The sequence below is a fragment of the Lithobates pipiens genome, unplaced genomic scaffold (assembly GCF_037356315.1).
Source record: "Lithobates pipiens isolate NorthernLeopardFrog02 unplaced genomic scaffold, aLitPip1_a1.2 Scaffold_16, whole genome shotgun sequence".
In the NCBI taxonomy this organism is placed as follows: domain Eukaryota; kingdom Metazoa; phylum Chordata; class Amphibia; order Anura; family Ranidae; genus Lithobates; species Lithobates pipiens.
Genome location: NW_027507748.1, coordinates 635,619,646 through 635,763,824, shown reverse-complemented (window position 1 = coordinate 635,763,824; position 144,179 = coordinate 635,619,646). Strand labels below are relative to the sequence as shown.

Here is a 144,179-nt window from a genome sequence, read left to right as displayed (position 1 = left end):
GTACACACGGTCGGACATTCCGACGACAAAATCCATTGTATTTTTTCTGATGGATTTTGTCCGAAACTTGTGTTGCATACACACGGTCGCACAAATTTGTTAACAAGGTGATGCCAAACACATACGTCGGGACTATAAACGGGCCAGTAGCCAATAGCTTTCGTCTCTTAGTTTATTCTGAGCATGCGTGGCACTTTTTTTTCCGTTGGAATTGTCTACACATGATCTGAATTTATGCGATCAGTTTTTGTTGTCAGAAAATTTTAGATCCGGCTCTCAAACTTTATGTGTCGGACAAAAAAACTATGGAAAAAGTCCAATGGACCAGACACACGATTGGATTTTCCGACAACATGATCCGATAGCACATTTTCCGTCAGAAAATCCGACCGAGTGTACAGGGCATTAGTCCGTAGGGTTCAATATTGACGGTGCGCTCCCATGCACCAGTGGTGGACCTTACCTTGGCCTCCTCACATCCAGAGTAGGACTATGGACCCTGTTCTGGTTTTGATGATGTTGGGACACTAGACTGCTAGAGTGGGGATGCAGATGCTGTAGGGACTGATCTAGCTGCAGGGAAGAGTGGAAGATCAGGTAAATATCTGCTTTCATTGTTTCCCTAGATCAGCCTTTTTTCAACCTATTTTCCTTAGAGGAATACTTGAAATCATTTTCAGGTGTTGGGGAACATCTACTAAAATCAATCAATTAGTGGTCAGTGGGGAAAAACCTTGCTTACATTGATGGTCATTGGGAAGAAAGCTCCTCCTTACAGTGGTAGTCGGAATGACACCATTAAAGATAGCTAAAAGGATCATTGGTGTCATAATAGAGTTGCCACTTCATCCCTTTAAACGCGAACACATATTAATTACACAGGTTCTGTGGCTGATTGAGGTGGTAATTTGTTGTCTTATCTGCATTTAATTAGCCTCAGAACCTGTGTAATTCATATGTGTTTGGGGTTAAAGGGATGAGGTGGCAACCCTATGTCATACGCTTATGCCCCGTACACACGGTCGGAATTTCCGACAGAAAAAGTCAGATGGGAGCTTTTCATCGTATATTCCGACTGTGTGTATGCCCCATCTGACTTTTTACATCGAAAATTCTGACGGACCTAGAAAGAGTACAAAACATATTACAGCGCATTCATTCAAGAATGACATTTCCAGCAGGCTAGTTAAAAACATCTGAACATATTAAAAAAATACAGGGGTTTTGTCACACTATATGGTTATATAGTGCTAAGCTCACTTACTGCGTCAAAGTACCCCGAATTAGTGGGTCCTACCCTAGTAATAGAATGAAAGATCCTGCGTCTCATCCATGGGAGCCAAACTCCTCTATGTGGGAGAACTGAAGGGATTCCTCCTATGTACTGGTGACCACTAAATAAGAGGTAACGAAGAGGGGGAGGGGTGCTCCAGCCCAAAAAAAACCTGGTCAGGGTCTATTACAATATACAAAAAACATATTTGGGGGGCATACCCTAATGCGTTTAAATTCAAGATGGTGCTGCTATAAGACCAACAAACAGTACAATACATATTACAGCGCACACATTAAAGAATGACATTTCCAGCAGGCTAGAAAGAGAACATGTTCTATATTTTTCCGACGGAACCAATTCCTATCGGGAAAACCGCTTGTCTGTATGCTGTTCCGACGTAGCAAAAACAATGCATGCTCTGAAACAAGTACGAGACGGAAGCTATTGGCTACTGGCTATTGAACAAATAGAACTGTGTTCTCCTTTGACTGGCTATTGAACTTCCTTTTTCTAGTCCCATCGTACGTGTTATACGTCACTGCGTTCTTGAAGGTCGGAATTTGGTGTGATCGTGTGTAGGCAAGACAGCTTCAGCGGAATTCCATCGGAAAAACCTTCAGGCCGTGTACACACGGGCGGACTGTTCGCCCAACTTTGTCCGCTGAACAGTGTTTGGGCGGACAGTCCGCTCGTGTGTGGGCTTTCAGCGGACAGTTTCAGCGGACAGTTGGACGGACAAAGTTTTTCGGAATTTCCGAAAAACTGTCCGCTGAAACCTTGTTTCAGCGAACAGTCCGCTCGTGTGTAGGCTTGTTCGTCAAACAAAGTTGCGCGCATGCTCAGAAAGGATTTTCACGCCGAAAGCTATAATGCAGTGTATAGGACGTCGTATTTTTCGTCCCGTCGTACGTGCCGTTCACGTCATCGCGCACGGTTTCAGCAAACTGTTCGTTCGTCGTGTGTGGCCATGTCCGTCCATGCTAATTTTGAGCGGACTGTTTGCCGAAACTGTTGGACGGACAAAGTTGGGTGAACAGTCCGCCCGTGTGTACGCGGCCTCAGAGTTTATTTCGACAGGAAAACCGGTCGTGCGTACAGGGCATTACTCTGCCAAGTGGGGTTGGCTCTGGAACCATGTAGGCACCATAACAAAAGGGGGGTTAATTAGCCACAGCTCAAGGAACCCCTAGTAACCTTGGAGGAACTCTAGTTCAGAATAGCTGTCCTAGACATACAGTATATATTATAAACAATTAACGGTCCCACTGCAAGGGAGGGATCATTTTTGATATGCCCACAGTTGGCTTTTAAATAAATCAGTAAAGTACCCTGTTATTATCACACGCTATTCCTGATATTATGCATGCTCTTTCTGGGTTGAATGTAGTACAGATAGAGCAGTAATTCTCAACCAGGGTTCCTCCAGAGGTTGCTAGGGGTTCCTTCAGCATTGGGCAATTTCTGCCTCTCAGATAAGTGCCTACTCACACCATTGGTCTTTTTAGCTATGTGTAAGGAGGTAATTCTTCCCAATGACCACAAGTGTAAGCAGGGCCGTCTTTAAGGCAGGGCAAAAGGGGCAGCTGCCCTGGGCCCTCTCATTGTTGTGGGGCCCAAAGCAGCTGCCTCATACTTGCCAACTATCCCAGTTTACATTCCCTTGTCCCTTGAGGTTTTAGTCCTGTTGTTGTGTACAGATGACTCACCTGCAGACCCTGTGTTTACATGTAAATAACCAGCATTCATATGTAAATAGCAGTGACATGCATATGTAAATAGCTGAGGCCAACGGCATTGATATGTAAATAAGGCAGCATTCATATGTATATCATGCCCCCTGCAGTGAGGAGATGATGTGCTGTAACCTACAACAACCAGTGAGCAGTATTACTGTACAGTAATCTCTAGCAGCCAATCAACAAGCCAAAATCATGTGCTGTAACCTCTAGCAACTAATCAGTGAGCCTTAAGGAGTGCTGTAACCTCTAGCAACCAGTCAGTAAGCAGTAATGATATGCTGTAACCTCTGGCAACCAATTGCAATCGCTGCCTGATCTGATACAGTAAATTGATTTTAAGTGTAGCTGCTATTTATTGTATGTCTCAGAGAAGGTGGAGAGCAAAATTGCATGAGGGGAGGGGGGCCCTAAGCAAATTTTTGCCCAGGGCCCAATCAATATTAAAGATGGCCCTGAGTGTAAGGACCATTCTTCCCACTGACCACAAGTGTAAGGACCATTCTTCCCACTGACCACAAGTGTAAGGACCATTCTTCCCACTGACCACAAGTGTAAGGACCATTCTTCCCACTGACCACAAGTGTAAGGACCATTCTTCCCACTGACCATCACACTAATATATCATGAGTTGTAGATTTCTAATTTTTAGAAGGGGTTCTCCGAGACCAGAGAACTATTTCAAGGGCTCCTCTGTGTTGAAAAGGTTGAGAAAGGCTGAGATAGAGAGTAAACATAACAAATAGGCAACTAAAACATATATACATTCTTGCCACTACAGAACATGATAGACTTATGAGGTATGGGAATGTTGCTCATTAGAACTTACAGTATAAACCAACTATAAACACAAATGAGGTACATACACAAATTTTGTATCTGAATCGATCTGAAAGATCAACAAAAGTTACACATTTTTAAACATTTAATTTAATTTATTGACTTATTTTTTGTGAGAGTTTACTTTAGCAATCCATTTACATTACACAGTTGGTGAACTTTGCTGATCAAACCTGAAACAAAATTTATGTGTGACCAACAATTTGAGCAGGCTAACAACTGAATTCCGGGGTCCTTCTTTGGCCAATCCTTACCAGGTATCAGTGGTAACCCTTATTAAATCTGACTGTCATTTGTTCTTCCCAAAAACCACAGGTACACTATATTGTCAAAAGTATTGTGACACCTGCCTTTACATGCACATGAACTTTAATGCCATCCCAGTCTTAGTCCGTAGGGTTCAATATTGAGTTGGCTCACCCTTTGCAGGTATAACAGCTTCAATTCTTCTGGGAAGGCTGCCCACAAGGTTTAGGAGTGTGTCTATGGGAATGTTTGCCCATTCTCCCAGAAGTACATTTGTGAGGACGAAAAGGCCTGACTCGCTGTCTCCACTCTAATTCATCCCAAAGGTGTTCTATCAAGTTTAGGTCAGAACTCATACAGTCCAGTCAAGTTCCTCCAACCCAAAATATGCTCATTTACACTATATCCCAGAAAGTATTGGGCCACCCTTCCAAATCATTTGGTGGAGGGGGAAGTATGGTGTGGGGTTGTTTTTCAGGGGTTGGGCTTGGCCCCTTAGTTCCAGTGAAGGGAATTCTTAAGGCGTCAGCATACCAAGACATTTTGGACAATTTCATGCTCCCAACTTTGTGGGAACAGTTTGGGGACAACCCCTTCCTGTTCCAACATGACTGTGCACCAGTGCACAAAGCAAGATCCATAACGACATGGATGAGCGAGTTTGGGGTGGAGGAAATTGATTGGCCTGCACAGAGTCCTGACCTCAACGCGATAGAACATCTTTGGGATGAATTCGAGAGGTGACTGCGAGCCAGGCCTTCTCGTCTAACATCAGTGTCTGACCTCATAAATGTGCTTCTCGAAGAATGGTCAAACATTCCCATAAACACTCCTAAACCTTGTGGACAGCCTTCCCAGAAGAGTTGAAGCTGTTATAGTTGCAAAGGACGGGCCACCTGAAGCATGGAGCATGGGAGCGCACCGTCTGCTGGGTGAGCAGATTATCATGTAAGTAAAAAGGGTTTCTACTCTACCCTAGAGTAGAAGAGCTATTAACCCTTACAGTGCAGGCACAGCCCCACTACGAGGAACATTCATTTTCAGCCCAGAGCTGGGCTTTTATTTTCAAGTTTAAAAATGATAAAATAAACCAAAATGTAGTATAAATGTAAAATCAAGGACAAGCTGGCCATGCATGGTTCAAGTAAAAGTGAAAAAAAAAATGAAAAAACAAAACAAAAACGAATGCAGCTCCTAAATCCAAGGACTGGTAAACTGTCATATATTCTGTTTGTTTTGGGGTGTATATACGGTTTAATTAAAAGTGAACTTTTTTACAAACACAAATTCTGTATTCATCTTGTGGATAGGCCCAGAGCAAATATCAACAGTCCTACATTCTGGGGGCACAGTTCACTATCACCATATATAGGTCCTACTGCTCATCTCTGTAATAGGTGCAGCAGGGTTCATTTCTCTGAAACCCTGCCTACATACTGTATTTATTGGCGTATAACACTCACCTTTTCATCCTGAAAATCGGGTGCAAATAGTGTGTGCGAGTTATACGCGATACCGCAATTTGGGCTACCTAGGAGGGAACGGGAAGGGGACAGGACAAGAGCTGTCAGATTCCACACAGCGAGAATCTCCTGTTTACTCAGCAGCCTCTGTAATAGGAAGTCCCATCTCCTGCGCTGTCATTGGACCACTGTTCTGTCTATCATAGAACTTTGTATTAAAGAGGCTGCCGAGGAAACAAATCTGTGCTGTATGTAATCTGATGGCACTCGTTCCACCCCCCTCCCTGTCTCCTCCGAGGCAACAGTAATCTAAGGTGAGGCTGCAGATGGGCACTGACCAGGCTGCATTTATGGCAAAGGTGGGGCTGCAGATGGGCATTGATTAAGCTGCATTGATTGGCAATTGTGAGGCTGTAGACGGGGATTGATCAGGCTGGATTGATTGGCAATTGTGAGGCTATAGATGGGCATTGATCAGGCTGCATTGATGGGCAATTGTGGGGCTGCAGATGGGCATTGATCAAGCTGCATTGATTGGCAATTGTGAGGCTATAGATGGGCATTGATCAGGCTGCATTGATGGGCAATTGTGAGGCTGCAGATGGGCATTGATCAAGCTGCATTGATTGGCAATTGTGAGGCTGTAGATGGGCATTGATCAGGCTGCATTGATGGGCAATTGTGAGGCTGCAGATGGCATTGATCAGGCTATAGATGGGCAATGGTGAGGCTGCAGATGGGCACTGACCCTTATTTTGCTTCAAAGTTTAAAATTTTAGTTTTTTTTTCCTGAAACTTCCCTCCTAAAATGAAGGTGTATGTTATACGCCAATAAATATGGTAGTTATGTTTGAGCTATGTCCCAAAAATGGTTAGAGGTGCCTTGTTACCAAATTCTGCAAATTTACAGAAACAGGCTCCTATATTGAACATTTACCTCTGAAAATAATGTAGTCATTCTTTTTTAATAAAGTCTTATTTTCCAAGTATAAGATATATTGAGATGACTTATAGAGTAGAGGTGTCAGAACTGCTAGAGAATAAGAATAGTTCGATAACTTTTATCAGTACAAATTTTTTACAGAAGTGACAATTGCTATATAACTTGTATAGAGTGCAATGACAACATTGGAGACATGTCACATTGCAAAGATAACGTTATAAAAGTACCTTCCCTTGTTTCAGATATAACAAGGAGTACTCTCTACTACTATAGAATACCATCTATAATAGCAAACAGTAATAACAATTAAATTAAAGAGGGATTCTTTATTAATATTAAAAGCCAGCAGCTATAAATACTACAGCTGCTGACTTTTAATAAATGGACACTCACCTGTCCCGGGTTCCAGCGATGCCGGCAGCCGAGGCCGATCGACCGCTCGGGCCTCGGCTGCTGCCGCCGCCATTTTAGGTGAGGGAATCAGGAAGTGAAGCGAATCGGCTTCACTTCCCGGTTCCCTACTGCGCATGCGCGAGTCGCGTCGCGCAATAGGAAATCTCCGCGCTGTCACTGGGACCCGTGTGTGTCCCAGCAGACAGCGTGGCAGGGCAGGAAATGGCGTAGACTCCCGTGGGAGTCTATGCCCGGAAGTGGGTGAAAATACCTGTCTTTGACAGGTATCTCCACCCCCCTCCCCCCTGAAAGGTGTCAATTGTGACACCGGGGGGGGGGGGGGTTCCGATCAGCGGAGGTTCCACTTTTAGGGTGGAATCCCGCTTTAAGTACATATTAGTCACAGCAGCAGCAGATCAGTGAGTGCCGGTGAATGGATAAGGGGCAACACCTGCCAATTGTTGGGAAGAGAGGCTGTATGTAAACAAGGCGGAGCTCCGTTCTGACAGCAGGAAAGTGATGGATTTTAGGTCTCTACAAAGCAGGGAGTAAAATCCATCACATCCCTTAGTGAAAGCAGCACACAAAGTACACAAAAACACCGGTTAGGCACATATTTAACTCTTTGATCACCCTAGATGTTTAACCCCTTCCCAGTCAGTGTCATTAGTACAGTGTCATTAGTACAGTGACAGTCCATATTTTTAGCACTGATCACTGTATTAGTGTCGCTGGTTCCCTCAATGTATCAAAAGTGTCAGTTAGTGTCAGATTGTCCACCGCAATATTGCAGTTCCTCTATAAGCCGCTGTTTGCCACCATTACTAGTATAAAAAAAATGAATTAATAAACATTTCAGTATATATATATATATACCAGGGATATACAATTAGCAGACCTCCAGCTGTTGCAAAACTACAAGTCCCAGTCTCGCTGTGTCATGCTTGTGGCTGTCAGAGTCTTGCTATACCTCATGGGACTTGTAGCTCTGGAATAGCAGGAGGTCTGCTAATTGCATATCCCTGATATTTACCATAGTTTGTAGACGGTATAACTTTTGAGCAAACCAACCAATCTACGTCTATTGTGATGTGTTTTTTTTTTTTACCAAAAATAAGTAGCAGAATACATACAGTGGGTATAGAAAATAATCACCCCCTTTACAATAATCACATTTTGTTGCTTTGCAGCCTGAAATGAAGACAGACACAGTTTTAGTTTTATCCAGCTGTATTTCACTGAGTTGGAAAAAGAATCACCCCTTCACCCCTTATGTCATTATTTTGTTGTCCACCTTTTGCTTTAATTACAGCCTTTAGTCTATTGGGATATGTCTCTACTAACTTTGCACATCTAGACTTTGCAATATTTGCCCACTCTTCTTTGAAGAACTGCTCAAGTTCAGTTAAATTTGATGGTGACCATTTCTAGACTGCAGTCTTCAAGTCATTCCACAGATTTTCAATGGGGTTTAAAGCCTGGTACATTTGAGTTTTTTTTGTTCAACCTGTAGGTTTGAGTGAAAAAAAAACAGCAGCTCCAGTCAGAGCAGCTGTACTAACTATGCAAAGTTAGTACCAGGATGTCCCCCACTGAGCTGTTGTGTTCTGCCGGAGGGGGTGGGGGGAGATTAGAACAGCTGCACCATTAGATAGTGATCTCACAGCAAAATTAATTGTAAATATTCAAAAAATGGTGCGTTAATTAAACCTGTGCATAAATTCAAATAACAAAATGTGATCACCTTGAACATATTAATATAAAAACCTACCACTGCTGATATCTTGGCAACATTAAAAAAAATTATAAATGAACATATAATATAATGTGTAACACCCAATTAATAAAAAGAAACAAATTGTTGATAAAATCAGGATTTGAATCACTGATTATTAAAGCGGGAGTCCACCGGGACTCCGCGTTTTTTTTTTTTTTTTTAAAAGCCAGCAGCTACAAATACTGCAGCTGCTGACTTTTAAATAGTGACACTTACCTGTCCAGCGCGCCCGCGATGTCGGCACCCGAAGCCGATCGCTCGCTCGGCTGCCGGGTCCCGCCGCCATCTTGGGTATGGGAATCAGGAAATGGAGCCTTTCGGCTTCATTTCCCGGTTCCCTACTGCGCATGCGCGAGCCGCGCGGCGCAATCCGGACGGTCCCCGCTGCCTCTGGGAGCTGTGTGTTTCCCAGCAGGCAGCGGGGCACTTGCTGAAGGGGGCGGGCGCTTGCGGAACGGGGGCGTAACCTACGCTCGTTCCGCAGAGAGCTAGCCCGGAAGTGGGTGCAGTTACCTGGATTATTCAGGTAACTGCACCCCCCTCCCCCCTGAAAGGTGCCGATTGTGGCGCCGGAGGGGGGGGGGATTCCGATGAGCGGAGGTCCATTTTAGGGTGGACCTCCGCTTTAATTGCTACATGGAACGTATGAGAGCAAGTTTTTCTCCAAGGAAGGGATTCCAGATCTATCATCTTTTGGAATGTTATCGCCTTTTTCTCATTCAACCACTGTGTGCTCATTTTTGCTGTGTGCTTTGGGTGATTGCCATGTTGGAAGTTAAACCTTCTTCCCATTGACAACTTTCTGGTAGAGAGTAGCAGATTTTCCTCAAGAATTTGATATTTTGCCCCATCCATTTTTCCTTCTATCCTGACAAGTTCTCCAGTCCCCGCTGCAGAGAAACACCCCCATAAAAGGATATTACCACCTCTGTGCTTTACTGTAGGAATTTGTTGTTAACATTTTAGTTAACCCTATTTATTATTAACTCATTTATCTTCTTTTTTTTTTTTTTTTACAGTTTGTGTATAAACATTTGAGATTTGATTTTAATAATGCCAAATTAAAGAGCATGGGGGGGGGGGGGCTTTTATAATTAAGACAGGAGCATGATTGTGAGACAGTTGTCAGCCCATAGCAGAAAGTACTTAAAGTGGTGTCATTTTTTTCATCTTTCCATCTATCTTCTGCCCTTGTTGTTTTAACTTTAGATAGTAAAACATTTTTATACAGCCCACTTCCTGTTTCTTGTCTGGCCAATTAGTCTAGAGTCTTAAGAGGGTCAATGAGAGCTGGAGAGGTGCCTCTGTGTGTCTGTGTAAATCCAGGAAGTGAACAGGCAGCAGCTTCAGCTGCCCACAGTTAAAATGACTGCAGCCAGACTCTGTGGAGGGAGATTTCTGCAGCATATTTGGCAAGTATAGAATCACAGTATATATATAAAATAATATGCAAAGTGGTTGGAGGGAAGCTTCAGAATGGCAAAGATGTTTTTATTACAAATTATTTGAGCAGACTGCAGTTCCTCTTTAAGCAAGGACTTTCATGGCAGAATCAACAGGTATCATTTTAATAATAGCTGCCGGTTGATAAAATAATGAAATCAACTTTTGAAATGACATAAAGATGCTAAAGCTTATAAGAGATTTTGGTGACTGGCTTTAGGTCTGTATTAAACACTGTTGTTTGACATGCAGTAAGTATCACATCTGTATATCTATTTTCTAGGACTGGTGATCATCTGGGCACACATTCTCCATGCCTCCAGTCTACCTGCTCCTGGTGCTCGTGTGTTTAAGTTGTTTCAGCCGGGGATACAGCCACTCGTATGAGAGACTCAGAGAGCTGAATACGGAATTCGTGGTCAGACTGTACCGGATGTTAGTGGAGACAGAAAACAGGACTAACTTAGTGATCTCCCCATACAGTGTGGCCAATTCTCTGGGGTTACTGCAGTTTGGAGCTCGAGGAAGCACCTTTGCTCAGATAGAGAATGTGCTAGGATACAACGTTCATGGTAAAATATTAATATTTGTAAAAAATTAAAACTCTTAAAGCGGAGTTCCAACTACAATCAATCTTTTTTTTTTTTTTAAACCTTTCACACGTGTTTACAATGGCATTGTAACACTCACGTCTTCTGTATAATTTGTCCCCCGATGTCCGGTTTCATCTGTTAAAAGAACTTTGATAATGCAGTGGTGGCTGCTTTCATTTTGCTTGTGGGCATGTGAAGCCCACAGCCAGGCGGAGTGAAACATGTTGGAAAACGTGGCTTGGCTGAAGTCTGAACTGAGACTGTGTGGATTATGGATCTTTTCCTTTGACATTGCTGCAGCTTGGAACTAGGACGAGCTCCCTGTCCCTACCTGCACTCACATCGGTCTAGTTGGACTTTACCTTTCTACCTGATGGGTGGCTTAAACATATTCCTTGCTTGAATGTGTCTATTGCTCTGTATGTCAGGACACAGTATTTTACCCTGTTAAACAGGTCATACACAGATGTAGAGGCTCGTACCTATTTCATCTAATGCTGGGGCTACTCTGCACACTCCCAATTCTAAAACAAAACATAGACTAAAGCAGAATTAAACCCATCAATTTACCCTGCATGCTGGGAATGCTAACTGCAGTAGCGGCCCGTCCATTAGGGGCACACGGGCTCAGCCCCCCATCCATGCATCCAGCCCCCTGATCTAGATACAGGGACACCGTACCATGGATTCCAATGTGATTAGAGTCAGAGGCTCTAATAGGCTTCAAAAAAGGGTGAGCTCCCAGTTGTGTGACAATAGTGAATGAAAATTTGCTATTTCACACTAAATCTACTCTCCGCCAATCATGAAGTGGGTCGTGAGACCCGTTTCCCGATTGACCGAAAGGAAAAGCAACCTTATTGGCTAAGGGGGGGGAGGAGGAAAAAGATGCACAGAGGGGAAGGCCGATCCCGCAGCGGCCACGATGACTCCCTGACCCAGACAGAGATTGAAGTCATCCCAGGCAGGCAGGACATCTGCCTCCTAAGGTAAGGAGGCCAACCATCTCCCGCGGGGAGTATGGGGTGGTGGATATGCTGTGGTGCTGTTTTCCCCACAATCATCTACAGGGGGGATAGTCTTTGGTTTGACCCCCCCCCCCCCCCCCCCCCGCTCCCCGGAAATTTTCAGCACCAGCTGCCACTGGCTAACATTTTCTTATGCTTATGCTCTCAACCACACTACCAAACTATCAAATGACTGGTGTCATAATTGAACACATGTGCAGCATCATGGCAACTGCAGATTAAACAGAGGCTTGGCAGAAAACGATAGGAGGGTTTAGTTATTGTCCGCACGGGGAACCAGGCTGATGAACATCAATCAACAGACTATGGGAGAAAAACATAGAAACTGTCATTATTGGCATCTGACTTTAGTACTTTTTGAGTCAACAAATATGCAACCATTAATGTCAAAATCCCTGAACTGCATGCTTCTTACAGTTAGATTACTCACCTGTCACTTGCCCAAAGCCATCAAATCTCCATGGACAGCCATGGAAATTGCATTTTCAGAAGGGGAGATCATCATTTATTCTGGTCACTAGATATTTTCTGTTATAGCAGAGAGTGTACGGAAATTAGGGTATTGTATCGCATTGTTTTTATTGTATGTACAGTAACATGGTATGCTTTCTTCCTTGTTTTAGATGAATCTGTACAAAATTTTCTAAAAGCTATGCACAGGGAATTGGCAAACTCCAGCCAGGAAACGTCCATGCACTTGGCGTGTGCTTTGTTCGTGCAGACTGGTACCTCCCTCTCTGCCCAGTTTATTGAAAATGTTGCACTATGGGCAAACAGCAGCCTCCAACAGGCTAACTTCAGTGAGCACACATGGACCGCAAGTCAAATCAATCAGTGGGTCACCAGGAACACAGGAGGTGAGTAGATCCCTGCTGCAAATCTGTGCCACAATGCACTATTATCAGAACTTTATTGCAAACAAGGCTAGTCCTTTATTATAATTGCAATAAATATAAATATTATTATAAATATATATATAAATTAGCCACTAGAGGGAGCTCTCATTTATTTAGTGTAACTACTTTGTTAATCTTTTAAAGGATAAGTGAACTTTTAAACAAAGCGCACTTATCCTTCTTGCATGTACTTCCCAGACCTAAACTAGCCCACTCTTCACCTCTCTAGATGTACAGTGCCTTTCAAAAGTATTCCCCCCCCCTTGGCATTTTTCGTGTTTTGTTGCCTCACAACCTGGAATTAACATGGATTGTTTGAGGATTTGCATCATTTAATTTACAGAACATGCCCACAACTTTGAAGATGTTTTTTTTTTTATTGTGAAGCAAACAACAAATAGGACAAAATAACAGAAAAAGTCAATGTGCATAACTATTCACCCCCCCCTAAAGTCAATACTTTGTAGAGCCACCTTTTGCGGCTATCACAGTTCCAAGTCTCTTGGAGAAGTTTCTATGAGCTTACCACATCTTACCACTCTGATTTTTGCCCATTTCTCCTTGCAAAACAGCTCCTTCAAATCTGACCACAGATTTTCTATTGGATTGAGGTCTGGGCTTTGACTAGGCCATTCCAACACATGTTTCCCTTTAAACCACTCAAGTGTTGCTTTAGCAGTGTGTTTGGGGTCATTGTCCTGTTGGAAGGTGAACCTCCGTCCTAGCCTCAAATCACACACAGAGTGGTACAGGTTTTGCTCAAGAATATCCCTGTATTTAGCACCATCCATCTTTCCCTCAACTCTGACCAGTTTCCCAGTCCCAACTGCTGAGAAACATCCCCACAGCATGATGCTGCCACCACCATGTTTCACGGTGACGATGGTGTTCCTTGGGTGATGTGATGTGTTGGGTTTGCACCAGACATAACATTTTCTTTGATAGACAAAAAGTAAAATTTTAGTCTCATCAGACTTGCCTTTTCACGAACTCAAAACATGCCATTTTGTTTTTTGCTGAAAGTATTGGCTTTCTTCTGGCCATACAGCCATACAGCCCAACTCTATGGAGCGTGAAACTTACTGTGGTCCTATTTACAGATACTCTAATCTCTGCTGTGGAACTCTGCAGCTCCTCCAGGGTTACCTTAGGTCTCTGTGCTGCCTCTCTGATTAATGCCCTCCTTGCCTGGTACATGAGTTTTGGTTTGCAGACGTATCTTGGCAGGTTTGCTGTTGTTCCATGTTCTTTTCATTTGGTTATGATAGATTTGATGGTGCTCCTAGGGATCATCAAAGATTTGGATATTTTTTTTCTTGTCGCATCATGGCAGCATACACGTTGGGTTGTTACTCTGCCCCCACAACCTGATAGGACCACATAGCTATAAGTTCCAGAGAAATCTCCTGCCCCAGTATTCTCTTACTTTTCTTCACCTGTCAGAACCGAATAGATCAGCACCCCCTTACCGCTTCGCCCCTGCCAAGTTCAAGCCTCTCCTGGGTGGAAGTCCTTACTTGTACAGCCTCTAAATGAGCTAGATGGACCACCCCACTCTGGTGGTCTCAGGGGTATGCCGGCAGTTGTATTACAAGCCTTAAACAGGCTTAACCATTTGGCAGCGACCCTTCAGTTTCATTTTCTGCACTGAGGTCCTCTGAGCTCTGTAGCTCTGTAGTTCCAGAAAAATGCCTCCAAGGTGCCAAGCGCCTCAGTGCTTCCACGCATTCGCAGTCCACGGTGTCTCTGCGACTTCCTTATTTTGCCAGCTTCCAAAATGGCATCAAGCTCCGCACCGCACTAGGACGCATGTGCGAGCATCACGTCATCACAGCGGCGATGGCGGAAGTTCTAAAAAAACTGAATTTCTTCTCCTCACTGCTTTTGCCTGATCCTGTCAGGCATTAACTGCTTCTCTGCGCTTCACCACTATCCTGTGTCTCCCCTCTCCTGGGTAAGCGGTACTTAGCTTGTGTATGCCCTCTTCTGCCTTCCTCTGTACGTTCTTACTCTACTGTGCCTTTCTTAGGTAGAATCGCTGTCATCACTCATGGAGGCCACTGCCCCAGCAGACCACCGCCAGCCTAATAGGTAAGGGGGGGGGGGGGACATTCTGGTAAGTAGTGAAGATAGAAAAAGAGAGCCGGACTTTAATGCTGCCTAAATTGGTCAGTCCTATCAGGTCTTCAAGATCGTCAAAATTCAATATGCAGAGAGACCTCACACAGGAGAAGTCGCTCCGGTCACAGGCAAAGCCACTCAAGTCGTGGAAGAAGCCGCTCAGGTCACAGGGGAAGTCGCAGAAGAACTCGCTCAAAGTCCTACTCAAGGCATAGTCACTCCTATCATAGGAGATCCCCTACACGCAAGCATCCGTCACCAGCACATCATTCCCGTCCAGCCGGGAACTCCTGCTGGGTATGTGGGGCTATCGCACTTCCGGATAAGCTAGCCTGCCGCAGATGCTTCGACTAAGCAACTAAGGAAAAAGCAGCGGATATCAGGGAATCCCTTAGAGTCTCAAACCCGCAAGTCTCAGCCCCTGAACCAGACATTCCGGCTCGAAGTACCTCGCCTGCTCCTCCCAGCACATCAAGGGAACCGGAATCCCTGTCTGACAGCGAAGAGCTGGAAGCGTCAGCTGGTTTAGATTTCTTGCTGATAGAGCCATTCGTGAAATTGGTTAAAGAGGCGATAAGTTAGGAAGGACCAAAAGAAACCCAGCAGAAACAGAAAAAAATATTTTCCACATCTCAAGAGAGACCCAGAAACTTTCCTGTTTATCGACAAATTGGATGAACTGATTAAGGAGGAGTGGCAAAAGCCTGAAAAGAAGACCAGTCTCAGTAACAGACTTGCTAAGCTATACCCGCTCAAAGAGCCTAAAGTGAACCCGCTAGTCTCCCCTCTAGAAGAGAATGCATTCCTGATGCGCCTGGCTAGGCACACAACACTTCCTATCGAGGATGCGGTAACATTCAGGGATGTGTTAGTCTTGCAGGAGATTTTGTGATAGAAGCATCCGCAGATACAATCAAATCTGCATCAAGAGCTATGCTGGCCTCAGTAATGGCCAGGAGGGCACTATGGCCGAAGCCCTGGGCAGCAGATCCTGCCTCAAAATCCAACTGGTATAAGATTCCATATGATGGGAAAAACTCTTCGGGGCGAAATTGGATACAGCCATTTCGAAAGTGACTGGTGGAAAGTCGTGGCTTATTCCTTCGGATAAAAGGCTGAAGCAGCAGAGACCACCACCCTTCAGACGTAATCTCCCGGAAAGATACAGGGATGCAAAGTCCTACAGACCCAGAAAGGAATACAGGAGGAGTTGGAAGAATCCTCAGACATCCTTCTTGAAATTCCAGAAACCCAAACCCCCTGCCTCTGGTGACCAGAAGTGTTTTTGAATGTGCGTCCGCCCAGCCAGCTGTGGTGGGAGCCAGGCTCAAGAAATTCAGGCTGGCCTGGGCGGAAACAATAAAAGATCCATGGACGGTAGCCACCATCCAATTCGGGCACAGATGGGGTTTCAAAAGATGAGCCCAGAGGGACCAATTCAGTAAAACCAACTTTCCAGCGTCACGAGAAAAGAGACTTTTACAAGTGAAATACATTCAGGATCTTCTCCAAAAGTGTGCGATAGTGGAGGTACCATTACTTCAAAGATGGAAAGGATTTTACTCCCCACTATTTCTGGTCAAGAAGAAGTCTGCGTCCTGTCCAGGACCTAAAAAACCTCAACCGGGAAATTTGGGTGGAAACGTTCAAAATGGAAAATTTGCAGTTGATCCTTCAGGCCATAAACTTGGGAGACTGGATACTTTCAGTCGATTTACAAGACACATATCTTCATATCCCTATTCACGTTGCATTTCAGAAGTTCCTCCGCTTTGCAATAAACCGTTAGTACTTCCAAGTTTCCCGTTCGGGATTTCTACTGCCCTCAGGACATTCACAAAAGTCCTGTTACCAGTAATAGCTTCCCTGAGAGAAAAAGGGCTAAGAGTCCATCATTACCTGTATGACATCCTCCTCCTTTCGGACAGCTAGGAATCTCTCATTTGCCATTGGAAGATTCTGATTTCCACCCTGCAGAATCTAGGTTGGTTGATAAACTGGGGGAAGAGCAATCTTCAGCCCACTCAGAGAATGGTCTTCCTGGGAGCAGAGCTAGACACCCGGGTAAATACAGTGGAGCTTCCTCAGGAGAAAATCCCCTCCTTGGTCCAGAAAATAAGGAAACTACACCTGACCACAACATAACCAGCCAGAGCGTGTCTCAGTATCTTAGGCTCAATGTCAGCAACCATTCCGATGGTCCAATGGGCACAGTGGAACATAAGACCTTTTCAAATCTCATTCCTGCTCCAGTGAAATGGCATATGGATGAATCAGTCAATTGCTATCTCAGAGGAGTTCAAGAAATCAGTATGGTGGTGGACACTATTACACAATCTGAGGAGATGCAAACATATAGTCACCCCTCTACAAGAAGTGGTTACCTTGGATGCCAGCATGGAGGGGTGGGGGGGCACACTACCGATGTCAAGCAGTTCAGGGCCGTTGGCCATTCAAGACGTTCTAGAGATGAGGGCAGCATTCCAAGCCCTGTTAGCCTTCAGCCCCTACCTAAGGGGAAAACAGGTCCTGTTGAGAATGGATAACAGAGTGGCTGTCGCCTACATCAACAGGCAGGGAGGCACCAGAAGCCGCTCCATGATGCAGGATGGTCCATCTCGTTCTCAAATGGGCACAACTGAATCTGTTGGATCTAAGAGCGATATATGTCCCGGGAGTCCAGAACCTGCTAGCCGACTCGCTAAGCAGGAATTTCATATCCAACAATGAGTGGTCGCTGAGACATCAGGCCTTCTCCCTCATATATCAGACCTGGGGGTTGTCGGACATAGATCTAGCAGCAACACCAATGAACGCAAAGTGCCAGAGGTTTCTGTCAAGGGTCCCCTTTCCATTGGCGGAGGGGGCAGACTGCCTTTAACACCCTTGGAATTTCCGACTGGGCTACATATTCCCTCCTACACCTCTCATAGCGAGGTTCCTGCTCAGGCTCAAGAGGTCAATGGCATCGGTAGTAGCAGGGATTCCCTTTTGGCCAAGCAGGCAATGGTTTACTACTCTCCTGCAGTTGAGCACAGTGGACCTGCTGCCTCTCCTGTTATCAGCGGACTTACTCTCCCAGGGTCATCTACTTCATCCAAACCCAGAGAAGCTGAATCTGATGGCCTGGAAGCTGAAAGGTCTAGGTTTCTAGACCAGGGTTGCTCCAAGAAAGTGTTAGAAACTTTACTCCAAGTCAGAAGACCTACTACCAACAGCACCTACAGGAGGATTAGGGAAAAATGTGTCACCTTTGCACAGCAGCAATCTTGGGACTTATCCTCTCCGACAGTTTCACAGATTCTTGAATTTCTTCAGTCAGGTCTGGAGAAAGGCCTTGGGTCAAGCACTCTGAAAGTACAGGTGTTAGTCTTATCTGTTTTGACTGGAGTCAAGTGGGCCCAGCATCCTCTTGTCATTCAGTTCCAAAGGGCTTATCTAAAATTAAGACCCCCCAAAAAGCCTTCCTTCCCGGCCTAGGATCTCAATCATTTTGGAGGCCCTGTCTCAAGAACCCTTTTTTCCACTTGAGAGCATCTCCCTTTGGGATCTAACACAAAGTCTTGTTCCTTATTGCCATAACATAGGCAAAAAGAGTTTCAGAGATGCAGGCTTTATTGGCAAGGGAACCTTACCTAATCTTCTATCCAGACAGGGTAGTCTTGAGGCCCTCAGAGCGCTTCATTCCAAAGGTATCCTCCCCTTTCCACTTTAACCAGGAGATTAACCTCCCCGCTCTTGTTACGGGGCAAGGCAATCCTCATCCATTAGATGTCAAAGGCAACATCTTGGCATACCTTACAGCAACCAGCCCGTTCAGGAAGACGAAAAACCTTTTAGTAATTCCACACGGCTTTAGGAAGGGTCAAGCGGCATCCTCTCGCAACATTGCTTCATGGCTGGTGAAGGCCATCAAGAAGTCTTACACATTAAGTACATCACAAATACCTGAGGGCTTAAAGGCACACTCCACCAGGGCAGTGGCGACCTCCTGGGCAGCTTACTGCAGAGTATCTGCGGAAACTATATGCAGAGCAGCCACCTGGTCATCTAGAAACACTTTTATGTCGCATTACAAGGTGGATTCCGCTCAAGTATCGACAATGGATTTTGTAAGAACAATTTTCCAGGCCAACTCTTCTATTCCTTGTTAAATAAACGTATTCTGCATTCGCACGCAGTCTGCGAGTTATTCCCCAAAGTGTATGCTGCCATGATGCCACAGGAAACCAGAAAATTGTATACTCACCTTTCCATAATTTTCCTTTCCTGACGCATGTTCATGGTAGCATACAGATGCCCATCCTTCTGAGGTGATATATATACAGAGAATACTGGGGCGGGAGCCTTCTTTGGAACTTATAGCTATGTGGTCCTATTAGGTGGTGGGGGCAGAGTCACAACCCAAAGTGTATGTTGCCATGAAGATGAGACAGGAAAGGAAAATTACGGAAAGGTGAGTATACATTTTTACGGTTTTATAACCTAACCCTGACTTCTCAACAACATTGTCCCTTATGCTGCGTACACACGACTGGACTTTCTGGCAGAAAAGGTACAAGGTCCTGACGGGGTTCTCGATGGACTTTCGACTGAGTTACAACGGACTTCCGACCAAATGGACTTGCCCACACACGAACGGACCAAAGTCTGTTCATTTTGAACGTGATAACGTACGACGGGACTAGAAAAGGAAGTTCAATAGCCAGTAGCCAATAGCTGCCCTAGCGATGTATTTGGTCCGCCGGACCAGCATACAGACAAATGGTTTTCCCGTCAGAAATTGATTCTGCCGGACAGATTTGAAACATGTTCTATTTCTAGGTCCGTCTGAATTTTTGAAGAAAAAAGTCAGATGAAGGCCACACACGATCGTAATATACGATGAAATTATTCCGTCTGACCTTTTCTGCCAGAAAGTCCAGTCGTGTGTATGCGGCGTTACTTGTTTGGAGAGTTCCTTGGTCTTCATGGTAGTGTTTGGTTAGTGGTGCCTCTTACTTAGGTGTTGCAGCCTCTGAGGCCTTTCAAAAAGGTGTGTATATGTAATGACAGATCATGTGACACTTAGATTGCACACAGGTGGACATCATTTCACTAATTATGTGACTCCTGAAGGTAACTGGTTACACCAGAGCTTTTTATGGGCTTTATAACAAAGGGAGTGAATATATTCCCACATGCCAATTATCAGTTTTTTATTTCTGAAAAAAAGTTTTATGTATATATCTTTCTAATTTTACTTCACCAACTTAGACTACTGTGTTATGATCCATCACATATAATTCAGATTAAAACAACATTGAACTAATGGCTGTAATGTAACAAAATAGTTAAAAAGCCAAGGGGGGGGGGGGGGGGGGTTGAATACTTTTGCAAGGCACTGTATACTTACCTCGATGTAGCTTATGTGGCCTTCAATATTTGTTTACAATTTCTTCCGAAAGCCTTCTGTGAGCTGGTGTCCCCATGTAGATTTCTATGAGGCTTTCCCCTGAGTGTCTCTAGCATTTAGATACAGCCTCATAGAAGACTACATAAAACTTTGGGAAGAGGATGTAAACAAACACTGGAGGTGGTGGGACAAAATGTTATACAAGGACAAACCTAAATATTACATTCAAATTAAATCCAATAAGGCAGGCCCCCATAGTTCATGATAGATCTACAGTAGATAGTACAATCAATTTGTATACTGTATGGACAACTTAAGACAAAGTCACACGATAAACAGCGGTGCAGAGGACAGGCAGATATTCCCAACCTGGTACTTTTGGTGTGCACCCATGGCCACCTTAACTAGTCCAAATACTAACTATAGTAACCATAATGTCCTTCCTTATAAAATATCAACAGTTTGGATGTGTGCATCGCCTATCTTGTCTTCTGAATAGTTTTAGCCTGGCTTTCTCTTAGTAAAGTCCAACATAAAGAATAGGATCTCCTTATGAGGGTCACGGTAGGTGGCTAAAGAAGTTAATTCAGGTGCAAAGTATGAGGTGTGGCTGATTCATCAGACAGAACATTGTTAATTTAGGTGGTCTATCATGGTTTAGTCTGCAGTTTCCTATCTGTGAAATTCTTACCCCCTTGCTGCAGGGGTTCTGCTAAGATCTGTGATTCTATTCACACATTCTGCTGGCTTCTTGCTTGGCCTGTTCCACTGTGGATTTATATTCCTTTCCCTTCTATCACTTGCTGGTCCTAGAGTTGCTACCTCATCCCTTTAAAACTGAACACATGTTAATTACACAAATTCTGTGGCTGATCAACGTAGTAATTAGATTCACTTGGTGCCTTATCTGCATTAAATTGACCTCAGGACCTGTGTAATTCATATGTGTTTGGGTTTAAAGGGATGCAGTGGCAACCCTAGCTGGCCCGCATCTCAGTTTGTTTCCCTTTATAAGACATCCTTAGTGCAACCTGGGTTACCTGAGCAACTTTCCAGTTTCTCTGAGCTCTTGGCTTGCCTTGCATTACTTGTATTCTGTGTCTGATTCCTATGTATCGACCCAGGGCCCACCCTGACCTCGACTCCTTTTCCAGATCCTCTTCTATCACCTGCCATCTGTACTCTGTACTGTATTGTCAGCTGGGCATGTCTGGGGTCTGCGCCCTGGTTACAGCTTTCTTTAAGTCCATCCCCACCATCAGGGGCCCTGATCAAGAAGCAGGCTGGGGCTTAGACTCCACACCCTGGAAAACACAGAGTTGGTGTTCTGCAAGGGCTCACTACCACATAAACCTGACAGACTGATATTTTAAGTATCTGACTGTTAGTGGATTGATTGTCCAGCTCAGCCACCACTGTATATAACTCAGAAGAAGGCAGTATGTTTGATGGCATTTGTGCTTATTTAAACATATCTTTTTATATTAGTTGAGATGTGTTATATCAATGTAGCACTGTCCCCTTGCGGGCTACTTTTATTTACCTGTTCATCTGCACCGCCCTGACCCTGTGAACAATCCAACCCACCTGACACTCTGGGTTCAGGCATCTTCTTGCAAGCACCTTTAAATGACACTCCAACACAAGTCAAATATTCTCTTAAGTTTTACTGAAGTAAAGATATATGTACAAGGGGAGGGTTCATGGATCAACCAAGTTCTGAATACCAGACGAACTTAGATGAGGAAGCCCCAAAAACCAACTTAATTACAGTTCAATAGCACAAATACAGGATATACATATACACAGTGAATACTAGCTATAGCATAAAAAGGCATTTGTAAAGATTCCACTAGATAATGCAATATGTTACCAAACTAAAGTGGAATCCCAAGCCGGCCTATTAAGCCTTTACATCCTAATGAGAGACCAGATAGAATAGGAATAGGATAAGGGCCCTTTAAGTAACAGCAGTGTCCAGGACGCAGGCCTGCAGTAATCTTCACCGGCAGTCGGCGCTCATTAGATCATATCCAAGATATGGCACAGTGATGGGATAAACAGGGCAACTTAAGCTGGTTAGTGATAATCCTTATGCCGCGTACACACGACCAGACTTATGTCCGACAGACTTTCGAAGGAGTTCTGCCGGAGTTCTGACAGAGTTCTAACGGACTTTCCGAATGAGCGGACTTGGCCACACACAATCACACCAAACTCCGACGTATTTGAACGTGATGACGTACGACTGGACTCGAATAAGGAAGTTCATAGCCAGTAGCCAATAGCTGCCCTAGCGTCGGTTTTTGTCCGTCGGACTAGCATACACACGAGCGGATTTCTCGGTAGGAACTGGGTCCGGCAGAGTTCTTGCAGAAAAATTTGAAGCATGTTCCATTTCTAAAGTCTGTCAGACTTTTGCGAATGAAAAGTCCGTTGCAGCCCACACACGATCGAATAGCCTGCCGGAATCATTCCGTCAGACTTTTGATGTTGAAAAGTCCGGTCGTGTGTACGGGGCATTAGAGTAGTTCAGGATATGAATGTCTATGTACAGTGTCTTATGTAATGCAATAAAGTTTTTCCACGGGCAAGGTGTCTGTACACAGTGTCCAAATAAGATGACCAGGTAGGGATTGTGAACGATGAGCAGCTTCCCTCTCACCAACTGCAGAACTGCTGCCTACACAGGCGATCGTTGGATCCGTCTGATGAAGTGGTGCTGCGGTGATGTCCCAATAATGGCAAGCAGAGTTGGGCCCTCCAGGGCCAGGCTGAAGTCACTGGATTGCCACTTGGTAGGTCACAGCTTTCTTGCCTAGCAGCAGAGAGGTGTTCCCTCAGTGAGGCCCAAGAAGAAAGCGCGGAGCGGATCTGCTGCCCCTTTCATAGTTCCTCCCAGAGGCCTGTTGGTTTTGCAAAGGGGTTTCTGGGATGTATAGTCCAGGGGTAGTTTCACAACATCAGACAGGCTGCTCAAGAGACTACTAGTCCCATAATTCCCCTTGTTTGGCTTAAAGATATTTTGTCGAGTTACTGGAGTCCAGCACTAGCAGGACACAGATGGAAAGTAACAGGGGTAGTGCTCAGAACAAAGTAACTGTAGACCACTGTCAGCTACATTAAAAAAAAAGGGAGAGAACACAAGCAAAGTTTGAAGCACAGATATTGTGTGCAACTTTGTGCCCATTCAGCTTGGTAAAGTGGGTCTCTAGCCAAAAATCTTATTTTAGTGTCAGATAGCGTGGGTAAGGACTCAGACCTCTATTTGTTAATGCTGTCTGTGTTCCATCTGGGGAAACCGTGCTACCATGACAGGAAGCAAGAGGAAATTTCCTCAAAAGAGATGCAGATAATTACAAAATAAATAACAGGAATAATAGGCAGCACATCCTGTAGGGTTCCTGGTGGATTGGCCAATTACCGTACTATTGGTAGAAGGTCACTTAAATAGGTGTTATGTTTGGCACCAGCTACTTGTCACCCTGAGAAGAAATTCCCTGAAATGTCAGATTTCCAGCTTGACATGTTTTTTTTCGTAAAGTATATTGTAAGATGTGCTGTTTTTATACTCGAGTATAGGCCGACCCGAATATAAGCCGAGGCCCCCAATTTACCCCCAAAAAAACTGGCAAACTTATTGACTCGTGTATAAGCCGAGGGTAAGACATGCCTGTCCATCCCTGTGTGTGTGTCCGTCCATCCCTGTGTGTCCGTCCATCCCTGTGTGTCCGTCCATCCCTGTGTGTCCGTCCATCCATCCCTGTGTGTGTGTGTGTGTCCATCCATCCATCCATCCCTGTGTGTGTGTGTCTCCATCCATCCATCCATCCATCCCTGTGTGTGTGTGTCTCCATCCATCCATCCATCCCTGTGTGTGTGTGTATCCATCCGTGTGTGTGTGTGTGTGTGTGTGTGTGTGTGTGTGTGTGTGTGTGTGTGTGTGTGTGTGTGTGTGTGTGTGTGTGTGTGTGTGTGTGTGTGTGTGTCCAGCCTACCTGTGTCCCGAGCCTTTGTCCCGAGCCTCCGCCCCGTGCCTCCTTGCCTCCGTGCCTTGCCGCCGTGCCTTGCCTCCGTCCCGTCCCGTCCCGTCCCGTGCCGTGCCTTGCCTTGCCTTGCCTCCGTCCCGTGCCCTCTTCGTTCGTCGGCGCCTCGGCGGCCATTGTAAAATTCAAAAGCTGCGCCGCCGCCTTCGCCTGTGATAGGCGGAACACTGAATTTCCCAGCAGCCTGTGTTCCGCCTATCACGTACATCGTATCATCCTCGTCCGTAGTACGAGGATGATACGATGTCCGTGATAGGCGGAACACAGGCTGCTGGGAAATTCAGTGTTCCGCCTATCACAGGCGAAGGCGGAGCCGGAGGCGCGGCTTTTGAACTATAGAATGGCCGCTGTCTGTCTGCTCGACACGCTGATCGAGCGGGCAGACAGCGATGACTCGAGTATAAGCCGAGGGGGGCACTTTCAGCCTCAAAAAAGAGGCTGAAAATCTCGGCTTATACTCGAGTATATACGGTATTTGACATTACCACCTTCACCCGCGCCCTCGTTCTTGTATTGACATTGAGGTGTGTGTGTGTGTTGGGCAGGTTTCCTTTTTAAACCAATAACAATCTAACAGAAGTTCAAGCCCAAGATGTTGATGGCTTGAGCCTAAGGGTAAAACAAATCTTAATGCCTAAGCATGATTTTGCAACTTTGACATGTGTTAGTAAAACTGTACACATTACCACATCTACTTTGTGCATCCAGGTGGATTATACCTTGTTTGTTTTTTTCAGGACAAATTGGGCTTTCTTTTATTATCAAAGGAAAACTGGTCCAAAATGGTAAAAAAATAAAAAATAAGTATCTGTATATTTCTTTCTTAAAGAAAAACCCCAAATAAATTCTCCTGCTCCTGACAATTGCAGCAATACCACATCCTACCTAAAACACATTGACACTGATACAGACCACCCACCATCTATGTACGTCGCTAGCGGCAGATTCAGCATGGGATCAATTTTATGGGGAGCGGGAGAGGTGCCCCCCTCCCGCCACTTCCCAATCGTTTTTATGCTGCTTACCGGAGTGATCAGCAGCGACTGAAACTATCTGATGTACTAAATGGGCAGGAAGTTGAGTGAGGGCAAGATGGCCCCCGTTACCGTGTCAAACGTTACCGTGTTTTTACCATGATTTTGTTCAGGTCACCAATGTAAAAAAACGTTCTTTTTTGAGCTTAGGGCATTTTTCAGGCATTTTTGCTTCAGGTGACAAAACGCTCAGATGTGAACAGGTGCCATTGAAATGAATGGTATTTTGCTTGTTGGGCTTTTTTCATGCGTTTTTTCAGCCGTTTTATGAGCTGAAAATGCTCAGGTGTAAATGCGGCCTCGATGTGAGATCTGAGGTCTTTTTGACCCCCACATCTCACATTAAAGAGGACCTGTCATGCTTATTTCTATTAGGGATGTTTACATTCCTTGTAATAGGAATAAAATTGATACATTTTTGTTTTTAAAGGGACAGTGTAAAAATAAAAAGTTAAATAAATAAGAATAAAAATAAACTTTAAAGCACTTTGTCCCTCCGAGATCGAACACAGAAGCGAATGCATACGCAAGTCACGTCCACATATGTAAACGCTGTTCAAATCATACATGTGAGGTATCGCTGCGATCGTTAGAGTGAGAGTAATACTAGGATTTTTAGAACAGCTTACCTGTAAAATCCTTTTCTTGGAGTACATCACGAGACAGAGCACCATAGTAATTACTATATGGGTTATAGGCCACCTTTAGGTGAATGGACACTGGCATGACCAAAAAGGAAACAGGAAGTGACCCTCCCTATATAACCCCTCCCATACCAGGAGTATCTTTTTGTAGCAAAGCAATATATACACATATCCCAATAAGAGGGGAGGGACACCTCTGTGTCCCGTGATCTACTCCAAGAAAAGGATTTTACAGGTAAGCTTTGGAGGAAGACACAAAGCAAATAGCCGCTGACAGGTGTGAGGGCCTATACTTCTGCCTGCAGTACACTGCACCCAAAGGCAGTGTCCTCCTGCCATCTTACATCCATTTGATAGAATCTTATGAATGTATGTACTGACAACCAAGTAGCGGCCTTGCAAAAACCAGAGCCACAGAGGCTTGGTGATGCACTGCCCATGAAGCACTGACTACCCTGGTAGAGTGCGCTTTAATCTTAAAGGGGCAAACCATTCTTTTCAGGCCATAAGCCTGACTAATCACCTGATGAATCCACTTAGCAACAGCAGATTTTTATGCTGCCTGACCCTTTCTAGGGCCTTCCAGCAACACAAACAAAACATCAGTTTTCCATATTGGAGCAGATGCTTTCAGATAGGCTTTAATTGATCTCACTACATCGAGAGAATAAAATAATTTTTCTTCTGCAGAACGAGGTTCTGGGAAAAGGGAAGGTAAGGAAACATCTTGATTCAGATTAAAACCAGACACTAGTGATGGACGAACTTCCGACGGGACGTTTCGCGAACGCGAAACGCGAACGGACACAAACGTTCGCGAAAACGACCGTTCGCCGCGGGCTCCATTGACTTCAATGGGAGGCGAATTTCGCAAACCTTTAGGTCGAATTTGCGGCCAAGGGGTAATTATTAGGGGGTAGCACGTAGTCCCACCACCTGGACAATAGCATAATACATGTATGAGGTGAATTTGGGATCGATAACTACAAGCATTTTTTTTTTATTTGGGAAATTGTTCTGACAATTCAGGACTATGGAGCTAATGAAGGCAATGGAGGAGAGGGAAGGTCAGGGACCAGGGTAGGCAAACAAGAGGGTGCAGGAGATACAGAGCACTGACAGCAGCACCGTAATACAGAGCACTGACATCAGCACCGTGACATACAGCGCTGACAGCAGCTCCGTGACATACAGCGCTGACAGCAGCTCCGTGACATACAGCGCTGACAGCAGCTCCGTGACATACAGCGCTGACAGCAGCTCCGTGACATACAGCGCTGACAGCAGCTCCGTGACATACAGCGCTGACAGCAGCACCGTGACATACAGCGCTGACAGCAGCTCCGTGACATACAGCGCTGACAGCAGCTCCGTGACATACAGCGCTGACAGCAGCTCCGTGACATACAGCACTGACAGCAGCTCCGTGACATACAGCGCTGACAGCAGCTCCGTGACATACAGCGCTGACAGCAGCACCGTGACATACAGCGCTGACAGCAGCTCCGTGACATACAGCGCTGACAGCAGCTCCGTGACATACAGCGCTGACAGCAGCTCCGTGACATACAGCGCTGACAGCAGCTCCGTGACATACAGCGCTGACAGCAGCTCCGTGACATACAGCGCTGACAGCAGCTCCGTGACATACAGCGCTGACAGCAGCTCCGTGACATACAGCGCTGACAGCAGCACCGTAAGCAGCCCCAGGAGGAAGTCAGCACAGCACAGGGATGGTGTGATCCCCTCATAATAAGAACCCCCAGGAGGAAGTCAGCACAGCACAGGGATGGTGGGAGCCCCTCATAATAAGAACACCCAGGAGGAAGTCAGCACAGCACAGGGATGGTGGGAACCCCTCATAATAAGCAGCCCCAGTAGAAATATGACACCGCTCAACCTCTTCAAAGAGGAGGGTAGGGGCATATAGTACGGTGTGCTTTTTTGGGTCAGGGAAGTGAGCCAAATGAATTAAGAAGGTCTGTGTGCTTGATTCCAAAAATTGTTTATAGACATATACATGGTCTACTGATCACATGTGTTGAATTCCTCCGAGATCCATGCCTCATTCATTTTTAGAAATGTGAGGTAGTTAACACTGTCGTGAGCTAGGCGAGTACGCTTATCGGTCACAATCCCCCCTGCTGCGCTGAACGTCCTTTCGGACAGGACACTGGATGAGGGGCAAGCCAACAGTTCGATTGCAAATTGGGCAAGCTCTGGCCAGAGGTCAAGCCTGCCCACCCAGTAGTCTAGGGGTTCATCACTCCTCAGAGCGTCCACATCGGCCGTTAACCCAATGTAGTCGGACACCTGACGGTCTAGGCGTTCCCTGATGCTGGATCCGGATGACACCTGTCGATGGGTCGGCTGAAAGAATGACCTCATATCCGAAGTCACCAACACATCTTCAAACCGGCCTCTTCTTGCAGGCGCTGTTGGATTGGTACCCGCAAATCCTTCTCTGGGAGTGGGAATTGCTCCTCTGCCAGCGCACGCAAAAGCAGAATGCAGCATTTCTCGAAGCAAGGCCTGGAAGTGCTGCATTCTGACAGCCCTCTGCGACGGCGGTAACATTTCCGCCATTTTGTGTTTGTACCGGGGATCTAAGTACGTTGCCACCCAGTACTGGTCCTTGACCCTCATGCTTTTTATACGGGGGTCCCTATTAAAACACTGGAGCATGAAGGCCCCCATTTGCACTCAAGCGGAAGGTATGTGGTGGTGGTGGTGTTGTTGGTGGTAGTGTCTTTGGGGGTGCACATAGCAGAGAGTGAAGAAGAGGGTGCAGATCGAGAGGATGAGGAGGGTGCAGAAGAATAAGGCTGAGTGAGCCACTCAACCAAGTCTGGTGCGTCCTTTAAAGTAATTGAACGCACCTTCTGCAACTTCCCACTTTGGCTCAAGGCTGTTGCTCCTGCCCTACCCCTACCACCCCTGCGGAAGGGCCTGCCTCTTCCTCTGCCTGTCATTTTTTAAATCACCCTGTGACAAAACTCTTAGTCCCTATACCGCTGAAGGACTGCTGCAGTATAGGGCAGCGGTCAGCAGTAGTGCACGTCAACCCTATGTATTGTGGACCGATAGCGGTCCTTACAGAACAGCAGACTGTACTGCACTCAGGCCTATGTACCGTAGCACCCTATACCAAGTTACCAGTCCTTATAAAAACTTTTGTGGACCAAGCAGGTTGTGTGTTAGTGTTTAGCAGACTGTGCGTCAGTCCCTATACCGCTGAAGGACTGCTGCAGTATAGGGCAGCGGTCAGCAGTAGTGCACGGCAACCCTATGTATTGTGGACCGATAGCGGTCCTTACAGAACAGCAGACTGTAACGCACTCAGGCCTATGTACCGTAGCACCCTATACCAAGTTACCAGTCCTTATAAGAACTTTTGTGGACCAAGCAGGTTGTGTGTTAGTGATTAGCAGACTGTACGTCAGTCCCTATACCAATGAAGGACTGCTGCAGTATAGGGCAGCGGTCAGCAGTAGTGCACGGCAACCCTATGTATTGTGGACCGATAGCGGTCCTTACAGAACAGCAGACTGTACTGCACTCAGGCCTATGTACCGTAGCACCCTATACCAAGTTACCAGTCCTTATAAAAACTTTTGTGGACCAAGCAGGTTGTGTGTTAGTGTTTAGCAGACTGTGCGTCAGTCCCTATACCGCTGAAGGACTGCTGCAGTATAGGGCAGCGGTCAGCAGTAGTGCACGGCAACCCTATGTATTGTGGACCGATAGCGGTCCTTACAGAACAGCAGACTGTAACGCACTCAGGCCTATGTACCGTAGCACCCTATACCAAGTTACCAGTCCTTATAAGAACTTTTGTGGACCAAGCAGGTTGTGTGTTAGTGATTAGCAGACTGTACGTCAGTCCCTATACCAATGAAGGACTGCTGCAGTATAGGGCAGCGGTCAGCAGTAGTGCACGGCAACCCTATGTATTGTGGACCGATAGCGGTCCTTACAGAACAGCAGACTGTAACGCACTCAGGCCTATGTACCGTAGCACCCTATACCAAGTTACCAGTCCTTATAAGAACTTTTGTGGACCAAGCAGGTTGTGTATTAGTGTTTAGCAGACTGTGCGTCAGTCCCTATACCGCTGAAGGACTGCTGCAGTATAGGGCAGCGGTCAGCAGTAGTGCACGGCAACCCTATGTATTGTGGACCGATAGCAGTCCTTACAGAACAGCAGACTGTACCGCACCCAAGCCTATGTACCGTAGCACCCTAGACAGACCAAGTTACCAGTCCTGATAAAGAGCTTTGTGGAACAAGTGAGTTGTGAATGATTAGCAGACTGCAGCAGAAGGGCAGCAGTCAAGTATAATATTCTTTCTATATTTGGAAGAAAGAATATTATACGTGTACAAGCCTATTACCGTACCACTGATACCAGTCCTGAAAAGAACCTTTGTGGAACTAATAGTAACAGCAAGTCTTTAAAATTATCCTCACTGCCTGACACACTGCTTCCTGCCTGTCCCTATACAAATTGGCAAAAAAGAGTAGGCTGGAACGATTAGCTGGAATAGCTCTTTTGTGGACCTGATAGTAACAGCTAATGATGATGATGATGATGATGATGAAGAAAGACTAATCTGGCTGAGCTGTCCCTAAAATAGCAGCATACAGCGCTCTGTCCCTTTATCTAAACTGACAAAAGAAACTCAGGCTGCTGACCTAACACCTATACCAGTCCTGAAAAGAACTTTTGTGTACCAAATAGCTAGCGTTTTCTCTGTCCCTACTCCACACAGGATCCTTTCCCTACAGTGACAGAAGAAAGAATGTAAAATGGCCACCGGATCGGGTGTATTTATAGGTTAGGGGGAATGTCCAAGTGTCCATGAGCTGTCATGTCTCAATTGGTTGTCCTGTAACACATGATAAACGTGTCACGAAAGGTTAAAGTTCTTGTATACATTAAACACGTAAGTCCGCCGGGGCGAACGACGGAAAAAGGCGTTCGAACCCGCGGACGGCGAAAGTCGGAAATTCGCCGCGAAACGACCGCCGGGCGAAACGTTCGTCCATCACTACCAGACACTACCTTTGGCAAAAACACAGCACAACTTTATCCTTGTGAATGATTAAGTATGGCTCTTTACAGGAGAAAGCAGCCAATTCTGATACTCTTCTTGCAGAGGTTGTCGCAACTAGGAATATCAATTTCCTTGTCAAAAGGATCAAAGGAATATTCCGTATAGGTTCAAAGGGTTGTCTTTGCAACACCGACAAAACCAGATTCAAATCCTATGGGCACAAGGGTATTCTAGGGTATTCTAACTGGTGGAGTTATCCGAGTTACCCCTTGTATGAATGCCCGGACTAAGGTGCGAAGCAAATGGCCTTTGGAAAAACACTGCCAAGGCTGAAATCTGACCCTTGATTGTACTCAAGGCCAGCTTCATTTATACTCCTAATTGTAGAAAGCCCAGAATTCTTCCTATGACCTACTTACGAGGATGCCAACCCTTGGTTTCATGCCAAGTGACTTAGGCCTTCCAGACCCTGTAATAAATGGCCCTGGAGGCTGGCTTTCTGGCTTTAATCAGGGTGGTTACTAACAAATAACGAATGATAAACAATGTAGCACTATAATGTCAAAAAATTTTATGCCCCAGTAGAAGGCTTATTCGTCGAAACGCGTCGGACTAGCGTTTCCTGCTCCCCCATATTGCTCTTTTTATCGTTCATTTTTATTGGATCACGTGATTCTTTTTGGATATTTTTTTATGTCATTTTTTATATGTCATTTGGAATTTTTTTTAAAATAAAACCTTTAATGGTGGAATTTCACTATGAGAGGCATTGTGTCCTTACCTTTTGTTTATGGTGAACCCGCTCCGAGCTCCTAGCTGACCGTAACCTTCGAGAGAAAGTTGAAAACCCTGGAGATCTGAGGTGTATCGATCCTGAAGTGGGCAGCGACTATTCGGATGGTGATCCATGACCTGATGTATACGAATGGTGTGTGACGCACATAAGCCTGCATGACACATTTACTATATAGTAGTTTGTGTCCACCATTTTCGGTAAGGGTATCCACGTTTTTTATAATATTTTCTGGCTGTGAACAGAAGGCTATACATAGTTCATACCAACGGAATATCTGGACTCACGTTTCACATTATTTTGTCATAGTTGGACTTTTTTATGCTCATATTGTTAGTTCACTATAGCACATTTTCTGTATTCCTTACTAGACTGCACAACATCTGATGTGTGTGCTGACCTTTTAAGTTTGATTTCACTACCAGATCATTTGGTGATTTATGTCTAAGTTTTTTACATTTTTTGACATTATAGCGCTACATTGTTTGTTATCATTCGTTATGTTAGCTGCTGTTTTGTGTTATATCACAATTTTTTGTCACTAGGGAGCACAGTGTTTTCTCCCTCTTTTTGATTGGTTACTAACAAACCTGGAAGCCCCTGATTTTTTTTAGAATGTGGGCTTCAATAGCCACACCGTTAAATTTAAAGTTTGTAAGGCAGGATGGAATACCGGTCCCTGCGACAGCAGCTACGGACGATTTGAAAGAGTCAAATACTCTCCTACTGCCATTCTCACGATCCCTGATAAGAGGGTCTTCTGGGCCATGTCGGGGCCACTAGGACTGCCATGCCGGGGCACTTACCGGCTTCCCTTCTTCCCTGATCCTGTGAAGTAGCCGTGGTAGCAGCTGGAGTGGAGGCAAAGCATAAATAAGTGAAAACTGATTCCACCGGATCACTAGCGCATCTACTCCGAGTGCAAGTGGATCCCTTGTTCTCGCCACAAAGTTGTCCAACTTCTTGTTGAACCTGGACACCAATAGATCTACGTCCGGCGTACCTCATCTTTGGCATATGGCCAAAAAGACATTGGGATGTGGAGACCATTCTCCCGGCAACAACTGTTGATGGCTCAGAAAATCTGCCTGCCAATTTTCCACTCCTAGAATGTAAACTGCAGATAGGCAAGGGACGTTTCTCTGCCCAAGACAAAATATGGTCCACCTCCCTTTGGGCAGCGTGGCTTCTGGTGCCCCCTTGGTGAATGATATAGGCCACTGCTGTGGCATTGTCAGATTGTATCCCGACAGGAGCATTCCGAAACCTGGACGTCCAGGCTATTAGAGCCAGATGTACTCTCCGAATCTCTAGGATATTGATGGGCAAGGTCTTCTCGGACTCTGACCACTTCCCTTGAACAGTGGTCACTTTTAGAACTGCTCCCTAGCCCCATAGGCTGGTATCTGTTGTTACTACTTTCCAGGAAACTGGAATGAAGGATTTCCCCTTCTGTAAATTCCTAGTTATTAACCACCAGTTGAGACTCTGGAGTACCTTTGGAGCTAGATTCATTGGATAATCCAAGGCTTGGATCCGTTTGTTCCAAGCAGACAGAATGCTGTGTTACAACAGTCTTGAATGAAACTGGACATAGAGAACCGCTGCGAAGGAAGCTACCATCTTCCCTAGTAGTCTCATGCAAAGGCGAATGGAAGGACCCTTCTTTGGCTTGACTGCCTGAAGCAGCTCTCTTAGAGCATTGACCCTTTGCCTGAGACAAGAACACCCTTTCCTGGGTTGTGTCTATGACCAGGCCCAAATACTACAGCCTTCTTACTGGCTGTAATGATGATTTCTCTAGATTGAGAATCCAAACGAGGCGTGTTTAGGGGTGGGATTAGGGGCAGGGCATGGTAGGGGTTGGGCGGGGCAACTGGTGGAGAGTAACCCTTGAGGCCTGGCTAGTAGCTCAGGACTTGAAATTTTGAGCCCTGATCATTCAGATGTCACAAAGTTTGCTGCCGTACTGTGCCAGTGCGCAATGGCGTCACCAGGGTGGGGCCTGAGGGGGGCCACGTCCCCCCCCCCCCCAATTTTACTGTGTGCTTCCCATGGTCGGTGCCGCGGCTGTCCGAATTTCTGCCCGCTGAATCACGACTCACTATTGACCGACTGTCTCAGTCTGTCAGGTGACGTTGCATGAAACGGCTGCTGCTGTTGCTTATGGGAGTTGTAGTCTGCGGCAGCAGCTGCGTGCTCAAGCTCCCGGGGGGTTAGAGTTAGTCACTCTGAGGAGAGCAGCGCAGCCAGCCTACCACATGCTACAACTCCCAGTGCCGCCGCGGCCGGATATTTTGCCTGCCTCTGCCACAGGAAACTCAGGTGAATCAAGAAATAAAGGAGTCGTTTTACTGCGCAAATAGTGTGGCAGTGGCAAGAGTGGGTAAATTACATTTAAAAAAAACCCTGATACTTGATATTTCTGTTCTTCTTAGTGGTGCTTCACAGCGTACTAAAAGCCTCTATAGAAGTCTATGGCAAAGCTTGCTTGAAGCACCTGCAGCTTTTGAGAAGGTTTACTTCAGCTTTAGGCCGGGTTCACACCGTTGCGATGCGGGAACGCCGCGAATCTGCGGCGTTTTCCCGCATCGCATTACTCCCGCCGGCAGTTCACACTGCCCTATGCGGACGGCTGGGAGTGTCAATGATATGTTAATGACACCCCCAGATCCGTCCGCATATCGCAGTGCGATCTGCCGACTCGCACAGGAATCGGATCGCATGGTGTGAACCCCCATGCGATCCGATTCTGTTGCGGACCAAAAAAAGGGTCCCGTGCGAGTTTGCTGCGGGACCGATGCGAATTCAGCCATACTATCTGTATGGCTGAACTCGCATCGCTACGGAGATCGGATGTGATTTGCGGTGCGAATCACATCCGGATCTCCCCCCGCAGCAGTGTGAACCCAGCCTTAGCTTTGGAGAAATTGCTGTATGAGATATCCACACACACAGTACATCTGCCAAGCTTCAACAAAAGCTTCACTGAAGCATCGACAAATCTTCAACGAAGTACCACTGAAGCATTAAAAACACATCATAAAAGTATATTGAAGCGGTAGGCGCTTTAATGTGTGTTGAAGCTGAAGCAAGTGTAAATGAGCCCTTATTCTCAAATCTCATTGGCCTCAGTTTAAAATCAGTCATTTTTTGAAAATAAGGATCCTTATCCTGATGTGAAAGCTTTGTGAATCAAACCTGAAGTGTATAATTGATACAACATAAAAGTATGATTATAGTGTCAGTCATTTCAAGAAGTAATTAGTAATAGCCTCATGCCTGCTTTCCATACAGGTGGGATACAGACTCTCATGCCTTGTGAACCTTTGGTGCCAGGTTTTACACAGATCACACTTGTGAGCACAATGTATTTCAGAAGCCGGTGGAAAAACAAATTCTCCTTCACAGACACACAGACATTGCCTTTTATCAGCCCCGATGGATCGGTGGTCAAAGTTCCTATGATGCATCAAACTGCAGATGTTAACTATGGTAAGGAGTAGAATATAAATAAATACTGCATGAATTGGAATTATATTTTATAAATATAAAATAGTACCTATACCCCATTTTTAGACAGCTCTTTGTTGTGTTTTAGTTTGAGATGTTCTGTTAACGTGGAGGAAAATGAACAGATTACAAATGTCATTTATCTGCTGATGGTTTGCATCTATTTTTGTTACTATGAATATTGCTTCCACTATTCCTTATCTGGGTTTTTATTTGGACTGGCCAGTAATCTACAGTAATTATTGGCGGCTGGGTCAATTGCTTGCTTTTTAACTGCTAGATGGTAGTTGCACATGCGGGCTGTGCTTTTTGTGTCAGCTGTAGATAGATGGGGTGGGGAATGAGCATGGTAGAGCATGGAGTGACAGCGGTAGCTGTCAGAGCAGACGTGAAGAGTACCAGCCACTGATCTGGAGCATGTAGCAGGGGGGGCGCCCCCACCACTTTTGAGCCCAGGGCAGCTCTCCCTCCTGCCTACCTACCCTTGTCCCTTCCCTTGAGCCAATGCTCTGCCAGAACAGCTCAGCATTTGACCATAAAAGCAGTGTAGAGGCTGCTGCCAGTAAGTGCATGCATTGGGCTGATCTGAGGTCTGAAGGTGCATGCATTGGGGCTGATCTAAGGTCTGAAGGTGCATGCATTGGGGCTGATCTTAGGTCTGAAGGTATATGAATTGAGGTTGATCTGATGTCTGAAGATGCATGAATTAGGGCTGATCTAGTCTGAGGTCTGAATTGGGGATAATCGAAGGTCTGAAGGTGCATGCATTGGGGCTGATCTGAGGTCTGAAGGTGTATGAGTTGAGGTTTATCTGGGGTCTGAAGATGCATGAATTGTGGCTGATCAAATGTCAGAATGTGTATAAATTGGGGCTGATCTTGGGTGTGAAGGTGCTTGAATTGGCTAAAGGTGCATTCATTGTGACTGATCTTAGGTTTGGAGGTGCATGAACTAGAGCTGATATAAGTTCTGAAGGTGCATGCACTGGGGCTAGTATACATTAATGGTAAATATGGACATGTTGTGTGCACCAGTAAATATAATAATAATTGTTGTTATTATTATTATTATTATGTTTAATTTGTCATTAGCAGGTAGCACCTTGTTCACCCTGCTGCGGTTTCAGAATCACACGACTTTGAATCCGACATCCCTATGCAAATTCATCATGGCTTGCATACAACTTCTTTAACAGAAGTCAATGCAAGTCATGTTGAAGTCGCACCAAAAGTAGTGCGGGAACTTTTTTCTAAGTCGTCTTGAGTCGCATCGATTAGAATGGTTTCATTGCCATTAATGGGGCTCGACTTGTCATGTGACTTTACACTCTCAAATTGCATAACAAGTCGTAGCAGTGTGAACCGGAGCTAAATTATGAGTTCAAAAATTGAAAACAAACATTACAACTGTGGTACACTTTTTTTAAATTGCAAACCAGTTGACTAATTCTTGTAAAATTGCCTGAAAGGGTTGCAGACCACAGGTTTAGAACGTATATCCAATTTTTATTACTCTGTGTCCAACTGTCGTGGCGACACTCTCAACCCTTAATTTCTTGTCCTGGTGTCACCAGGGCAAGAAGCAGGGGGAGCTCTCCCCATATGAGGCTTTAAAACCACCAAAACTTGGCGGAATTACTAACACTAGTGTACCCATCTTACAGCACTACAAATATTAATGCTAATGTGAAAAATGCAGTTACCCATGACAAGTCAACCAGTAAATCGTATCTTAACTGATTTAATAAACTTGAACGTGATGGGCTGCTGTAATATACTGCGCTTTTTTTATCACCAATTTTTTTAATAGGCTTGCAAATGTTTGTGAACCAACAGACAGCTTGAACAATGTCAAAGATATCGTAATTCCTGTTATGTGTGGTCCTGTGTTGTTGCAAGATCAGACACCATTTTCCTCCTCACTTTCAGAAATCTGTAGGAGGGAGACATTATTATATTTAGCAAAAGTTATATTTATCAAGTTCAGGAGGACCAATGAGGGAGTACTGGAGGGTCATGAATGCAGCACCACCACTGTATAGTTTTGCTCATAATGTGCATTTTGTATATACTTCTCCAGGCCAGTTTGAAACCACTTCTTTTGAGAAGTTTACAATAGTGGAGCTGCCTTACCTAGGGAATACAGTCAGTATGTTTGTGATACGCCCCACAGACAAGAATACACCATTATCTTCTATTGAAGCAAGCTTGACATTAAAGAGCATAGCACTGTGGACCAGCACCATGAAGAAATTCAAAATGGACATCTTTATGCCAAGGTAGTAATATATGAAAGAATGTTTTAAAATAGTAAGTCCATTCAAATCTGATATATCACTTATAAGTGGATGTTCGTATATTAAATAAATTCTCCACCAAATTTTTATATCTCTCCGGCACTCTGTCAATGAGTTTGCCTAAACGAATCTAATGGGATTTAATCACTAATTTCCCTCTTTTCCTTATATTGTCCAGTATGTAGCTAGATGAATTACATTCTTTTGGTTGGATTCATAATGCAATGTGGCAGGACAGAGATCTGGGAGGGAGATCTCACTACTGGAATCCCAGTTACATAAGAAGTTGAAGGGATATCAAACCAATTGTCATACCAATACCTTAATCTTATCTGTTTTGGGTGGATCTAGCTTTTAAATCTATTTGGTTGCCAACTTTGACATGTCGGTAAAAGGAAAGGTTTCCCTGTAAAAAATAAAGGAAACTGCTGCCTGTGCTTCCCAAACACTGATTTGTTAACGAAAAAATCCCTGGATAAAGTCTCTTAAAAGAAATCAGCACTTTTGGGATTGATGATCTCCTGGCCTGCCGAAGCTCTCAGTGGTCCTTCCCACCAAACCCATGTCACTAGAGGAAACAGTCGCTGGCAGCAGGAAAGGGAAATATATTTGTTTTTTTTTTACGGAGAACACATTTACTGCACAAAATGTTTACATGCCCCATATCTAGTTTAATGATCTTTTATTTCCAAACCAAAATCTGAGGTAGCTTGGCGATTCTATTCCTAAAACCTGAAATGATAAAGACTTTTTGCCAACAAGGTTATAAACCATAAAGCACTTATGGAGTAATTTTCTGCTCAATTAAAAAAAATATTTCAGGTTGAACAGAATGTTATTCTGTTGAGTTTATCACATATTAGTATTGGAGTTTGTTCTTGCATCCCTACGATTTCTCAGTTGAACGGTTTCTTATAGTTTGCATTATTAATGCCATGTCCATGTACTGACACAGTACCTTACTATTACTTGTTTGATTTGTACTTACAGATTCAAATTGGAAAGCCACAGTGACTTAAAGGCATTATTACCAGCCCTGGGAGTATCGGATCTGTTTGATCCAAGGAAAGCGGATTTTAAAGGGATGTCAGGTAATTTCTTCTTTTCTTTTCATATATATATATATATATATATATATATATATATATATATATATATATTTATTAGGGATGCACCGAATGGGTTTTTTGGTGCCGAAACCGATACCGAAAATGAAAAATACACTAGGCCGAAAACCGAAACCGATACCGAAAGAGCACCGATACCGAAAATGACTGTTTTTAAAAAATATTTTTATACAGGAGGTGGTCAGAGACTGGGGACATGGTACAGGAGGTGGTCAGAGACTGGGGACATGGTACAGGAGGTGGTCAGAGACTGGGGACATGGTACAGGAGGTGGTCAGAGACTGGGGACATGGTTCAGGAGGTGGTCAGAGACTGCATGCATGGTTCAGGAGGTGGTCAGAGACTGGCGACATGGTACAGGAGGTGGTCAGAGACTGGGGACATGGTTCAGGAGGTGGTCAGAGACTGCATGCATGGTACAGGAGGTGGTCAGAGACTGGCAACATGGTACAGGAGGTGGTCAGAGACTGCATGCATGGTACAGGAGGTGGTCAGAGACTGGCAACATGGTACAAGAGGTGGTCAGAGACTGCATGCATGGTACAGGAGGTGGTCAGAGACTGCATGCATGGTACAGGAGATGGTCAGAGACAGGGGACACGGTACAGGAGATGGTCAGAGACAGGGGACACGGTACAGGAGATGGTCAGAGACAGGGGACACGGTACAGGAGATGGTCAGACTGGGGACACGGTACAGGAGATGGTCAGACTGGGGACACGGTACAGGAGATGGTCAGACTGGGGACATGGTACAGGAGATGGTCAGAGACAGAGGACGTGGTACAGGAGGCATCCCCCATTGCACGCCAGTGTCCCCCATTGCAGGCCAGTATGCCCCATTGCAGCCAGTGTGCCCCATTGCAGCCAGTGTGCGCCATTGCAGCCAGTGTGCGCCATTGCAGCCAGTGTGTGCAGGGAAGAGAGCCGCCTCCGCCGCCTGTTTGTTTACAGCGCCGGGAACATCACAGCTTTCATTTCAATAGCTGTGTGTTCCCGGCCGCGCGCCGTCACACACAGCCCCTCACCCTTGTCCGGGCACTTTGATAGACAGATCATCCGTCCCATCCTCCTAAGTGCCCGGACAAGGAGGAGGGGCTGTGTGTGACGGCGCGCGGCCGGGAACACACAGCTATTGAAATGAAAGCTGTGATGTTCCCGGCGCTGTAAAAAAACAGGCGGCAGAGGCGGCTCTCCTGCGCTATGCACCCCCCATGATGGGTGTCACCAGGGGCGGGGGGTGGAGCCCCGACCCCACCCAGGCCACGCCCCATTTTCCGCTCCATTATCGGCCGTTTTTCTCTTTCGGCAAATTGCCGAAAAGGGCATTTTCGGCCGATATGTTTTGACGGCCGAAATTTCGGTGCATCACTAATATATTATATATATGGCTCTCACGGTTCCTCCTCCCATCAGATAACCCTCTAGGAGAAGCGCTCTCCTGGGGCACACTCCCGAGTCCAGCATTTGCATCCATAGACACGAATGCCGGACTCGGCCCTGCCCCCCACATCATTGGATTTAATTGACAGCAGAGGGAGCCAATGGCTGCATTGCTATCAATCTATTCAATCAATAGCCAGGACCCTGTGCAGAGAGGGAGAGCGCGTCTCCACCGAGGGGATCAAGGGTTTTAGGTAAGTAAAACAGGGGTCGGTCACTGACAGAAGTTTTTTCACCTTAATGCATAAACACAAAAACACATGGGTTTACAACCCCTTTAAGTTCTTGTTTAAGGAAGAGACTGCTGTATCTATGGCAGGCATGCTCCCTTTAACAAAATTTTCATCCATGGGATAAAATAGGAACAAAATCCTGTCAGGCTGTTCCCAATCAGCATACACACCTGTTCCAGCAGGGGGTATAGGAGGAAAGCCTGTGCAGCCTGAAGAGGCCTCAGGGATCCCAAGAGGACCAGGGGGGCCAGTCACCTCTGTTTTTTTTAAGAGGCAACTTAAAGGCAGAATGAACCATTTTGGTCAGTCAGGATAAAAACCTCTGCAACTGAGAGGCAGACATCAACTGGTTATCTTTTTGTCCAGACTGCTCAGAAGCAGAGTCATCCACCAGGCCCTCCACAGAATCCTGAGCTTTTAGCTCTTCCCCATTCTCAACCCACTCCTGCTCCAAACTAGTGGGCTATAGGGAGGGAGATCTGTCATGCTTCTTGCCACTGTGCGGGGTGGAGGCAATCCTGTGCTCTAACACGTCTAGGGCTGAGGACAAATTATCCATGGTGATAAAAGGTGAAGCAGCAGCATTGCCTGTAGGCACAATACCAGATAGGCGTAGCGGCTCAGATTGCCCAGTAGCCTCTGGTCCTTCAGGGGATACAGCACTAGGGATATGCTAGGTTCATCAGGAACTACTGACAACATAGGTGTATCCTTCCTGCTCCTATTTTTTGAAGACATTTACTAGCCACAAAAAGAGTACTTGGATGTAGAATTAAAACACCTCAGAAGGGAGATCCTTCAATAGGGCTCACCAAGCCCCTATGCGACAATCCTGCTAAGCACCTTTAGCCTACCAAGCAACACATGGTGACTCACGCGACCCGGGTAAAGAGAAATGAAACACTGCAAGTGCCTGTTCAGAGTCTGCTCTGTGTCCCACCGCTGCCTTCTGGAAGCACCGCATGCTTGGCATATACATTTTAAATAAGCTGGCTGTGCGCCGCAATGTTCTGAACAGGCACGGCTGTATTTGTGTATGGTGCGAATCTCGCATGTGCGGCGAGGCCGTGTGCGCCATAGCTGCTAAACAAACTGCCAAGTCCAGCGCCGCTTTTGCAAATACACATGCACCATGGCCGCCAAACAACTGCTGAGTACAGCGGCACTCTTCAGAATGCACGTTAAACCAAGGCGAAATGGCGAAAAAATACAAGACACAAGCAAAAAAGGTAAACTTTGCAAACACCCACAGCTAGCCCAAAACTCCCCCGTATGGTCACCGCAAATGGGTTTCCAACCTCTAGCTAGCTTGACTGATTGTTACAATCACTGGGACCCCCCACAATCATAAGTAAAGGGGTTTCACTTACCCATCCAGGCACAGGGCAGAAACTAAGAGCCCAAACTTCACCCATCACGGCGGGTTCCTGTCACTTGAGGACCTTCAAGGACTGGGTACCCTTTTCATGTTTAGGGTTCACTCCCTTGGACCTGTACAGCACCCTGCAGGAATGCCTTAGCGCTGTAGTGTCCAAGATTCCACTTTGCAGGGTCCAGCGCCCAGAGGCCGCATTACAGGCAAAACCTCGCAGGATCTTGGGTCTTTTTTGAGAGGCTAGGGGACCATTTATATAAGCATATAAAGCCTGTGTCAAATGGATCCGATTGGTCAATCCTTTAATTAATTTAACCGGTTCCTGACCAGCGTACGCCGATGTACGTTGGCAGAATGGCACGGGCAGGCATATTGGCGTACAGGTATGTCCAATCTCTAATGCCGCCCTGCCATCGCGCCGCCGCTGCCGCCGGCGTGCTCACGTGCTAGTTGGAACCCCCGTGAGTCCAGTCGCGAGTCCCGCAGACTCGATCGCTGCAGGCATACCCGCGATCGTCTCATGGGGCGGCTGTACGGAGAGATGCTGTTGTAAACAGCATCTCACCGTTCTGTCTAGCAACTAGTGACGCTGATCTCTGCTCCATGTGATTGGAGCAGAGATCAGTGTTTACTAAATGAAAGCCCAGCCCCCAACAATTAGTAACACACCCCTAGGAACACTTAACCCCTACACTGCCACCCACTGGTTAACCCCTTCGCTGCCAGTGTCATTTACACAGGAATCACTGCATTTATATAGCAGTGATTGCTGTATAAATGACAATGGTTCCAAAAATGTGTCAAAAACGTCCGATATGTCGCAGTCACAATAAAAATCGCTGATCGCCGCCATTACTAGTAAAAAAAAAAAAAAAATGATTAATAAAAAATGCCATAAAACTATCCCCTATTTTATACGTATCGGTCTAAACTGAGGGAAAAAAATGTTTTTTTTTATATATTTTTGGGGGATATTTATTATAACAAAAAGTAGAAAATAATGCGTTTTTTTTCAAAATTGTTGCTCTATTTTGTTTATAGCGCAAAAAATAAAAAACGCAGGGGTGATCAAATACCACCAAAAGAAAGCTCTATTTGTGGGGAAAAATAGGACGTCAATTTTGTTTGGGAGCCAGGTCGCATGACCGCGCAATTGTCAGTTAAAGCGACGCAGTGACAAATCTCAAAAAGGGGTCTGGTCTTTGACCAGAAAAAATGGTCTGGGGCTGAAGTGGTTAAGAATCGTTTGTGGGACTAGAGACCTGGAGCTCAGACAGCTCAAACAAACCGTGCCATCCACTTTGCAGACACTGGTGTAAAAAAAAAAAAAAACTTAAAGAGGGATTCCGCCAAAAAATAATATATTAAAAGCCAGCAGCTATAAATACTACAGCTGCTGACTTTTAATAAATGGACACTCACCTGTCCCGGGTTCCAGCGATGCCGGCAGCCGAGGCCGATCGACCGCTCGGGCCTCGGCTGCTGCTGCCGCCATTCTAGGTGAGGGAATCAGGAAGTGAAGCGAATCGGCTTCACTTCCCGGTTCCCTACTGCGCATGCGCGAGCCGCGCTGCGCAATAGGAAATCTCCGCGCTGTCACTGGGACCCGTGTGTGTCCCAGCAGACAGCGCGGCAGGGCAGGAAATGGCGTAGACTCCCGTGGGAGTCTATGCCCGGAAGTGGGTGAAAATACCTGTCTTTGACAGGTATCTCCACCCCCCTCCCCCCTGAAAGGTGTCAATTGTGACACCGGAGGGGGGGGGTTCCGATCAGCGGAGGTTCCACTTTAGGGTGGAATCCCGCTTTAAGTGCTTCCTGTGTGGGAGGGGTTATATAGGGAATCACTTCCTGTCTGAAGACTGTCTACCAGTGTCCATTCATCTGGAGATGGAGTATAATCCAGTAGGTAATGAATATTAGCCTGACTCTGTGTCCCATGATGTATTAAAAAGAAATGTATATTTAATGAAAGTAGATGTTATGATTCATTTGAACGGCACACCATCATTATTATAAAGTATATAACAAAAAACTGTATTGCTTAACTGAATTTATTTAATAAATTTGCAGCCAAATTTTACATGCCTGTATTATTAATATACATTTTTGGACTGGCTTGCAGCTTTGGCATTGGTCAAAACGGGTGTCAGTGTGATAAAAAAACTGTTTTTTTTCTTTCAGAGGATAGCAATGTGTATGTCTCTCAAGCCATTCATAAAGCGGAAATTGAAGTGGCAGAAGGAGGAACAAGAGCCTCAGGAGTTACAGGTTTGTAAAATGTAGTACATTTTATTTTCTAAATTCATTTTTTTTTATAATACAAAACTTGGCATGGCTGTCTCTTTCACACAACATCCGCTGCTGGAGATCAGAGCAGATCAGCTGCAGAAAAGCTATCTATAGCATTTTTGCTTTACAGGGTTAGATAGTTAGTCTAAGCCCTTGTACACACGGTCGGAAGAATCTGTCGGAATGTGTCCTATCGGACCGTGTTGTTGGATAATCCGACTGTGTGTGGTATGCATCGGACTGATTCCATCGGAATATCCGTCAGACCCAATTTTCCAACTTGTTGGAAATATTTTCCGACCAACTGGTCCGATCGGACATACTCCGTCATGTGCAGAGAATTTTGATCGGACCAAGTGCCACGCATGCTCAGATCAAATTCCTACATCAAAGCTATTGGCTACTAGCCTGAATGTAGTCCCATCGTAACGAAATTACATCATCACGTTCTGAAAGATCAGATTTTTTGACAACTTTGTCCGACCGTGTGTATGCAACAGTTTCGGACACAATCCGTCGGACAAAATCCGACGGATTTGGTTGTCGAAATCTTCGACCATGTGTACAGGGGCTTAGAATGTGGCTGCAAGTGGATTTAAGCTCGGTTTACACTAGTGCAGGCCATGCAGCCCATTTAATCAAATGGGCTGCTGTGCCGCGTGAAACTCACAAAAAAAGTGCATGCACATTTTTAAAAACGTGGCCACAGGAAAATTGTTTCCCTGCGGTCCACTCGCCCGCAATCGCACTGCGGGCTGAGATGCGTGGGGCTGCCATTCAGAGAGAATGGCAGCCCCATGCATCCCACAAGAGCAGTGCGATTCGGCTGCAGGTGAGATTCCTACAACTGTAACACACGCCCTGCACTAGTGTGAACTGAGCTAACTAAGAGTTAGTTTTATGCCACGTACACACGACCGGACTTTCCGGCAGAAAAGGTCCAGCGGTCTTCCCGACGGAGTTACGACGGACTTCCGATCAAACGGACTTGCCCACACACGAACGGACTAAAGTCTGTTCATTTTGAATGTGATGACGTACCAGAAAAGGAAGTTCAATAGCCAGTAGCCAATAGCTGCCCTAGCGTTGTATTTGATCAGTCGGACCAACATACAGACGAACGGTTTTCCCGATAGAAATTGATTCCGTCGGACAGATTTTAAACATATTCTATTTCTAGGTCCGCCTGAACTTTTGAAGAAAAAAGTCAGATGAAGCCCACAGACGATCGTAATATCCGACGGAATGATTCCGTCAAAACTTTTTTGCTTGAAAGTTTGGTTGTGTGTACGCGCCATTAGACTGAACTTCTACTACTGCACCATGTCAAGCAAACCAAATGGTGGTAATGCATAGTGCCCTCCGAAAGGCAGTGTGTGGTGATCTGTGGTGGATTGCTTTCCAGAGGGCAGTCCCTGGTAGGTGTTAAGGAGGCACTACTGCTTCTTTTTTTTTTACTTTTTTTTTTCTTTTGCTGAACAGAAATTTTACATTATGGGAGTGCACCACAACTGTGAGCCCATTGATCACAGTAGGAGAGTTTGATCGTCGGTGCCACCTGTCAAACTCTGTAGTCCCAGTTAAAATTGCTGCAGCATGTGTACAGCCCCAAAAGGCTGTAACAGTAGAATTCTGGTGGGTGACCAGAGGTGGTAACACAGTCCCCACCGGCCATCAGTGTGAAAAAGTCCTGTGAGCATGAGAGTCAATAGTTTTTTTTTAAATTTCTGATTCTGTAAATTTTTTTATATATTAGCTGCATGCCTAAATGTCACTCTTTTTATACAGCCATGGTGTTGCTGAAGAGATCCCGCATGCCTGTATTTAAAGCAGACAGACCATTCTTTTTTTTCTTAAGGCAAGCAAGCTCAGGTATGGTACTTGTCCTAATTTTTTTTTGTTTGTTTGTTTTTTTTCATGGCAGAAATATTGTCCTTTGCAATATTGTGTTCCCAGGAAATGGAGGAAATCTTTAAATCTGTATTTCACATATTAAAATGGAACTATGGACAAAATGTAAAAAAAAAAAAATTATATACAGTATATGCAATAATCTTAAAGCTGAACTAAACCTCCTGTCCTTTACAGCCAAGAAAGATGCAAGTTTGGTTAAGAGCCAAAGCAACTGGGATAGATTTAATTCACGGCATGCTGTGAATGTAACGGTTTTGGGAAAAACGTTAAAGTATAACCAAATGCAAGCCCTTTTTTTTTGGATAGTGTGAAGAAGGATTGCAATACCTATTGCTGTCTGTGCCTGTTAAGGAAATGCACCCTCTTCTGTTTGTCTTGTTTACCATTAACAACCTCAATACAGTGCACTTACACCCACTTCCTGCCCAGACCAATTTTCAGCTTTCAGCGCTCTCACAATTTGAATGACAAATTACTCAGTCATGCAACACTGTACCCATATGAAATTTGCTTCCTTTTTGTGTCCTAAATTTTGTGAAAAAAAATACCTTTTTCTTTGTTGCTGTTATAAAATGTTGCTAATTAGCAGAGCCCCCCCCCCCCCGTCCCAAAGCACCCAACCGCCATATTGAGGACATGCGGCCTGGTATGGTTCGGGGGGGGGGGGGGGGGGCACTTGCTGGTCTCCTCTATTTCCTGACCTGCCAGGCTGCATGCTCGGATAAGGGTCTGGTATGGATTTGGGTGGGCCCCCACGCCCAAAAAAAATTTTTAAATGGCGTGGGGGGTCCCCCCAAATCCATACTAGACTCAAGGGCCTGGTACTGATCTGGGGGGGGCGTGCAGTTTTTTATCCCGGTTTTTTTCTTTTTTTTCTTTTTTAGTCTGCAATTTTTTTAATTTTTTTTTTACATTCAGCAGGATGCCTGCTGACAACTGATGACTCATCGGTTGTTAAGGACGTGGCACCGCCCCCTCCTTAGCAACTAGCTATATACAGTGTAAAAAAAACAAAAAAACGCAAAAAAGCAAATCGTGGCAAAATCGCGTTAAAAACGTGTGTCCGAAAACGCGACAAGCACTGCAGAAACACTCAAAAGCAACATGTATAGATGTGAATCGAACCTAACAGGTCAGGAAAATACAAATACCCCCCAAATGACCCAGTTTTAGAAAGTAGACATTCCAAGGTATTAAGTAAGTAGCATGGTGAGTTTTTTTAAGTTGTAATTTTTTTCCACAATTCTTTGGAAAATTAAGATTTATTTTTTCTTTTTTTTTTTTTACAAAATTTTAATATTATGTGGTTATTTCTCACACACGGTATATGCATACAACAAATTACACCCCAAAATACATTCTGTTACTCTTCCCGAGTATGGCGATACCACATATGAGAGATATCACATGACTTCATCACGGCCGATCACGTGGTAAACAGCCATGCACAATGGCTGTTCACCCCCCTAAGTGACGAGCGGTGTCTCCGTAACATGCCGCCACCGAAAGGACCAGGGATGTGCGCACACGATTGCGCGCATTCCCTGTTTATATGGATAAACATCATATGACACCCGCCCAGAACAAGAGCCGCGCCAAAAAAGGTAAAAGTATAGAAAATCCAACCATTTGGGTTGTCCTCAGGAAAGAGGGTAAATTTGCCAATGGGGACACTAGTTTTGATGACCTGGGGGTCCTGAAAGGATTTCCTTAATTTTCAAGAATTTTCTCTCACTTCCTGTTAGGCTATGGGACAGGAAGTGAGGGGGAAATCTCCAAAATCGGACACAGATGAGGAAAAAAAAAACCTGACAGGTTATAACCCTCCCTTGCTCTATTCAAATTGAAAAAAAGCGTTGTCTTTAAATTGATGGGTTTAGTTCCGCTTTACCAGCAATTTTTGTTTTTCAAAGTCACCCATCACAATTTTATTACCCAATAAGGCTATGTTCACACTGATCTTGAAGGGCGGACGACTTCCAATCCAACTTTGCTCTGCGACTTCAGGTCTGACTTCCATGAATGGGATCTGATTTTGATCCAACTTTGAGACAATTGAGACTTGTCCTTTGACCAATCAAATCAATTCCTTTGGCTCTGGAATGGATGAAACCTCACACCAAATTTATCCCCAAAAAATTTTTTTATTAGAGTTACACTTACTGGTAACATCTTTTCCAGTAGTCTTTCAGGACAGCCACATTGAGAGACCTTGGCCCCTCTTCTTCCTGGGAAACACTGCGCCAGCCCCCATAAATTTTCACCTCCCCCTGCCAGCCTCAGTTTTTTCTAGAGCACCTCCGGTTAGCTGGGGAGACACAAGAACACGTTAATAACATACTATTACATATTACTATTGTGCTTGCATTTAGGTCTTCCTCAAGACCCCCCCCCCCAAAAAAAATTCGGGTGGGTAACTAGGGCTGTCCTGAAAGACTACTGTAAAAGATGTTATCGGTAAGCGTAACTAATTTTCCCTCCCTGTCGTTCAGGACAGCCACATTGAGAGGATAACCGAGCACTTACCACTTTAGGGCTGGACACCGGCTTGCAAGACCTTTCGTCCAAAGGCCTGCTCACTAGCCGATACCAGATCCACTCTGTGGTGTTTCACGAATGTGGTGAAACTGGACCATACCCGCTGCCTTGCAGATCTGCTCTGGCATTGCTCCCGCTATTTCCACCTGGGAAGCTGCCATAGCTCTGGTAGAATGTGCTTTGAGCCCCATGGGGGCCTCTCTACCCGCCAGCTTATAGGCCTGGCTAATAGCTTTCCTGAGCCATCTGGCAATGGTGCGTCTAGACACCTTCTGTCCGTTTCTTGCTCCACAAAATGAAATAAAGAGGGAGTCTGACTTTCTAAAACTCTTTGTCAGCTCCAAATATCGTAGGATAGATCTCCTAACCTCCAAAGTATGGAACCTAAATTCCCTTTCGCTTGAGGGGTTAGGGCAAAAAGTTGGCAAGATTACCTCCTGACTTCTGTGGTACCTTGAAGCCACCTTTGGTAAAAAAAAAAAAAAAAAAAAAGCCGAGTCAATCTTAAAAACGTCTCGATCCATAAAAACAACACAAAAGGGGGGTCTAACTGAAAGTGCCTCTATTTCGCTGACCCTCCTGGCAGTGGTCACTGCCACCAAAAAAAACGCTTTTAGGTTAGGTCCCTTAGAGTATGCTTTTCCAAGTGTTCGAAGGGGGGTTCAGTCAAAACTTGCAGGACCAGGGAAAGATCCCACTTAGGGAAAGAAGGACCCTGCACTGGTTTCTGTCTTGAGAGGGCTCTGAAAAATCTGACCACCCAGGGATTTCTCTAGATATGTGCTAACCGCCGAGACTTGGCTCCTAAGGGTACTGGTGGCCAGCCCCTTATCTGCCCTGCATTGCAGAAACTCCAGGACTGCTATAGGGCTCTGCACCTTAAGAGTTCTCAAGGCACTAGGCTCTAAAGCGCCCCCAAACTTTTTGGTAAATCCTGCACGTCTCCTCCTTTTTACTATTTAGGAGGGTGGCTACAAGTTGTTCCGAGAAGCCTTTGCTTCTTAGTATCTCTTCTTCAGAAGCCAGGCTGCCAATTTCCAGGGGCCTACCTGGGGACAGAGAACTGGGCCCTGGGATAGAAGATCCCTCCATGGCGGAAGGGGCCAGGGAGGTTCTGCTGCCAACTGCCTGAGGAGCGAGAACCAAGCCCTCTTTGGCCAGTATGGAGCCACTAAGATCAGGGTAGTATTTTCTACCTGAAATTTCCTTAGTACTGCTGGCAGAAGTACTGGAGGTGGGAAGGTATAACAGATTTTGAAGTGCCAGTTTTGTGTCAGAGCATCTACCCCTAGCGCATTTTCCCATCTGTTGAGAAAGAAGCAACATGGGGTCTTTGTATTGCTCCTTGAGGCAAAAAGATCCACCTCTGGGAGGCCCCATTTTCTGGCTATGAGGCTGAAAACCTCCTGATTGAGTTCCCAGTCCGCCTCTCACAGCCTTGTTCGACTGAGGAAGTTGGCCACCATGTTCTCTTCCCCCCTTAGAAACACTGCTGAGAGGGAGAGAGCACTGGCTTCTACCCAGCTGAGGTCTTCTGAGGCTAGCTTTAACAAGACCCCGCTCCTCGTGCCACCTTGCTCGTTTATGTAAGCAATGACCGAGGAGTCGTCTGACCTCACCTGGATATGTTGTCCCATGAGGTCCCCTCTGAAGGCTTTGAGCGCCAGTCCTACAGCGCTTTCCAGTTGGACGACCTCATGAGTTCCTCTTTCTTCCATGTCCCCTGGGCCAACTGGGATCCCAGGTGTGCCCCCCAGTCTCTGCCGCTTGCGTACGTGGTAATTACTCTGGACGATGTAATCATCCACAAGCGCCCTTGTGATAGGATAGTCTGATTCCTCCACCACCAAAGCGATCTTTTGACCCAAGGGGGAAGTGACAGCAGACTAAGGACTCTTGGTTGTGGTCCCAGACCCCTAAAACCAGGGCCTGCAGGGGATGGAAGTGTAGACCTGCCCACTGGACTGCCGGAATGGCAGAGGTTAGCAGGCCGAGGGTGGACATGGCCTCCCGTATTGATACCTGCTGGTTGCTCTGAAGGGACGCTACTGCTCTATCCAGCTTCCGAATTTTCTCTGGTGGGAGAAAAACTCTCAGCTGAGTAGAGTCCAGCAGGTATCCTAAATAGGAGATTTGTTGAGCTGAAATTAGACTGAATTTTTCCAGATTTAGTAGCCATCCTAGCCCTATCAGGGTACTTTTGGTTAGCTCTAGATCCCTGATCAGTTGCCCTGAGGATGCAGCGAAGAGAAGCAGATCATCTAGGTATGCAATGATCGATACCCCCCCTGATTTGCAGAAAGGCCATGGCTTCTGCCATGACCTTTGTGAACACTCTGGGCGACGAGAATAGGCCAAATGGTAGAGCCTGAAACTGCAGGTGAATGGTTTCCTCCCCTACCTTTACTTTTGAAAGGTTTCTGCAATGGGGACGTGGAGATAAGCGTCTCTTAAATCTAACGACACCATGTAACAGTTCTGGGGCAGTAAAGCCCTGACCGTGTATATCGATTAAATACAGGAACCTTTTGTAAACAATCACTTTGTTCAGGGTTTTCAGACTTAGAATCAGCCTGTAGCTTGTGATGTGTGAATAAAAGCCTGTCCCCTCTTCTCCTCTTGGAACTCTGCAGACAACATTTTGCTGCTCTAGTTCCTTCAAAGCCCCCAAGAGTGCTTCTGCTTTTGCCGTACATCTGGGGAGAAGCGTTATCAAGCTTCAACATGGAGGGGGTTGTGTAAATTCTAGACAGTACCCCCTTCATATGATCCCCAAAATTAATTGGTTGGGAGAAATTATTTCCCACTGTGGAAGGAAGGCCCCCCAGTCTTCCTCCCACTGTGACCAGAGAGTCACTGGGCTTTACGGGGTTGATCAAGATGGTGAAAAATCACACCTCCTTTGCCTTTACCTTTTTGGCTCCAAGTCTTTTTCCCTTCTGGTTTGGGAGGCTTACTCCTTTGAGGAAGAAACCCCCTCTTAGGTTGGTTTGGGGGTTTTCGTTTTACAGGGAACGCCTTCTTTTTATCGGCGGTACGGTCTAAAACCGTCTCTAGCCCTAGGCCAAAAAGAAGATCCCCGGTCAGCGGAATGGCACGTAGTTTAATCTTAGAGGCATTGTCACTTGGCCATGTCTTGAGCCAGAGGGCTCTTCTGGCTGAGTTGGCTAGTGCCGCGGTCCTGGCGGACATGTGAACCGACTCAGCAGAAGTGTCCGTTATATAAGCTACCCCTCGCAGAATAGTCAGAAAGAACGACAGGATAGTATCCTTTGCCGTACCTGCCTCGATGTGAGCCTGGATTTGAGTCAGCCAGTGTTCGAGGTTACGGGCCACCACAGTGACCGCCGTCTCTGGTTTCAGATTACCTAGGGTTGATTCCCAGGTCCTTTTTAGTAGGGAATCAATCCTGGTATCCGTCAGAGCTCCTAGATCCTCGAAGGCCAGGTCTTTGTTCCTTGACACTTGCGAGAATGCTGCGTCTAATCTTGGGTTCTTGTTCCAGATTGAGGCAGGATCGTCTGAAAATGGGAATCTTCAGGATCCTGCCATTCTTTTTTGACCGTTTCTATAAGGATCTCATGAACAGGAAAAACTTTATTTTTCTCTTGTTTTAAGCCCGTATACATTTTGGTCATGGAGAGAAAGAGAGTCTTTTTGTCTTCCTGGATGCCCAGGGTGGTATAGACAGCCCCTAGGAGATCCTCAACCTCATCCAGGGACAACTTGTACCTTGAGGGCTTCCTGGACTCTCCATCCCTATTATTTCCCTCTGAGTCCTCTTGCGAACCAGAGGTAGAACTGTCTGGTTCCTCCCTGGCTTCCTCTCTAGAAGCCCCCCGCCACCTCTTCTGCTGAAGTAGAGGCCCCAGGCTGGGAAGATTTAGAGCCCTGTGCTACAAACGGGGTTGTATTCTGTGATGCGGGTGATGGTTTAAGGAGAACCTGAAAACCTTCAAAAAGGGTTTTAAACAATTGAAATGTTGAGGATAATTTCTTAACAGATGCAGCTAACCCTGACTCCTGCTCAGATGCTCTTTCATTGACCAAAGCGTCAATACAGTCCTTACATAGGACTTTCTTCCACACCTCCACCAGGACATCCCTACAGGAGGCACACTTTCTTTTAGAGCTAGGTGGGGGTCTTTTCTCAGAAGCCTTCTGGAAAACATGTAAAATAAACAGCAGTCAATATCCCCACATCAACTTAGAGATACAACCATGGGGAGAACCTAGCCTCTCCTATAGAAAGAGGGACTTGGTTTCCCCCTCCGCCCACCTAGAGGGGTACCTTCCACTGCCCCCCCTACAGGAACCATGGGGGGGGAGGGAAAACCTAGGTAGGGAGGGACCCCTCCCCATGGTGTCCTTACCTTAGGGTGGCTGGAGTTGGCATCGCTGAGCGCTGTCTGAGGATCTGCTTCCGACATGCTGGTGGAGCCTACTCACCGCCTGTGCTGTGAATCGACTCCGTTCCAGCCTGTGCCTGGCCCTCTATCAGCATCTCACAACCTGGAACCGGAAGCCGTGGGTCAAAGGAAGCACATCCGCTCCCGCCTGCCTGGTTCCATCGGCAGCCTGTACAGGGGGGACCGAGATGCTTCCTGCAGCAGCCCTGTGGCTGTGAAAGAGGGCAGACAGATGCAGCAGGTAAGTGCCTTGCCACTGGAGAGCCTCTGTCTCCCAATAGGGACTTTAAAAAAATATATATATATATATAGCCAAGGTCTCCCAATGTGGCTGTCCTGAAAGACGGGGAGGGAAAAACAGCGTGGAGTAAGACCATGCTAGACCCTTTGGTTTGTTATGGATTGTAAGGGGAACCCCACGCAAAATAAAAAAAAAAAAGGGGGGGGGGGGGGGTCCTCCACAAAATACATATCAGAATCTTATCCAAGCATGCAGCCTGGAAGGTTAGGAAAGGGGGGGGGACACTCCGTCAAATGCTCCTGTCGTTCTCACTTCTCCTGTGTCTGACAGTTCTTATATGGTTATAGGGCATGGGCATGTGATGACATAACTCGGGAGCCCCTGCCCCCTAGTGACATTAAGAACTCATCATCCCCAGGTCTGTGTTGTCAAAGGTGGCGGGGTCTCAGGGTTATATCACACCCATAGCTATATAAGAACTGTCAAGACACAAGAGCTGACAGAATGGAGGGAGCCAGTGTCGGAGGAGGCTTTTTTTTTGCGGATGCCATCGTGATTGACATTGGATCTACAGCGGGGGGGGGGGGGGGGGGGGATATAAGTCCTTTGTTAAAAAGTACTAGTCAAAAACCATCTCATGCTTTTATTTACACTACACTGCTCTGGTATGGCATTTTTTTTGGGGTGGTTATAAGCACCGATCCCCCATATAGATTTCAATATAGCAGCTGAAAGCCGGGGGGGGGGGGGGGGGGGGTTTGGGAGAAGCGGCTTACAGCTGCTATATTGAAATCTATACAGGGGGCTTAGGCTCCGTTTACATCTAGGCATTTTTGGGCGATTTTTTTTTTTCTACTCTAAGCCTCAGCTCTAAAAATGCCAAACAAGACAAAACCCATTAATTTCAATGGCCCCTATTCACATCTGAACATTCTGTAGCCATAAGCAAAACGCCTGCCGCTCAAAAAAAAAGTAAATGCGCTTTGGCAGATTAGGCATTTTACTGCTTTTCATTGGGGACTTGTCAATTTTTAAAAACACCTGTTAAAAACCCCCATAAAAAAAAAAAAAAAAAAAAAAAAAAAAAAACACCTAGATGTGAACAATGCCTAATAAAGTGTAAATCAGTGTTTTTTAACTCCAGTCCTCAAGGCGCCCCCAACAGGTCATGTTTTCAGGCTCCCCGTTATTTTACACAGGTGATTTGATCAGTTTCACTGCCTTAATAATTACCACAGCCGTTTCATCTGAGGGAAATCCTGAAAACATGACCTGTTGGGGCACCTTGAGGACTGGAGTTGAGAAACACTGGTGTAAATGACAGAGTGGGGCTGATTTACTAAAACTGGAGAGTGCGAAGTCTGCTGCAGATGTAAGCCAATCATCTTTGAACTTAAGCTTGTTCAATTAAGCTTTGACAAAAACAATTGGAAGCGGATTGGCTTTTAGGCAGAGATGGACCAGATTTTGCACTTTCCAGTTTTAGTAAATCAACCCCAGTGTTATTACAAAGCATTACCTGTCCATGGGTGGCCATAATTATCTTAGATAAATTCAATACTTCCGTTTTAAAATTTCATCCTGCATCCCTTCCCCTAACTTGTGTATTATGTTGTCATTTCAGGATCAGTGCTATTCATTGGGAGAGTCACCAACCCCTTGCATTAAATATACATTCTAAGCTTGCTTTGAGAAGAGAAAATCGGAGACCTGTTGTATTTATTAAAGGGTTCACATTCTGTGAGCGCTGAAATGTTTTATAGCAACTTGTGTTAATAAATCAGTGATGCTTTTTATATATAAAAGATGTCTGCTTTTTTTTTTTTTTTTAGTTACCATAGAAAAGCTGGTTTTGAACTATTTGGTTCTCTTACAAAAAATTTTTTTTTTAACTTGAACATCAAAGTCCAAATGATTAAAGCAGAAAGCAGCGGGCGGTTCTGTAGTTCATCCATCAGAGACAGGTGCATACCTACTGGGATCAGTTCCTCCCTGCAGTAGCCACCAGATACAAACAGGCTGCACTTCTGTTTCTAGATATGAAACAAGCTTCATTACAAGTAGTGCATATTCTAAAAACAGACCGACATATTGTTCAACGGCAGACACACTAGTACTACTTCAGTGCATTTCTCCCCAATGGCAGCATAGTCGCGATCTGGAAGAAATGCATCAGAACAAAGTAGGAGAGGGTCTAGTGCCGAGTGATATGCCACAGTACAATTGCTGGATTTACAACAAAAAAAAAAAAGCCTGTTTGTATATGGATACTACCTAGAGTCCCAGCTTTGTCACCTTCCCTCCAGCTATATGCATAAGTGTGACAGCACACTGGCAGGCATTACTTCAGAATTGGTACACATGTGTACCGCCGGCATCACTGTCCTGTGTTGGGAGAACACTTGCTGTACATGCCTGTCACCAACAGCTCTCAGAACTAAACCCATTGGTTTAAAAGTGGTTGTAAACTCTCCCCCACAACTTTGTCCCATGTAAATCAGCATAAAAAACCCTAATGAGCACAGCTTGTAAATATCTCCTTACTTGCTTAGTACTGTTGTAATCCCTTTTGTTATGTCACTGAGCATGCCCAGATCTCCCCTGAGATACGGCACACTCTGTGTATTTTATTATCGGGACTTCCTACGGCACACAACACTGAAATCCCAGGAGACTTCAGAATCATTCAGCACTTCCTCCTACACCCCATGTGACATCACATGCAGTGTAAAGCAGGGCATGGGACAGCATTACTGCAATCTTATCAGCTGGAGCTGATAGACTGACAAAGGCAAACACTAGATAATAGGCACAAGTTAATACTATGAAATAAAACAAGTCAGCTATAAACAGGGAAGCAGGGTTGCCATAGAAATGTTGGCTTGAGAAGGAGGCTTGGTTAACAGTACAGGAAGTGCTCAAAGTAAGGGCAGAAATACACTCCACTGTGGACTCAGAAAACAATACTAAAAGAATCAGAGTGGGAGAGTATACTTTCTCTTTAACCACTTGCGTTCTGGAAGGCTTCTGTCAGTATCAAGCAATCGGTGGGTGCCAGCGGACATCGGGTCCGAGAGAACTACTGATCAACTCACATCTGGAGCGAGCCTCCTCACACTGGCATCCAAAACCTGGAGTGCAGAATCGTGTGTGTGTGTGTGTGTGTGTGTGTGTGTGTGTGTATATATATATATATATATACACATATATATATATATATATATATATATATATACATACATATATATATACATACATATACACACACACATACATACATACATACATACATACACACGTGATTGTGCACTGAGAGGCCACCCTGTAGCAGTAAATCTGCTATGGGGCAGTCACAAAACAGTTAAGTTTCCTAAAACTGCTACACTCAAGGCATGCTATGAATGATAAGAGTTCTCTCATCCTAATTGTCAAGCAATCAAATGACTGGCATCATAACAGATCACGTGTAGCGTCATGGCAACTGCAGAGCAAACAGAGGCTAAGATGGTGTATTTGGCTGTAAAGTATAGGAGAGTTTAGTTCTGGTTAAAGATCGGGAGCTGGTGGGAGTAGGCTTTTGATCACTGACAGCCAATCAAAGTAACCACATTATCAGGAAGTCCATGCAACTTCTCCAATGCTATGAACTTTTAAAGGGCTACAGTGAGGGACATAAAGCATTTGATCCCCTACTGATTTTATACCTTTGCCCGCTGACATGGAAATGATCAGTCTAATTTTAATGGTAGGTTTATTTTAACAGTGACACAAACAAAAAACACATTTTAACCACTTCCTGACCGGCGCACAACGATGTACGTTGGCAGAATGGCACGGGCAGGCAAATTGGCGTACAGGTATGTCCATTTGTAATTGCCACCCTGCCATTGCATGCGCGCCGCCGGCGCATGCCGGTCGGGACCCCCATGAGTCCGGTCGTGGGTCCGCAGACTCGATCGCTGCAGGATACCTGCGATCGTCTCACAGGGAGATGCCGATGTAAACAGCATCTCCCAGTTCTGCCTAGCAACAAGTGACATTGATCTCTGCTCCCTGTGATTGGAGCAGAGATCGGTGTTCACTAACACACAGCCCAGCCCCCCCACAGTTAGTAACACGCTCCTAGGACACACTTAACCCCTACACTGCCACCCCCTGGTTAACCCCTTCAATGCCAGTGTCATGTACACAGGAATCAGTGCATTTGTATAGCACCGATTGCTGTATAAATGTGTCAAAAATGTCAGATGTGTTTGCCATAATGTCACAATAAAAAGCGCTGATCGGCGCCATTACTAATAAAAAAATAAAATAAACATGCCATAAAACTATCCCCTATTTTGTAAACGCTATAAATTTTGTGAAAACCTATCGCTTATTGTGTTTTTTGTTTTTTTTAACCAAAAATATGTAGACAAATACGTATCGGCCTAAGCTGAGGAAAAAAAATTTTTTTATATATATTTGGGGGGATATTTATTATAGCAAAAAGTTAAAAATAATGAGTTTTTTCAAAATTGTCTCTCTATTTTTGTTTATAGCACAAAAACTAAATACCGCAGTAAGCGATTATTGGTTTGCGCAAAAGTTATAGTGTTTACAAAATAGGGGATAGTTTTATGGCATTTTTATTATTTTTTTTTTTTACTAGTAATGGCGGCGATCAGCGATTTTTTTTTTATTGCGACTGCGACATTATGGCGGACACATCGGACATTTGACAAATTTTTGGGACCATTGTCATTTATACAGCAATCACTGCAATACAAATGCAGTGATTCCTGTGTAAATGACACAGGCAGTGAAGGGGTTGACCAGTGGGTGGCAGTGTAGGGGTTAAGTGTTACTAACTGTTGGGGGCTGGGCTTTCATTTAGTGAACACTGATCTCTGCTCCAATCACATGGAGCAGAGATCAGCATCACTTGTTGCTAGGGAGAATGGGGAGATGCTGCTTACAAACAGCATCTCTCCGTTCAGCCGCCCCGTGAGATGATCGCAGGTATGCCTGCGGCGATAGTCTGCGGGCCCCACAACCGGACTCACGGGGGTCCCGACCAGCACACGAGCGTGCCGCCGGCGGCACGATGGCAGGGCGGCATTAAAAATTGGATGTACCTGTACGCCAATATGCCTACCCGTGCCATTCTGCCGACGTACATCGGCGTGCGCTGGTCGGGAACTGGTTAATGTGCTTCATGAGCCACTCCTTTGTTGCTGTGGCTGAGTTTTGGCTCATTGTCATGCTGGAATACCCATCCACAACCCATTTTCAACGGCTGACAGAAGGAGGTTCTCATCCAAGATTTGACGTTACATGGCCCTGTCCATCGTTCCTTTGATGTAGTGAAGCTGTCCAGTACCCTTAGCAGAAACGCCCCAAAGCATAAGGTTTGCACCTCCATGTTTGATGGTGGTCTTGGGCTCAAAAGCAGCATTCATCCTCCTCCTATTTATAAAAAAAAATAAAAAAAAAATAAAACAGCGAGTTGCGTTGAGGACAAAGAGCTGGATTTTGGTCTCATCTGACCACAACACTTTTACCAAGTTCTCCTGAATCATTCAGATGTTCATTAGCAATCTTCAGACAGGCCTGTACATGTGCTTTCTTGAGCAAGGGGACCTTGCGGGTGCTGCAGGATTTAAATCCTTCACGGCGTAGCATGTTACCAATTGTTTTCTTGGCGACTAGTGTCCCAGCTACCTTGCCATCATTGACAAGATTCTCCCGTGTAGTTCTGGGCCGATTCCTCATCATTCTCATGATCATTGAAACTCCCCACGAGGCGAGATCTTGCATGGAGCACCAGCCCAAGTGAGGATGGCAGGTGGCATTATTCGCAAATAAAAGTAACACAAACTGTTGCCAACCTCACACCAAGATGCTTGGCGTTGGTCTTGTAGCCCATTCCAGCCTTGTGTAGGTCTACAATGTTGTTCCTGACATCCTTGGACAGCTCTTTGGTCTTAGCCATAGTAGAGAGATTTGAATCTAATAGATTGCTTCTATGGACAGGTGTATTTTATACAGGTAACAAGCTGCGCTTAGGAGCACTCTTTAAATGAATGCTCTGACGCTCAGCTTGTAACACGTATAGAAGATACCTTGGACCCAGAAATCTTGCTGATTGATTGGGGGGGGGGGGGGGGGGTTGAAAACATTTCACTCATTAAAAATGTAAATCAATTTATACGTTTTTTTTGAAATGCGTTTTTCTGGATTTTTTTTGTTAGTCTCTCTCACTGTTAAAATAAACCTACCATTAAAATTATAGACTGATCTTTTTTTTGTCAGTAGGCAAATGTACAAAATCAACAAGGGATCAAATACTGTTTAAAGAGCTATAGTGAGAGATAAAAAGTATTTGACTAGCATATAGCAAGGAGGATTTCTTCACATGTACACTATATTACTAAAAGTATTGGAATGCCTGCATTTACACGCACATGAACTTTAATGGCAGTTCATCTTTAGCCCGTAGGGTTCAATATTGAGTTGGCCCACCCTTTGCAGCTATAACAGCTTCAACCCTTCTGGGAAGGCTGTCCACAAGGTTAAGTAGAGCATATATAGGAATATTTGACTATTCTTTCAGAAAGCACATTTGTGAGGTCAGGCACCGATGTGGACCAAAAGGCCTGGCTAGAAGCCTCCACTCTAATTTATCCCAAATGCATTCTATCAGGTTGAGGTCAGGGCTCTGTGCAGGCCAGTCAAGTTCCTCCACCCAAAACTCGCTCATCCATGTCTTTATGGACCTTGCTTTGTGCACTGGTGAATGATGTTGAAAACCCAACAGCAAAATTAAAACCAAGTAAAATTGTGTTACAGGAAGGGTTCAAACAATAAATTCTGAGTTTTATCGGTTAAGACTGCACCATATAGGTCATGGGCTTCCTTGATTGTACTTCAATATCTCCTCCTGACATCCAATAGCCAGCAGCAAGGCTGGCACAAACACTAAAATATTCTAATTGTCATCACTACTGGTCAAAAAAGCTCAAAGAATGAATGATGGTGCACTCTGTTCTGCACAATACTACAAATTTTTGCATTGTCAGATAGGTACTCATACACATTGTTTTGACACTTGCTGTATAGAGTGACAAACTACTTTCATGGAAAAAGATTTCAATTTAAAAACAAAAAAGAACTTAAAGTGGTTATAAAGTCCTTTTTTTTTTTTACCTTACTGCATTCTATACATTAAGGTAAAAAAACTTCTGTACTGCAGGCGATCTCCACCCGCATATTCTTACCTGACCCAATCCAGCAACATGCATGATCGCAATACTGTGACGAGGGAGCGCGGGGGGGGGGCTGAGTTGCCAGGTCTGGGGGTGGGGTAACCCCATGGAAAGTGGCTTTCCATGGGGCAGTGGCCGAAGAGGAGGAGTCTGGAGTGCCATTGGGGAACTCCAAAAAAAAAAAAAAAAAAAAAGAAGGAGGATTGGGGCTGCCATGTGAAAAAGCAATATGACGTGTTTTTTATTAAAATAAACGAAAAGGTTTAATGTCCCTTTGAATATACAGCAATGTGTTAGGCCTCTTTCACACATGACGATCGATTCAGGTCCGCCTGTCAGTTTTTTAGGCGGACCTAAACGGATGCTCCATAGACCTCTATGGGGCGTCGGATTTCTGCGGGGACATGTCCGCTGACCTCCAACGTGTTTCCGATAAAGTGTGACGGAGTGAAAAATAGGATTTTTTTGTACTCACAGTAAAATCCTTTTCTCTGTAATTCACCGACCAACACAGCTCCTCTCTGTAACTAAATGGGTTGTATAGCCTGCCATTAGGAGAAACTAAGCAAAATTGTCACACAATACACAGAACTTTAATCCCGCCCCGTGATATCAACCCTTCCCACTACTCCTAGCAGCTTCAGTACGTCAACAAGCAGTATAACAATAAAAAAAGGAGGGGTGGGTGCTTTGTCAGTCGGTGAATTACAGAGAAAAGGATTTTACGGTGAGTCCAAAAAATCCTACTTTCTCTTATATTCACCGACCGACACAGCTCCTCTCTAACTAAATGGGACGTCCCCAAGCAGTGCCAAACAGCATTAAAACTTCGTCCACCATGGCAAGTGGGAACTAGTGAAACTAAACCCAAAAAAAAAAACACAAGAAAAAAAAAAAAAACAAACACAGCAGTGTGTGGAAACTCCACCATAAAACCGGCATCCTCAACAGGAGTGATCCCCCAAATCGCAAGATTGCGGAAGTAATGCAACAGTGCATTAACGAAACAGTACTGTATCGAAAAAAAAACAGGAAAAAAACTCATTAGCAACTACACGGCCGCCTGCAAAACCTTGCGGCCAAAACCAGCAGCCGCCAATGCACTGACGTCTACCTTGTAAAACTCGGTAACCTTATGGACAGACGACCAGGTCGCCGCCTTACACACCTGAGCGACAGACGTTTGGTGTCGGAAGGCCCAAGATGTTCTGATTGCTCTTGTAGAGTGGGCCGTGACTGGAAAGGGAGGCACCTGCCCCTTCAAGGAGTAGGAAATGGTGACCGACGAGACCGCCATGCCCTTCTTAGGACCAGCCACCAAAACAAACAGAGTCTGACTTCCGAAAGGAAGCTGTGACAGACAAGTACAACTTCAGAGCCCTAACCACATCGAGAGCGTGAAGGGCCACCTCTTTGGGGTGCTTCGGCTTAGGACACAACAATGGTAAATACAATGTCCTCATTGATATGAAAGGCCGAGACCACCTTCGGTAGAAAGGATGGTTGTGGACGCAACACCACGTTATCCCTGTGGATGACCAGATAAGACGACTTGCAAGACAAGGCCGCCAGTTTCGAAATCCTCCTGGCCGATGTGATGGCCACTAGAAAGACCACCTTCTGTGAAAGGGTCAGCAGAGGAATCTCCCTGATAGTCTCAGATGGCGGCTTCTGAAGCGCAAACACCAGGTTCAAATCCCATGGAGGTAACGGAGGACGCACCGGAGGGACTACATGTCGCACCCCCTGCACAAAAGTACTCACTAATGAGCGAGACGCTAGGGGTCTTTGAAAGAAAAAATAAATAAATAAATAAATAAATAAAAGACAGCCAGAGCTGAAATCTGCCCCTAGATGTAGCTCAACACCAACCTCTGGTCTATACCTTGCTGCAGGATCCTGGATACAGAGTAGGAGCGTGGATGCCACCTTTTCTCCTCACACATGGAGATGTAGGCCTTCCAAGTACGATGGTATATCTTCCTGGAAGAAGATTTCCACGCCCTCAGCATAGTTGGAATCACAGAGTCCGACAAACCCCTGTTCCTCAATACCTGGCTGTCAATAGCCAGGCCGTTAAAGCCAGTGATGGTAAAGCAGGGTGAAGGATTGGACCTTGAGATAGGAGGTCCTATCTCAACGGCAGTCGCCAGGGAGCGTCTGCCACCAGGCGCACCAGGTCTGCGTCCCGGGCCCGCTGAGGCCAATCTGGGGCAACCAGGATTACTAGAATCCCCTCGGCTTCCACTCTGCGAAGCAGAGGTTGCAACAGTTTCAGCGGAGGAAAGGCGTAGCTCAGCTGGTACTGATCCCACCAGCGTGTCTGCCCACGGATCTCTTGTCCTGGACACGAATCTCGGCTCCTTCCAATTGAGCCGGGAGGCCAATAGATCCACATCTGGTGTGCCCCACTTCAGACACAGCCGCCTAAATATCTCCGGATGCAATGCCCATTCTCCTGGATCCAGCATCTGACTCAGATAGTCCGCCTGCCAATTTTACACTCTTTAGTGTGTATTCCGTTCCGATACACTACTGAGGGCGTGGATACATGCGGATCATTCAAAGGTTACCTTTGAAAGATCCGCATGTATCCACGCCCTCAGTGTATCGGAACGGAATACACACTAAAGAACCCTGCAGAGGGCTGTCTGCTCGCGCTAACGACTCAGTTGGTTTGGAGTCCACCCATTGCGGTAAGAGTCGAACCTTTCTCAGATCTGGATATGATAGTGACAAAGTCAGGAAGATTTCACTGAATTCATTAAAAGGACTGATTTTTCTGTTCGTTTTTTTTTTGGAACTAAGATTTCCTGATTACAAAGACTCCTTTTTGCTTGATTGAATTTTACACAGGATGTTTTTTTTGACTTGTGTGTATTTTCTATATAATTTGCATTGAGTTTTTTTATTTCAACTCTCACGTATATTTAGCGCAACTTTATGTATAATTTTTTCTGCAAGGTGATCGCCACATCCTCCTCTAATTCTGAGGTGGAAGAAGCTCTCAGGAGGAAATTGTCTAGGTAACCCGCGATCGCGATCCCACGTTGTCTCAACACCAACACTGGAGTCAGTACTTTGGTAAAGACTCGGGGGCTGATGCCAGGCCAAAGGGAAGAGCCACAAACTAGTAATGGGCTTCCGACTGCCAAATGCAGAAACTTTTGATGCCGAAGGCATATCGGTATGTGCAAGTAGGCATCCTGAATGTCCAAGGACGCCAGGAAGTCCCGATTGAGTGCAGCAACTACTGAGCGAACTGATTCCATTGTGAACCTCTGCACTTTTACAAAGTGATTGAGGGCTTTCAAGTCCAAGCTTGGACGTACCCCTTCCTTCTTGGGAACCACAAACAGATTGGAGTAGAACCCCTGGAAGCTTTCCGATTGCAGAACTGGTAAGATCACCCCCTGATTCAGCAAGTCCCTCACTGCCCATAACAGGGCCTCCCGGCGAACCGGGGACATGGCTATGCTGGAGGGGGAAGAATCTGTTTGGCAGCCAAGAGAAAAACCATCTTGTAGCCTGTACAAATCAGGTCACAGACCCATTGGTCGGATAAGCGAGAGGTCCAACGGGCTTCAAACTCCCGAAGGCGACCCCCCACCTGAGATGTGGGTGGGGGCAGACCTTCATGCGGTAGCGCTTTTGTTCGCAGGCTTGTTAGGCTTGTGGTTCCAAGGACGCTTCTGACCGTCCGTGGGCCTCCTGTCGGGCTGGGGTCCTTTTGCCGAAGCAGCGGGCGGACAAAAAAAGCCGCTTGTGAGCGGAAAAAGGAGGGCACTTGCCTGCGGCGTGGCTCCTTAGTGTTCCTAGCCTGTGGGAGTAGTTTACTCTTACCACCCGTGGCATTTTTAATAATGCCATCCAACAAGGCTCCAACGAGCCGGTCACCAAGGAAGGGAAGATCCGTCAGGGCTTTCTTGGATGCCTGGTCTGCGCACCAGCATTTCAGCCAAATAAGGCGCCTCAGCACCACAGCTGACACTGAGGCCCTGGATAACAGAGGGAAAGTATCCAGGGCCGCGTCACAAACGTACTTAAGGCCATGCACTAGTTGGTCTGCTAACTCCACGCAGATAGGGGAGGCATTCTGCTCTCCCAGTTTGCGGTGCAAAAGTTTTGCCCACTCAGTGTCTGCAACACCAGTGCGGATGCCAGTACAGGTCGCACGGCTGACCCCACAACCATAAACAAGGAACGAGCCACTGCTTTGGGCTTCCTGTCTGTGGAATCCTTGAATGAAGGAGTCCCCTCAACCGGGATCGTGGTTACTTTATTTAACCTAGACACTGGGGGGGTCCACGACCGGAGGAGCCAACCATTTTGAGAAGACTTTCCTCAAAGGGGTAGCGCACCGCCAAGCTTTTGGGGACCGAAAAGGTCAGTTGCGGGCAACCCCATTCCCTGTAAATGAATTTGTCAAAATAAGTCAAATACGGGAACACCTTAGGTGAACATGCTGGCTTGTGGGACCCAAAAGGGACCGGTACATCAGCAGAGGAATCTGCTGGCTCCTGAATCTTCAGGGTATCACGCACAGCTGTGATAAGTGCTCCAACAAGCGCCTTGTCGCGCCGGGCGGGGAATCATCCCCACTGTCCGAATGGTCCTGGTCAGCCACGTCTGATAGGTCAGAGCAGGGGTCTTCAGCCGCAGCAGGGCCAGAGTCTGCATGAGAGCTTTCCCCAGAGGATTGGGGGGGGGGGGCAGGGGCCTCTTACATGCACATTTCCTGCCACGTTCTGCCTCTATCTTAGCAACATAGGAGTCTAGGAATGCCGTCAGGGTGTCCATGAGCACAGCACTAACCGCAGGTGACCTGGTTGCTATAGCCTGGATTTTGGGGGAAGAAACACCAGTTTCTGAAGCCATGCTGACCCTATCCTGTCTGCCACCTGCAAGGGGACTTAGGGCAGTGAGGGTCCCACCCTCCTGCTGCCGCCGCATTGGTGGGTGTGCTTAGCGCTAGACTCACCACCCTGGGGTGTTTTGTGAATGCCAACAACAGTACCTGTAGTCCCTAGGAGGTTCCCAGATGCAGAGAGGAGGAAAAACTGTCAGCAGCAGCTCTAACAGCAGTGCAACAGTCTGCAGAACAGCTTCAGCATTCCACACAGAGCCATCCAGTGTCCCTCACACACAGGGAATACAGGAAGTGACAGTGTCGTAAGAGGCCAGCGGTGAAGAAAGTATTTTGGCTTTCACAAAATGGCTGCCAATGTAATCCATAGGAATCCCAGGGAAAATGGCTGCTGAAGCTCCCCAGGGGAATCTACAGCTTTCCCAAATCCAAGATGGCCGCCGGAACGGCGCCATGAGGTGAAAAGCGCAAAAAACAAACAAACTGCCTGCTGACACACAGAAAACCTCCACAAAAACTGCCTTTTTTGGACCCCCAGACCTGGACCAGGACTGAAACCGCACAGAGCAACACACACACACACACAGCGCATGCAGACACCCCCCTCAGAGGGGGGAAGGAGGGGGTGATAGGGACTTGGGAGAGAAGATAAGGTGAGGTGGCCCCTGAATCAACTCCCCCAGGGAATGCCCAGCTGCTCAACCCACCGAAGCAGGGAGAGCCGTACTTACCAGTCCTGAAAAGCTGGGAGACATTCCGTGGTAGCCAACTCATGCACAGTTACAGGGAAGGTTACTGGCCCGGTATACTGTGATCCAGACATCAGTAGCCCAGTCATATGTATACCCTGGAGCATTGAAGCTCACAGACCCCACCTCTGGAGCATGAGGTATGTCGTGGCCTGCCAAGCCGTAACTGCAGCCTGCTCACGCTCGATGGCTGGACTGGGGAGACTACAAGGATTTCATTAACCAGCCTGTCACCCAGCCGGCAGTTGATAGAAGATCTCAGGATCTCATCTTGTGCAAAAAGCAGCAAACCTGCAGCAAAAGCATGGACCAAGAGGCCCGCAGGGTTTCCTAGGTCATGCTTCTTGCTAGGCAAAATAAAAACTGAAGCTGCTAGGAGCAGTGGGAAGGGTTGATAGCACAGGGCCCGCCCCCGCACCCCGGGGCAGGATTAAAGTTCTGTGTATCGAGTAACAATTTAGCTTAGTTTCTCCTAACGGCAGACTATGCAACCCATTTAGTTACTGAGAGGAGCTGTGTCAGTCGGTGAATATAAGAGAAACCTATTTTTCCATCCATCTGCGGATCGGATGACGACGGATTCTGCGGTCCGTCCTCATCCGATCACCCATGGGGAGAGCGGCGCTTTGACAGGTCCGTCCCTGCACAGTGTGCAGACGGACCTGTCATCTTCCTGCATAGCGGGGATCGATGGTCCCCGCTGAGCAAGCGGATGTCCACGGGGCGGATCATCACGGATCCGTCCCGCGTGAAAGAGGCCTGAAAGTTTAAATGATATTGATTGGTTTAAATTTACATCTTAATGCTTGGTTTAAAGTAGATGTAAACCTAACACTAGATCTGCTGACAGAACATCCATACATAACAAACAAGCTTGATTTAGCTAGTGGTGCAATCAGCTGCTGGACTGCTGGTATATATATTTTTTTAATATCAGGTACTTTTATAGCGCCGTCAATTTACACGGCGCTTTACATATACATTGTACATTCACATCTGTCCCTACCCTCAAGGAGCTTACACTCTAAGGTATGAGTTTATAGCGTAGAATCCAAGCCTGCAGAACTTGAGACCACCAGTCTTTAGGTTTACATCTATAAATGCAGATCAAGATGCCTAGAACCCTACAGAAGCTCTAAATCTACGTTTTGTTTTATAGAACCTAAAATTACATTGACTGGTTATCTTTTACACCCTAACCGTATTTCTGGGGCAGAATTTGCGATTTAATTGCTAAGGGTATTTGTGGTGTTTGTGGTGGCTCTTTTGTAGTTACAGGTCATTAAAAGAAATGTGGGTTTTTATCGTATAGCCCCTTCTGAAAACTATAGCTTCCTGGCTGTCAATATTTATCTGAGTTACTGACCAAGAACTGGTATGCACTCTCAGTAACAGACTTTGCTGTATAGCTACTCCAGGGTGGAGCCAGAGGCCACCAATAAAGTAGTATTTTCAGAGCCAGGGCCCCAGTGGCAATGTCTCTACTTCACATTAACGGTTTCCTTGATAAGCCACATGCTTAATACTTCATCAATGTCAGGGATCAACCATGAAAGTATGGCCAACTAGCATGGTCATTAAAAAGGCCAGGAAAGACATTTAGTTTTCTTATGGTGTGTCTGCTTTAAAACTGAATTCTATGTCCAGATGTAGGCAAGGTAAGCTCACCAGGAAACAGATAGTGTTAATTTAGACACCAAGTAACAAAATGACACACTGAATAAGTAGTTCTCATCCAGAAAATACAAGAATACGATTCATAATATAGATTTTGCAAAAATATTAAAATAGAGATTTTTTTTATTGATGGAATAACAAAAGTGCCTCTGTTTAAATAGTTTTCAAAATACAACTGTACAACTTACAATATATTCAAAATAATTATATACAAAATATTACCTTGTTTCAACATATGTGCTTCTGCCTAGCTATGTTTTAATTACAAACCTGGGACTGCATTTAAAAGATCTCCTGTCCAGCATACATGTTGAATGCAGAGTGTTCACACTTCCATTGCTAAAACCAGTTGTGGAACAACCTTGAGAGAAGCCCAATCAGATTTTGGCAAAAAATATACATTTATCCTAGCCAGTGAATAAACGTGAATGTGAGGCTAAGAGTCAGCTGTGGAACCTGAGAAAGATCAGCATAGCTGGTCAGTGACCGCTGGGAACTTCTAAAAACTTTCCGTTACTCCATATAAAGGCATCATTTTCCATAGAAGAAAAAAATGGAAGCATATTAGGGTACAATAAGTCATTGTAAAGATGGTATAAGAAAAATGTGGCAACCACCACCATTCACACCTTGTGCCCACCAAGCATACAAGGGTTTTCCTTGGGACCATTTAACTGTCACCGAAATGGTTCAACTGGTTTGATCTTCTGTGAATCTCTTCTAGAAAATTTTCCAACTGCTCGATCAACATCCGCTTTTTAAATCTAGATAAAGAAAAATAAATGTAACATTAAATTTCAAAATATATATTATTATTGAATCCAAGAAAGGGCAGAACCAAAACATTACATTAAAAATGTAGAAACCTTAAGACATCCAGTTACATGCTTATACCATGTTCAATATAAATACACAATTTCCTGAAGTACATAAATCTCAGGTAGGCATCAACCTAGAATATACCAGCTTTTTCGTAAAGTCAATAATGTGAGCTACTAAGATAGGTATGGAGCTGCCCGTGCCTTTTCCGTGAGAACAAGAGTAAGGCCTCTTTCACACGGGGTGGATCAGTGATGATCCGCACCGTAGATATCCCCTTTCTCAGTGGGAATCGCCGGAGCGATCTCCGCTGAGCAGGCAGAGAACAGGTCCGTCTCTGCACACTGTGCAGGGACAGACTTGTCACGGCGCCGCTCTCCTCTATGGGAGATTGGGCGATGACGGAACGCAGAGTCAGTCGTCACCCAATACGAAGACGAATGAAAAGAGGTTTTTCCTCAGTCACACTTTTTTTGGATCAGAGCAGGTCGGATGTCAGCGGACATGTCACTGCTGACATCCGACACTCCATAGACCTCTATGGAGCATCCTTTTAGGTCCGCCTGAAAGCTGACAGGCGGACCTGAATGGATCGGTTGTGTGAAAGAGGCCTAAAGAGTAGAAATTACAAGAAAAGGGAGGGGGAAAAGAAGTCTGGGATGCTTATGCTATTAGAGACTCCACATTAAATTTCAAGGCTCTCATTCCCATCTGACAAACTGCTTTAGTGATTTGTACTAGCTTCCTAGCCAATTAAAATCTACCTCAAGAAAACACATGGCTTTAGTGATATAGATATACTGTAGATCTCCCTCTATACACACACTGGCAATCACAGAGGTCAGATGTTTTTTGTAGTTGGCTACCGGATTTGCACACATCTCAGGAGGGATTTTGTCCCACTCCTCTTTGCAGATCCTCTCCAAGTCATTAAAGAGGAACTTCAGTAATTGTTTTCATCTTTCCATCTATTAAATCTTCTGCCCTTGTTTTTTTTAACTTTGGATAGTAAAACATTTTTTTTATGCCAGCAGATATCTTATACAGCCCACCTCCTGTTTTGTCTGGTAAAAAGCCTAGGCTTATGACATCATGCATAGCTCTCTCTCATGAGAGTTTGCCTGGAAGGGAGGGGGATGAGTCATAAGAGGGCCAATGAGACCCTCAGTTATCTCAGAACACATTTAGAGCTGAAGTGATTGGTACTACTTCCTCCAGCGAATTGATATAGGGGTGTCTGGTAGAAGCCGCAATCAGGCATGCTGGAATGTCCACAGGGTTATGGACACGGTTTGAGCATGACATCAAACTTGCATACAACACAAGCACATCATTATGACGGGGGTTAGCAACCTTTGGTACTTCCAGAAAGTGTTGGTGTTGTGTGAATGAGTGTGGGTTTAGGCACAGCAGCAGGACTAGAAGACCAAATGTGCTAGTCATAGGTAAAAACTACTGGATTTGAAGATGGCTGGCCAGTCCACCTTAAAAAAAACGATATTCCTGGGTTGAATCACCCTTTGCCTTCATATTATTTATCGAGATTCTGTTGGAAGAGCTTTGTTTCTGAACCACTGGTTCCCTGGCAGCCAAAGCCATTACACAGAGACTTAAACTATCAGTTTCTCATTTAAATTTTACATTACCAGGAATATAGCAGACAGAGCCAGACTGCTTTTCCTGCAGCAAGAGGAATAACACTTGGAGTTTAGCATTAGATACAGCTATTGAGATCTCACCACTGGAGATAGAGAAGCCTGTGGGTGACCAAGTAAACTATTAAAAAGTTTTATTTATGTTAAGAAAATTCCTTCAATAAAAATCTATTTTTTTTTTTTTTTTTTAACATTTTTTCCCCAGCAAAAAGCAGACAAAAATTACTAAACATCTATAAAACTACAATCTGAACATACTCCTGTAGTTGGGATGAAATTGTATGAGGTGAGGGCTTCTCTAGTATAATACTAACAGGTCTCCAAACAATTGCATCTTTCATACATAATGACATCATTTGCCTGATACTGGTGATACACATAGCTAGTATATTTAATTCTGGAAAATGAACTACGCAGCCTACCTTGCTGCCTCTTTGATGACATTTTGCAAGAAGAAAAGCCGTGTTTGTAGACTGCCTTGTACTTCTTGTAGCAAAGCAAAGATAGGCTCATACTCTAAAATCAAAGAAAACACAATTATACCCTGCCAGTCTGTGTGCATTAATGCAATAACATTGGTTACACAGAGCATAACAAAGGAAGTCTCTTTTGTAAAATAAATAAAATCTGTTTCAAACATTTTAGATTGTGAAAGAATTAAAAAAAAAATTGTAAAATTTCAAAAATGAATCAAGGCCATTTCTTTTTCTGTACATTTCTCCTAAATTGTGCGCAGCTTTAAATGGAGTAACTGGACTGATTTTACCATTTAAAGCGGATCTTCACTGCATCTGTGCACCACAAACTGAAACGCTATTTAATTCATTTTTAATATTCAAAGCACCCCCCCCCCATATCCATGTCTCCATGCTTTATTTAGTTGAGCGTTTTCTTAGAAAATCACCTCCCCAGCATTTCTGGCTATGGCCATCTTGAGTAAGAGCAAATGATTCATGTAGCATTTACTTCCTGGAATCCATCTGCCCACAGCGCAAGCATGCGTGAGAAAACCCTCCCTCCTTTCCTCCTGAAGACTCGGGGATGTATGGCAATTTGCCTGAACAAGAAGCCATTGAAGAAATGTAAAATATAAATAAAATAAAAAGTTTAACACAAGTAAATATTATACTTTCCTATTTGTTTACTAATGCTAATAGCATGAGGATTAAATATAATCATTTTGGATTGGGAGAGTTCCACTTTAACCAAAAAGACTGCCTCACTTGTAGGCTGAATTTTAGAAATGCCTTTTTGAACATGATCAAGGTTTAACCCTTTCATGACCACAAATCACTGAAGCTTCAATGCCCTAGATGTTGTTGGTTAAAGGATAAGTTCCCCTTTCATCACATGTTACATTTTACAACCAATGTGACTGCGGGTATGGACCTTCTCCCTGCACCTGCTGACACAATTTAGAAAGAGCGTGGCCGTGCAGTTTAAAGGCTTAGCCCATCATCAGGTAATTATAGCCAGCAAGTAGTAATTACTGTAATTTGCACTGTATCAATAATGCTAAAACAAAAATATCTTCATGAAAAATTCACATCATTAGTTCCTAATAAAGCTCAAACCCCTAGTAGTTCAGGGTATGAATATGCAACACTGGATCAGAAAGAGGAAGTTACAAGTGATAGTTGTGATGCTCCAAAATTGATTGCGCTTATACTTACTTCTCCCTGGCTTCCTAATCTCTTTCATTATTCTAATTTTCAGCTCTGTGTTGACTTCCTCGTAACTCCGGCACGGTCGCAACCTCCTCATCTTGAGGGAAAGTGCTGTTGTGTCATTTACAAAGCAGTTGCCCAAATTCTCAGACGGTTTTGGATTTTCACTAAACTGCTCATTTTTATTAGTAAAACTATCGGAGTCGCCATCATCAGCGGAATCGTCTGCACTCTCCAGAGAGTTCAAGGAAATCTGGGACAAAGTCTCAAACTGCTCTGAGGTATCCATGAACAGATCTGGTGCAAGTTGGTCCTCGACATGGTTTTCAACTGCATCCGTCAAATTGTTATTAATAACAGGATCTGTAACAGAACACAACTCATGTATTACTAATACAAAACCAACGTGGCTATTTTAGGTAAGAGATATGGTGCTAGCTTATATTTTGTGGATTGCATCACACAGGATTTTAAAGAAAGTGATAGGTTCAGTTAAATTACACAGCACCACACACCTACCAAATGTATAAAAAAAATGAACCAAAAGAAATAAGTGGGATTTTAAGTGATACTGAAAACTTTTCTTAGAACAAACTAAACAAACATTTTTTGTAGAACAGTAAATACATTTGGCTAAAAAAAAAAAAAATTAAATCAAAAAACATACGGTATAGAGGTATAAAATCCCTAAAAACATAATTGTGGTTAAAGCAAAGGTATCAATTGGGTATATTGGATTGTACGATAATTTTATTTTTTTATTTTTTTATGGTTGAACTGGATGGACTTGTGTCTTTTTAACCAATGTACATCATGATGAACAAAAAGGACATCAAGAGGGTGCAGTATTCAAACACGTTACACACTTTGAGCTTCTTCAGGGATTCATGGGGTGCAGTCGGGTATAAGGAGATCCCCACCCACCAAACACCAGTGGCGTATACCCAGATCTATAAAAATCTCACAACGTACGGCTTAAGGCGTGGAGGGCAAAGGATGGAACATATGTAAGAAGGACACCCAAGGAGCAGGCCCAGAGGTCTAGGGAGCATTATAAAAAGGGAGGGACTAGCGCCTCTCAATCCTAAAAAGTCAGATGGCCAAAAACCTGTAAAAAATGAGGCATCCATTGGAGGCATGTTTAGTTTGCTCTAAGGAAAGGTTTAAGCACCATTTAAAATCCTGTTAAAATCGCACAGAATTTGTTGAGCAGATATTTTTTAAAGCAGTAACAACCTATAAGGGATCCTAAGGTTTCTTCTGTTTATGTCCGATGGGGAGCAAGAGATATTTGAAGGTACGCAAAACTAAAAACTGCGATATAGAGTCACTTGCCCCAAATACAAGTAGCATTTGTACTTTTTTTTTTTTACTTTAGAGAAACATCTGTATTAAAGTGGAAGTTCACTTTTTATCTTGTGCCTACAGGCAAGTCTATAAAGTTTACCTGTAGGTACAGTCAACATCTCCAAAAAGTGCACCGTTTAGGAGATATTTACTTTAGTAGAAGCCAGTAATGTCACCGGTTTCTCAATAGAGACAATTAACTGAAACACGTGGGAGTCCCGAATTTCATGATTCATTTGGTCTCTTACTGCGAGACCCTTCAAATGATACAGAAGTTAGCTGTATAATGTTATAGCATGACCATAGTTCCAGTTTTGTTTTTATAACAAATATTTTAAGTGAACCATGTTTGTATAAATAAAATTTTGTATTTTTCATACTTGCTTCTTATTCTACTTGGCCTGAAAAACAGTCAAGAAATCAAATTCTGCCAGGGCATGTAAACTTATGAGCACAACAGTATGGCATTTGCCATTACTACAGCAATTAAAAGGAAACCTGTACTAAGATATGTGGACTACCACAGCTGATCTTTTGAAAATGCTAGGTACTGGCTTGTCTGGATAACTGCACAGGCTTCCTTCAATGATTCAGCTATATTTCAGCAGAGACACGATGCAAAAATGCCATAATTCAATATATTCTGCTTCCCAAATCCTCATACTCCACAGACTGATAATTTCAGTATCAAGTGCATGCATTTGTTATTCAACATTTATTGTTAAACCAAGACTTTCAAAGTTATTTGAGAATGAAAAAGGTTTTCGAACCAAGTCACTTGACCCTACCCCATCTGCTTTGTTACTACAGTTCAATAAGAATTCAATTAAAGTGGAATTAAACTCCACTTTCAAACTTGTACCTACAGGAATGCATACAAAAAAGTAACCTGAAAGGTACCATGAATATCTCCTAAATTTGCACTAGTTAGGAGATATTTACACAACATGCAGCCAATGACTTCACCGACACATGCACTCTGAAGGGACGGCATACTGTGCTGGAACTTCAGAGCTCCGTGCCAGAGCCGAGGGCTCCTGCGCGCATGTGCCGTCATCGTGGCCCCAGCTAATCATACAGCCACAGCCTGCAGAGCCAGAAGGTAGCCCGGGAGAAGATGGTAGCGCTGCGTTGGAGGGCTCCATGTGCAGGGAAGTCCGTCATAATGTGCTAGTATGCGGTGCATACTAGTACATTATCACTTAAACCTGCAGGGGTGCAAAATGTGTTTTTTGTCGGTTTACCACGGCTTTAATGTAAGCATTAATACATACGTTTCTGTTCATCTTCCGTTTTCGGTGAATCCGGTGAACCTTGTGTGACAGATGGGGGACTTTTTCCTCCTATGTGATTGTTTACAACAGGAGACGCAGGCCGACTTCTTAGCAGAGGTGACATACATCGCCTCCTCTTTGGGATGCCAGTCATGCTGGGCTCTCCTGGGCGCTTGTGCTTGCTTTGATGACCAGACACAAATTCGTCTGCTTCATCAATCATCATACCCTGGAAAGATTAAACAATGCCCACAATCAAAAAAAGAAATAAAAAACACAGTCACAGGAATTTTTTCGGCAGATGTTACATGGAGTATTGTAACAGGTGTTGTGTTGCTATAAAATATAACGTTTGACCGTTACCTTTTTGTCCAGCTTAAATGGATTTCCAAATGTATGTAGTCTTTTTGGCTGGTCAGCATCCAGCTCTCTTAAGGGTGAAGGGATGTTTCTTAGATATTCCTGATAATTTCCCATTTGCACTATGGGTACGCTATGCAAGTGATCTGTAAAGTTAACAAGGAAGTTAAGATGAGAGAAAAAGGGGCAGAAAAAATAAATAAAATAAAAAGCTGTCTACAGGAGTTTAGATTTAGGCCTCTAAATGTAGACAAATGTAATCCAAGAAATAAAGGCTTACAACTAGCAAAGTAAAGCTGGCCATACAGTGTTTCTTTTTTCATACAATCAGATAGCTGAGCAAAAATAACCAGATCCCTCCATCCACGCAAATGAGGGGGATGAAGGATTTCCCCCTCCAGGATTTAAAAAATCTGACAGTCGTAACCACAGCTTTTATAAGCTGTTAGAATACACGTATCAGCTCCTGCATCCACTAATTAAGAAATTTCAACATATCCAAACGATCGACTTCTGTCGAGTGAGACTGCCACACACTGATCGAAATTTCACCAGGAATCAGATTGATTTCAATCAGTTTATAGCAGTCTCCATCCATCTATCTTAGAGCTGCAAGTGGTCCAGCAGTACTCAAAACAGATGTAAAGCAACTGTTGGCCTTAACAGCCCGTAAATCTTAATGCAAAACTTTGGTTAACTTTGAATAAATTCATAGCAGATATTTTATGAATGCCAGGAGTAAGAGCCTCTTATTTAGTGAATTTTTTTGGGGGGCGGGGGGAAAGATGCCACACACATTCTAAATAATGTTAGGTCACAATTATTTGCGCAGCAAAAGGTAATGCAGATATAACGGAGCCATTGTCCATTTAAGTTACACAAATAGTGGAATTTTTTAAATTATAAATGGGTTGACTGCATATGGGAAGAGCATTCCTTGACTTGTACAGAACAGTCAAAGAAGCTACATTTGTTGACAATTGGCATGATGTACAAGCCTTAAAAAATGTAAACAAAGTAAACAGGACATTTGTGTACCTTGCATTTCAACCTGACAAATGAAAACACTTTAACATGTATTCTTGTTTAACCATTAACCCTTAGTTTACCTAAACAAGCCCTAATCAACTATTTCTCTTCACCCCTTAGCCATTTTCTATATTGCAATTTTTTCCATTTTTCTAACCAAGAATGGTTCTAAAGTCAAGACATTTTTTACATTTTACATTGTATTCCCTGCATTAAGGTAAAAAATGTCACAGAATTTGGCTTCCCAACACTTAACCCAAGTTCTTTCCTGATCCATTATTGTGCACATCTGTAGCAGCACTCTCCTCTTATTTGCTGCCACAATTTGAAAACAGCGGAACTGTGCAGGGCTCCTCCACATCACGCTTACAGTTTCCTGTGAATGAACAAACTACAAGTGCTGTCAACCAATGCAGCTGATGGCTTGTAGTTCTCAATGAACTAAGATGCTGGTGATCGCCCTCATAAGTTCATCGATTCTTCATGACATTCAGTGACTGTCTGCCTTGATTGGAGATATGGGCAGACAGTTTACTGAGAATCTGCAACGCTTTACAGGATGCAATTTAAAAAATAGATGCACATTTTATCTGCAAAATATATGTGCATTTATTTTTTTACAAAAGATCAACTTGGCCTTTATGACTTTATCTGGCAAAGCACCCTTTGTAAGTTTTAATGTGATTTGCAAAAGCCAATTATTGCAAAGTGAGTTCAAGGACCAGCACCACAAAACAAAAAAAAACAAAAACAAAAACAAAAACAAAAAAAAAAAAAAAACACACACAAACCACACACACACACCCTGTCATCCTATACATCTACCCCATATCCAGCAGTGCACAGCAAATTGCTTACCTTCGTCTTGCACGCTGAAGAACTTGCGAGTTGATTTGAGAAGATTTGTTCTCATTCTGGTCAGGTGATCCAGGAGACTACTTCTAGATATGTCATAGGCATTTCTAAAAGTCTGTGGTTTCAGATCCTGCACAATGTAAAAGTCAGCAAAAAAGTTACCCCAGAATAGGAAGGAAGAAAGGAAGTACACGAAAGTCCTTACAATTTTGAACAAACCTTATTCAGCAGGGCTATCTGGAAACCAGGAAACTCCTTCACGTTTACATCAGACTGCCTCTGTGGCACTTCACCTGTAATTTCCTGCAGCAGTTCTTTAAAATCCTTCCTGGCAGCCAGTGAAGGTAAAGTTCTGCCATTTCTTACTTTGATACCGGTTTCCTGTGGACATTTTTTCCCAATGGAGCTTATAACTCGATCGCATTCCATTTTGGCCTACAAAAAAAAAAAAATACTAAAAGATTAACAATTTCTAATATGAAGCTAAAAATACAAGAGGAGGTTATGTTGAAATTGTCACCATTTATTAGGCTGGACTTGTGTAGCAGCCGGTGCTACTATACATCTAAATGTCTCCTAAACTGGGCACTTTTAGGAGATATTTACTGTATGCGAAAATCCCTTCCACAGGCAGTGGCCTCAGCGGGGGGGGCATCAATCGTTTTTTAAACTATTAGATAAGCACCTGAACGACCGAAACTTACAGGGATATACAATGTAGCGTCCCTCCCAATGCGGAGCCCAGGGCATATGCGGGACATCCCCACCTCCCCCAGTTTTGGCCCAGAAAATTATATACACACAAACTAGAGCTGCACGATTTTTGCTAAAATGAGAATCAGTTTTTTTTGCTTAGAATAAAGATCACGATTCTCACATCATACAAAAAAAAAAAAAAAAAAAAAGAAGGCTAACTTTTCTGTTTTTTTTTTTTTTTAAATTAGTGTATTTTTTCCCAAAAATTGCATTTGAAAGATCGCTGCGCAAATACAGTGTGACAAAATTCTGCAACAATCACCATTCCCTAAGGTCCAGTGAAGGCTGGTGGGTGTTTTTTTTTGGGGGGGGGTGTACTAGCACAACTGGCAGCTACCCCCTCCACCCTTCTTACCGTGGATGCGGGCGGTGAGAGCAGCAGTTGCAGCTGCTAGGGCCTTCTTCCAGCATGACGGGCCCCGGTGTTAATACCTGCTTCCCATTTGGCTGGAAGGAGGATCAGTGTTGCAACAGCAAATATAAATTCGCTGTTGCAACACATCTGGTGGGCCCAGGACGCATCCTCTGCGACCTAAGCCCACGCTATTTTGAAGCATATGAGCGCCTGTGGCTCTAATCAGGTGCTTCAAAAAAACAAAACACCATGGCCGCTGTAATTCATGTGCCCGGAAAGGGGCGAGCGTGGATAGATTCATGTTATCGCTATTTTTTTCTAACGATTTATCATGCAGTTCTAATATATACACATATACTGCATAAATTGACAGCACTATACAAGTACCTGTAATAAAGAAATACAACCTTTAAACAGAATTATATTGCACTTGGGAAGCAGTAAAAGCTATAATGCTCGAATCTTTAGCTTAACTGCTGCAAGTGTGCATACATCAACTCACAAGCTCAGTTACGGAGCTAATGTGTTGAAATTTAAACTACCCGACAATGTCTAATCTACCCAATAATGTCAATGTGCAGCCGATTTCATCAACTATTTTTGCCAGCCATTTTTCAATATACTTCAGTGCAGCAGTTATACATTGCCTGGATAACAGCAACAGTCTGCTAAGCAAGGCACTGGATCAGATTTGTAGTACCCTTTATCCAGCTAACTAGGTCAGCACACAGAATAGCATTCATTCAGCATCCTGGCGCCTGTCACTGGGCCCTCAGTAACCGATCAGCAGTGATAGTGACAAGGCAAAAACAGGGTTTCAGTAACATCATGCCCCATACCTGTTGGCTAAGTTTTTTGAGGTAGGAGACAATGCTGTAGCTTAATCCATATTCCATGTTTTCTGGAATGAGGTTTGGAGCACCCATCATTCTTAGGGCTTTCCTTAGAGGCTGAAAAATAGAAAGAAGAGACTCAGCACCAAAACGAGGACAAGCAACAAGCTTAAAAATATTTCTTGTAAACCGTGACTTAAAGTGGTCTTTAACCCACTTCTTTGAAATCATCTTATCCCCTCTATACCTTAACATGTGTGCCTGTGTGTAAAAAAAAAATAATAAAAAAAAAAAAATAATAAAATCTGTATCTTATATAAGCTTGGCACACAGCCGATTCCTCTTCTTTCTATGGCTCACAGCTGCAGTGGGCGGGGCCGACCCATCCCACTGAAGTCAGGTGGGGAGGAGGGGGAGGGAGCCATCAGCTGCGCGCCTTGAGTTGCACTCATACAAGGTACAGAGTGGCAGATTGTTTACATTAAACAGGCACGTTATTAAAGGTACAGAGGAGGTAAGATTTCATAGCAGATACAAGAGGAGCAGAAGCAGGCGCTGTTACAAGCAGGGAGGGGAGGACAGGACACAGAGCTGCAGAGAGCAGGGCTGCGGCTGATGGAATCAAGCAAACGGACCACAAAGTCAGGGCTCAGCAGCGATGATTATCGTGATCTGTTTGCAGAAGGGAGGGTATAGTCAGGCAGGATTGGCCAGGTTTTTTTTTTAGGGTATACAGGAGGCCAAATGACACAGCACAAACACTGTGCTGTATTACATGCTTTAAAGGAACAGTATCTGGGGTTTTTTTTTTTTGGGTTAACGCTTTAAATAGCCATTTTACAGACAAAACACTTACTCCAATATAGTACGGAGGCATGGTTTTCAAGTAGTTTTCAAAAAGTTGTCTCCACTTTAAAGATGGTTTAGCCTTGTGTAGTTTAAACAAGTCGTCTGAAGGAATTGGGGGGAAAAAAATAAATAAAAAAAAAATCACTTAGCTCATTTAATGACAAGGACATTTCTTTTTTTGCTTATTTTAAGTGTATTTTTTTATTTAACAAAATCTGCACTGGATACAAATATGTAGGCTGCCATCAGTGGTTTCTAAAAATAAAAAAATACTAGTTTTCTGGCTGGTTTTAAAACATTCACTGCCACATGCCATTGAGAGCAAATGACAGATCTGAATAGTTCTCTGGGAAAGTTAAATATTTGAAGTTGGAGGATCAGCTTGCCTACAAGGCAGTTTGCTTCTTCAGAGAGGTAGGCAGCCTACATATTGACCTCCATGCAGTATGTCTGAAGGCTCATTTACCACAGATTTTGGTATATCTAATAGTAGGTATTCACATTAACTGAAATTGTTCTGCAATGCTAAGATATTTCTTACGTTTTCTCCAAGTCACTGCCATTCTAAAGAGCTTCAGCAAGATAACTCTGCATTTATATCCACACAGGTAGCACAAACACTCTAATCCAAATCGCCATGGTTGCCCAAGAACAGGATGCTGGGGTATCTTCCCAAAATCAGAACTGAAGTGGCGGCTTGGAGAAGATAAAAGCAGTTCACACTGGTGGGGCTTTGAAATCAAGCTACAATTTCAAAGCTGCAGATCAGTGTGATTCGCACCTCTGATTTCATTGAGGTGTGCCACTTTCGTTACGTTCAACAGTATATGCAAATTGCAATGAAAAATTGGAAAAAAAGTAGCGCAGGACTTTTTCAAAGTCACTGCGACATTAGTGGCAAATTTGAATGGTTCCACTGCCGGCAATTGGGTGTGACTTGTCATGCGATTAAGAACTGACAAATCGCACAGGTGTGAACGAGGGCCAAATGTCTTCAGCATTACAGAACAAGTCCAGTTAATTGTGCTGAACTACTAATAGTAGTATCTCAGCACAGGTGTACCTGATTGCCTGCAATTAAAGTGACACTAAACTGGTTAAAAAAAAAAAAAAAAAAAAAAAAAATTAAAATAAAGTTGAGTATGTATTCTTAGCTTAAAAAAAAAAAAAAGAACTATTAAGCTTAGCCGTTTTTGGTACTATGATCGGACTTACTGTTAGAGGCTGGCTATGTTTGTTCTCAATGGTTCCACAATATGTAGGTGTGTGGGCACCCTCTCCTGCTCACTCCCAAGATAGACTATGGGATTTGTATGTGCAAAAGAGCAAGACACATGACTGCAGCTAATGTGCACTGCTCGTTCCCATAAAAAGAAAGTGAAGGAGAAAAAGGGTTCGGGAGCTCAATGAGAGATAGTTATAAGGAGGCAAAAAAACAGTAAGAAAATGTTATCAAAAATAGATTACGGCGCCATTGAGCAGCAGACAAATATGGATAATTTTGGAGCATAAGGATATAATTTAGTGTCACTTTAAGATTGAGTTTGAACTATTCATGTTGCAGCCGTCCCACCCCCTTCAACCACAGTATTTATATAAGTCCTGAAACTTACCTAATAAAGGGAGAAGAACAGGGTAGTTATAAGGCATCACAAACAAATTGACACAATTCAGGGCAGTGCTAGCTTTCAAGTAGCCAAAGGGATGGCCAAGTTCACTGTACTTGGCACTGTTTGCTACAAATACCTGGTTGATAAAAAAAATAAAAACAACGGTCATCAATCTGCCTGCATCATCAGTTCTCAAACACTTTCACCAAAGTCTGCTTGACACAGAAAACAACCTCACCTATTCTATGCATTAGTGAATAGTAGGAGGCTTTAAAGGCTCAGTTCACCCTGTCAGTTGTCCTAAGTTAATGTGAAAGGAGAAAAACAGGCAAGTGTAAGGCTTTTAGTTGCTTTGACAGGGGCTAAAATGTAACAGCTAGACCCATGCTGACCCACAGCCAAAAGAGCCTACAATAGCCATGTGGAGCATCAGAACTGGACCACGGAGCAGTGGAAGAAAGTGGCCTGGTTTGATGAATCATGATTTATTTTACATCACGTTGTTGGTCTGGGAGCATGTGCATTGCTTACATTGGGAATAGATGGCACCAGGATGCATTATGGGAAGAAGGAAAGCCAGCAGGGGCAGCATGATGCTTTGGGCAATGTTCAGCTGGGAAACTGGTTTAGTTTACTTGGTTCCATGGCTGTCATTTATGTGGATGCTACTTGACATGCACCATCTACATAAACATTGTTGGTGACAAAGTAGACCCTATCAAAGAAACTGTATTCCCTGATGGCAGTGGTGTCTTAGCAGAATATTGCATTCTGCCACACTGCAAAAATGGTTTGAAGAAAATGAGTCAAGGTGTTTTCTTGGCCACCAAATTTTCCCATATCTCAATCCAATTAAGTTTACCTGCAAAAAAAAAAAAAATATCCTTTAAAAAGTTTGGTCACTGGTGGTGCCAGATACCACAGCATACCTTCAGAGGTCTAGTGGAGTCCATGCCTCAACAGGTCAGAGTTGTTTTTGGCAGCACAAGGGGCTATTTTGGGGGCAAAAGGGGCATCTATTCAATATTAGGTAGGTCATCAAAATGTTATGGCTGATCAGTTTATTTTTGCAGGAAAAAAGTGCATTTCTTTTTTTTTTTCCTCTTGGGAGCCTGAAAAATATTGTACCGATGATCAGTTAATTGGATTTGCACCATGTTATATTCTAAATATGGGTGTAACAAGTAACCTGGTGCAAAAGTGAACTTAGCCTTTAAATAACTTACATGTACACATTTACATAACATTCTAGTGAGGAAGAGACCTAGAAAGTGAAGTTCATCAAGAGCTTCTACCCATAACTGAAGTAATACTATTGGATATACAGAACACCAAGATAAAATTCACTCTTAATGGATTACGCTAGTTTAACAGAGCCAAGTTAACACAAAACCACCATACTGCGGCACTTGCCAAAATGCAAGCCACTCAGAGCACTGAAAAAAAAGGTCAAGCAGTGGCAATCTACTGACAAGGAACAGATACCCATCAGCTGAACAAACAATGCAGCCTGGCTTATCATGAGCCACATGGCCTCGCATCTATACATAATGCCAAGGGTGCCAGTCACACAGACTGCAAGCAGACATTATTGCAGTTCCTGGGCAGTGCAACAGTGTTAAGCCTAGAGGTCGACCGATATATCGGCCAATATTTGCCGTTTTTTTATTAATCGGCATCGACCGATTGTGCTGGTAAAAAGTCGATATAGAACTGCAGCGGGACTTTGAAATGACTTCTGTAATAGAAGTCAGGGTAAGTTGCCTGAGTCGTCATAGAAACATCTTTCCTCCTCTCTGGGCAGGCTGCCAAGAAAAGAACAAAATGATACAATGTTTACACTTGAATGAATAAAGTCATCTCTGTGTGTAGAAGTTCTCAATCTTTTCTGACACTTGTTGCTTACAAGTAAAAATCCTGTATTTTCTGCCAGAAAATCACTTAGACCCCCCAAAAATTATATATATTTTTTTAGCAGAGATCCTAGGGAATAAAATAGCGGTTGTTGCAATATTTTATGTCACACGGCATTTGCACAGAGGTCTTTCAAATGCATTTTTTGGGGAAAAAAATACACTATTTAAAAAATAAAATAAAAACAGTAAGGTTAGCCCATTTATTTTTTTCGTCCAAAAGTTTTGACTACCTGTTTTTATTTAATATATAGTTTTTTTTTGTTTTTTTTATCTAAATCATACATACAAGTAAACTGATTGGAGGTTTGTTTTGTTTAATAAATGTTTAAATGTAAGAAATTTTCTGTATCACTTATGAAGGCTGCTTTCACACTGGAGCGGGCAGGCGTTGATGGTAAAACGCAAGTTTTAACAGCTCTTTACCATCATTTTAGCGGTGCTATTTGGCTGCTAGTGGGGCACATATAACCCAGCTAGCGGCCAAGGAAGAGGTTAAATGCGCCCATGAAGCACTGCTGCCAAATCGCATTGCATGCACTTCGGCAGTGGTGCCCATTCATATCAATGGGCAGGAGTGGTGGAGGAGCGGTATACACCACTCCAAACATGCTGCTTGCAGGACTTTTTTTTAAGATCCTGCCAGCGCATCGTCTCAGTGTGAAAGCACTGTCTTTCACACAGACTGCAGGGGAGCCATTTTGCAGGCACTTTACAGGCGCTATTTTTAGCCCAAAAGCGCCTGAAAAACGCCCCAGTGGGAAAGGTGTGTTAGATCAAGGGGGATTAAAAAAAAAAAATATATATATATAAAAAAGGAAAAAAATAAAGAAATAAAATAAAATCGACCTAACATATCGGCCCAAAAAAATCGGCATCATATATCGGCTATCGGCCACCATGATTTCTAAATATCGGCTGGATCTGTTAAACTAGGGTCAAATTGAACTTTGTTTTTTATAGTCCATGGGAAAAAAAAAAAAAAAAAAATCAATCCATATAACATTTTGATAGGAAAACTGTAAAAAAGATTTATAAAAAAAAAAAAAAATATATAATAATAATAATATAAAATAATAATATATAAAATAATAATATATAAATATAATATATAAATATAATAATATAATGTATAAATATATAAATATATATATACACATACACACACACACACAAAATGAACCACATTTGTTACAACAAATAAGGATAAAAACTCACGGGCCAACACGTATGTGGAGATTTTCTTTCCAAAATATACTGCGTCAGTGGCGATGGCTCCAACTCATACTTGTCAAATGGCAGCTTATCTATGACCATCGGTTCAGAATTTGTGCAGGAAAACCTCACAACGGGATGGGAGGATCGTGGGGGCTGTTGCAACAGACAGTACCATATGTTACCCATATCATAGTGAAGTGAAAAGTTGGAATAGGCCTATAATCAAGAGCATTTTCCTTTTCTGACTTGCACCAGAAAAAAAAAAAATTCTCTGCAGATACAACAAAATGCTATGAAGTGCAAGACATTAAACCGGTTGTAAACATGCGCACAGGAGCCACCGTTCACAGCACAGCGCTCAGAACGAACGGCACCGGTGGTCGTTCCTTCAGAACGCTTGCGCCAGTGATGTCACTGGCTGCATGTAATGTAAATATCTCCTAAACTGTACAAGTTTAGGAGATTTTTACACTACCTATAGCTAAGCCTTATTATAGGCATACCTATAGGTAAATATCTGCGAGGAAGTTTACTTCCTCTTTAAGTAAATATCTGGTTGTTCTGGATAGAAGACATAGATCTAGATTACTGCAAAGTACACAGACTCCTATACTTACTAGTGTTGGAGAATTCTGATCTGGCCAGAAGGATTCTGGTACAGGCCAATGACCAAGAGGGACACCAGTTTTGGGATTTGGTCGAACATAAATTAGTTTTCGACAGCTGTGCCAAGGCTGGACTCCAACTGCTTTGATGTTATCTGTAATTCCATCTATAAAAACAAACAATTTTAAATGAGAAATAAATTACCACATTCTGCAACAACTATAATATGGCCCTGTTTACCAGATCAGTGAACCTGTGCACCCAAACCATTAAGTAGGGCAAAGGAAATCTATAGGTTTTTCCTTTAAAATTAGAAAATGCTGCAAACACAAGCTCGCTGTCATAGTAAAATTTTATTAGTACATCACTAAGCAAAAACATTAAAGCTGAACTCCAGGCAAACAGCCAAAAACACAGACGGAATACACTATAGGAACAGTTTGTCAATATAGCACCACAATCTGCTTTTCACAAAGCAACTGCCATTTCCTGTGTAGTCAGCTGAGCAGCCAACCACGCACCTAGCTGCTGCTTCCAAAAGCCCGACACCAGTGTCCTCTCCCTTTTTCCACTCATGTCAGCGCTCCCCACACAAGATCACCAGGAGGGGAAATGTACTTACATATCTACCCTGCTGATCTCGTCAGCTCATAGTGATTGCTTAATTTGGTGTGCAGACCCTGGGGTTGATTTACTAAAACTGGGAGTGCGCAAAATCTGGAGCAGGACTGTATAGAAACTAACCAGCTTCCTTTTTTTTTTCCCGGGTATCGCGGCTCTGGCGCTGTGACTGGCCGGAGCCACAATTACATCACTCCCGCGCTGGTGCCGACACTAATGGCATGATCACAGTTAGACATCAGGCGCACTGAGCGCGCCATTTCTACGGCGCATGCGCCGTTGACATCAGTGCGGCCATTTCTGCAAATATCTCCTAAACCTTTTTTAGCCTAGATTAAGGCTTACCTGTAGGTTAAAGTGGTTGTAATAGGTTTACAACCAGTTTAATTGAATAAGCTGAAGTTAGCAAACGATTAGCTACCATGCACAGCTGCACCAGATTTTGCACTCTACACTTCGTAAATCAACCCCAGTGTGTAAAACAAGGTCCATTTTGCTCTGTTTTTGTAGTATTCAGACCCAACTGTAGGACTTGGTTCACATATATGCAAACTGGAATGTATTTTGAACCGCATCCGATTCACATAACATTCATTTACATTAAAGCTGTTCACGTGTGCAAAAAAATCCTACCAAGCAGTGTAGAATGAGCGGCGCTAAATACTCAGTGAATATGCTAATAGTACACACTCTAAACTCAAATGTATCCAATACAGTATACACATAACATAAGTAACAGTGTTTGTTACCACTTTAAACTAAATATGCAGTGCAAGTTTAATAAGAGTCCTGCGTGCGTTCTGAGCACTGTGGTGCGGTTCAGGTGCGGAATTCCAGGCTCATGGGAAGGCTTCTGAAGCACACATTCAGTTGTGTCTAGGATTTCAGCACAGATTGCTCTCCTACTACAGGAGTTAACCTCATCTACTATGTATTCGCCAGCACTGAAAATGCAGCTGTCATGAGTACTGCAAATTCACATCAGAACCGCATCAAAAATGCACCTGGAACACTGAACCATTTTTTTTTTTTTTATTCGCAGTGAAAACAGACATACAATTCGCACTGGACATGTGTGAACCCAGCCCAAATCTCAACACTGTTCAGAGACCTATCCACAACTCCATATACTCTGATGTGAGCTGGTATAACACCTCCCGATAAAAGCTAAAAATGATAAAAGTCAGAAACACAAACATTTACAGATAAAGAACAGAACCTGCCACAGCTGAACTAAACGATATGTGGGTAGACTGCAGGACATTAAACAACCTGTGTAAACATGTTGCTAGCATCTGTCAAACTGGGGGGGGGGGGGGGGGGGGGTAACAGGGGTGAATGGACAAAAGAAAAAAACATTCAAAGCTTTAAAAAGAAGACACTTTTCGTGAAGATTCTCATCTGTATTGAGGTATAGCCAATCCCAGACTCCCCCACTGCTTAAATACATTATCAGTAAACTATAAAATCAAGATTTCAAAAGAAATAAAAATAAAACCCACTCACATTTTTATCCCAGCTTCCAGGAAGTGCAGGTGATGTCACTGCTCTGCGCTACTTCATTCGGGCCACTGGAAATTCCTCAATAATGAATTACTGGGATGTATTATGGAATTTCAAGTGCCCAGCTATCCCCGGAGGCAGTGGTATGACACAGTGACATCACCCATGACTTCCAGAAGCCAGGTCCAAAGTGAGTTTTTTTAATCTTTTGTTTAATAAATAAGAAATGTAATAAATGATAAATAAGTTTACCTTTTTTAAAAATAGTGCATTTAAAAAAAAAAAAAAAAATCCTTCAAACTGTCAGTGTAGCAAGGTATGGGCAGGCAGTTACTGAATGACAGGCAGGATCAATGAACTACCTAGAGCGCTCATTAGTGCCCTGGTAGTTGAGAACTACAAGCCAGCCACAATGGCCGACTGTAGTTCTAGCTCTCCCATTCATAAAACTCTGAATGATGTGGCTGGCTGGGTGCCGCATGGTTGAGTATTTTTATTTTATTTGTGAAAGCAGGTGTGGGGAGAAGATACCCAATCTGCTGTCACAACAGGAACTCAGGAGGAGGAAGTGCGGGGGCTACTCAGTAACATGTCACACCCTAAACATGGGTGTAACATGTTGTTAAAGGTTTAAATGTGAACTTATCCCAAATATTAAATAAATATTTTACTGCTCATATTGTGTGGGAAGCAAGATCCGGTAGGGAAGGTCTTGTTTAATAAAAGGATCACTAAATGTGATTACCATCAGTAAGAGAAGGATCGGGTCCAGATTTTTCAAAGTTTATCACCACACCACTTTGAACTTTTTGTGCCAATGATTCCAGACACTGATTCAACATTCGCTGTGAGAACACACAGTACGAGCGACCTAGAAAAAAGGAAATTTAAAAAAACACAATTAAAATTAAGCAAGAGCATTAAAATTAACATTTTCGGGAGAAAATTCTGATTTCTGTCAGAAAGTACATCTACACACTAGGTTCATAAAGAAAACATATATGACAAATTGGGGTAGCCAATCAGCTTCTAACTTCAACTTGTTCAATTACGGTAAGCTTTGACAAAAAATAAACCTGGAAGCTGAATGGTTTCTATGTGGAGCTGCACCAGCCTTTTTTTAAACAAACTGAGTTTTAGTAAATCAACCCCCTTGTGTTAGGCGCTTTTTTCTGAGTTTTCACCATTGGATGAAATAAAGCCACGCTAACACCTTGCTATAGTCCGGATTGCCTGATCTGCATTTGGGGATATCAAAATAGATTAGAACAGCAATTTAAAGAACTCAACCTACAAGCAGGCTCCTGTCCTAATCAATCCATGAATAGCACTTATCCCCATGAAGGGACTCCCCCTTAATTCCATTCCCTTCCCCGCTGCACACAGTTCATCTCCTATTCCATTCTTCCTATCACTTCCTGAAAATTCTTCGAACCATTCCTTATTTTTAGACATCCTTGACACCATAAATGCAATTACCATCTGACACAGAACATGGCAATGGAATCGCAATCTATATTCATCATGGACTAGAATGTATCTTGCAATTGACCCCTCCTGTTTTGACCTCTCCTAAGCAATTTGTGGATTTGCTATGACAGGGTCTCACATTTAATTATATTTCCGCTGTACTAAAATGTATGTTAATCTTGGTTGCTGTGTAATGTACCTGAAAGCCTTGCTATTGACTTAGTTACATAGTAGGTGTTGTTGAAAAAAGAAAAGTCCAACCTTTGTGTGATTATATTGTATATCCCTGTATGTTGTGGTCATTCAGGTGCTTATCTAATTGTAAAACTATCGATGGTCCCCACTGAGACCACCTGTGGAAGGGAATTCCACATCCTTACCACCCTTACAGTAAAGAGCCCTCTATGCAGTTTAAAGTTAAACCGCTTTTCTTATTTTAGTGAATGGTCGCGTAGCTTATTAAATTCACTCATGTTAAAGTTTTATCCCTATTGTGTGGTCACCAGTACACTATTTGTACATTGAAATCATATCCCCCCTCAAGTGACTCTTCTCCAGAGAGAATAAGTTCAGTACTCGTAACTTTTCCTCATAATTAATTAAAGGTCCTCCAGTCCCTTTATTAGCTTTGTTGACCTTCTCTGGACTCATTTCCAGTACAATCCCTCCTGAGGACTGGTGCCCAGAACTGTACAGCATACTCTAGGTGTGGCCGGAGTCTTGTACAGCGGGAGAATTTGTTTCATCTCTAGCGTTAATTTTTTTAACATATCACAATATTCTGTTTTGCTTGCAGCAGCTTGGCATTGCATGCCATTGCAGAGCCCATCATCTAAGACCCCCAGGTCCTTTACTATCCTAGATTCTCCTGGTGAGTAGATTGCATTAAAATTTTTGCCACCCAAATGCATTATTTTACATTAAACCTCATTTGAGATGTAGTTGCCCACCCCATTAGCTTGTTCAAATAAAAAAAGAAAAAAAAAAAAAAAAAAGAAAAAAACCCTTTCCTATGAAGCTTACTGTACCCGCATTTAGGCACGTAAAGCGTTTTTTCTGCCTGAAAGCTCCTCTCAAACGCACTCATGTTTTTTTTTTTTTTTTTTTTTACAGCCTGTAAATATGCACAAAAGTTGCCTCTACAGGCTGAAGGAAAAAATGCCAATGGCCTGCATACGCAGCATTTTGTATGCCCAGTGTGCATGAGGCCTAAAAATAAATAAATAAATAAAAAAAACAGAAAAAATAAAAATAAAAACAGCCATCACATCTAGGAATTGGCAAGTTGCAAAACAACAAATGTTTGCTTTTGAGTTTAACAGAGCTTTAAAGTGGCTGTAAACCCTTACAGGCCACTTCTTGCTACAGGTAATAATAAGTCTTACCTGTAGCTACCCAGGATATCTCCTAAACCTGCATGGTTTAAGAGATATCCCCTGTATTTGCATGTGCCGACATCACCACTGACACAAACTGAAGCAATGGCACGTATGTGCCGCTGGTTCAGTGTGTTATAGCGCGCATGCACGAGAGTGACGTCATCACGGCTCCGGCCAAACACCCCCAGAGCCGTGATCCCCAGAAGTAACCCCCGGGAGTGATGTCGCCGGCCAATGCTGTGTACAGGCACCGCAGCGAGGGCTTCAATCTCAGGTGAGTATTACATAATGAGTTAGTATGCTATGCATACTAGCTCATTATGTCTATCTTGCAGGTGTTACCACTTTTAGCCCTAGAATCCTAAAAAAAAAAATCCTAAAAAAAACATGTAAGACAATTGCATAATGCGCTAGTATGCATCTTACCTTAGAATGAAGCCTTTCAGCAGCGTGCTGAAGGTGCTTCCATCTTCACCCAGTCTTCCTTCTGGGTGTTTGCATTATCCGGCCATCTGATTAGCCACGCCACAATGAGGATACTCCCACGCATTCGCCATGGACCACACCACGGAGCTCTGAAGGGATGGCACAGGCATACTGTCCCTTCAGAGCGCATTCGCTGGTGACATCACCAGCTGAATGCAGTGCAATTATCTCCTAAACAGTGCAAGTTTAGGAGATATTCACAGTACCTACAGGTAACCCTTATTATAGGCTTACCTGCAGGTACAAGGTTTGCAAAAAAGGGGTTTACTTTCACTTCTTAAAATATCACTACAGGCAAAACATTTTTTTCTTTGTTTTGGATAGAGTAAGGGAGGGTTATAATCCCTGTCATGTTTTTTGCAATTTGCGCCCCATTGCAGAGACTTTGCTCGACTTCCTGTCCAGTATGAGGAAATTCCTAAAAAGTAAATGATACTCTCAGGGTGTCACAGTAGAGTCACCAGAACTAGTGTCCCCATTGGAAGAGATCCCCTTTATTCCTGTTCTGGTGTAAACCAAAAAGTTGGGATTTTCTTTTACTTTCGAAGATAATGGTAAACAGGCCAAAGAGGCAGAATCTCACTAATGGGGGTACAGACAGCAATAAAACCGTGCAGAGTTCTAATCCCTCTCCACTCTAGTCAAAAACGAAAAAAAGAAAGGTTTTGCCTTTAGATCCTTTAGGGTCCATTGCAGCGGCTGGTGTGCCGTAGTGTATAGTGCAAGCAGTACTTTCAGTGAACCGTGGCCTGCAACCCACCGCAACACAGTGGTGAGAACTGGACACACAGGAAGCCATGACTTAGAACCACATTATATATATTTTTTCCTAACACCCTAGAGAATAAAATGGTGATCGTTGCAACACTTTGTAACACCGTATTTGCGCAGTGGTCTTACAAGCACACTTTTTGGAAAGAATACACTTTTTTGCATTTAAAAAAAAAAAAGATAACGATGATGTCTTTCATCATCATTATCTTTTTTTTTTAATGCAAAAAAGTGTATTCTTTCCAAAAAGTGTGCACACCATGTTACGCCGAGTAAATTGATACCCAACATGTCACTCTTCCAAACTGTGCCCACTCATGGAATGGCGACAAACTTTTACCCTTAAAAAAAAAGGCGAGATTTAAAAAAAATTCTGCAGGTTGCACGCTTTGAGTTACAGAGGTGGCCTACAGCTAGAATTATTTCTTTTGCTCAAACGATCGCAGCAATACCTCACGTGTGGTTTTGAACACTGTTTTCATATGCGGGTGCTACTCGCGTATGCACTCGCTTGTAATAGAAAAAAAAAAAAGCATGACAGGGCCGCTTAAATACAAGATCTGGGGCCAAAAAGACCTCAGATCTCATATTTACACTAAAACGCAATAAAAAAAGTTGTCGTTTAACAAAAATAAAAAATGTCCCTTTAAGAGCTATGGGCGGAAGTGACAATTTGACATCGCTTCTGCCCTGCAAAAGTATGGATATGGGTGGGGGCCATCTTGCCCTCACTCGTCTCCAAACCTAACACCAAGAAGAATCCGATCACCTCCGCCGCTGGCTCTGGTAAGCAGCAGAGAGCGATGGGAGGGAGGCCCCACCTGCCACCGATAAGTGATCTTGCGGCAAATCCGCAGCAGAGACCACTTTAATCAGAAACCAGACCACTCACTGAAGAGGATACTGGGGTTATGGCAGCTATCTGCTGCCATAACGATAACCCTCTTTAAAGTGCAGACGTATATCGGCGTGAGCAGGTTCGGAAGTGTTTAAGATGTCAAATCAAAGTTTTACTCCAGACAGGAGACACTAACCTCCAGTGACATCACACATAGGAGTGATTGAGGAGTCATCCAGCTGGACAGCAGTCACCTGTTCTTGCTCAACAGATGTTGCGCCAGGTATTCGAAGGACTAAGGCAAAAAGTCTCTGATCCCACCGAAATGGCTCTTTTGTTAACTCGCTTCCAGGTAATGGAGACATTAAAGGCAGGTGGAGCTAAGAGAAATAAACATAATTAGAAATAAATGTGGATAGTCAACCAGAAAGGCTGCAATGAACTTTTCATACACAAGGCATTTTTTAGGATTCCCTGGTTACAAAATAAATAGCAGAATTTACAAGGAAAAATCTGCAAACATAGCAGAATCTCAAATACTTTAACTCTTAACAGTACAATGTTCAACCCAATCCTACCATATAACATGAAAAGGTCTACCATCAACCACCATTCCCATAAGAGCCCTTGTGTTATCCTTGTATTCACAAAATAAGTTAACTTATAACAATGTAAAGTAGAACTTCTTCCCCCCCCCCACTTTGGATAGAGTAAGGAAGGGTTATAACCCGTCAGATTTTTTTTTTGCCATTTGTGTTCCATTGCGGAGATTCCGCTTCACTTCCTGTCCCATAGCCAAAACAGGAAATGGGAGGAAATCACTGCAAAATTAAAAGGAATCCCTTGGGGGTCACCAGAACTAGTGTGCCCAAATGGAAGATTTCTCCTCCATTACTTTTCTGGGGACAACACAAAATTTGGTATTATCATTTACTTTCAATGATGATGGTAAACAGGACAAAGAGAGGGTCAAACCCCTTAACGGGGACACAGACAGCAATAAAAACCTGACAGGTGTTCTAATTACTCTCCACTTTATCCAAAACTAAAAAAAAAAAAGGATCGCCTTTAGTTATAATGGCATTGCTTGGGTTCTTCAAGTATATTACAAAATGAGCATGTGCCCTGTCTGGTGCTAAAGTCTTGCATACATGTTAGCAGAACCCAAAACTGAAACATGTATTTAAATATTTTGGCTACAGACTTTATGAACCAAATTATTGCAAGTAAATCGAATGCCCTTCTCTTACAGGTCTATCTATAGCAGTGGTGGTCAAATTGCTTAATGTAGGGCAGAATATACTATTCAGTGAACGTAATGCTACAGAAAGCTGTCAAGACCGCAGTGCCTTGTGTCTAGATGAGCCTAGCAAACCTCTTGCTTGTTACTGTAGGCAATACAATTTCCGACTGTGGCAGTTTTTAAAACTACAGTGCTTTCAAAACTAGAAGACGACGACCAGAACTACAAGAGTCACACAACAAAAAGACATTTATCACAGAAAGGAAAATAAGTACGTACTTCCTCCTGAACACCACTGTTTGTTGTAAGTTTACTTCCATCTGTTATTGCAATTATGATAGCAGGCTCCAAGAAGAAAGGATTTCTTCCCTGTGAGGGAAATCATAAAATTAGGTTAAATAAGGTCCTGAATTCAGTTATCGGCAAGGGTTTTTCAGTATTTAAAGGCCTCTGAATGTTCTCCCTGCATCTGCATGGGTTTTATGCAGGTGTGAAAAAATGCTGTAAATTAAGAATGCTTTCAGAATTAGACGTGTTTATTTTTATCAACTGCCAAAATGAAGAGTAAAAACAGAAGAACTCCAAATCAATATTTGGTGTGCCCACCCTTTGCCTTCAAACCAGCATCAATTCTAGGTACACTTGCAGCTTTTCAAGTTACTCAGCAGGTAGGTTGTTCCAAACACATAGGCTGTCTCAAATCCTTCTGTCTCTTCATATAATCCCAGACAGACTTGATGTTGCGTTTAGGGCTCTGTGGGGGCCAAACCATCACTTCCAGGACTTTGTTCTTATTTACACTGAAGATAGTTCTTAGCTGGCTGTAGGTTTTGGGTCATCATCCTAGTGCAGATTAAATTTGGCAGCTAATCGCACACCTCCCTGATGGTATGGCATGACGGACAAGTATCTGCCTGTATTTATATCAGCGTTGAGGACACCATTGATCCTGACCAAATCTCAAACTTCACTTGCAGAAATGCAGCCCCAAACTTGCAAGGAACCTCCACCATGCTTTACTGTTGCCAGCAGACATTCCATTATTGTACCTCTCCCCATCCCTTGAATCTGCCTCCTGCTACAGTCAAATATTTCAACTTTTGACTCAGACTACCTGCTGCCATTTTTCTGCACCCCATTAGCTATGTTTTTGTGCATAGTTAAGTCGCTTTGCCTTATTTCCATGTCAGAGGTATGGCGTTTTGACTGCAATTCTTTTTTGTGCTTCTTCAAAAGAGCTTGAACAGCACATCTTGAAACCCCAGTCTGCTTTGAAATCTTTGCCTGGGACAGACCTTGCCGCTAACTACCTTGTGTCTGTTACGGTACTCAGTCTTGCCATGGGGTATGACCTGTGACATGAAACGGTCCATCAACATTCCCTTAATAGAGTTGTGATGTTCTTTACCCAGTTTTAAGCCTCCTGCACAGCTGTTAAGAATGGCTTTAACCTACATATAAAAAGTGATGATCATTAGCACCTGCTCAATAAAATTGGTTAACCACTTAAGCCCCAGACCATTTGGCTGCCCAAACACCAGAGCACTTTTTGCAATTCGGCACTGCGCCACTTTAACCGACAATTGTGCGGTCGTGAGACGTGGCTCCCGAACAAAAATTTATGTCTTTTTCCCCACAAATAGAGCTTTCTTTTGGTGGTATTTGATCACCTCTGCGGTTTTATTTTTGCCCTATAAACAAAAAAATAGTGACAAAAAAAAAAAAACAAAAAAAAAAAAACATTTTTTTTTTACTTTTTGCTATAATATCCCCCAAAAAAATATATATATAAAAACACATTTTTTCCCCCTTAGTTTAGGCTGATACATATTCTTCTACATATTTTTGGTAAAATAAATAAATAATAAGCATTTAATAGTTTTATGGCATTTTTATTATATTTTTTTACTAGTAATGGCAGCGATCTTTATCGTGACGGTGACATTATGGCGGACAGATTGGACAGTTTTGGCATGATTTTGGGACCATATTTAAACAGTGATCAGTGCAATTAAAATGCATTCATTACTGTGTAAATGTAACTAGCAGTGAAGGGGTTAACTACTAGGTGGCTCTTTAGGAGTTAAATGTGGCCTAGGGAGTGATTCTAACTGTGGGGGGGGAGGTGCTGTGTGTGTGTCACGACACTGATCACCGCTCTCAATTACAGGGAGCGATGATCAGTGTTCTGTCACTAGGCAGAACGGGGAAATGCTTGCTTACATTAGCATTTAGTCTCCGTGAGACGATCGCAGAGAAACCCCATGGACATACTCACGGAGGTCAAGGCGGGAGAGTGTGCCCGCACACCGCTTCTTAAAGGGCAACATACAGGTATGTTAATCTGCCTGTATGTGCCCTTCTGCCAATGTATATCGGCGTGAGCCAGTCAGCAAGCGGTTAAAGTTCACCTTTCATGACATACAAATTCTCTCTCTCTCTAAATCTAAAGACGACGCGGCAATGTTCTGTGAATGGACTACAATTACCAACAGCCTTTCCGGCTGTCTGCTTGTAGTTTTCAATGAACTACAGCTACGTTGAGCGCTCTGGTAGTTCAGATTCTTCCTGTCAGCGTTATGTATGGGCAGACAGCTCACACTGACAGTGTGCAGGTGATATATATATATATATATATAAAAAAGTGCATTCATTTTAATTTTATTTTTTTAAAGGTGAATTTATCCTTTAATTATACACCTGACCCAAGCCTATAAAATCCCTGACTTTGTGCAAGTATAAGAATTGATGCTGGCTTGAAGACAAAAACAGTAGTCGCACCAAACGTGGATTTGATTTAAAAAGGTCTTCTGTTCGCTCATCGTGTATTTTGCAAATTTATAAAAACCACTATTTTTTTTTTTAAGCAATCTTACTTTGCAGTATTTATTCACTGTGAAAAAAAAAAATATATATATATAATCGCTCTGTGGATCAGATTGGGAGCGCCTTTGTTGGACAGGGATTAACGTGAATGGCTCCATGTGCTAGAGAAAGCACTGTAGAAAACAGTCACTCCTCTGTTTCATTCAGTTGGTGCAAATCTAAGATTATAGAGTGTTATAAACAAGTAAAGTAGTTAAAGCAGAACTAAACCCTCCTATCCATTAACAGCCAAGAACACCGTCATCTTAGCCTCTGATCTGCAGTTGATATGGTGCTGGCCAAGTGATCAATTTTAAAACAAGCTATTTGATAACTTGGAACAATTTAAAAAGTGACAATATTAGGGCAATGGCAGATGAGCAATCCAACACATTGCTTCTATCGATGGGAAATTGTAGTAAGACTTTGTGCAGAGTCGTCATCAACTCAGCATTGAAAGAAATGGGGAATGCTCCCCTGCCACCCAAGTCAGAGGTGAAAGGGATATTGTGAATCAATATGGATGCGTTTGGATGAGAATTGCTCTCTCCCACAGATCTTGTTATGCTACAAAACAAAAACAAGTAAAAGATACAAGGGAATCAAACATTCAAATACTCAATGAAGATCAATCTTCCAAGTGCCCATTTTCAAATAAGAGGGGTTGATTCAACAGTGAATGTTTGGTGAAAAGTTACATTTGCTGCTTTATAAATATGCCCCCAAAGCTTCAGGTATGAAAGACAAACACCTGCATATCACAGCGGAAAATTAAATGAATGTTTTAAGCACCTGTTTGATGCAACCAGGAATTCCCAAGGTGCTTTCAATCTATAACCTCCAGCATGCACTGTCCACTGCAGGCAGGGCACACTGTGGGAAACCACCTAGGAAGACAGACAACAGGTTGCCCGTTTTGATCATTTCATCATAAATCACATGACAATGTAATAAATATTTCATCAACTTGATTTTCAAGCACTTTGCCTTTCACCCTTCAAAAGAAAAATAAATATTTAAAATTACACAAATGGTATACAAAGGACCAATGCTTTAGCAGCATGCTTCAAGTTAACAGTATATGTTTTACAAATCTATAAGTAAAATACATAAGATCAATGTAAGGTATGTGTCAAGTCACTCCTGTCTGGTTTTTGCATTAGTGGCTCCATTAGAAAGATTTACCCTTACTGCCGACGATGGTTTCACCAGACAGGAAGTGAAGGAAAAACTGCACCAGGAACACAGGTGGAAACAGTGACAATTTTCCTTATTTCTGTTATTGGTAGAGAGTGCTCCCACTTAATGTCTGGTAAATGTAGACAGCAAAACAAGAAAGGTGACCCAGACAGCATAAAAAATAAAAAATAAATAAATAAAAAAAACACCAAAAGAAAGAAAAGGGTTCTAAATCTTCCTCACTCTATCCAAAACTAAAGATGGCTGTACATTGCTTTAACTGCAGCCAATTACTGCTGAAATAGCCAAAATGTGGGTGACCTTGTCAACATCATCCAGCTCAACAAAACGCAAAGGGGCCGGGTGGAAAACTGCTGGCTGAACAGCTACTTCATCCAATCAGATAACATCATTGTTTGGGCATTCAAGGAGCCTTGGGTGCTGCTGCTTGAATATGAGAGAAGAATAGCAGCTTTAGAAAAAGTTTAAACTTTACGTACACTTAAACTTGATTAAGCAATACCGCAGCACTGAAGGCCTAGGCATCAGCTAGCAGTCCTAACTTTGCACAATGGTTTCTGCAGCTAGATGTGAAAATGCAGAACTGCAACAGTGACACCTACAGGTCAAAGGAGAGTTTACCATGACTGGTAAACAATATACTAGAAAGACCACAAAGCCACTGTAGATAGGAGAAATGTGTTATCTAGCAGTCTATTGATATCCATTTTACACTGGATTTGCATATATTGTATAGAATAGATAAAAAGTAAAGCTGGCGATTGGCAATAAGCAGGTAGAAGAGCCCATACATTTATATTTTTTTCTAGAATGAATGCATCCTTACATTGGAAAAGGCAACTTGTAGAAACCAAAAGGAAGAAAGCATAAATCCAAGCCCTGACACTCAAACTAAAGAAGCTGCTTGGATAAGATACAAAAGCATCAAGTCCGGAAGAATGTGACCAACTAATGCACATATAATCTGGATGAATGAGAATGCTTCCATATAAAAGAAATCCAGCTACAGGTATTTATATTGACCAGGGAAGTCTCAGGCTCTCCAGACAAATTAGGCCAAAAACTTGGATTTGTTGGAACAAAAAAAATCTTGGATGTATAAACTTTATGCTTCCCAGAAGACATTCTCCTGCGGTTTAAACGTTTCGAAAAATCCTGCAAGCGCCATCTTTGGGGGCTGGTTGGTAGCTCTCCCAAAACGCCCTGCCCATTGGAATGAATTGACAGCTCTTTCTGAAGCGCTTGAAAAGCATTTTGGAAGCACCGCAACGCAGGAGTTTTAACCCCCTTCTTTGGGTTTAAAAGCACTTGCTAGTGGCCGAAAAGTGCTGCTTAAACAGCGGTAAAGCCCCGTTAAAATGAGCAGCACTTTACCACGAACGCAGCCCCAGTGTGAAAGGGGTCTTACTAGTGTCTGATGTTTGCAGCGTTTATGCATTCTACATTCCTAGGCCCAGCTTTATTACAAATCTTCCAACTAGTTAAGACATTCTCCCTAAAGATCTTAAATGTAAATAAAAGCATAAAGCAACATTCTCCTGAAACAATCCTAAAAAGGTAGAACATCAGATGTCTTGTTTTACAAATTTACACATGGGGGTTTCAAAGCAGTGGACATTTCAGAGGACATTTCAGATTTCTCACTCTGCCTTTCTATAGTCAAATGACCCACCAATACCTTTCCAAATACCCATCCTCTTCAACAGTCATAGGAGAACAGCAGAATACTTACTAATCAATACTTACCACTAGAGTAGCCATTTGAGTGTCCAAATGCCTGGGCATTTAGTCAAACTTTGCTGAAGAGGATTACTCTTTCTGCAGCAAGATATTTCATGGATTCAGCTATTGCATATCACTAAAAAAACAGCGATCTTAAAGTGGTTGTAAACCTCAAAACATGAAGAGCCAAGCATATCCTCCTTTAGTGTTTACTTGTCTCAATTAAGGAGCACCAAGTGTCATTTCTGTCTGCCGATTTGTTCCTGTTATCAGCATGAGTCCCCTTTTGACAAGTTTTCCTGACACCAAAGAGAAAAAAGGTGACAGGAGAAGAAGCACCAGCAAAGAGCCTGTGAATGACAGCCTCAGCTTTCCAAGTGCGGGGCGGGGGTCATTTCTGTCAGCATTCAGAGGCCTCCTCACTGAAACCTGCAGAGTGCAATTCCAGCTCCCAGACCGCTTTTTTTCTGACAGCTTAGACCAGCTTTACAGATTTTGAAATTTGAATGGATGCAGTGAAGAGAATACTGCAGATAAACATGTACATTTTATGTAGTATGATTGGTTTCATCTCTATCACCTGAGGCCAGTCACTTCACTGAGTATATGTAATAGTTTACAACAACTTTAATCTTTGCTCCCATTAGGATCGTGTGCCAGCTGTATTGCAATACAGCCCCTATACCAGTGATGGTGAACCTTGGCACCCCAGATGTTTTGGAATAGCATTTCCCATGTTGCTCATGCTCTCTGCAGTGTAGTTGAACATCATGGGAAATGTAGTTCTTAAATATCTGTGGTGCCAAGGTTCGCCATCACTGCCCTATACACTCCTGCTTGATTGGCATGTGTCACCGCATTGTCTGCAAATCACTAGAAAATGGCACAACGCATGAAAAGCTTCCCAGCCTCACAAATCTGCATCACTGATCAGCCACTTTAAAGTCCAACTCTAGACCAAAAACTGTATTTTCCCTGCACTCCATTTCTTCTATAGCTCACACAGAGACAGCAAATGAAAATCTCTCCAATGGCATCACATAAAGGAGTTTGGGGTTTAAAAAAACACAAAACAAAAACATACATTTATACTGAGCTAGGTATATGCAGCATTAATCCAATGCTGTATCTGTCTCCTGCCTGAGAGGCTGGGACAGATGTTAGCCCGGGCATCTGGGTGGATCTAGACTGTAAAGTCAGGATTGATCCAGCAGCTGGACCAGCTGAGTGTTGTCAGCCAACAGCTGGCTTTAGCCTGCCGTCAGCTTAAATAAAAAACGGTCAGAGGATTGCAGATCGAACTGCACTCCTGTGATCCATAGATGTAGGGCCAAAATAGCTTTGCCCATACTTCAAGAGTTTTACAAATAAAAATCTGTCTGGAGTTGGACTATAAAGTCATTAAGGAAGCTTTGCCCATTAGGTGCAGGTGGTCTTATTACAGAATGATCCACGTTGCATTAAAAAAAAAAAAATCATCCAGCTGCATGGGTTACACATGAAATAAACTAATGGGAAACAGCTCCTATGGCAGAGACCATAATCATTATTTCTATGCAGTGATAAACAGTCATTGCAGTTCTGAAGTATTAGAATTTTACAACATGAAAGCATGAAAGATTATCCAGGTGCCCAGTTTTCCTGTGGGGACAACTTGAAGGGCCTTTTGCTAAATAGGATGCATTCACCCTGAAAGGCAACTACATACTGCCAGATCACCACAAGTTCTAATGTGCAAATATACTTCCCTGACATCACAAGAGACTAGGTGATGGGCTGCCGCATCCAATGTCTGGATGGTCAACAATCAGGAATTGTTCAGCTGGTGCACAAGAATCCAAAATCTTGAGTTTTTGGGGTAGCCAAAAAAAGACTTGTCCTTACAAACAAAACCCAAGTTAAAACGTCAACTAACCATATTCTGTCATAAGTGGGAAGATCACCTAAGCCATCCACACAGCTACTGTACAGCTGAAGAGACCCCAACTCTGTAGAAGAACAAATATGAAGGTTGACTGCAAAGAGATCCAGTAAGTAAGATAGCTAAAACATAGGGGGTCAGAACATTAGGATGCTAAAGCAGAAAGTTAGCAGAGATATGATGAGACAGTATTTCAGAATATTAGTTAAAAGGAAAAAAATAAGGGCTTTAATTTCCTTGAGTTCAGGCGAATGTTTGGTGGGCAAAAATGAAAATGAACACCATCTCTTGTTAGGTAGAGGCTTGAGGAAGATCCGATAAGCGATGGGGTTCATCTTATAGTCCCCTAAAAAGCAAATCTGTTCTGAGAGAAATGCATATGCAACCAGTGATCACCTCTGAAAAATTCTACTTTTTTTGGCTGTCATGCTGATCCTCATACTTATAAAGACCAGGGGTTTAGTCTGACTCATTGAAGCAAGAGGATCAGCATGAAAAAACAGGCTACCGACATCTGGATCGATAGACATAGGGCGTTCAAGTCAAACCGGGACTTTTTTACAGATATAAAAAGGGATGCTAGCGTGGCCGTAATAAACGCAGTAGTAAGTGGCAAATGTGTGCCATTACTGATAGGCAGCACACGTGGGCCAGTCCAGTCATCAAGCTGGCAATGTTAGTGCGTACATGGCTCCACCATAGGCTCCCCCCTGTCCAAAAAGGTTTTGGAAAAATGCATCTGCAAAAAAAAAAAAAAAAAAAAAAAAAAAGGTGCATAAGCTTATACAGAAAAACAACAGCCTGGTCCGATTACCAAGGGCATCCCCTGTTTCTCTATGACAATGAACAAGCTCATACCACTTGTCACACTACCTGCACATTACAGCAACTTGACTGGGAAGAACTGCCACATCCCCCTTACAGCCCAGAGATCCCGCCAAGCGATTTCCACTTGTTTGGACCCCTAATTGAAGCAACATGTCCTAGGATGGCTCAGGTGTACTGACAAATCTTTCTATGCTGAAGCTTTCCAGGAATTAAACGGTGGGATAAGAGTATCAATGTAGCAGGAGAGTATGTCAAAAAATAAATGTTTTCACTCCTTGATTTTTGTTATTATATGAACTCAAAAGTACCGGTTTGACTTGAATGCCGTGTGTATATATTACATACATACGACACTACCTGCCTGGAGTTTGCATGTTCCCCCTGTGCCTGCGTGAGCTTACTCCGGTTTCATCCAACACTCCAAAGACATGCTGGTAAATTAATTGGCTTCTGTCTAAATTGGCCCTAGTATATATGAATGTGAGTTAGGGACCTTAGATTTTAAGCTTCTAGAGGGTAGGGACCGATGTGAATGTACAATGTATATGTAAAGTGCTGCATAGATGGATGGCACTATACAAGTGCCATAAATATATAAAATTATATCTATAGCTCTCCATCTATACACACACACACACACACACACACACACATTTCAGGGTCAAACTTTAGACAAAGAACCTGCAGGTTTAGCTTTAAATAAAAGTTAACATAAGGAGCTAAGGCTTTAGTCACAATACTCTTCAGGCAGTGTACAGAAGCACTAAAGGCTAGACAGCCTATATCCACATCACGTAGTCACATGTTCTCTAAACTACATTACTAGATATTTTCCTGGCAAACCCACCTAAAAGCCACAGAGTAGTTGATCAAGGTATAAGTTAAAGGCTTTAATAATGCATACTAATGCAAGGGCTGGTTTACAAGTGAAGCTGGTGGTGAACACAAAGCTTTCCAAAAGGTTTACTGGAGGGGATTTTTAAAAGTCAGCAGAATGGCATGTCTTCCTACATGAATGAGATTCAGGTCATCAGCCCACAGGTTAAAATCTGACTCAGAAGATGGAAGAATCCCTTAGGCCAGTGATGGCGAACCTTGGCACCCCAGATGTTTTGGAACTACATTTCCCATGATGCTCAGCTACACTGCAGAGTGCATGAGGATCATGGGAAATGTAGTTCCAAAACATCTGGGGTGCCAAGGTTCGCCATCACTGCCTTAGGCTTTTACCATCTTACTGAAAAGGTCACCTGGGGAAACGCAGCAGGATTAACATCACATCTATGGAATAGAGCCTGGGAAGAAGCAGCACTGTCCTCCAGTTGCTTATGGTTTTACCTTTATCCCAACAAGTGGAGTCCAGTGATCAAATCCGCAGCCTTTGCATTCACCCATAAAGCTTTCAATGTGATGGGGTGACTAAAGTTCTAACAGGATAAATTAAAAAGTCAAATGGCTGCACACTCACGCAATGCAATTTCAGCTTTATTCAATAGTACAAAAATCCTTTAAAAACAACCAAGCACAGAATGGCAGGGGGGCACAGGGTTGACAAGTTTCACATGGAATCTGTGCTTTATCAAAACCGCCATCTCAAAACTTCTAAATGAAAGCAGAAAGTGATAACTACTAGGCAACAAGTAAACAAGAGACCAAAAATGCAACAAAAATGAAGCATGGCAACCAAAATGCTATAGGTTCAAGAAAGGAAGGGTGACCCCTGTAAGACGCACATCTATGGTGTCCTGCTACAATGAATGGAGCAGCAACTTCAGCCTGAACTCCGACCAGGCCACGCCCCCACCAAAATGCTATAACCAGTGTTGCTCACACACTTCTGCCTTCAGGGGACTGGCAGGTGCTCTGGAAGAACACACACACACACACACACACACACACTTCACAAGCTCAATTAACAAATCCATGAAGTGACAGTTTATAAATGGGAGTCAGTGAGAAAAATGACAGAAATGGACCAACTAAGTGAATGGAAGAGTAAATATTTACATTACATGGTTTCCTGATGTCAAGCAGTCAAAGCAAAAAAAATAAAAATAAATAAAAGGGCCAACACCTACAACATTTTAAAAAGTGGTTCTAAACACTAAATGTTTTTACATTAATGCATTTTCTGCAATAAAGTAAAAAAAAAAAAAATATATATATATATATATATATATAAATAAATAAAAAGTTTACGTCGTAAATTGTGCAGCTTATGACACTTATGAAACGAAGCATTGCAAAGTAAAGATGCATTTTCCCCAATTTTGAACAAAAAAATAACAAAAAACAAAACAAAAGTAGAAATAGTTTAAATGTTAAAAGCGGAGTGGCACCAAAAATGGAACTTCCGCTTTACATGATGGTGACCCCTGACATGCCACATGTCTTTTTTGGGGGTGGGGGGGGTTCTCAGTGCAGAGGCGCCAGAAGCAGCATCCGACCCATGCTGCATCCACCTAGGCAAGTATGATTCAGGAAAAAACCCAAACCCATATTTCTTTTAAGGCCTCATGAACACTTACCATTAAAAAAAAGCTGCATATACAGTCAATTCAATTTTTTCCTCTTCAGCCTGCATAAGCAACTTTATGTTGGCCTATTTGTCCATGCACATTTGGGCATTTACAGGCATATTAGCAGAGGAACGTTTTCAGGCTGAAAAAAAAAAAAAACCTCACCAGCGTTTAAGAGGAGCTTTCAGGCATAAAAAACGTTTGGCGCAAATAAATGTTCCATTTAAGAGCATTCAGTGTTAAGGTGTAAATTGATTACAGAAAAAAAATTAATAAAGCAGAGGGGAATGTTTTTAGGGAAAAAAAAGAAATAAAAATAGTATTCATAGGGCAGTAACAATGGCTTACAGACAGGAGGAGTTTACTAAAACTGAAGAGTGCAAAATCTGGCACAGCTGAGCATGGTAGCCAATCAGCTTCCAACTCCAGCTTGTCAATTAAAGGAGTTGTAAAGGCAGAAGGTTTTATATCTTAATGCATTCTATGCATTAAGATTAAAAAAAAAAAAAACTTGTGTTTAGGCCGGGTTCACACCGCTGCGATGCGGGAACGCCGCAAATCCGCTGCGTTTTCCCGCATCGCACACCTCCCGCCGGCAGTTCACACTGCCCTATGCGGACGGCTGGGAGTGTCAATGTTATGTTAATGACACCCCCAGATCCGTCCGCATATCGCAGTGCGATCTGCCGACTCGCACAGGAATCGGATCGCATGGTGTGAACCCCCATGCGATCCGATTCTGCTGCGGACCAAAAAAAGGGTCCCGTGCGAGTTTGCTGCGGGAGCGCTGCGAATTCAGCCATACTATCTGTATGGCTGAACTCGCATCGCTACGGAGATCGGATGTGATTTGCGGTGCGAATCACATCCGGATCTCCCCCCGCAGCAGTGTGAACCCAGCCTTAAGCAGCCTCCCCAGCAGCCCCCTAATTACTTACCTGAGCCCCCTATCTCTCCAGCGATGTCCACGCATGTCTAAACCGTATGAAACACTCCTCCTGACTGGCTGAGACAGCAGCGGCACCATTGACTGCCGCTGCTGTCAGTCAATAAGGGGAGAGGGGGTGGGGCCGGGTTGGGGCTCAGTGTCTGAATAGACACAGGGAGCTTTGACCTGGCTCCAGTGCCCCCATAGGAAGCTGCTGACTGAAGGAACTCAATAGGAGGAAGGCGTCAGGAGCAGCAAAGAGGGATCCACAAAGAGGAGGATCTGGGCTGCTCTGTGCAAAATCACTGCTCAGGAGGTGGTAAGTATAACAGGTTTGTTTTTCTGTTTTTTTAAAAACAAGACTTTACAATCACATTATAGTGGATGTAAACCCGATTCATGAAATTTGAGCTGGGCACATATATCTGCTGTTTTCTTATCAATCTTCAAAGCACTATGTCCTGTAGCTTTCTCCTGCTCCATTCTTTTATCAACTTCATAACTTCTGACAAGGTCTCAGAGACAGGAGCCTGAAGTTTGTGTCAGAGGGAGCTATAAATATATTTCGCACAAAGCTGAACTAGTCACAAGCAAGTTTCTGCATGTGTTTGGGGGAGCGTGTGTGCCTATCCTCCAATCAGCTGTCTCCGTGTATAGCAAGAATCCACACCCACAGGCGAGTGAGGCAGAGAAAATTCTAACAAGATCTGCACTTTCTAAACAGTATATAAAAAGATGAAGACAGCAGATATACAAGTAAAACTTATGTAGGGAGATTTGTTTCATCCCTGTGTATCAACTGAGGCTGTTCACTTCACTTGGTATATGTGAGGGTATACACATCCACTTTAAGCTTTGACAAAAAAAAAAAAAAAAAAAAAACCTGGAAGCAGATTGTTTTCTATGCACAGTTGCACCAGATTTTGCACTTTCCACTCTTGGTAAAATAACCTTAGGGTGTTTCATCAGAAGACCCAGTGATGCTATATGCACATTTTTAGAATACTTTTGGGCTCAGGCTCTGTTAGTAAATGTATATAGCATCGTCCCTGGTGAACAGCGTAAATAAATATACTGTGCTGTCTGGATAATAGCAACCAGCACAAAAAGTGTAAATGGATAGACATTTGTGGAGAAAGTGCAGCACTAAAAAAATAAAATAAAAAAAAATCTGCAAACGTGAAGTTAATATATAACCAAATAAGTGAAAATAAACATATATAGTGACATATTAAATAATAATATTGTAAAGTCCATAATAGCCAAAGGGGACCTGAAAAAGGGGTCTAGAAGTTCGAAAATAACCACCAATGGTAGTTAGCAAAAAGTCCAGATAGTGAAATCCAATAAAACATGATATAACTTTTGTGCAAATCAATACACGCTTAGTGGGATTTTTTAACCAAAAACAAGTAGCAGAATACATTCTGGCCTAAATTAATGAATTTGAGTTTTTTTATTTTATTGGGTATGTTTTATAGTCTTATGTAGTAAAAAAAGAAAAAAAAATCCCCAAGTTATTGGTCTGTTTAAATCGCAAAAAGTTAAAACCGCAGAGGGGATAAAATACCACCAAAAGAAAGCTCTATTTGTGGGGCAAAAAGGACACTTTTTTGGGGTACAGCATTGCACAACCATGCAACTGTCACTTAAAGTAACGCAATGGCGTATTGCAAAAAATGGCCTGGTCATAAACGGGGGGTAAACCTTCCGGAGCTGAAGAGGTTAATCTTAAGTCCATTCATACCGCTAGAGGTCTTGGGGCCTGCTCCTTAAGTTGAGAATGTAAGCCTCAGTTCTGAATTACAGAAACATGAACAATTCTGGGATTTACAGGAGAATGACAGGGCAGGATGTAATAGAGGTTGAGACCTTGTGTACAAGGATCCAATATACCTTTATGGGGATGGAACCGATGGTTAACCAAAGTACTCACAGGTACTATACCTTTGCTCCATTATTCTAGATTGCCCCATAAATATCGGAGGATGGTTGGATATGGAGGCATAAATTTGATCTGCAGAGGTCTTTTAGCACAGCTTTGGCTACAAGTATATTCGTGTTGCACTTGAGATACTGTGTGGCATTTGCATGATTGAGCTACATCTCACTGAACATTTTCTTTCAGTGCTGAAAATTCAATAAAGGTGTTTTATGCTTATATTTGTTACACTGTAAATAGATACCACAAGGTTAATCACTGATATTTACAGTCCATTATTACCACTAGTATTTCCTACAAAAGGATTGGGTTGTAGTTAAAGGTTAACCCCTTGTAGACCAAGCCTTTTTCTGACATTTTAGGCCTCATGTACACGGCTGCTGGTAAACGGACGTCCAAATGCAGTTGGCTGCTTTTTTCAGCTGCCCCTAAACTCATCCAATGTTATCTTATGTGTACATGTACACAGGTTGGTTTAATGGCATTTTTGGAAAACAAAAAATGAGTTCAGGAGGTATTTCAAGCGGCTAAACACAGTAACTCGCATTTAGCCGCATTTCGTTTACAGCCGTTTTTCATTTTTCGCTATTTTGAAAGAAAAAAATTTTTTTTTTTTCAAACGCTTCTAAACACGGCATGTAAATGCGGCAAAGCGAACATTTTAAATGTGGGTTGCCATCTGTCAAGTTAAATCTTTCAAGAGAGGTCGTAAAAACGTCCCGTGTACATTAAGCCTTACAAGTTAAAAGCAGTATTTTTTGCTAGATTACTTAGAAACCCCCAAACATTTTTTTTTTTAGCAGAGACCCTAGAAAATAAAATGTCAGTCATTGCAATATTTTATGTCACACTGAATTATTTTTGTATAATGTAAAAGATATTATGCTGAGTAAATAGATATCCAACATGTCATGCTTTAAAATTGCACACACTAGTGGAATGGCGACAAACTACGGTAGGAGACGCTTTAAAAAAAGGACCAGTTTAGAGTTGCTGAGGAGGTCTAGTGCTAGAATTGTTGCTCTCGCTCTAATGATCGCAGAAATACCTCACATGTGGCCTGAACGAGGTTTACATTGCGGGAGCAACTCAAGTATGCGTTTGCTTCTGCGTGTGAGCATGGCAGGATGGGGCACCTAAAATGTAGGCTTTTTTTGCACTGTCCCTTTAAAAACATTTATTAATCCCTTTCATTGTGGTGACAAGAAGTGTAAACATCCCTTATAACAGCAATAGTTACGTGTCAGGTATTTTCTTGGAGGGATCTGGGGGTCTATAAACCCCCTAATCCCTCCTTTGCACTTAAAAGCATGTTTTGAACACTGACTTAAAATCTTTCGGGACTGAAGCGGTTAATCTCCATCCTGACCAGAGCACTTTTTGTGACTCAGCACTGCGTCACTTTAACTGACAATTGTGCGGTCGTGCGACGTTGCACCCAAACAAAATTGACCTCTTTTCCCACAAATAGAGCTCTCTTTTGGTTGTATTTGATCACCTCATTTTTTGCTATATAATATCCCCCAAAAATATATATATAAAAAACAAAAAAAAAAAACTTTTTTTTTCCTCAGTTTGGGCCGATTTTAGTAAAAAAAAGAAGAAAAAGTCACAATAAGTTTATATTGATTGGTTTGTGCAAAAGTTATAGCGTCTACAAAATAGGGGATAGTTTTATGACATTTTTATTCAATTTTTTTTTTTAAATTGGTAATGTTGGCAATCTGCGTTTTTTTTATGAGGACTGCGACATTATGGCGGACACATCGGACATTTTGACACTATTTTGGGACCATTGTCATCTATACAGCAATCAGTGCTATAAAAATGCATTGATTACTGTGTAAATGACACTGGCAGTGAAGGGGTTAAATACTAGGGGTCACTCAAGGAGTTAAGCGTGTCCGAGGGAGTGATTCTAACTGTGGGGGGGGCTTCAAGTCACATGTCAGCAATCACTGGTCTTGATGACAGCAGTAATTTGTCATGACATAAGCCAGAACGGGGAAATGCCTGGTTTACATAGGAACTTCCTTGTTCTGAGGCTCCGTGACATGATCACCAGGAGACAGGCGGGCATAGAGTCCCCCGGTCACGCTGTATGCAGCGGGCGCACGTGCACCTTCTGTCCCCGGGTCTCTTAAAGGGGATGTACAGGTACGCCCATTTGCCCACTGCTGCCATTGTGCCGACTTATATCGGCATGTGGCGGTCGGCACAAGCTGGTGGCTTGGGTCCTCCTGTTGGAGTAGGAGGGTGGCGAAGATGTCCCCTCATGCTGCTTGTAACAAATTGAGCAGCTGCTTAGCCGCATTGATTATTACACACGAAATATTGTGTCAGGTCTCTAAAAAACAGTTTTGCAGCAAGTGGTTAAAGTACCATTCTGCTCCAGTTTATATATGTTGAACACAGATCCTAATGGGAGTGCCGATTTTCACTTTAAACAAGCTGCTAGCAGGCTTTAACACTACTTGAAGCTTGCTAGCAGCTTGTTTAAAGTGACAATCAGCACTCCCATTAGGATCTGTGTTTAACATTTCCAAACAGGAGGGGGCGCTTTCAAGGCTTGGAAAAAGCTTCTCAAAGCTTGCAAAAGTCTTTCTGAAAGTCTCATACCAGCTTGCCATTCACATTACTCTTATGCAAGCTGAAACTCATATGAAACTGGCCTAAATGCACCCAACACGATAGTAGTGTCCTGGTGTTGCAGCACACACAAGACTACCATGCGATGTGGTGTGCTGCAACTCCAACTTTTGATGTGCCGACAGTCCTTTTAAATAGGGAGCTTTAACCAAGGGAAGATTTAACCCCCTGCATGATCAAGCCATTTTTTTGTTAAATGGCACTGCGTTACTTTAATCAGCAAGTGCAGTCATGCGACGGAGTACCCAAATAAAATGTAGGTAATTTTTTCCCACAAATAGAGCTCTTTTGGTGGCATTTTATTTCATTTTGAAAAAATAAAATTAGATTAAAAGAATAGAAATGTTTTGAACACTGACTTTTTAATCTGGCGCCGTTAAGGCTCCCGTAAGGCGAAGCAAATTATAGCAGGAATGTGATATTGCAGTCAGACTGTCTGACACTGTGGGAACCAGTGACACCAATACAGTGATCAGTGCTAAACATATGTACTGTTACTGTACTTATAACAGTGGCAGTAAAGGGGTTAAACAGCTAGGTCGATCACAGGGTTAACTGTGTGCCTAGCCATGGTTCGTGTGCACTGTGTGGTGCTTCTACTAAGGGAAGTGGATTTTCTTTCCATCCATCACACCCCCCGCCAGGACGGAGCTCTGCCTTGTTTATATAGGAAGAGCTCCATGCTGTGCATTTTCCTGATCAGCGGGTGCCAGCGGCCATCCATTGGCCAGCACCCACTGATTGGCTTCTGCTGTGAAGAACGGCAGAAGCGACGACCACTCCCTACCCGGAAGTGCAGAATCACGTCTATACATGCAATTTTGCAAAGCACGGCCACCCTGTAGCAGTAACTCTGCTATAGCAACAGCAAGTGGTTAATGCAACACACATAAAGGCGTATAAAACACAACAGACCAGACAGATGCGAATAGGCCTTTAGATTACACAGGATGCAACAGTTTTCCTTTAGGGGTAAGGTTAAGTGGGATTTTTTTCTGTCTAATATTCGATAGGGCTATGATAAATGCAGTAAACATTATAGGTGCTGGGAAAAAAAAAAAAAAAAACATTCCACATGCTCACATTGCAGAGAGTCCAAGTTCAGGGTAATAATGTCAGCAATCATTGTCTGAACTTGCCCAAGCACCAGATTGTCAACCAGTCCATGTGAAAGCAGCCAGAACAGGCGACAACCATCTTTTGGCACCTGTGTGTGTATATCTAGCTCTCCTCCAGTCACTATACCTACATAGCAGAGGTAATTCATGAAACCCGAATCAATGGAAAAAAAAAAAAAAAACAGCAAATAAAGAATTACTATACACAGAAGCCACGTTTTATTTTTACGGGCAACAAGAGATTCAATTTGGTTTCCTTTTTAGATACGGTTCAGGTTTTCATAGGATAAAGTATTTGTCCATCACAATTCTGACAAATACAGTGGGGGCCACTTGAAGCATTTAGGGTGCTCTTGCCCCATATCCTAGGCTGAGAACTACTGAGTGAAGTCCGTAATTCTCTCTGCTTGGGCCTCACCTACATGCAAGAAATTTGCCAAAAATCTACCTTCAAAAAGGATGGCTTTTCACAGGTTATACAAGTAAACACTTAGAGGACCAGCAAAAGTCAGCTGTCTGCCCTTGCAGCACTGGGGTAACATGCTTATTAAAGCATAAAATGCAGAAAAAAACCTCAAGGTCCATTTAATCAAATACTTTCTATTCGTTTTGAACTCATCTTCTGCTAGTTTAAGGTCATGTCCCAGTGCTCTTTATCTTGGCTTCATATTAAAAATACTGTCCTCGATCTTACATTACACCCTTAGGGCTCGTTTACACTTGCTTCAAAATGTGGCATTGGACGCACTTTTTAACAGGGCTCTTAATGCCAATCAAAGCACCTGTCACAAAATAAAATGGTCATCTTACAGTCCTGTTCACACAGTGTTTACTTTGCTTCAAAAATTATACCCCATGTCGCTTTTATGGCACTTCAAAGCATCTCCAAAGCCTTCATTGAAGTCTATGACAAGCTCACTTACAGCACCTGCAGCTTTTAAGAGACTTTTATTCAGAGTGTGCGTCACTTTGTTTTGGAGGTATTGCAAATGAGATATCCCAGGATGCACTGGGAGACCAACAAGCGAAAAAGAAGGATGTCACCAGCAGTCCCTTCCGGATCATGTGTATATTTTCTGGGATTGTCTGGTGCAGATGTCACATCTAGTGTGCAGTGTGAAGCAGCAGGTAGGTGAGCGGGGTCCGGACTGGAGCAAAGCAACTAGCAGATGGCACATGTGGTGTGCAACATGGGAACGCTATAGCGGAAGGTGAGCGGGGCCCGGACAGAGGGCCAAGCGTCAGAGGATCAGCAGAGCTGGTGGACCAGAGGAGGAGAAACTAGCAATGTCACGTGGGAGGTGAGCAGGGACCAGAGAGCTGGGGGGGTTACTGCTAGGCAGGGGCATAAGCAGAGCTGGGGGGTTACCGCTGAGCAGGGGATCTGCTGAACAAGGGTACCAATGAGCTGGGAATCTGCTGATTTGGGGGTACTACTGAGCTGAAATTCTACTGGGCCTCTTTAAGACAAATCTGAAATCCACACACACACACACACACACACAATTTGCCAAGCTTCATTAAATCCCCACTAAAGCATCATCGAAGCACCAAAAAAAACACATAAAAAAAAGAAAGTTGAAGCGGTAGGCGCTTAAAAGTTTGTTGAAGTCGAAGTATAAATAAGCCCCAAAAGCTCAATTACACTTGCGGTGGGGGGGGGGGGGGGGGGGGCATTAAAATCCACAGTTGAGCTGAATTTTTACTGCTATTCCTTTAGCTGTGAATAAAGGGAGAGTACACCGGCAGTAGGGATAATAGTCATATGATATGCCCCTTCACTGCCTGTCAAATGCTCTCTGCAGAGCTATACGAACACAAATCACGCTTTAGAGAGCAAAGCAATTGCAAACCAGGCCTTTCTGTATTAAAAAGGTTTTAGTCATGTTTCCCCATTACCTTCTTTCCACAAGACTGTACATATTAAGTCCCCGAAGTCTGTTCTGTTATGTTTTAACCCCCAGGCCTTTCAAGCTTGCATTTGAATTTATTCACCATTGCAAAAAAACAGCAAATAGCCAAAATATGGTCTGAGGGAGATTTTCCCCACACACAGGGGACCTATTGAGTAATCCTACAGAAGTACATGGCATGGGTCAGATTGTGGCAGCGTTCCTCAGTTTAAAACAGCTGATTGCACTGAACACACGGTATGTCATTCTTGGTGGGAACAAAAATGTTAAAAATTCCAGTTTTGAGAAGTTGCACCCTGATGTCATTGTGTTATAAGAAAGTATACATAATGGTAATTAAAATATTAGGGTTAGAATGCCTTTAAAAATGTAGCATGGTGCTGTAGTCATGCATACATTTAAAACAAAGATAAAGCACACTGGACCTATTAAAATCTGTGGACATATGAAACATGACCATCTTAATCCACACCATATAAAGCTAGAGATTCACAAACATCAAGCAAAGAAATCCTCATGAGTTAAACGTGTCCTTGTATATAAGAAAAGGCTATTATGGCAGAGGAGTTCCAGTTAATCAGATTATAAATGAGTCACCGTATAACAGGAAGTAATGAATCAGCCATCTTAGTTGAGGGCAAAACAACATTAACCCTTAGCTGAGATTAAGCATGTGTAATTGATCACACACTGTTCCACACCATCCCAAAAGGTTTTATCAAACCTCTTACATTTGTTTTTGCTCCAAGCATGCTGATGTATTTAGATTGTGGATGCATTTTATTTGAAAAATGTTTTGTAAAAACCTGGCTAAACAGGAGGAGGGCTGCCCACACTATGTATAAGCACTGCACAAAAAATGAGCACTAACCTAAAGCAAATGACAACCTAAAAATTATATATTAAAAAAAAAAAAAAAAAAAAAAAAAGGATTTGATATTTACTGTAGTATATTGCCATGTGACTATCCAAATAGCATCTGTTCTTGTTCAATAGTGGACAACTTAATTTGTGCAGCTGCCACATCATGGACATTTCTAGGCCTACCCTCAGTGTAGTCAGCATGCAGACGCCATTCACACTTTCACAAAGCAGGAACAAGCAAGTTGCACATAGGGCAGCCCTATGCCCTTTCGGCGCACGAAAAGCAGCTCATGCTCCTTTTTGGGCAACAAGCACAGCTTGAATTGTGGCGATTCTGCCCCCCCCCCCCCCCCCCCCCCCAAATTGTGAGATGTAAATGTGGCCTCCAGAGTAACAGGACAAAATGGTTTGCAATCAGAAGCCTATCTAAAAGATAGAAGCATGCTAGTTGCCATAGTACGTAAGCACCAACAAAACTTCTACCATTTGCTTACTTTTGTCTGTTAAAGGTTTGTTATATTTGTTAGTAGGTGATAAAAAAAAAAAAAAACACTGCTTGATTATTTCAAATTCAGAGATGGCCTGTGCATACTTCCTGTATTATCTCAAGGAGTCAAATCAGGAGATAGGGAGTGAATCAGGGCTGACACCATCCAGTCCACAAAAATGCTGTGTTGTCAGCTCATAAGAGGAAGTTAGAAATTAGGAGCCGATGGTATTTTTGCTGGTAAATGAGCAGATATTTTTCTGTACTGCCAAGGTCTTTAAAGGAGTAAGACACAAGGAAATATGCCTGTGCTACTAATGACTTTATATTTTACCTGACAAGCTTTAACGTGAATCTCTAGGCAAAACTTTTTTTTTCTGAAAGAGTGGGAAAAGGGGTAGATCATCAAAATTTTAAAAAGGATAAGTTCCCCATTTGTAACATGTTGCGCGCATATTCAGGCCCCCTGTACTGGGCCCCCGGAACCTGCGGGAGATCCATTCACAAAGTGAATGGGAAAACTACAAGGTCCGGCAGCCTTTGCGGCTGTTGGCTTGCAAGTCTAAATGAACTACCACAGTTCTGTTGAGTGTCATGGTAGTTTATTGAGCTTCCTGTCACAGTGCAACTGCCTGCATCTGTATTAGCAGACAGTTACACATACAGTCAGCAGGACCATGGCATTACACCAATGATCTGCTTATCACGGGTGCAATGCTTTACAGGCTCCTAACAAAAAAATAAATAAAAAAATTATAGACCATATGCAATATTCCCAATGCACACTTCCCTGAAGATGGCTGTTCGGTATTGGCGGGTGCTGCAGCGATCACAGGCCAGAAACTGTAGACGCTCATTGGCAAGAAATGTCACCAGCACACCAAAGACTTTTTAAACGGGTCCAAACCTTTTTTCGTGGTCTTATGGTACATATAAAGGGCAACGTTTCGGAGCCACGCAGGGCCCTCCCTAATTCAGTGTTGTCATTATAACAGTCACTTGACATAAAAGGATAACCCTATAGCAGAGAATAAAAATCCTCATATAAGGTAAAGGCGGCTACTTAGACAAATATACTTGCCTGACGAAAGGGGCTCTGTACCGCTTCAGACACGTTCGAGGAATCCTCAGTGTGCTGGTGACATTCTTCACATTGAGGGTTCCAGACCAGTCACCATTGGAGGACAGCACAGTAGGAGGTAGGTGTACTATACTTTTTTTTTTATCACAATCAAGAGCACGTTTACCAACAATAGTTTATCTTTGATTTAAAAAGGTGCAGATTCTAGAACCATCATCCTAAACCTGAATCCACCTTGTAAGCCACTAACAAGGAAAACAGAAGCAAGCTGGAAATCAAGGCATCACTGGGTCTATGCATGTTCAAGGTTAGACACATGCCAGCTTGTGAAGCCAAGGTGAGGACGATAGCCCTAGAGCTTGCACCTTTGAAAACAAGTCAGCAATTGCATCATCCAGGTTTCTTCTTACATTCTTTAAAAAAAAAAAAAAAAAAGGGAATCTAAAGGACATAAAAAGCGATCCTATTCCTTTTAAATAAAATATTATAAGGATAGATAAAAGCTAGACTAAATGCCTAAGAGTTGACCCAAATAATTGCAGACACATTTCTAGCCTGGGAGTCCCAGAAAACAGAGCACAATGTGTAAATGGTGGTGTACAGCCCTGAAGCCAGTGATCTAGCCCTCTTACCCCATACCCCTTAAAGCAGTGTGCATTTTGGAGAAGTACAGATTTCAGGGAAGGGGTGAAGTTGCAGAAGAACCCAGACTCTTGAACAAAATGAATAAATGCATAATGCGCTGCTTAGAATTGAAGGCTCTCAAGGTACAAAGGAAGAGGAGAGGTACATGAATGGACCTCTTGGTGCCTACTTTTTACTCTTTAGAGCAGCTTGTATAACTACAAGTTCACTTATCATTTACTTTAATACAGGAATCTTGTGGTTCATTAAACAGGCACCTCACTGGGGATTAGATCAGGTGAACAAAGGATCATTCAGGTATACCGTGCAAATCAGGTAACCTTTCCACACCTATGAGGCAGCAATAGGAAGTGACCAGTTCTCTCTATTCACCTCACCAGAAATGAACAGAAGATCAGTCAAGCCTGTCTCCTAGCAACGCTTCAATTGGGGGGAAAAAAAAAACTGAATGAGCTGGGGAAGCTGTTTCCTTTAACATTTGAACCTACCTGTCCATAGTTGTCTATGCCAGTTACTAATCTATTTAAATTTAACAAATCAAATGCTGTCCTTAGGGCTTGACCAAGTGTAGTGAGTCCCACAGCTTGAAGATTTTTCAGCTCGTTCATAAAGGTAGCATGATTCTCTTTCCAACCAGCCTGTAAAAATAAAGATAGAAATATGTATTCTTCAAATTCCTGAGAGTATTTGCATGTCTAAACAAAGAATACTTTAACCTCTAAATAATCAATAGTTCATTGCGATGGTAAGCGGCTGTAAGGGTCTAGTATTACTTGCATTAATTGAATAGTAGCAGATCAAAGAGCTCTGTTTCAAGAGGTGGACTGCTAAATGGGGTTCTCATTTTCAGCAAGTGACTAACTTCTTCTGTCATTGACCACTGCCATCATGATTACGAAGCCCAACAAGTAACATGGACAATAAATATGCCTTAAAACAAAGGCTTTCCAAACATACAATTTTCCTTTAGATTTACCAATACTATATACAGTAAAACCTAGGATTTTGAGTAACGCGGTTTACGAGCGTTTTGCAACACAATTTTTTTGATTTTTTGATTTTTTTTTTTTAAAGCCCAACTCAATTTGCGAGCATTGTCTCACAAGATGAGCAGGATTCAAGCCTCTGGGGTGTGCAGTACCACATGTGGCCAGAGGTAGGGGGGCACCAGAGCCCACCTCTACCTCTGGCCACATGCGATACTGCATACACTAGCAGCGACACTGGAACTTATTACCTGAGTTTCCATTGAATCCTATGGGGAAACTTGCTTTGATATACAAGTGCTTTGGATTACAAGCATGCTTCTGGAACAAATTATGCTTGTAATCCAAGGTACTACTATATGAGGTCAAACCTAAACACTTTGTTTCAATTTGTATCCAACCAGGCAAGCCCTTGAACCACATAGTTGAAGGTAAATCTAAAAGAAACGGAAGAAAAAAAATAAATAAAATTGTATAATATATGGACAGCCTAACACTCCAAAATGAAGAAATTGTCACTACCGCCATAAAGGCAGTCCAAATCACAGAACATGCTGGAAAGAAAAGCCAAAGGGCAGCAATGTTGGCCATATACAGGCAACTCTCTATAACAGTGGTCATCAACCCTGTCCTCAGGGCCCACTAACAGGCCAGGTTTGCAAGATAACTGAAATACATCACAGGCGTTATCATTTGCTGCTCAGTGATTGCCGTATTCTAGTCTGCATCTCCCCAAAGGTAATACATAAAACCTGGCCTGTTAGTGGGCCCTGAGGACAGGGTTGATGATCACTGCTCTATAATGAATAAATCTGCCTGAGCCCATCATGACAGGACTTTGTCACCTCAAGCAGCATAACTACTGTAGCTCATGCAATTCTTTCTGCTCATTCGCGAGTCATACATTTTCCAATATGTTGCACAATTGCTGTAGGTAAAATACTTCAAGCGCTTGCAGGGTTTTCTTCTTTGCAAGGGCATTCCTAGATGACCCGATTGTATCACTTATAAAAATTAAGCATTTTACATGCACATGAACTTTAATGACATTCCAGTCTTAGTCCGTAGGGTTCAATATTGGGTTGAGGCCAGGACTTTGTGCAGGCCAGTAAAAGTTCCTCCATGTCTTTATGGATCTTGCTTTGTGCACTAGTCCAAATTATTTGGTAGTTCCCGTGAAGGGAATTCTTAAGGAGTCAGCATACCAAGACATTTTGGACAATTCCATGCTCCCAACTTTGCGGGAACAGTTTGGGGATAGCCCCTTCCTGTTCCAACATGACTGTGCACCTGTGCACAAACCAATGTCCACAAACATACGGATGAGAGAGTTTGGGGTGGAGAAACTTGAATGGCCTGCACAGAGTCCTGACCTCAACCAGATAGAACACTTGTGATGAATCAGAGCAGAGACTGAAGACCAGGCCTTCCCATCCACATCCGTAGCCTAACCTCACAAATGCACCTTTGGAAGAATGGTCAAACATTCCCATAGACACTCCTAAACCTTGTGGACAGCCTTCCCAGAAGTGTGGAAGCTTTTATTGCGGCAAAGGTTGGGCCAACTCCATATTGAACCCTATGGAACAAAACTGAATTAAAATGAATGTGTGTGTAAAGGCAGGCGTCCCAATGCTTTTGAAAGTATAGTGTACCTTAACCAACCCGCAATCAAGCATTGTACTAATACAGCCGCTTTCATTTAAAATGTCTTTTTGCTTACTGTTGTGTATGCCCAGTATGTGCACAATGCCTATGGTCCCGCCGTCATTAGCGGAAATCTAAAGCCACAGGGCCAGAGTGGCTTTCATCCTTGTGATGGCCAATCACAGCGATCACCATCATAAACTGTACATTTACATTTGAGAGCCTGGCCTTTCTTTCACAACGGAGGAAGGTGAAGGAGGAAGATCGGTGCCACATGCAGTTCTCTATATATTCAGGATAAGACTGCGAACAAGCAGATAGGTTTGTTTTTATTGAAGAGGCATAGCATGTCTTTTCTGCAATAAAGTAAACACCTGCTTGAATAGTTTTTGTTTTTCGTTTTACAGTTTAGTTCCTCTTCAAGTTCACAGGAAGTTATGAAGACACTGCAAATATGACAAGGTCAGTTAGGTATTTCTCTATACTTGCAGAAAATGTACTTTGCCTTAAAGTGGTTTTAAAGGTTCAAGGCTTTCTACCTTCATCTACCTTCTACCTTCACTGTGTGCAGTGCCCCCCCCCCCCCCAAAATACCCAAGCTCCCTCTTGATCCAGAGATGTGCATGAGAGTTCAGATTCTCCCAGGCCTCTCATTCCTCATTGGCTGAGACAACTGCGGGAACCATTGGCTACTGTAAATCACAGCCAGTGAGCAAATGAGGAGAAAGTGGGGCTCTGTGTCTTAAGGACACAGAGCCCGCAAACTTGCACCAGTGACTTCAGAACAAGAGGCTTGCTATTGGGTGCACTGGCAGAAGCCAAGGAGCGCTGTCTGGGAACCTGAAAAGAGGAGGATCGGGGCTGCACTGTGCAAAACCATTGCACAGAGCAGGCAAGCATGACATGTTATTTATTATTATTTTTTATTAAACTTTAATGTCACTTGAAAGGTGTTGTAAAGTATATATTTTTTAAAACATGTTATACTTACCTGCTCTGTGGAATAGAATTCCACAGAGCAGATCCTCCTCTTCTGGGTTCCCCCGCCAGCGCTCATGTCAGGCACAGATGTTCGGGCAAAGAAGACTTTACATGAACTTAGTGGAACTGTACAGTAACTCCAGTCATTTTGCACCTTTCTGCTACAAGCATCTAGGTCTGCAAACTATGTATATTCTCGCCATGGTGGGGAAAGTGTGTGTGCTGGTGCTACGTTTGATGGTATATACAGCCCCAATACATTTATTCTGGTGACTAGTAATGATGGTATGAGTGCACACAGGAGGCCAGAAAATGTTACAAAAGGTAAGGGTTTTAAGACTGTATGAAAGAACGGCTTACAGTACGGTGCTAATCAAAAAAAATAAAAAATTACCATTTTAAAGTAGCATTTTTACTTTTTTTTCCCTAACCAAAGACCCAAGACCTGCTAGCTCCTTTATTAGCCATAATCTCATCTGTGCACCTGGCTGAATTAGTCAGCTGATTTTCGCTGATTGTGCTTGAAATTTGAGACATGGATGGCCCCGCAAGCTCAGTGGTCTCCAAACTGTGGCCCTTTATCTGGCCCGTGGGGCACCATTCTTCCCATTGACACCGTTCCTCCCACTGACACCAAGAATGGGGGCATTGTTTACTGACACCAGGGCATTTTCTACTTCCACATGTCACAGTCTGGCACCCCTAAAAGACACTAGCCTTTTGTTTATAAAGTTTGAAGACACCTGACCTAGACTTAAAATTGGATTTAAATACTGACTGAGCCAGGAGGACAATGAGATGCAGTCACTGTTCAGATATTCATATAGCCACGGGTACTGCGCCGGTCTAAATACAATAGCTGGCAGTGGAGATTCTTCCTCTGACACGGTCTAGTGTGGATGGGGAAATTAACAGATTTTCTATAGCTCAGCCTACAAGCTGAATAAGAAATATTGAGCAGTGTCTGACTAGCTTTAGTTTGCAATGTCTGCCAAGTCCACCATCCCAAAAATCGGATTTTATTTTTTATTTTTTTAACAAGTTTGTAATTTTAAAATTAATTTTCAATTTTAAAACCCAGAACTTTATTTAAAATACCTGGCGATTTAACTATGAAGAAACATGCGCCAGGTACTTCCTGTTATAATGGGACAATGCTCTTTCCCTGTCTCCCTATTACGCTTCTGCATTACCAGTCGGTTATATTTGCCTTCCATGTAGACTACAACTGGCTGTTTCAACACACATTCCATGGGTAGGGTCCTCTGTTGTCGTCATCAAGAATCCCGCCCTGAGAAATGCCATGAAGCCATCGCTGGAGTGTATGTGAAGACAGCACGTGTCAGCAAAGAGTCTGCAGGAGATCAGCAGCACTGCGATATAACAAAGGTTGTAAAAAGGTGAAATCAAATGTATTGATTATAGAAAAATAATAATTGAAGTTGTTAAACGGTACACAGTGCATTAGCGTACTAAATACCATTTTACTTGGGGTTTAAATCTACTCTAAATGTTCCACTGTTTTAGCAGTCTTACTCTGACTGAGCCGTGGAATAAGGACTCCTTAAGACGGACACTTGCCTCTCCTCTCAGTCTCCAAGCATGGGAGTGTACAAAGCAAAACAACCCCCTTAGTTAAAAGAATGTAAACTACAGAGCTATGATATTTAAAACCATTAAGCATATTTAGAAGACAGAACACAATGTGTGTGAAGGTCAGGTAGTCCACAGATTCAACAAATGTCAGGCTAAGGTGACCTCTAGTGACTTTCTAACAGAAGAGTCAGGATCAAACAGAAGTAGAGAAACTTGAGGGTTAATGTATACCTGCCATGGGCAGACCTGCATGTTTTTTAGGTCAAGAATTCCAATTCTTCCCAATCTTAGTTATGAAGGGTACTCAAAGTCCAGCCACAATATTTTAGTTTTAATAGTGAATGACGATTAGAACACCTTCTTGTTTAAGCTGCTAACCAGGCTCTGTTGCAGAGATTTCCTATTACTAAAGACGAACAGACAGTTCAGCAGGGACCGACAGATTCGAACCCCACAGGAGAGATTCGTGTTGTTGATGGGGGGGGGGGGGAAAAAAAAAAAAAAAAGAGCGATTTTCTTTCCTGCAACCACTGCTCCGTCCATGGCCAGCCTAAGGGTCCACTTACTCTATGCATTGTGTAATACATTAACTCGCGTCAAGACTAAAAATTGCTGTTAACTTTTTATTGCCATCTGTTGCAGATCTTCACTAATTTCCTGTCTGGTGAAACCAACGTTGGGGGAAATCTCTCTAAAGGAGACTTGAATAGCAGTAAAACACTGACAGGGGTTCCAATTATTCCCTACTTGATCCAACACGAAGAAAACGTTTTGGCTGGGCATAAGCATTAGATGACAGTCTCCCTATAAGGCGATGATGTCATATCTAAAGGCCTAGAAAATGCCCACCATACCATTTTGCAGAAAGGTGTGAGGTTGGGGGCATAATACAAGTCAGAAATGCTTCTCCATTTGCCATCAACCACAAACCCGAGAAGCCAAGTGTTCACACATACTATTGTGCTAGTGGTCAGATCATGTTGCATGTAAAGGCGCACAATGGTTGACAGATCACATTGCAGGTGTGTGTGTGGGTCAAAATCAAGTTGCATGTAGGCATTGGTTGTCAGATCATGTTTCATGTAGGCATTGGTTGTCAGATCGCGCTGCATATCTATCTGTCCCTGTTGTGATCTGTCACCAAAACAGGAAGTGAGGTGAAATCTCTCTAAGCGTTTGTTTATATTTGCAGTAATCCTTTCAAGATCCATGGTGGCTCATTTATTGCCCATTTAAAGTCTGCACCACCACAAATGCATGTATTGCACATGGTTGTGGGTGGTTTCAGTGCTGCTCCATTACACTTGGTGGGTTTGCGTTTGCCTGGCAGCACTGCCCACTGAACACAACAGGGGAATTATTCTTTACCATGCTGCAATGCTTTGCAACACCATTTGTATACACCGTATGACTGGATTAGTCAGTGTGGTTAAAGCCCCATACACACCATCAGTTTTTCTGCTGAGTTTTTCCTTCAGATTTACCAAAACCATATAATATGAGGTCAAACCTTAGGAGTTCCAATGTGTATGCAATCAGACAGGCCCTTTCACTACATGGTTTTGGTAAAGCTGAAGGAAAAACTCAGCAGAAAAACTGATAGTGTGTATGGGGCTTAACGGGCAGTAAGACTGCAGCTCAATAATTTGCCTTTAGCACTGCCCAACCACAAGCATAAACTTGGCCCTAGGTCCCTTTCACAGAGATGGCAAAGGGGGGAAGTAAAAAGGTAGTAGATCCATGTCGCGCCCCCCCCCCCCCCCCCCCATCTAAAAACTATCCACCTCTGCATCCCTTTAAAAAGTTCTTAACATTGGGGAGATCGGATGATAATGTGACCATTGTGATTGGCTGTCAGTGGTCACATGATTGCAAGCCAGTCCCACTGGCTCCTGATCCATAATGGGATCAAAGCTGTCTTAAGATGGGTACACACGGGCCACAAATCAGATGAAAATGGTAGATCCCTCAGAAACTGGCCGTTTTTTCTATGGAAGCTGGTCTTAGGACTGGCTTCTGTCAAACAAGCATGCTGGAAATCCAGCATCCAATCAGCAATGGCAGTGTATTCTGGCAGGAATGCGCCCCCCCCCCCCAGCTCAGCAGGGCATCTGTCCACTGATCTGGTGGATAACAGGTCCGTGTCCTCTTCACTTACAGAGTTGACATAAGACACAGCCTGCTCTACTCTATAAGTGGTCAGATGTAAACAAAGTTGTTTTTATTGGACAGGATCAGATGTTGGCGGGTGTCAATGGATACATCTGCTGCTCCACAGAGAATGGAGGATATTATTGGGCCTGCCAGCTCAGCAGGGAATCTGTCCACTGATCTGGCGAATTAAAGGTCTGGGTCCTCTACGCTTACATAGAGGAGTGGACACAGACCACTGTCCTCTATGGGTGGCCGGATGTAAACAGACCCCCGCCCCTGTCCATTTACACCAACTGCCATCTGAGCCAATTGACAGATGGAAAATGGATTTCACCATCCACTTGTTTTTGGCGGATAGGATTGGGTTGGATTTCGGCAAGTGTCCATGGACATAAGTCAGTTAACAACCGCTGCTCCATAGAGGAGACTGGATCCTCATCTGTCTTTTTATTGGATAGGATTGCATGTTGGTGGGTGTCAGACACATCTGCTGCTCCATAGCGGAGAATAGAGGGTCCAATCGGGTCCGCTGATCTGGCGGGTGATAGGTCCATGTCCTCTCCACTTAGACAGCATGAACACAGACATAGCTTGGTCTCCTCTACAGGCAGTCAGATGTAAACAAACACTCTGTCAATTTACACCTGACAGCCAACTGATCCAATCAACGGATAGGGAAGGGATCCCCATCAGTGTTTTTTTTTTTTTTTTGATCTGATGGGTTGTTGGCGGGTATCAATGGGCACATGTGCATTAACACCCAATGCTCCATAGAGGAAACTGGATCCTCATCTGTCTGTTTTTATTGCTTAGAACCAGAATGCAGCAGGATACACCTGCAGCTCCATAGAGGAGAATGAAATACTGACAGCCACACCTAATTGTCTTGCCTTTGTGAAAGGACCCTTATGCCGCGTACACATGATCGGAATTCTCGTCGGAAGAAGCTCTGATGGTTTTTTCCGAGGGAATTCCGCTCAAGCTGTCTTGCCTACACATGGTCACACCAAATTCCGATAGTTTAGAACGTGTTGACGTACAACGGAACTAGAAAAAGGAAGTTCAATAGCCAATAGCTTCTGTCTCGTTGTTGAATCTGAGCATGCGTGATTTTTTTGGAGTGTCGGAATTGCATACACACGATCAGAATTACTGATAGAAAGTTTTTCCATCGAGAAAATTGAGAACATGCCATCAATTTTTGGCTGGCGGAAATTCGGACAGCTAAATTCCGATGGGGTATACACACGGTCGCATTTTCCGATGAAAAGCTCTCATCAGTTTTTTGCTGGCCGGAATTCCGACCGTGTGTACGCGGCATAAGATGCGAATGGGCCAGTCCATATTGCCATTGCACACATTTCAGGAATAAACGTTTAGAGAACTGGGTGCTGTGGGGACTGCCAGCTGGATACTGGAACCTATACGATATGTAGAGATTCGCCAGCATACTAAGGATCATCAATTTCGTCCAAACTTTTTTATTCAAGAACGATCACATCACAAAATGGTGCAGTGATCATTCTCAAATAAAAAAACAGTTTGAATGAAATTGATAATCCTTGGTGTGCTGGCGAATATCTACATAGCTTAGATGCGCACGGACACCATTACTTGCAAACGGTGGCCCAAACGCACGTTTGCACCCACCAAATTGCATGGTACTACTGCAGGTGCAATTTATAAGTCGTAAATTCAAGATTAATCACTGCACTAACATTAATAAAGTAGATGGCATAAATTGTACAGTAACAATAAAAAGCATAAAGGATGAATGTATGCAGCGCTAAAAACATAAAATTATAAAGTAAGAGTCCATAGCGTTAAAACAGAGTCCTTGTTCAGAGAAAAAGCTGAAACCACCCACGGTGTAGACAGACACAATAAGGTGAGCATGAAATTATCCTCCACCAAACACACTGGGCCTCTTGCCAAAGAAAATGGACCACTGAGTTACAGGTGGTCAAACAAGCGTGATATCCACAGCACCACTTTAACTGGATCATCGATGGCCGGATCTTGTAGTCTCACCAAATGGAAAGTCATAGGTACATGTACAAAATGGAAACTCCTCATGGTGGAGAATTTAAAACCAGGGTGAATTTATTTCATTAAAAAAAAGCCAGGGTACTCACATTTTGTTAGCTAAAAGCAGGCATGTCAGAAGCTACAATCTATCATGGATATCAATTGTTTCCAACCACAAAGATAGCCGCGGTCAGCACGTTACTGCATCATAACGGCAGAGCTCCACCCAGCGCCGTGGAGATCTGACAGCACGGCCATCTTTATGGTTGGAAACAATTCATATCCATGACAGATCATAGCTTCTGACATGCTTGCTTTTATCTAATGAAATGTGAGTACCCCGGCTTTTTTTAATGAAATAAATTCACCCTAGTTTTAAATTCTCCTCCATGAGGAGTTACCTTTTTGTACATGTACCTATGACTTTCCATTTGGTGAGACTACAAGATCCGGCCATCTATGATCCAACTGAAGTGGTTCTGTGGCGCTGTGGATATATCACACTTGTTTGACCACCTGTAACTCAGCGGCCCATTTCCTTTGGGGAGAAGCCCGGTGTGTTGATGTTTGGTGGAGGATAATTTCATGCTCACCTTATTGCATCTCTTGTCTAAACCGTGGGTGTTTCCAGCCGCTTCCCTGAACAAGGCCTCTGTTTTAACACTATGGAGTCTTACTTTATAATTTTAATGTTTTTTAGCACTGCGTACATTCATCCTTTACAATTTATGAGTCGTGCCTGCTGTACAGTTTGTTTGTTTTTTTGTGCGTTCATCAACTGCTCATTGAAATGAACAGGCTATCAAACCAGAACGTGCAAAAAAATGTGCAAAAGCGCAAATGTGCCAGGGGGGACCCAGTCCAAAAAGTCTTCTAGCCCCTGGACTGTGATAAGTCCTGACAGGGGGGTCTAACCCTCCCCCCTACACGATAAGACCTGACAGGTGGGGGTCTAACTATCTCCTCCTACAGATGGCGATAAGACCTGACAGGGGGGTCTAACCCTCCCCCTACACGATAAGACCTGACAGGTGGGGGTCTAACTATCTCCTCCTACAGATGGCGATAAGACCTGACAGGGGATCTAACCCTCCCCCCCTTCACAATGATAAGACCTGACCGGGGTCTAACTCTCTCCTCCTACAGATGGCAATAAGACCTGACAGGGGATCTAACCCTCCTCCCTACAGAGGCCCCCAGATGGTGATAAGACCTGACGGGGTCTAACCCGTCCACCCCTACATATGGTGATGAGAGCTCACAGGGGCTCTAACCTACACAGTGTGTGATTAAAGAGCCCCTTCATGCAGTGCCAGCTGTACTGGCAGGAGGAGTGATCGGTGCCAGCTGTTGTAGAAGTTGGGAGGACTGTGGTCCATGTGCAGTCCTCCAGGGCCTGATCCATGTAGGGATCCCCCTCCTCCTCCTCCCTCCCCCCATGTCCCTGTCGGTGTGTGCGGTTGTCATACCTTGATCCCATACGGGGGCTCCTCCAGGGTGACCAGCATGTACCTGTCTCCTCTGCTGGCGGGATCCCGAGACCGGAGCTGGGGGGACAGAGAAAAGGGAGAGAAGGGGGAGGGAGGGTGAGTGATGAGTACATAGACACTGAGCTGCACTTCTTCCCCGGTCCTGTGGGGGCGCTGTGTCCCGGTACTATACCTTCATGAAAGTCTCTACAGCGCCCTTAGCTATGTCCAGGTAGGTAGTGCCCAGGTGGGTGCGCTGGTTCATGGACGCGGACGTGTCTAGCAGGAAGAGTAAGATGGGCATAGTGGTGCCGGTACTGGATGGAGGGGGGAGGGGAGAGGATGGAGGGGGGGAGGGGGAGGCCTGACACTCTCAGCCTATGTGCCCCATCTCCTCTTTGTGTGACAGCCGTGTGGTATTTATCGGGGGTGGCCGGTCATATGTCTCTGTATAGGGAGGCCCCGGGGCTCAGTGTGCTGTTTGTAGGCCGGACTGCCCTTGTTTATAAGCCCCTCTTCCCCCGCCCGGTTCCCTTCTTCCCTCCCTCGGTGGATGTGACAGAAGTTTGAATGAGTTCAGCACTACTTCCCCCTCTCGCAGCCTCAGTCTCCCTCTACTGAGCGTTTCCTTTCGCACTCGCAGCCTTTTAAGGCGGGCGGGAGGGGCCTCGGCGGGTTCCTAGTAAAAAAAAAAAAAAAACTCTTGGTGACTCTTACGTCAGGCGCGTCACGTCACCAAGCCCGAGCTCGTCGCTCATTGGTTCGGAAGGGAGGGGGTGCGCGTAACCGCGTCGCGGCCTGGGTTCGCTGTGAGTGGCTGAAGAGGTCGGCGCGCCCCTGCTTGGAGAGGGAGGTGTTAAAGCGCGCGGTTGGGGAGAGGAGGAGCTGAGGCGGCTGAGAAGGGGAGGGACACTCTCGTGTGACCGCGCACTTCTCTCTCTCTCTTTTTTTTTTTCCCCTGCTCCTCCTCTCCTCTTGTCTATAACGGGCGTCGTCGTTGGAGATTTTTCTTTCAGTCGGTGTCGGCGGAGTGGTGGAGGGGGAGGACGGTCTGCGCTGGTAGAGCGGCTCTGAGACACCCACACGGTGTATAGTGTGCGCGCCCGCCCGCCAAATCTCCCCTCCGTACCGTCCGCCGTGTCCTTGAATGCGGGAGCCTGTGTCCTATAGGCTGGGGCCGGCCATGGCCTCCCAGTATGAAGGAGAAACCTGAAGAGAGCCCCGTGTGTGTCCTTCATAACATGGAGTGTAATGGCAGGGCCTGGGATGGGGCTTAGGCCGGCCTCCCGCCGCCTATTTATTTAAAACTCACACCAGGCAGGGCATAGTGACCAGGGGCCCCAGCCACTATTGGCATCTAGGATCACTCTAGATTTGGATAACTGGGGCCCTTTAATGTTTGGGCATTTGGGGCTCATGAAGATTTTGGTAGCCAGGGAACTTAAGCTTTAGATAACTGGGTCCCTCTAAGGTTTGGGCAGCAGGGGCCCTTTAAGATTTGAACAGTGAGGGCCCTTTAGATTAGGCTAACTGGGGCCCTTTAATTTGTAGGCAGCCAAGGTCCTTGAAGATTCTGGCAACAGGGGAGCTTTAGATAACTGGGCCCCTTTAAGGTTTGGGCAGCAGGGGCCTTTTAGATTTGGATAAGTGGGGCCCTTTAAGGTTTGGTTAGAAAATACCCTTTAGCTATACCTGGGGCCCCTTGAGATTTGGGTAACTGGGGCCCTTTAAGGCTTGAGCAGCAGGTGCCCTTTATATATGACTGGTACCCTTCAAGCTTTGTGTACGTGGGGGGGCCCTTTAGCTTTGGCTAGGTGGGGGCACTTTAGTGTTTTGGTTAGTAAAGACCCTTTAGCTATAATTTTCAGGTTTGGGCAGCAGGGGCCCCTTTAGGTCTCAGTTCACATATGTGGTTTGCAGAAAAAAGTTCCTTTAAAAAAAAAAATGATGAAACTGCACCATGCGGTTTTGCAAATGCAAATACTTGCTGTTTTCTAATGAGGAGGGGCATTAAGAATTTATGGCCTCCCCATGCATCTGCTAAAGAGCAGCACATTTTGTGAGCAGGCCAGGAACATGTGGAATTTGTGCCCAACCTGCACACACGTGAACCTAGCTAAAGATGTGGGGGTCCTTTTTTTTTTTTTTTCAGGCTCCACTTCAGAGTTAGGCAGCTGAGGACCCTCAAAGTGCAGCTGAAGTCTTGGTTAGGGCAGGCTGCGAGCAGGCAGGTTATTATCGCATTAGAGACATACAATGTCCCTTCTGCAGTAATATGCACCTAACTGCCTTCACGCAGTGATCTCTGGCATGGAAACCGATCAGCTCAGCTTACAGCGCCAGGCTGATCCCTGTGTGCTGGGATGAGTGGCTCATGTGCAAGAGTGACATCATCCCGCGCTGGCCAATGAAGATGGCTGAAGACCAGCACACAGAAGATGATGCAGGCGAGGGACAGATGGAGGAAAGGTAAGGATCCCTTTTTATCACTGCGACCTGTTGGTGCTGCACAAAGTAGAAGTGGAAGTATATACCTGTGTCCCAGAACATGGGGTGCAGGCTTATCCTGATACCAATCCAGAGGGCTAGTAAATGTGAAGAGGTAAGGACCGCCGCTACTCCCAACCAGACAAATAAATGGGGAGGAGTAGCGGCGATCCTTTCCTCTACATCTACTAGCCCTAAGGATCCCTTTAGTTCCCCTAAAGGCAGCTCAGGTTGAGTGAAAAAAATGGACTCCATTTCCCTATACACTTCCTCAATGTGGATGGGGGAATTTTCCCCACTGAGCTATTGTATCCTGACAGCTGGGAGACTTCCCCCACCATCAGAATACACTGAGCTCTGCTGGCTGTAGCCTGCAATGCTGATCGAGTGGGGAAAATTCATCACGGTGGTTGTACAGAATTCCTACAGTAGATCAACATTTGTACACACTCCCTGACCATACATGGATTGAAATTTGGTCAGTCTCTCCTGAACCGGAGGGATTTTGATCCATGTATGGCCGGCTTCAGTTTTGGACAGCCCGGGCCCCTTCAGATCTTGGTGACTATGGGCCCCATCAGGTCTTGGCCTCCGGGGGCCCATCATATCTGGAAGAGGGGTGCCAGCACAGGCAGCGTTGTGTAACTCCTCTCTGGCTGGAGAAGTGTGTATCTGTCCTGCAGCTGATGGGCCATGGTGACATTTGTAGTACCAAACCAGCCAGATCGGGGGAATGTAGGCCGGAAAGGACTCCGGTACAATGCCAGGGTGCCATCTTCCAGCTTGGCTATGTTCTTTGGGGGGGTGGTTAACTGCAACTAGGGCTGAAGAGATCAGCGATACTGTAGTCACATGTCATGTGCAGCCAAGGCATGATGGGACATGTAGTGTGTTAACAGCTGGAATGCAGCCAGAGTCTCCAAGCTGTTTGAGCAGCAGGCCTGGGGTGACGCCCGCCCCCAGTAGGGCATTCTAAGACTTGTAACTCAGGTCACCTTTGCTGATATGGAACCGGGAATTTCAGTATATCCTTTGTCTCTCCATATCGACGTAGTTTAGACAAAGACAAGCCAGCACTGGCAGTCCGATGGTTAATTTCAAGTTTATCTAGTTTGCTTCCTGCGAGTTTCGGATGCCACATTTCCAGGCACACATCTCTGTCCACTTCTGATGGCTGCGGGTGACCATCGTCTTATGATTTCCACACAAAATGATTTGTTTGGTTGTCACAGATGTCCATCGAGAGAGGCAGTGCTCCTTAACAGGCCATGTTTTCATAATGCAGCATAAAGAAATGAGGAGTTATTAATGTGCAAGCTATTGCTGAATAGGCAGTGACAGCAGACATAGGAGAGAACATCAAACCCCACCCAAGTCTGAGGTCATGTTTACTAGGGAACTTTAACAGTCGTGTATCCGTCGAAGAAAAACTTGCTGGCTGGCGTAAACACTCACATGGAACAGATCCTCATGAGGTGCAAAAATGCTATCAACAATATGCATGCAGGTGTTTTTTTTTTTATTTGTCCATCTGAAGGCTGATGATTATTATACTTTATAAAATAAAACCCTGTATAGGAGTAAAGGTTCTGTGCTTATTTGACAGTTTTCCGCTTGAGGGGTTTTTCACAACTGATTCATCGAGATATTTTATAAAGGAAGCTGCCAACCTGCTGAGGTTCCTTTACAAAGGGTAGGAAGCTCCATGCACTTTACATCGGCAAACCTCAGCCAGCTCTGACTACTATGCTCGTCTCTAAGCAGACGTCTGTATGAGAAATGAGGGTTTCTGCATAGCAGTGTGCCTGTGTACAGCTCTATATTGATGCATGCTGTGCCATACATGATCCTGTGTTAATTAGGTCCACCTGACAACAAATGACAGCTTTACAAGATGGAATATGTTTGGAATTGTGTATTGTTCAAGGAGCTTCTTGCCCAGTAAAGGCACCTTATAAAGTGCTTGTTCTGTCCATTCAGTTATTGGCTTAAACCACATATGTCAAACACTAGGCCCCCAGGACAAATGCAGCCCTCCAGGCCTTGTCAGTTTTGTAGATGGAACATGGCAGAACTCCATTCCCCCACCTCTGGCTCTCTCCCTCTGCTCCCTGCAGTCCCTTGTAAATGCAGAAGCCTTCTGTGTTTACAAGGGACAGCTTTGCTCTCAGCGGCTCCCGGATCTAACGGATTCCTTCACACACTGACATCGGGGACCGATCTCCATAATCTGGGAGAGAAAATGAACTCCCTGCAAGGCAGAGCCATCTACACAGGGAGGTGCTAGATCTACTACCTGTGTACTTGGAGCTGCCTATACAGGGAGGTACTAGACCAGAGCTAGGCAGGAGATGCAGAGATGTTTTGTGGAGGAGGTTGAGGTAGATAAATGTGCATAGTGCACCCCTAAACCCTGTACGCTGTAGGGCACTCCTGAACTCTGCATTCTGTACGCAGTGTAGTCCTGAACTCTGCATTCTGTACGCAGTGTAGTCCTGAACTCTGCCCATAATGCAGTGTAATGTCACTGGTCCCCAAAAAGTGTCATTTGGGGTCAGTTTTGTCTGCTGCAATGTCGGAGTCCTGCTAAAAATTGCAGATCGCCACCATTACCAGTAAAAACTATAAAAAAAATATAAGTCCATAAATCTATCCCATAGTTTGTAGACACAATAACTTTTGTGCAAACCCATCAAATTTTTATTTATAAACCAAGAATATGTAGAATACATATTGGCCTAAACTGATGAATAAATATTTTTTTTTTTTTTTATTCTTTTTTTTTTGGATATATATTATAGTAGAAAGTAAAAAAAAATTGTCCCTGTTTTGTTTATCACAAAAAAACCCCGCAGAGGTGATCAAATAACACCAAAAGAAAGCTCTATTTGTGGGGAAAATAAGACATGCATTTTGTTTGGGTACAGTGTCGCACGTCCACGCAATTGTCAAAGCGACGCAGTGCCGTATCAAAAAAATGGCGTGGTCATTAACCACTTGCCAACCTGCTCATGCAGATATACTGCAGCAGGTCAGCTCTGCTGCGTGAACCGAAGTGCCTGTACATCGGTCTGTGCAAGCAGGATAGCGGGTGCGCATGCCCGCAGATCCCGCGGACACAATGTCTGCCAGCGACTCGCGATCGTGGTGAGGAGAGGCAGAACGGGGAACTGCCTATGTAAACAAGGCGATTCCCTGTTCTGCCAGATGACTTGACAGAGATCTACTGTTCACAGTTATCGGGAACAGTGATCACTGTCATGCTGCAGTAAGCCCATCCCCCTACAGTTGGAACACACTTGTGCTGGTACACACCATGAGATTATCCGACGAATGATGAGTTTACTTAAAGTCACAAATTCCGATACGGCAGGAAAAAAATTCAGAAGTGATGTCGTGCATTGTAATGCATTTGCACTGCATTTTCGAACGATCACTTTACTGATTAAACGAAAATCGTACAATCTGGCATCGTACGAAAAAAAGTTGTGCTTGCCCGATAGAATAATATCGGATGAACTGTCATGATCGGCTCTCAAAAGCTCTATATTAACAATCCATTTATCGTGCGATCGCTTTGAAAGCAGTATTTCCCGTACAATTTTTATGATCGTGTGTACGGGGCTTAAACCCCTTAATCGCCCCCTAGTGTTAACCTCTTCCCCGCCAGTGTCATTTTTATATTGATCGGTGCATTTTTATAGCACTGATCAATGTAATGATGTCACTGGTCCCCAAAAAGTGTAATTTGGGGTCAGGTTTGTCCGCCGAAATGTCACAGCCCCGCTAAAAATTGCAGATTGCTGACATTTACCAGTAAAAACAAAAAGTCCCTAAATCTATCCCGTAGTTTGTAAACGTGATAACCTTTGCACAAAACAATCAATATATGCCTATTGCGATTTATTTTTTTATTCTTTTTCATTTTTTAACAAAAATATGTAGAAGAATATATATTGGCCTAAACTGATGAATAAATAAAATTAGTTTTTTGAATATGTATTATAGCAGAAAGTGTAAACAAGTTTTTTTTTTTTTTGTTTATAGTGCACAAAATAAAAACCACAGAGGTGATCAAATACCACCAAAAGCAAACTATTTGTGGATAAAAGAGGACGTCAATTTTGTTTGGGTACAACGTCGCACGACTGCACAATTGTCAATTAAATCAACACACGGCCGTATTGCAAAAAAATGGCCTTGTCATTAAGGGGCAAATCCTCCCAGGGCTAAAGTGGTTAAAGGGGTAAATCCTTCCAGTCCTTAAGTGGTTAAAGAAGCTTAACTGTGCTTACAAATGCCCCCTCCTGTTGCTTAATGCTGGTTATAGATAGTTTGAATATCGACTGGATCAGCAGTCACTGGCTGAAATTTAAACCATGTATGGGCAGGCGGTTTGTACCAAAGTTGATTCATTGAACAACTTGGGTACAACCAGCCTGTTGCATTTTTTTCTTGTGATTGTAGCCACTGGCAATAGTCACTGTGTGTTCTCCTGGCGAGGATGGCTTTCCTCACTCTCCCCAACCAGGAGAATACAATGGCTCTGCAGGAAAGATTCTCCACTCACTGACTGCAGGAAAGCAAATCACACCGTTTATGGCTGGCTTAACCTTTGTAAAAAAAAATGTGTATACTGATCTATTTTTAGTCTGGTCCAGTCATGTAACCCTCCAGCTCCCCTGTGTCTGTGAGCTGCTCCTGCAGGGAGAGGCGGAAGCTCCAACAACGGCTGGGCCGTGGGAGCCTATGGGTGATGCACAGCTCCTGGAGTGTCAATCCATTGTTGGCCTTCCTGCAGCTGACGCAGGGGAGCCAGAGCTGCAGGATTACATGACTGGACTAAAACTAGATATGCACACACACCTTTTTTTTAATGTAATCTGGGTAGCAGGAGAGGGGAAGGGGCATTTTGTTGGACAGTTAGGCTGGAATTCTTCTTTAACTCCCTCCATGTATTCCTCCCCCCTTACCTTTATTGCTGTGTTATCTTCAAAACACGTACCCGCACAGTGAATCCAGCGTTGTCCCACTGTAATATTCTGCTCCAGTGGTAAACTGGGTCCTGCACTGCCATCTTGGTCATCTCCAGCTGGCTGCCTTTTCTGTATTCATACCGCCAGCTGGCAAGGAAATGCTATGCCCACCCTCCGAAGCCTATTCTATATACCCTGTTAAAGGAAAGATGCCTATACTTGCCTATTCTGAGGGCACTTGGGTCTGGTCACATGATCAGGTCACAGCACCGGTGTTGTGTCGAATGCTGTCCCCCGTTGGATAGTGTCCGCCTTGTACTGCGCTTGTGAAGGTCTCCGAAGATGGGTCCAGGTTCAAGCCCCACCATCCAAGTGGACATAGAGTGAGAATAAAAAATTGGCAAGCTAAGTGAGGCCGTGCCCGAATCGTGGCAAACGAAGCGAGCCCGCGAGAGGCCTGTTACTAAGTGCTACCGTATGTCTACTGGGATGGTGGGGCTTGAACCTGGACACGCCGTTCATCTTCGGAGACTTTCGGAGTCTCCTTGTCCTCCGTACTGCACAAACGCCGTGCAGTAAGGGGCGGATACTATCCGATGGGGGGACAGTTTTTGGCAGAACACCAACATCAGTGTAGAGGAGGGACAGCCGACAACGGCTGCTCCATAGTAAGCCTATGGTTGACGTCATCACCCAGGCTCTGCCTCTCCTCTACACTGAAGCTGCTGCTGAATAGATCATGTGACCAGATTGAGAACAGGTAAGTACGGTATATGTTGAGGTGAGCTATGAAATCATCCACTGCACACCAACACATCGGGCCTCTTACCGCAGAAAATGGACCACTAAGTTATAGGTGGTCAGATAAGAATGATAAATCCACTATAGCACGACTCCACTCTGGTACCAGATGGCTGAATCTCATAGGGTCATAACATGGAGTGAATCCACAGGTTCTTATGTTGGATAAAAGAGAAGCAACTCCCAGTGTAGTATGTTAAGAGAAGCAACTCACAGTGTAGTATGTTAATTCAAGATGATTTTATGAAGTAAAAAGCAGACAGAGTACTTGCATTTAGAGAATTAAAACAAGAATTTCAGGAACACAAAAAGTCCAGGTGTGTGGTAATATTCCACATTAAAGGTGCATCACCCCTGTGCTCAGTGCATAAGATTGAAAGCTTACCCAATGTAATGATCCCACCAACAGATCGTATGCATTAATGTATAAGCTCCTCTGAAGGCAGGTGGTCAGCCAGCTTCAGGAAATGAATCCAGGCTCATGTTTCTCCTTGATCTTGTGTCTCGCATGATGTGGTATGAAAAATAAGAGAAGAGGCTCATGGTGCATTGACGTATAAAAACTAGTTGATTGTATAAAAAAAATGAACCTACATCAAAGACATTAGAATCGGGCAGTGTGTGTGTAAAATCATGCAAGGCCGCTTGAAGAATGGTCCGCACATGTTGACATCTCATAGCTCCAATCAGATGTGTTTCCTCTCAGAAGGCATCGACTGGGATAGAGGCTCATCTCAGTTGATGCCATCTGAGAGGAAACGCATCGGTGTGGTGCATCATTGCAATTCAAAAGACCCTTCAGTTTGGGGGAAAAACTGACATTCAGGAGGTGACAGCATTGCCCCCTGAACACCTGAAAACGGCCATTCCACCACCACTAAAAAGCCATTTTCAGAGAGGAAACTGAACTATCAGTGTGAACAAAGCACAACAGTTGTCCCGTTTGATAAAAGAAAAGACATTTACCAGTTCGTTAAGTCCACAGTTTTCTTTGCAGATGAAGTGGTCCTTGCACTGCCAACTCCTTTTTGTGCATGCGCAGCTACACCTAGACCACATACCTAAAAAATGGGAAAGTCCTGTTGCGCAACACTCTTGCTAAATAATAAATATGGAATATAGGAAGCTGCTCACATATAAAAGTGTTCTCTGCACTCTAAATAAAATTACAAAGGGTGTTTTTATGTGGCGCTACCTAGATAAATACTAATAAAGTGAAAACCACCAAAATTAAATAAATACAAGAAAATTTTAAATTAAATTATGTGAATCTATCCAACATATCACAATAGTGAAAAATCACAATTTTCTTGTATTTATTTAATTTTGGTAGTTTTCAATTTATTAGTATTTATCTAGGTAGCGCCACATAAAAACACCCTTTGTAGACCACATACCTGCAGCCTGTCTGCATGTACGTGAACAAGATCAAAATAACGCAACACTTTGTCCCTGAAGGAAACACTGCCTCCTGTGGGGTAGACATCCCAGAAAGGGGTGGGGTGTGTGTGACCATTATGTTGTGCTCATCTAGACGAGAAATCTGGAAGTAGTCGCTGACTCCACCTTTAGCAACATGTTACAGCTGTGTAAAGAAAACTTTCAAAACACCCTTGCCCCCTGAGCCCCCCACACACACCTCGTGACAGCATGCAGGGGTCCCTCTCCCTTGCCCTTGTCTTTAAAGTTTATGAGGCTTTGCCCACATAGATGCCTGAGAATAAAAAACGAAATGCCGGCAACTGGAAATTCTTCTGTAATCTTTAATTATAACATGACCATTAAAATGTGGCCACTAACGCGTTTCGGCACTTAGCCTTGATCACAGCAACACAGATGCCTAGTTCATTCACAGAGATGAACAATGTAACTCAAGTGCATCAGTGCACACCTTGTTCATTGACACGTCCTCCCCAACTGACGAGTGTGAACACTGTTAAGGAGCCTGACATTACGTCCTGCAATGCTTTGCAAATAATAAATGCGCTTTTTTCCTGAAAACATATATGCATATGTTTTTTTTTCTCAAAGGTGAACTTTGCCTTTAAAGGTACTTACTCTTCTTAGCACTACAGTGGTATTAAACCCAAAAGCAAACATTTATTATTTACAGCTTATTCATTCTTTGATGTGATGCCATATTTGTTTACTTTTTTAGGCTTTCCTTTTGGGCACCTGATGATCTGCCAATAATAAAGAGAAAAAGAAGAAGCTGTCCTGTGACCCCCCTGTCAGAATACAATAGCGCAGCAAGGGGGATTTCTCCATCCACATTGAAAGTTTGGATGGGGGAATAGGTTGTGTTTTTTTCCTTCAGCCTGCTGGCTGAACGAAAAGAAAACTGAACCATGTATGGCCAGCTTAAAGTGCCATGAAACCCACATCATAGAAAACTATCAATAAATGCTGTATTATATGCAGGGCCATCTTTAGTATTAACTGGACCCCGGGCAAACATTTTTTTGGGCCCCCTCTTCCATGCGATTTCGCTTTTCACATGCTTTGAGGCATACAATAAAGAGCAGCTAGACTCACAATCAATTAACTGAATCAGATTAGACAGTGATTACAATTAGTTGCCAGAGGTTACAGTGTATCATTACTGCTTACTGACTGGCAGCTAGAGGTTAGAGCACACATTATGGCTTACTGTTTATTTTCTAGAGGTTACAGAACATGACTTCTGCTTGTTGATTGGTTGCTAGAGATTACTGTACATCAATACTGCTCACTGATTGCTAGAGGTTACTGGACATCAATACCACTCACTAATTGGTTGCTAGAGGTTACTGCACATTATTGCTGCTGACTGATTGGTTCCTAGAGGTTACTGCATATCCTTGCCACTCAATGATTGGTTGCAAGAGGTTAGTGCACAGTATTACAGCTCACTTATTGGTTGCTAAAGGTTACAGAACATCATCTCCTCACTGCACACAATGGACTGGGGAGGTGAGGGGACCCATCAATAGAGGACTCCTGGGATCAGTGGCAATGCTGGTGGGTTGATGGGATCAGTGGTGGGGGAATGGGATTTGTTAGAAGGCAGTACACTGACAAAATCTAAATCATGTAGAGCAAAGCTGGAAATCTTTGGCAACTATATAGTGAGGGAGTCTACCAATGTAATGGGGATTTTACAATGACCACCAATGTGAGGGGGAAATTGCACTGACCACCATGTAACAGGGGATTTTACACCACCCACTAATATAAAGAGGGATTTATACACTGACACCAATGTAATAATATCATTTACACCAGCCACCAGTGTAAGGGGGAATATACAATGACCTCCATGTAAGGTGGAATTTACATTGACAACCATTCTCAGGGAGATTTGTACTGACCACCAATGTAAGGTGACACTTCTACACAACCACCAATGTTAGGGGGGATTTACATTGACCACCAATGTAAAGGGGGATTTTACACTAAACACCAGTGTAAGGGCAATTCTGCACTTACCACCAATGTAAAGGGAATGTACACTGACAACCAATGTAATGGGGGATTTACACTCTCCACCAATTTAAAAGGGACTTCTACATGGAAGGGAAGATTTGAAAATGACCACAAATGCAAGTTTGGATTTTTTTAACGATTACCAGTATAAAGAGGATTTTCTACACTGGCCACCAATGTAATGGGGATTTACACTGGCCACTAATGTAATAGGAGCATTCACAGTAACCACCAATGTAAAGAAGTATTTACACTGACCACCAATGTAAGGAGGACCTCCACACTGTCCACTAGTGTGAATGAAAGGATTCTACACCAAGCACCAATGTAATGAAAAGATTTATACTGACCACCAACGTAACTGAGACATTTAACCTGTGTTCACATTTGTGTGTGTCGGGAATACATGCAAAATCGCTTTCCTGACATCACAGAAACGTGCTGCCCTTTAGCAAATACACAGAAAGGCATTAATTGTTAATGACAACCTCATGCATTGGCTGAGATGTACGTGTTCACATGCACCAAAATTCAGGGTGCTGTGGCACCATGTGCTTTTGAAGAAGGGTTCCACCTCCAATTTGCTTACCTTTGCAGAAGACGCTGATGTTAGGCTTACTGACTATAGTTGAAGGCAGGACAAGCGTGCTCCTTTACCTCCCCAGTGGGCAGAATTCAGCAGAAGTGATGGTAGATATGACCTCGGGGACATGATATACATTTGAATGCTGCCTCTATTTACATATCAATGCTGTGATCTGTGGCTATTTACATATTAATGCTGTCACTATTTACATATCAATGCAGATTATTTACATGTAAACAAAGGGTTTGCAGGTGAGTCATCTGTACATGGCAATAGGGCAGATCTGGGCAGCAGCAATAGAACTTTACACTGAGATATTGGGACAGAGCATGGGACTAAAACTTCAAGGGATAAGGGAATTTAAACTGGGAAAGTTGGCAAGTATGAGGCAGCTGCTTTGAGCCCCACAACAATGATGGGGCCCAGGGCAGCTGCCCTGCCTTAAAAACTGTCCTGATTACATGCTGTTCATACTCAGTCACTATGGGGTTGACTTACTAAAACTGGAGAGTGAAAAATCTGGTACAGCTGTGCATGGTAGCCAATCAGCTTCTACTTTAAGTTTGTTCAATTAATGAATTGACAAAAAAATATGGAAGCTGACTGGTTTCTATGAACAGCTGCACCAGATGTTGCACTCTCCAGTTTTAGTAAATCAACACCTATGAAAACAACACTGGTTGAACCTGCTGTTCTATATCTCCCCCTACTGTCCAAGTCCCCAGTTCAGCTAGGGATTTTGCAGAGCAGTGTTGGCAACTCTGCACATGCTCAGTTTTCAGTGAGATTTTATGCTGAGCATTTCCTCCCTATCACATCTGAGAAGCCTATGTGACTATAGAGTTACACACGTGGGTGTATATACAGTGGTAAATGACAGCCCACTCCCTCTCTTCTCTTCCATGCCCACTAACCAGCTTAACACAATGGTGGGGGTGGAATATTACATGTAGATTGATGGAGGCTTTACCTCCCTCTCAAGCCGGGCCATACATGGGTCGAATTCTTCACAAATTTTCTTTTGAAAATTGTAATTAAGAATTATTAGTGGGCCACAGCAAAGGATGATTTTCGTGTGGCCATCGAATTTGAGTGATGTTGGAAATGTTTTGAAAAATGAACAAATTTCTAATTAATGATGGCAGAATTGTGCAAGATATATAATCGAAAAAGAAATGCACATGAGCTATGACCTGGAAAGAAAAGGAGATTCCTGCCACAAAATTTCTTTTCTGTAGCAAAATGAGGTGAAATCGAAGGCTTGGTTGGTCAAATTTTGAAATCAATGGTGGCATCATCGGATTACAAAACGCACAAAATTTCAAATTTTTAAAAGTAAATTTGTTCCAAATTCGACTCATGTATGGCCTGCATTATTCTAAGACATAGGCTAGAGGGGCATGACACAGCCTGTGACTGGCAGAAATCAGTCTTCACCATGTTATTGCAAAAAAAATAATAAAGATCTTATTTCAAATATATATTTATATGACAATTTAAGACAGTTTATTCATATTAAATATTTATTTTTACTTTTATTTTGTGACCAGCTGCAGACAGGCTGGGAAGGATCTGGGTCATGTGACAGCTGTATATTGATTAGGAAAAAGGTACTTAGATGTTTTTTCTATTGAAATGATTACAGTGCCATAATCCATAAACAGAAAAAAAGGGCAATGGGGGTTATTTACTAAAGGCAAATCCACTTTGCACTGCAAGTGCAATTGAAAGTGAACTTGGAAGTAAAGTCGCTGTAGATACGAGGGGGACATGCAAGGAAAATAAAAAAATGCATTTTAGCTTGCGCATGATTGGATGATAAAATCAGCAGAGCTTCCACTCATTTCAGATCTACCCCTTAGATTTAGAGGGACTGCACTTCCAAGTGCACTTGCAGTGCAAAGTAGATTTGCCTTTCGTAAATAACCCCCATTGTGTGTTTAGTTTCACTTTAAGTGTGCTATTGGCCAGATCAACAGGTGGAAATAGAGGGGAAAAGCCCCCCAAAAAAAGAAAAGTAATGCAGCCACAATGACTGGTAAGCTGCAATATATTAGATTTTTGGTTTTGAGTTTAATACCACTGTAAAGAACTATCTACTATTGTGTGAGGGGGAGGGGCGCAGATGAGAAGAACTGCACTCGGCCACTGTGCTTTTACCTTGCTATAGCTGTCATGTCACTGGGTTTGAAGTCATCACTTCCGTGGTTGTTAGATCGCTCTGGCTCCCCTTGGTTTGCGCCCCCGCCCCCCAGTCAATGTCATTGCCTTGTCTATCTGCTTCCTGCACCTCACTGTGTTAAAAGCACAAAGGCTGTGTCCCAGAGTGCCCTTGGGATCAGCATCCAGATTTCTGTGCAGGACACAGATTGGCCTATTTTAAATAGAAGGTGCACTGAGCGGCAGAAGTCTCTCTTTCACATCTTTCCTTTTCATGGTTGTATTTTACATTCACTCTCTGCCCTATACTTCTGTAAATGTTCTCTGGTGCTCACATCATCCCTGTTCTCAGCCATTCTTCAAAATCCTTTTAATCCCTGTTCTGCCACAGGATGAGATGTCAATACAGAACAACCAGGTCTAGATATATGTGCGTTCAGCCATGCGTGAGATTCTGCTACAGATTTTCATAAGAGTCAAATAAGGGTCAGCTGGGGCCACTGATGTCGGCTACAAGATGGTGCCCAGCAGCAATCGGTGTTCTTTTTCTGAAAGAGGAAAAGAGGCGCTTTGCAGGCCAAAATCCTGGCAAGAGGTACTGGCACTGGCACTGCTATGTCTTTAAGGAGGAAGTAAACCCTGATGAGTTTACTTCCTCTTTCATTCCCTGCAAAGGCAAAGCATAATGGACTACTATGCATCGCATAGTAGTCCATTATGTGTCACTTACCTGACACAGGAGCCAGCGAAGTCAGCGCTGTCCCCTGTAGTCCGCCGCATCCATCTTCTCGGTGGGGTCTCGCAGCTCCGCTGCTGTCATTCGGCGAAGCCGCAATGACGTGACTCCCACACATGCGCACGGGAGCCGACACGCGCGGCAGCTCCGTCGTTGTAAATGCCGCGCTCAGACAGCAGTGCCTGTCTTCGGGCAAATATCTCCTAAACCATGTAGGTTTAGGAGATATTTCTTGGACCTACAGGTAAGCCTTAATCTAGGCTTACCTGTAGGTCTAAGTGTGTTGTAAGGGTTTACAACCACTTTAACTTACATTAAAAATTAGGGAAATGAAGAAGACAGGATCTCTTTAACTGCAGTTTTACTGCTGCAGGGCAGTAGCTCTGCCCAGGATCACGTGTATATATATATATATATATATATATATATATATATATATATATATATATATAAAAATAAGGACATTTCTGGGTAGGGGGCACACATGCGTGCCACCAGCGGCTTGCTTCCACTGTGATTACACACAGTGGAATCTGATCAGCAGGTGCAGGGTACTGGATGTCCTCTGGCACTAGCCAATCAAGGAAAGACACAGAACTGCTATCTGCCTATGTAATCAAGGCAGATCACAGCTCCGACATGAGGGAAGGGATGGAATTTGTGTCCCTGCAAAACAGGGAATAAAATCCATCTCTTCCCCTAGTAAAATAATATTACAAAGTATAGTAAAACACTGGCTAGGCACACAGTTAACCCTTTGATCGGCCCTGATGTTAACCCCTTCCCAGCCAGTGTCATTAGTACAGTGACAGTGCATATTTTTAGAACTGATTAGTGTCACTGGTCCCCTAAAAGTGTCAGTTAATGTCAGAATGCCCACCGCAATATGGCAGTCCCGCTAAAAGTCGCTGATTACCACCATTACTGGTAAAATAAAAATTATATATATATATATATATATATATATATATATACTGTATATATATGTATATACCATAGTTTATAACAGCTATAACTTTTACGCAAACCAATCAATATATGCTTATTGTTGGGATTTTTGTTACCAAAAATATGTAGCAGCATACATATTGGCCTAAATTTATGAAGAAATTCGATTTTTTTTGATTGGATGTGTTTTATAGCAGAAAGTAAAAAATATTTTTTTTTTTCAAAATAGATTTTTTTTTGGGTTATAGCGATAAAAATGCAAAGGTGATCAAATACCACCAAAAGAAAGCTCTATTTTTTGTTTACTTTACAGTGTTGCTTGGCCACACAATTGTCAGCTAAAGTAATGCAGTGCCATATCACAAAAAATGGCCTGGTCATGAAGGATGGTAAATCTTCTAGAGGTTAAGTGGTTATAAACAGTCTTTATAAATCTTAAGGCCCCTTTCACCCCGGTGGCGCTTTGTAGGTGCTACAGCGCTAAAAATAGCGCAAAGCGCCCTAAAACAGCCGCTGTTGTGTCTCCAGTGTGAAAGCCCGAGGGCTTTCACACTGGAGTGGTGCGGTGCGCTTGCAGGACAGTGGAAAGTCCTGCAAGCCATATCTTTGGACCAGTGTTTTTATTTAGGAGCGTTCTTTTTATTATTACTTGAATATTAAATTTCCCTTCATAAAACATTTTTTAGTGCAGTCAAGGGGTCACAGTAGATTACAAACATTGTATAGTGCAGAGAAATTGGTTACATTCCAGAAATAATACAAAGTATTTATAAACTGTTACATACGTCATAACCCATTCAAATATTCTATTGAATAACACTTTACACCAGGGCTCTACAAATCCCAGGTCACCATGGCAACAAGAAATTGCATCCTGGCGCCTGGGCTGCTGCCCGAATGCTTTTACACATCCCACGCCCCCCCTCTCCCCCCGCTATGTACCTCGGGCTCCTCTTGCCCATCTGTGGGCTCAGGACCAGCTTAGCAAGTCAAGTTCATACATGTCTTTGTGGACCTTGCTTTGCACACTGGTCCAAAGTATTTGGTGGAGGGGGGGGATTATGGTGTGGGGTTGTCTTTCAGGGGCTGGGCTTAGCCCCTTAGTTCTAGTGAAGGGAACTCGTAAAGTGTCAGCGTACCACAGTTTGGAACAGGTAGAACTTTCTCCACTTCTCATACACTCATCATATGGACTATGTTCTACATCCCGTTGTGTTTCACTAGCACTATTAGTGTTTATACCTTTTCCGTTTCACATTATTTCACTTTTGTGCATTAATTGCCTTCCATCCATCACCATCGCATGACTATCATCACTATTTGTTTCATGTGCATTGTTCATATTTTGTCACTTGATTTTCTGTTTTCATTCTTATGAG

General features: G+C 43.6%; 2 protein-coding genes across 4 annotated transcripts in view; one reads left to right on the top strand and one right to left on the bottom strand.

The window, feature by feature from the left end:
* The window catches only part of SERPINE3 (serpin family E member 3), a 56,419-nt gene extending 1,519 nt beyond the window's left edge, over positions 1–54,900 (top strand). The window contains exons 2-9 of the mRNA XM_077484232.1: positions 10,401–10,689; positions 12,362–12,595; positions 35,022–35,219; positions 37,317–37,515; positions 38,524–38,624; positions 43,892–43,978; positions 45,788–45,871; positions 54,726–54,900. Of these exons, the coding sequence (XP_077340358.1) occupies positions 10,431–10,689; positions 12,362–12,595; positions 35,022–35,219; positions 37,317–37,515; positions 38,524–38,624; positions 43,892–43,978; positions 45,788–45,871; positions 54,726–54,769 (1,206 nt within the window). The 5' untranslated portion in view covers positions 10,401–10,430 and the 3' untranslated portion in view covers positions 54,770–54,900. The remainder of the gene's footprint in view (positions 1–10,400; positions 10,690–12,361; positions 12,596–35,021; positions 35,220–37,316; positions 37,516–38,523; positions 38,625–43,891; positions 43,979–45,787; positions 45,872–54,725) is intronic.
* A 12,846-nt stretch (positions 54,901–67,746) lies between these two features.
* Positions 67,747–127,274, bottom strand: INTS6 (integrator complex subunit 6). Of its 3 annotated transcripts, XM_077484229.1 has the most exons (18): positions 126,835–127,274; positions 126,642–126,719; positions 116,269–116,418; positions 93,378–93,467; positions 92,052–92,235; positions 87,657–87,782; positions 84,799–84,953; positions 84,182–84,334; positions 81,054–81,186; positions 79,448–79,542; positions 78,598–78,708; positions 76,867–77,082; positions 76,651–76,777; positions 74,767–74,909; positions 74,404–74,632; positions 71,789–72,145; positions 70,538–70,631; positions 67,747–68,405 (listed from the first exon to the last, which is right to left on the bottom strand). In XM_077484229.1, exons 1-18 carry the CDS (start codon positions 126,943–126,945, stop codon positions 68,312–68,314), a joined length of 2,646 nt encoding a protein of 881 aa, XP_077340355.1. In that variant the 5' UTR covers positions 126,946–127,274; the 3' UTR covers positions 67,747–68,311. The 3 variants fall into 3 exon arrangements, with proteins under 3 accessions (XP_077340355.1, XP_077340356.1, XP_077340357.1); XM_077484230.1 differs by lacking the exon at positions 116,269–116,418; XM_077484231.1 differs by lacking the exons at positions 116,269–116,418; positions 126,642–126,719; positions 126,835–127,274 and adding an exon at positions 96,756–96,905.
* Between the last annotated feature and the right edge of the window lie 16,905 nt (positions 127,275–144,179).

What these genes read in the sequence shown, in the direction of transcription:
- INTS6 (XM_077484229.1), bottom strand. Translation starts at nt 126,945, where the DNA reads ATGCCCATCTTACTCTTCCTGCTAGACACGTCCGCGTCCATGAACCAG. An exon ending in AACGGAAGATGAACAGAAAC is followed by an intron (nt 72,146 to 74,403) that starts GTATGTATTAAT and finishes GTTCTGTTACAG; the next exon opens with ATCCTGTTATTAATAACAAT. An exon ending in GTCATCAAAGAGGCAGCAAG is followed by an intron (nt 68,406 to 70,537) that starts GTAGGCTGCGTA and finishes TTCTTTATCTAG; the next exon opens with ATTTAAAAAGCGGATGTTGA.